Source organism: Opisthocomus hoazin, chromosome 22 (assembly GCF_030867145.1).
Source record: "Opisthocomus hoazin isolate bOpiHoa1 chromosome 22, bOpiHoa1.hap1, whole genome shotgun sequence".
Lineage (NCBI taxonomy): Eukaryota > Metazoa > Chordata > Aves > Opisthocomiformes > Opisthocomidae > Opisthocomus > Opisthocomus hoazin.
In genome coordinates, this window is record NC_134435.1 from 961,021 (window position 1) to 1,103,622 (window position 142,602).

Consider the following 142,602-nt stretch of genomic DNA (forward strand, 5'->3'; position numbering starts at 1 on the left):
GTACGCCCGCCGCGTCGCTCCAAAAAGCCCCTCTGCCAGCCCCGCCGGCCGAGCCGCCTGCCCGCGGGCTGGGCTCCCCAGCCCAGCTCTGGTTCCAGCACCGTCAGTGACACCACGAGGGTCAGCCACGGTGCGACCAGCAGCCGAGGACGGGGTCTCTGCGGTCCCCTCCCCCACCCAAAGCCCTCCGTGCGAGGCTGGGGGAGCGGCAGGGGGCTGTGCAGCTCCCGGGCGACCGCCAGCGTCCCCGCGCCCGAGGCCAGCGCGCGCCGGCGGCTTGGTCCCCGTCACACGCTCCACACCAAACGCCTTTTTTGTCTTTGGTCAATTTTTATTTATCAATAAAACAATACTACAAAACATGGGAAACTTCTGCATTAAATACAGATCTGCTGTTACTTTGCCAGTTTTTAACCTGCTGTATTTACAGAGTTCACCCCCACGGAATTTTCGACAGCAGGACCCCAAGGGGGGGGGTGGGGGTGTCGCTGCCACCTCCTCGGCACCTACCAGCAGCGACGGGAGTGAGAAGTCGAGCAAGAAGTGAGTATCCTCTGCTGCCTTCTGCTCTCGCGTGAGACACTCTCGTGTCTCGGGTCCCTGCAGTGGGTTTCATCTCGGCCCTGCCCTCGGCCCGGCGGGGAGCGGCTGCTGCTGCGGGCTGGAGGGCGCGGGGGGTCTGCGTCCCCGCCACGCTCCCACCCCAGTCCTGCCCGACAGCGGAAGGGATTTTCCTCCTCCGCTGGATAGCAGCGAGGAAGCTGCTGAGCTCCTCCTTTGCTCTGGTTTTGGGGCACAGGAGTAACGCGTTCCCCTTTCTGCCCAGCCCATGGCTGTGCACGGTCACGCCTGGCCCTGCCCGAGCATCGCGTCTGGACGGAGCTGCCGAGAGCAGGAGGGTGACACGGGCCCTGCCCGGCCGCCTCGCCGCCCCATACCTCCTCCTCCTCTGTACACCAAGTGCGTGGACAGCTTGGCACTCGGGGGGCTGGGAGAGGCGTCCTCTCCTCCGACACGGGGTCGGCCACGCGATGAGCTCGCGCCGTCCCCCGCAGCACACCTTCCAGGCACGGGCAGCTCGGCTGGCCTGGTGCTGCTCACCCCGAGCTCAGGCTAGAGAGACTGCAGCTCCACCAGCGAGAAAAAGAAATACACGTAGGGAGAGATATATATATTTTTCTATATGTAAGCTCCTTTATATAGTTGTAAGGCAGATTAAAATTACTTCCTGGTATCACCTGGTAGCAAAGGGAAACGCTCCTACTTTGCATGCACATCATACTGTGCTGCATAGGGGAGGTAATTAAAGCCTCACTAATTATCATGCAGGTATTCTAACCTGAACATGCACTGCCCTTTCACACCTGCCCTGACACGAGAAGAAGACAAGGCAGTACTCAGCAGTGCTAGGAACAGCGAACGTCACCGTGCTGCCCTAGCGATCCTGCGGGAGCTGCAGAGCTGAGCCCCTGCTGAGGACAGAGGTGTGACCGCCGGGAGAAGACCTTGCCACCGCACCAGTGGGTCCCGACGTGTCCTCCTCGCTTGCAAGCTGGAAGGACTGAGATGGGGAGTGAGATGAAACCCCAAAGAGGGGGGAAGCGGAGGGACCCAGAGCCAGAGCCTGGGCTGAGCTGTGGACCAACACCTCTGAACACTTCTTTTTCCTCCCGGCTGCTGGAATTTGTCTTCACCTCAGCAGACAGTGAAGAAGAACAAGCTGGGTTATTTGACTCCACATGAAAGCAAATGGGGACAGCCATGGATTCCATAACAGGTCAGCATTTCTGAAGCTTTATGACCAGGGAGCTGGCCAGAGCCTTGCTAATGGGCCCTGGGCTGAGCAGCACGGTGCGAGACCACGCTGGAGAGGACAGCCCGCTCACACCTCGTCCCCGAGACCCTGCAGTCACGAAACCTCTGTAACCAGGCATGTTCACGGAGCTCAGCTTCCCAAGAACTACCACAGCATTGCCTACGACATAATCAAGTATTGTTGTAATTAAATAAAGTTGGAAGAAGCGCAAGAACAGGTACAGCGCTGCTGCTCTGCTCGTGGTCTCTCGAGGCACCAAAGGAAAGCAAATCACTTTTACAAAGCAAACTTCGATCTTAAATTGATTTCTTCCATTTTGGCTCTCTTCCCAGGCGATGGAAACAGTGTAGGACAACTAGCTACACCTCCCAAAAGCTCAAGAAGACTTCAGGGACGTTTTTTCTGGGACAAATGAGCGTGCTCGTCCTGCGGGATCTCAGACGAGATGCGCTGCTGCCTGCGAGCCACCTCTGTGCACCCCAAACCCTACGGACACCTCAGCGCACGGCTTCAGTTGACAGACGGCCCAAGAAAGGCTGCTTAGAACACTTGCAGCAAAAGGTGCTGTTTTGAAAAAGCCACAGTGCATTATGGAGGCGCACGGGTGCTGGAAGGAGTGGGGCTGTGCTTAATGATGGATGCTCAGGTTTGTGGGCAGCGGCTGTGCTTGCTGGGGCTCACTGCCATGGGGTGAAAGCGGGGGGGCCAGGATGGGGGGAAGGGGTTGTCCACAGGTCCGTGGAAAAGAGATTATTCAGGAATGCGCATGGGAAACAGGCCGGGATGGAAAGAAAAATGTGTGGAAGGGGGACATGCTGGAATGTGCAATAATGGATACAGTGCCGCTCTAAACGTGAAGGGTTTCAACTTCTGTTGTCAGTTCAAAACTGACCTAATTTTTCAGTTCAAAACTGACCTAATTCATACAAAAAAAAAGCAAAAATGGGTGTAATAAATCGTTATTAATTTCTCCTTTTTCTGAAGTGAAACATTTCTTTCATTTCAGGTCAGACGAAATGATATCTGTAGTTTCACATTAAAAAAAAAAGAAAATAGAAACTTCAATTTTTTGTTTATTCCAAACTGTCATTTAAAAAAAATAAATTGGTCAGCAAAGTCAGAATCCATTAGTCCGAAAGACCTCGTCCACACACAATGCAACAGCTCCCCAGACACCTGGAGCCCAGCTGTCTGCAGTCGCTGCTCACGCTGCGGGTGCCACACGCCCAGAGCAATCCAGGTCTACACCAGTGGGCTGAGAGCAGCCACCCGCGCTGCCTCACGTGCGACAAAAACTGGCGGCAGCAGCGTCACCGCTTGGTTTACGTGCATGGAGGCAGCTTTGCACGAGCGCACTACTGTGTGAGCTGGGTGTCACCTTCACCCCCCGTGAGGACGCCAAGCCAGCCCCAGCAGAGGACGATGCTGCCAAGCACCAGGCAGCGAAGAGCCCCGGTGCCAAAGGGCAGCCGGGAGGAAGGCGGCAGGTGAGCGGGGTTACTGCCCCCCACCCCCTCGGCTCCAGAGAAGGGGTCGCTGCGTTGGGAGAGCCGTGATGGCAGCTCAGGGAGCCCAGGGCCCTGCCGCCGGCTCCGCAGGCGCTGGCGTGCTCTCACCGATGCAGGAGGCGGGCATCTTCTGCGGAGGCATCTGCTGGGGTGGCCGTGGCGTTGTCATCTGGCTCGCGGTGCCCCCAGCGCCGGCCGCTCGCGGGCTGCCAGCGGAGCGGGTGCAGCCGGCTGTGACTGCCGCACGGCGAGCATCACGCCTCGCCATCTGAGGAGACGCAGCTTCCAGCACTGCTTCGCTTTCCATATGCTTGTGCAGATACTGTAACATCCAAATCCCTGCTCTGGTGAAGCACCATATGGGGGGAGCTTTGCAAAGATGGCATCTTTCACCTTCTCCCAGGAAGCGGCCATCGGAAAGGGCTTCCTCTGAGGAACAGCCAAGTACCACAGATTAAAAAATAATAATTAAAAAAAAAAATCATCCCAGGATCCTCAGCCCCACAAGTGAGCAATTGCCTGGTTTTCTGGCTGCCTCAGGCCCAGCTTGCCTACAGCGATGCTTCCCAGGCCGGGCCACGCCAGTGCGTGCACACGGCTGGAAGAGCGATGCGAGCCGGCCCCTCCGGAGCGGCCACCACAGCAGCACCGAGCCCCGACCACCCCCCGGGCAGCTGGGCAGAAGGGACGAAGACACCACAACAAACCCAGATTATGAGCCTGCCGTTCCCAGACCAGCACCGTGGGGGGAGAGGACCGCAAACGCCTTCCTCCCACCCCCGGCAGCCGCTCTCTCCTGGCCTCTCTGCAGCAGCTCCCGGCGGAACGTGAAGCCTCAAGGCCGGGCACCATGTGCGGGCCCGGGGACTGCCCGGGATGGACGGCGAGGGGACCTGCGCTGGGGAGGGCCACGGCTGGCTGTCCCTCCACGCCTGGAGGAGACATCCTGCCGTTCCCTCTGCATCCTCCTCCTCCTCCTCCTGCCATGCCCTGCGCTTTCTCCACTTGTGAGGCAGCCACCGGCTGTAATGCAGCCACCCCTCCCCAAGGCATCTTTAAAACGACAGCGGATGAAAGTATCTCAAAGTGTTCTCTGGCAGGTGGCCCCTGACGCAACGATGGCTTTTCCAGAAGTATTGCTGCTGGTGACAGCACTTCCAAACCACGGCATCCGAAAACCGCTGTTCAAGACAGGGAGGCAGAAGAATCTCACCCTGCAACCACTGAACTGTTATTTTCAGCCCAATCCAGAAATAACTGAGGGAAAAAAAAAAAGCAGCCAAACCACCTTCAATGGAGAAGAATCCCCAGCCTGCAGGGAACTGGTTAACACGAACCGATTCTAAATCACAAAGCATGTATCTATCTATACACTGGGGTGTATACATATATATATGATTTAAATATGACAGTTGAAGGATACCAACTTGTTTATTGTTGTCTGTGCTCTCACAGTGTGTATGCACTGATTTATCCGAACGGCAAGACACGAAGGAGCTGCAGGTTTCAGCCGCCCAACGCCACAACACTGATAGCTGTACTGTTCACCAGTGTACTGCGTAACACCCAGCCCACAGACGGAAACATTCAGCGTGGAGTGGCTCTCCTCACCTCTCGTCATCCTAAAGTAAAGGTCATCTCCTCCGCCAGCAGCGACGCTGGAGCAGAAGGCAACAGCAACACTCCCATTTGCCACCTGCGAGACTCCACAAACAGGCATCTCCGTGAGCAGTTGGACCACAGCTACCTGGCAGATGCCATCGCACGAATGACTCCACGCAGGTCACAGCTATGGCTTCGTTGTTTTTCCCAAGACTTCTCTTTTTCTGTCATGGTGTTCTTTGTACCAGGGAAATACAGCAGGCTAAAAGCTACATGAATTTTTTTTTTTTTTTTACATACCACAGTAGAAACAGTTACCAAGTTATATTTGTCAGAGTCACAGTAGTTTATGCATATTTGCTATTCACAGACTGCAGAATATTGCCAATAACCTCACTGGTGGGGACTGACAACACGGAGATACATGCATTCATGTGAGACCATAATCAAGGATGTCTATACTGTAATAAGCACATTCATTTTTTTAAACACCTTCCAGTAAAATTGTTTCCTTTAAATTTGTAGTTAAAACTTTTTTTTTTCCACAATTACGCACAAAATAACCTGTAAACAATTTGACATTACACTTATGTACAAGTGAACCACGTTGGAAAGTAGAGAGGTAATTCAGTGGGTGCCACTTAATAATCTACACCACTGTGCAACAGACTGACTCAGCCTCGGCAAAGTCATGAAGTGCTTGTATGAGGTCCGAAAACGTCACATGAGCAAGGCCCCGAAGAGATCGCAAAGCCGCCAAACCCCCCTCCAAGTCCTGGGTTGGCTGCGAAAATATTGCACTCGCCGCACTCGCTGCTCTAACGCGGCGCCCGCGGAGACCGACGCGCCCGGCCAGAGCCGTCCCGCGGGGCCGGGAAGGGGCCGGCACCCACCGCCCCGTGCGCCCGCTCCTCGGGGCCGGGTGCCACGGCCAGGGGAGCGGGCGAGGGGACGCCGGAGGATGCTCCCCGCCGAGGTCCCGCGATCCCCGCTCCGCCAGCTGGGCCCCGCCGTCCTTCTGCTTCGCGTTCGTGAGAGTTGTCTGTTTAATTCTGAATCCTGCTTTGTTGCCTTTGCTTTATCATTGCTACAGTTTAAAATCTGTCATATCATACTTATAAACTGATTCTTCAGCTAAGTGATATCGATGCCAAGAAAAATAAAGAATGTCTTTTTCTAATATAAATAATTTAAAAGTGCTTTTTTTGTTCTTTACTATTAATCTACAAAACCCCGCTGGGGCATAAGCTATCCATAAGACTGGACAATTAATTTGTACCATGATATACATGGGGCCTTATGCATAAAGTACTCTGAAAGTCAAGTCCACACGCATACTCGCAACGGTGGAAAGGGCTTCAGGGCAGGGTAAGGAGCTGGAAAGTCTTCCCCGGCCTTCCTAGGGCTGGGAGAGCAGCGTGAGATACGGCTGAAGGTCTCCATTACATTGTGGTCATGGCCAATAAAGATCAACCTTGTTTTCTCCTTCAGCCCACAGCTTTGCAAATCAAACTGACCAACAGACTCTCAAAACTAGAACTAAAAACCCAAAACGTGTCCCCCAGAGTGCTGTGAAGCATCCATATGGTGCGTGCAGAGGATTCAGGGGAAAAAAAAAAATAAATACCGTGATCCCCATAAGTCTACGTAAAGCCAGGCATCCTCCCTTCGCCTCCCCGGGCGCGTGAAGTCCCGCTCCCAGCCGTACGGATGCCACCCACACTGCTCCAGGCCAGCACCCTAAGCAGAGCTTCAGCAGGACGACGGAACAGCCACAGGAACCAAAGACGGGCTCTGCCAGGCCATCACCAAACGACCAGACCCGTTTGCCACACACAGAAGTGATGAACGTTGCGGGCAGCGTAAGTGGATGTGAATTTTATGGCAGCTTAACAGCTTTCTCTCCTCCTCACCAACGCCAAGGGCCCCTTTTTCTCCAGACCAGGTGTTTTAGCAGAGCCTCAGTCCCACCGAAGTCAGTGTAAGCTTTCAAATTAGTTTCAACAGAACTTACATTTGGTCTTTGCTACGTGTGGAAAGCAGCTCAAAGCCCAGTTTGCTCCCAGATGCTTTAGAAAGAATAAAGTCCTCATTACATGAGTTTCATTTCAGCTTGCTGCCAATAAGCGGCCACAAATGTCCCAGGGAGAGACAGGGTTCTCTCACCGCGACAAAGCAGAGCTGAGCTGAATGCTTGTAGAGCTCAAACCCAGCTATGTTTCAGACAACTTCTTTCTCCCAGTTTCACCCCCCACTGCGCTGCACCCATGTCCCTTTCCTTCGCTGCCTCCTCTCAGCAGGAGAGCAGAGGGGGGCTGCAGCCCCCCAGCCCTGCGCAGCCGCAGGGAAAGGCCAGGAGGGAGGCAGGGCCCTGACGTGCCGAGCACCCACCGCATCCCCCGACCTCTGCCGCGCTGCCCGTTGGGTTTGAGGCACCGTTTGGACACCCAGCTACTGCGGGAGTTTCTCCTGCTCCTTCTCCCAGCGAGTGGTGTCACGGCCCGCAGACGGGGGAGAACAACCTAGCCAAAAGGCATAAGGGCACGCCTTTCATCCCAGGGTGCACCTACATCTAGCTAGCTATGTATATGTATATGTACCTGTATATATGTATATCTACATGTGCATGACATTATTTTCGGGAAGAGGTCTTCCAAAGCTAATGCATCACCCTCCCGTGACAAGAAAAATGACTTCTCTCAGCGCCTTTATGGGGAGGACACCAGCAGCAGGAGAAGGTTCGGTCGCTCTTTCCCAGCCCGCTGCCACCACACGTGAACCACGGGGCCGTCGGGTAGCAGTGTTTTTAATTACACCAGCGGCAGGGCCGGCGGCAGAACAAGGTGCCCGACGCGTGGCTCGTTGGGGGGCTGCGGTTCTCGGCGCAGGGCACCAGTGGTCCGGAGAACAGCCAGGAGGCAAGGCGGGAGCGAAGGGGACCTTCGAGCAGCAGTGACGGACGCTGCGCAGCACCCCGCATCAGGCTAGCCCCCCTCAGGGGGGGGTGGACGGCTCCCCGCCATTGCCAAGGGCTCCTCCGCAGCAGAGGCCCTTCCACCTAGAGCCTGCCAGTCCGTCTGAACGGCAAAAGCCCCCGAAGCACAGCCCCCAGCTCCCTTTTATACCAAACCACCGTGTGAAACCACTGCAAGGTGAAGCCCGAGCGGAACCGGAGCCCCGCAGCAGTGCAGCAGGACACGCACAGGAGCACACGCACGCGCCCACACGCCCGGGCACCCGCTCTGCCCGCTCCATCCCAGCTCGCAGCAAGCAGTGTGTTTCCCAGCAGGGTCAGCCTGCCTGTGATTACTGAAGTTTAAGACCTTTATTTCTGTAGCGCTGGAGAGTAATAACCATTTCATCTAAAACTGAAGACATGAAGGCCACATAAATCAAGCCCATTCGGGCGCATTTCATTTGGTCTAATTTTTCTACAGTTATTAATCATCGTGCAATCCTGAACGTCAGTCTGCGCACACACACACACAAACACACACAGATACCCCTAGTGCCTGACTTCCACTCCGTCTCACGTATTTTATAGCCCAAGTATTTGTGATATTAAAAAGAGAGAGGGAATGATCTGGAGCGGTGGGAAGGACAAGGTTTCAGCTGCAGCCCGCTGCCGAGGAAGCGGGGTGATCCGCCCCGAACTGCGTACCCATCCGGAAATCCCGAGGGTCAGCCCTATCTGTTCCCCAGTTTTTTGCTTGGTGCCAGAGCTGGGGGACAAGATGCAGGAAATGTTGAGCAGGGAAAGAAAAATGTCCTGACCTAGCCAACAAATAACTAAGAGGAGCCACATGTGTGGATCCGGTGCAACACATTGGTTTCCGTGTGAAAATGTGCCTTCCGAGCAGGTGAGCGGAGGGCGGCACAACCACCACGCTGCAAGTGCCTGTCTTAAAACCTGAACTGGTTCTCCAGCCTGGCCCCAACCAATGCGGGGTCTTCTCCTTGAGCGCAGCATTTCCCAGGTCAGACCCTCTGTCCCACAATCCTCACTCTGCGTCACCAACACGGCGTGTTCGCTGTCACAAACAGCACCCTTCTCCTGGGTAAAACCTCGGCAGAGGTGATGCCAAGCTGCCACGCTCCAGCCCTGCTCTCCACAGACTGGGAGATGTATTGCTGGGAGGGTTCCTCTCCCTCCCTACAGCCAGCTCATGCTTCTGGATCACTCTGGACAAATATTGCTTCCTTTTTTGCTGGTAAAATTTGCATCCTCAGCAATAAACACCTGCACAACGCCTGCAGCTGAGCGATGGGCATGAACCGGCCTGGGTGTTCGTGCAGATCTTACGGTTCTTCTGGCAAACCAGAAATGTCCCAGCGGGGTGTGTGGGCGCCGTGGGGCCCTGTGAGCACACAGGTACCACCTTGCTGCAACGGCCGGAGGATCGACAGAAAGAATCTGTGCGTACCTGACATCATCTCCCGTGGCAGCCTCTGAAATTTAAGAGGGGGGCAGCCCTGGAACCTGCAGGATGATAAATAAGTCAGGATCAAAGTGCTTTGTGTTACCAGCACTATCACTTCCCATATTTTTATATATACATATAAAATCTTGTTGTTCCTGTGCTTTTAGAAAATGAAAGATTTATCTCCAAAACTCCAGCTGCTTTGTTCCCAGCTATGGCCACACCAGGTCAGCTGGAGCAATTAATTTCTCCATCACTCTCCGTGGCTTGCCCGCCCTGGCAGCCCGAGCTCACCCCGGAGCCGACCCCCCTGACCCTTACCTGCTCCAGGTTTTGCTGGCCCTACGCCTCTGAGCACTTGCTAACAGCCGGTTCCTGGGCGCTCGCCAGTCCTGCCACTGTGCTCACGCACTACCCGGCAACGACAGCCCGCTGCCCCCCACAGACCCACTCCCCTTCCCCGAGCTCCGCGCCCAGGCGGCCGTGGGACCCCCACTCCGGTCAGTGCCCACGGCTCCCCGGCCAGGAGGACAGCACAGGACACGCGCCGCGGTTTGCTGGCTCACTTCCCACCACCGGCTGTGGATGGGACCGACACCGAGACAGCATCTGCGGGAGGGATACGGTACCATCTCCTAGGGTTTGTGTTTTCCCTCGAAACCCACGCGACAGAAACACGCCGCGCCCGTCCAACGGCAGCCGCCCGCCCGCCCGCCGGCCCAAGCACTGAGCGTGCCTTGTTGGGCGGAGAATTCCTCGCGTTTGCTCCTGTGCCGGACAGGACCCAGCGCCCGCCGGCCCCGCCAGCCCACACGCTCCTGGCACACACGCCGGGCCAGCCTGCAGAAATCGGCCATCCTCACCAGCACGGCCACTCCGGAAGAGTTCCTACAGCTTTCCAACCGGGATCACCACACTTTCATCCCAAGGCACAGGAGAGCCTTGAAAAACACGACAAGAGGCGTGGGGAGGAGACGGAGGGAACAAGGTCATCAGAACCAGGCGGAGTATTTTGCTGACAGCAACAAAGAGCCACGCACGGTTCCCTGTTCTCCGCTGAAATGCGTTTACGGTGGCTCGGAGAAGGGGGAAAAAGAGAGAGCGGGAGCCGGGGAGAGAGACAGTCAGACGGGTTTTCTGCTGTTCCCACCTCAAAGACCTGAAGAAATGCAACAACCACAGACTGCTAAAAAATGCTCTTTTCTGAGAAAGTGCAGTTATAAGGAGAGAGCCAGAAAATCTGTAAGCAATATATATTGATATATATATACATATATATATACACAGAGAGATATATACACACATATATATATATGCACATATATATATACACATGCTTAAGGTAAACTGTCCTGGCATAGCTCGTTTCTCCGAGCTGTGTCCACCCCTCCCAACAGACACACGACACGGAGAACGCAGAAGGCATGCAGTCCCCAGGCACCCCCGGCCACCGCCCGCTCGCGGGCCGCGTTCCCGCCGGCAGCACCAGCACCCGCGCACCAGCGTCTCTTCTCGTCGGTACGGTTGTGCCCTTAAGGTAATCAGCTTGTGTAAGACAGAGGTTACAAATAAAAGCGTTTGTCATTGTGCTTCCACGACTGGAAAAATACCGTTACCCTACGACTATAAATGTTAAGGTGAAATAGGCAAATTAGGCAGCACTATAGAGATGGATTTTTTGTGTGTGTGTGTGACCTAACAAATAATTATTATCGGGAATTATTTTCGTATCCCTTAGGACCTTGCCCTAACGGTAATCAGGTCGTGTGCTTTCCCCACCCTGAGCCTATAGGTGGTACTTCCGCAGCAGTTCGGATTGCCAGGGATGTTTCCTTTCCGGAAACCTGTCTGGGATTTTGATTTTTAGGAAATCCTGGATACATTTTTCTAGCTCCTCCTCAATGGAGAGCTTCTCCTTCACCGCTTTTTTCTTGCTGGAGTTGGACTCCCGGGAGCCGGAGGTGAGAGTCCGGAGCAGGTCGCTCTTCCTCCGGATCTCGGACTGCTGCAGGAGCTGCACCGGCCCCTTCTTGGCCGGCCGGTCCAGAGTCTGTATGTTGGGCTGCCGGGTGACGGGGCCGCAGATGACGGTCTCCTGCGGGGAGCTGGCCTCCGACTGGCTGTCGCAGCTCGACGTCGACAGCTCGTTGCACGACGTCCCGCTCTCTCCCTCCTTGTCGCCTTTGCCGTTCTTGCAGCAGCAGTCGCAGTGGGACGAGGACCAGCGGGAGGGCTCACCTGCAAGAGGAACAGAGAGGGCCCCGGGGTTACCGACAGCTCCGAACCCCCCGCCCGCACCCACAAACCGGCCGCTCACCCACCGACGAGCTGCTCATCCCCCGCGGGGAGGGACGCAGCCACCCAGAGCAGCAGGGGACATCTCGGGGAGCTTTCCTGAACATCACCACACACTGCCAGAAAAACCTCCACCCACTCTCAAGTGGGAGCTGGTGTCCATTAACACTGGAGCGCCTTCACCCGCTCCGCTCGCACGTGTTGCTCAGGGCCCCCGAGACATCCAAACCAAAAGTTTTCCGAGAGCCTCAGTGAGCAACAGCCACGCAAAGATCCAGCCAGTTGTTGACCAGAGCGACCAACCCTTGTCGCTTCAGGAGCCCTCATTGCTTTTCAGGCCTGTAATGATTTGATGCTATGTGCACCCACCAACCCAAGGCCAAACCCTGAGCAGATCACACGGGGCTCTTTCTCCCTTAAGAGAAAATCCTGATGAAGTCCACAGAAATTTTGCCTGAGTAAAGACAGAGGAGAAAACAGAACGAGGGCTTCAGATTTTGTCATTCCTGATCCGCTCCTCCAGGCTTTAACTGTATGTGGGTTCCTTTGAATTCAACAAGCTCCTAGGAGCGAGCAGAGGTTACAGAGCCACGGCCAGGCTTACTTGCTCAAAACAGACCACAAAATGAGGAATTTTTGGCTGCCAGAGGAAGGCAGCGCCCAGGAGTCAGGATGCTGGCAAGGCCTGCTGCTCCTTCGCATCCCAGCTACCACCCCCCCATAACACAACGGGTCCAACAACTCGTTCCCTGGGTGTGTGTTTAATAAAGGCAAGTCTGGACAGGAGGGAATAAAACTTGTTTGCATCTGTCTTCCCTGGTGCGCAAAGCAGCCCAGGCTGTACCGAGGTGGCTGCAGGGACCGACGGGTCTCACCTGGGAACGCCCGGCTGCTCAACACCACGGAGCCCTGCGAGCCCCATCGCCCCTCTGCCTTTGACAGGGCAGCATCAAACACGCTGTTAAATCCAACCTACCTCTCTTTTTTTCCCTCATTTGCCTTGCTCAGGTTAAACCCAAAGAGCCAGGGGTCTGCACTGATCATCTTTGCACAATTACGCACAGCGGCAGAGTCCCACCCCTCGTTCGCAACTGTGCACCACGGCTCAGCGCAGGCAGACGCCCCATCACGGGCTCTGCCCCAGAACAGAGCCCCGTGAGCAACACGGCCCGGGCCAGCGGCTCTCCGTACAGCGGAGACGAAATCCCAGCCACTGTCACCGCTCCACGGAGGGGTCATGGCTGCCAGCACGACCGGCGTGTGGCCCACCCAAGGGAGCAGGCGGCGGGAGGATGGCTGGCACCGCAGCGCGAGGTGCTACGGCCAAGCGAACGCGAGGAGGGAACGGCAGAGGAGGGAGTGCAGAAAGCACAATACACAGATCCTGAGTACAGGCAGCGCACGCTGATCTTTTTCTGGATCTTGCAGATAAAATCCTGGCAGCCACAGAGGAAGGCAGTGCTGGGGGCTGCAGTCTCGCCCCCAGCACGCGGCGAGGAGCGGGGCTGCGGGAGGCATGCCAGCACGGGGAGACGGGGGGCTGGCAGCGCTGCGTGGCTCACTGCCCTAGTGAGGCCCCATCTGGAGTACTGTGTCCAGTTCTGGGCTCCCCACTTCAAGAAAGATGAGGAGCTACTGGAGAGAGTCCAGCGGAGGGCTACGAGGATGGTGAGGGGCCTGGAACATCTCCCCTACGAGGAGAGGCAGAGGGAGCTGGGCTTGTTCAGCCTGGAGAAGCGAAGGCTGCGAGGGGACCTTATAAATGCTTACAAATATCTGAAGGGTGGGGGTCAGGAGGATGGGGCCAAGCTCTTTTCAGTGGTGCCCAGCGACAGGACAAGGGGCAATGGGCACAAACTGAAGCAGAGGAAGTTCCGTCTGAAGATGAGGAAGAACTTCTTCCCTCTGAGGGTGACAGAGCACTGGCCCAGGCTGCCCAGGGAGGCTGTGGAGTCTCCTTCTCTGGAGATATTCAAGACCCGCCTGGACAAGGTCCTGTGCAGCCTGCTCTGGGTGACTCTGCTTCGGCAGGGGGGTTGGACTAGATGACCCACAGAGGTCCCTGCCAACCCCTACTACTATTCTGTGATTCCCCACGGGACACACAGGCATCCAGCCCTGGAGATGACACGCTTCCCAACGGCACGAAGAGAAACTAAACAGAACAAGTAGCTCCTCATGACTAAACAAAGCGTTCAAACAACACTGCTCCCACTGCTCCGAAGAGCGTTCGTTGTTCTAAGTCTGTAATCATCCCGGGGTTTACATTTTCATTGGATTACACATAACTCTTTGTCCTTTTTTAAAGCAACAAATCAAAACAGTAACGCCGATTCAGGTGACCATTGGCCACTTCTGCCAATAAACATCTCTCCCACACGAAAAAGAATGCACACAGCCCGCTATCAAGTTCAGAGCTGGGTAGCAGCAGGTGCCTGGCTTCCCCAGCCTCCGGGGAGTTGCATTTGGGAAATTGTCTTCTCCGTCACTGACAGCCAGCACACCCCGAATTTCTCCAGACATCTGTTCCGCTCTGTGGCTCAGCAGCGCAGCAGCTTTGGCCATCACCGGAGCAGGCAGGGCCGGCAGCCTTGGTCCCGGCGGGCATCCCCCTGCCCAGCCAGACCGGGACCCACCGACAGCTCACGGTGCCCTCCCCGCGACTCGGCCACACACACAGCAGAGGCTTTCGGGAAACAGAGTCCTTCATCACCTCACCCGCTGGTGACGGGAACCCCGGAATAGCGCTTCACTTATTTCCCGATTCCTGCAGCGCGCGGCTTGACTTTTTCTTTCACAGCTGGAGGCCTGCCCAGCCGCAGTAATCCGTGACAAAGGGGAAGAGCTGGCACCGACAGCGACTGTTCCCTGACCAAACCACTGCAATCATCACGGATTTAAATGTCATTTGGAAGCATCCATCTTCCCACTAAAATGTAATTATCATTTCCAGCTCATGCAGATTGGTAACATCACCCAGATCAAGACAAGCGTAGTTTCGCTTTGCGACTTCAGCCCAGCCACGCAGCCCCTGGCCTCCCCCCGGAAAGGAGCGGGGCCCCGGGGCCGGTATCGCTCCCGGGGGCTCCCGGCCCTTCTTCCAGCGCTGCGAGGGGCAGGGGCTGGGAGAGGGGCAACGGCCGGGTCAGAGCTGCAGTGCTGGCCCTGTGCTGCTCGCAGCAGCGACAGGCAAAGCGTGGTGCTGGGATCACGGTGGCAGGGGGGGGGGGGGTGAGGCCGATGGGCACCCTCTTCCTCACCCCAAAGTGACCATTTGCTGCCACCGCTCCAGAGACAGGTCCCCATTGAAAAAATGGGTCAGAAAAAGAAAAAAAAATGATGCTGCCAATTTCAATGCCCCAAGCCTTGGGAGCAGACCCTGGAGAAGGGGCGTTTGCAAGCTCATGGCAGCAAAACGTTCAGAAGCTGCACTGCTGATAGTCGCTGCCCTGCTCTCTCATTTCTCCATCTTTTTCACAACCACGAACACAATGCATATAATTTACAGAAAGAGGTGGAAAAACAAAAGTGAGGAAGCCCCTCCTCATCTCTTCCTTCCTCTTCCTTGTCAATGATGAAGGAGTCTTTCAGTCTGTGAGCTGTGTGGCTAAATTTAATTTATAGACTGGCTCGAAGACCTGTTTGTGTATCTTGTCTGAAAAAAGTCAATAATGTCTAAACTGAAATTTTTTATCATTTGCTCGGCTTTGACAGAGGCATTATGTATTGTGCCTGTGTAAAACCCCGGTCACACGTGCTTCTGACAAACAGACCACGAGCTGTATTGATCCGCAGCTCCTTACGGCCGCTGGCACTGCAGCTCGGCCAGGGGCTCCCTGCGTTGCAGCCACCGGCTGCCCCTGCCAGGGACGGCTCCCCAGCCTCTGCCCTTCCTCACGGCAGGACCAGCTCTTCCCGCCAGCAACACGGCACAAACGGACCAGGTGGAAGGACGGGAGCTGGCGAGGGTGTTTCTGGCCGGGCCCTCTGACACAGAGCTGCGGGGAGGAGAGGGTCTCCCTCCCGGCTCTCCCGGCCGGCGCGAGGCAGCTCCAGCTCCCCTCCTCGCCGTTTGCTCCGCACTCGCCTGCAATGACGTTTTCTCTTCTCACCTGTAAAGTCAGTAATTTTCCCCGTGCTGCCTGTGTGCATTTAAGGAGGACAGCGAATCCTAACGGAGGGATTTGACGAGCACCACTGCTGCCGCCAGCTCCTTCTGGCCGTGTTTCCCCTCCTCTGGTTGCCAGGCTCCCTCCCCGCCGTGGTCCGAGGGCATCGGGGCCGAGCACCCGGCAGGCAGCACCGGGGATGCTCGCCCGCTCCCACTGCCCTTGCTGCTTCCCCACCCCACGCTGAACCGAATGAAGCCTGAAAAATGGTAAAAAAGGACTCAAGAGGGAAAAGGTCCCTGCCTGGGCCAGCTCCCATCAGCACGCTGTGCAGCCGCCTCCTCCATCCCACCTGTGGCTCCGAGCACGGCAGTTTGTGGTGCCTCCCTAAGAGTTTCTAGACAAATTCACAGGGGCACGCAGCTAAAGCCCGGCCACATCCCTCAGCAGCAGGACAGCCCATGAAACCCAAACCAAAGGGCTGCGCTCGCCCAGCCAAGGACAAAACTCCAACATGTGCCTCAAGTGCCCAAACAGCCCGGGCACCAACCGCCGGGCACCGACCGCCGGACACCGACCGCCGGACACCGACCGCCGGACACCGGAGCACTGCAGCGGCACAGGACATTGCCACGATCACCTAACGGAACTTTGCAAACCGGAGCTAAGGTCTGGCCCACACCTAGGTCACAGACTCCTCACAGCTGAGCCTCTAACCTCACAGCTACGGGGAAGAAGCAGGGGGTCCAGCCGCTCGTGCCCCGCCAGAGGGGCCGGACCCCGCTCGGGGATGGCCGCAGGGGCAGGGGGACCCACCAGCTGCCATCAGGCACATCTAGAGCATATACTTCATTGCCACAAACCAAGCCTTTTATAAGTTAATTAAGACCTAATAGATGCGAATTTCACTTAATGAATATTCAGCAACGCTGGGCATGCCGCGAGTGAGCCGTGAGGCAGAAATCCAGCTATTCATGAGGCAGAATAGCACAAACCAGGCGAGATCCGGGTGCTGGAAACAGCCGTGGGGTTTGGCGAGGTTCCCCAGGCACAGTCCCCCTGCCCGCACCGGCTCGCTGGGAGCCGAGCTGGTGGCTGCCGTGGGGACGCAGAGCATCATCTTGGTGGCGATGCCAGCGCCCGGCTCGGCGGCTGCCGCAGCAGAGCCCGGAGAGCGCAACCCAGCGAGCTCCTCTCCGCAGAGAAAGAAGGGGCAAAGGTGAACAGATTTCCTTCTGACAAACACATTTTTGACGCCTTCAGACGGCGGGGAAGTCTGTGTGCACAGCTAAGGGCGCTCTCAGCAGCCCCCGGCCGGGCTGGCGTCCCGCCTGCCCAGCACCCTGCCCTCGCTGCCCTGCGCCCAGCAGCACGCAGCCAGAGCCCAGCAGCGCCAGCCGTGTACTTCGAAGTTAGCTACAAAACGGCCTGAAGTTTTATGCTGAAAAGCCCTTGATATAATCATTACAAGCACAACGTATCAGGCCAGCCCGAGCAGTACATTAAGAAAATCTAAAGAGGGAAGGAAAGCTACGGAGAAAATTGAATTGCCCTTTAGCATTTAATGAAGTAGCGGAAAAAAATCATTTTCATTAGGCTATCTTCAGATATCCTCAGGAAGAAAAAATAGAAAGGTTCTAGTATCGAGCAATAATACATGAAAAATACATCTGTGCCAACCAGGATCAAAGTAATTACCATGCTAGGAAGTTGGCTCCGTTAGTTAAAACAGTGCTGTAAAATTATCTGATCTCCAGGCAAGCAAGCTGAGCTCCGCTTTGCTGCAGGTGCGCAACAGCAGCGCGGGCACGGCGCTCTCGTTTACCGCTCTGAGAACGCCCGTTGCCTAGTCCTGACTCCGTCAGGCACGGGCTGTGGAAACCTCTCGACCAAACAGCTGGAGACAGCGGCGTGGTGACACGGCTCCTGCCACCTCCTCGGGAGGCAGGGGATGCCAGGGTGTGCCAGCAGCAGGCCTGCCAAACCCCCTCTCAGAGCCTGCGTCGAAGCCAGCCATCAGCCATCAGCCGCACGAACGCGCCGGCGAAGGGAGCCCACCGAAGGACACACTCATGCTGCCCATGGAGTTTCAGAGACCATGGCGTAGGGAAATGCAACCGCCAAATTCACAGAATCACAGAATAGCAGGGGTTGGCAGGGCCCTCTGTGGGTCACCCAGCCCAACCCCCTGCCCAAGCAGGGTCACCCAGAGCAGGCTGCACAGGACCTTGTCCAGGCGGGGCTGGAATATCTCCAGAGAAGGAGACTCCACAGCCTCCCTGGGCAGCCTGGGCCAGGGCTCCGTCACCCTCAGAGGGAAGAAGTTCTTCCTCATGTTCAGACGGAACTTCCTGTGCCTCAGTTTGTGCCCATTGCCCCTTGTCCTGTCGCTGGGCACCACTGAAAAGAGCTTGGCCCTATCCTCCTGGCACCCACCCTGCAGATATTTGTAAGCATTTTCTAAGGTCCCCTCGCAGCCTTCTCTTCTCCAGGCTGAACAAGCCCAGCTCCCTCAGCCTCTCCTCGTAGGAGAGATGCTCCAGTCCCCTCCTCATCCTTGTAGCCCTCCGCTGGACTCTCCAGTAGCTCCTCATCTTTCTTGATCTGGGGAGCCCAGCACTGGACACAGCACTGCAGATGGGGCCTCCCCAGGGCAGTGTAGAGGGGAAGGAGAACCTCCCTCGACCTGCTGGCCACACTCTTCTTGATGCACCCCAGGATCCCATTGGCTTTCTTGGCAGCCAGGGCACACTGCTGGCTCATGGTTAACCTGTCGTCCACCAGGACACCCAGGTCCCTCTCCACAGAGCTGCTAACCAGGGAAGGAGGCTGGAGATTCTCGACACATCAGACAAGATCTAATTTTATCATTTTAAGTAACCAAATTGCTCTCTGCATTACATCAATTAGTTGACATCAAAGCGAGGGAATACACCCGGTCAGTCTGACCGCGAGCCACGGCCCAGGCTCGGGAATCACAGATGACTGCACGCCCGCTTGCACCGCAGCCGGTTGGCAATACCATCCCCAGCACGGTCGTCGGCCGGGAAACCGCCCTGGGGGACCGGGGAGCTGGGGAGCAGGCTTCCGAGCCGCGCGACCACCGGCACGGCATGCTGCGTCCCGAGCTGCTCCAGGGGAGGACGGAGCTGCTGTGCCCAAGCAGATGAGCCAGGGCCTCGCTGCACGGCCAGGTCACCTGGCAGAGGGACGCGACAGAGCTCAGGATTTAGAGAAAAAAATCCACTGCTGTTTGCCTCAGCCTGATCTTTTTTTCCTTAGAAATGGTAAATCAAAACACTCCAGCCACTCCCTACCAAAGCAAAATGGAGCGGGGAAGGGGGAATGGGAGGCCAAGGGCTCCTGCTCCCAGGCTGTGCCACGCGTCACCTCCACGTAAACCCCTCCGTACCTGGGCGTAATTAGCAGCTGCTGACAAATCTCAGGTCGCCTCAGAAAATTCTTCTGTGTTACACTGAAATGGAATGAGCAGAGCAGTGCGCTCCACACCTTCCATGCACACACGTTACACATGATTTTGCAGGATACGATGGGTTTTCAGCAGCAAGAACAGTGCAGGGTCAAGGCAACCGCCGGCAAAAGCAGTGTTCAGGCTGCAAACCCTCGTGGCGAGCTCGCCCTGCGCCGGAGCGGGATCGGCCACGAGTTTTGGCGCCGGGCTACATCAGCTTCTCAAGACGGGGAGCAGAGTCTTCGACAGCCTTACGGTGTTGTGGAGCGACCACACGTAAAAGGAAATCAATAAAGCACTACTGAAAAAAAGCAGATTGCTGCTAACTAAAAGCAATGGCTGCAAACTGAACCGGAATCAATTGAACAACAAGAACTGTCACAGCCGTTAAAAAGCAGAGCTAAGGCAAGGCACTCATCCCTGAGCCAGAACACCCCTGGTGCTCTTCAGGTGGTTTTCCCAGCATTTCTCAGATCACTCCTAAAGGACATTTCACCCAGCTATTCACTTTTTGGATGTGATTTTGGGGGAGAAGTTAGTGGCTTTCAGCCCAGCACCCCCATGCCAACACCCTTGCAAGGCTGCTGCCAGCTACGCTGGGGCTCGCAGCGCCTGCTCGGGCCGCGCCAGCTCCGCAGGACATCGCTCCAGCACGGATGGAAAGCGCGCTCACAGCTACAGGAGAGGGTGCACAGCCCCCAGGGACGAACCCGCGCGCCCTCCCGCTCTGTACCGGGACCGCCCCGACCTGCCAAACGGCACCGCTGCCTCTGCTGCCACCGGCCACGGAACGCGCAGAGGGGCACGCCGGCTGACGCGGGGGCATCCCCGAACTAGAGAACCACTCAGACTCTCACTAAATCCCAAATCAAAAGCAAAACCACACATACCCAGAACGCCAGGAGAGATGTAAACCTTACAAGCTGGGCCACTGCCTTGCACTGCATATCAGAGGCCTTTTTATTAGAGGAAAACTACTGCCAGGGTTAATTTATTCTTTTGGTCACCATCTTGTCACGCAATAAACACTTTTTCTGGAGTCCCAAGGATAATCTAAGCGCTGCAGGTGGGAGATTTCATTGAGTCTGGGTCCAGGCCAGCAGCGAGCCTTTAGTCACCGTGGGAAGCCATCAGGTTTCAGCTCGCAGGGGACGTGCATCTCGCGGGCTCGTGGGGACGTGCCCAGGTCCCAGCAGTGGAAACCTGCCTGGCTGCATGGCTGTGTCCCCTCACCCCGCTTTGGCGTGTTGTCAGGATGACAGACAGAGCAAACAGGAAGAAAAGAAATCTTTCTCTGCCTTTTGCAGAGAGAGGAAGGCACCTGCAGCAGCATCAACCCACGGAGCGCCCACGGCCGAGCGAGGACGGGTGCTGAGCCCCGAGACCAGCCACCATCCCAGCGGCAAACCGAACATTGTGCTGATTTAACCACGGAATTCATTAATTAATGCCTAAATGCTTTGAGAGTCTTGGATAAAAGGGGCTAATTAATTCTGTCCTGGCTTTCCTGCTTTTCTCCCTGATCTCAGCACATTTCTTTCCCAGTGCCCTAATTATAATTATTATTATTATTAGAAGCTTCTGAAGAAGCAGCAAAGCCTGTGATGTATAATTGACACACAAACCATCCGCCATCCCATTTTTCTCTTCTCCTCTCCCTTTTTCACAACACATACGCTGCAAGCAGGGAACGGGAAATCCCCACGAAGGGGGACGGCTGGTGTGCAGAAATCCAGGGAGGAGAGAGGAGGTATGGTATAAAATGAAACTAGCAGAGGCCCTTCAAACCAAAACCAACGCAGTGTTTTTATCGTGAGAAACAGCACACAGACCCTAACCCTGCCCATCACCAAATCCACCTCAGACCACGGTGTCTGAATTCTGCAGTGCCAAGCCTGGGATAAGAAGCCCAACGGAGACGGACCTGGGGTTCGCAGGGCAGCGCTCCCCCCTCCTCCTTTCCCCTCTGCAAAGCCCCAGAGCCGGCGGCGATGATCTGGTTGTGGGGGGTTGCAGAAGCACTTTGAGGCATCTAAAACAACCCCAAACCCCACTGCTGCAGCAGGCTGGGACACCTCCCCCTCCTCGACCTCTAGGAACTTGGAGACGTAGGTTTTTGCATTAGCTCACCCAGAAGGCGGCTTACAGAACATTTAATACTATTAAAATTTCAGTGCTACCCATAAGTAACTTCCAGCCAAGTGCTACATCCACATCTGGGACTGGCACCAGTTTCAGCCTCTACCTGTCCCCAGTGGTCACCCCCAGATTTAATCCCTCTAACAAATTACCCAGCCGCTGCACTGGAAAGAAATCGCCCCGCCTTGCTCCCCGAGCCCACCCAGCAGCGCAGAGGGAGCAGAATCCAACGCGCGAGGCCTCTGACAGCTCCCAGGAGAGAGGGATGAACGCTTCTCAGGCAATTTTTCACTGATAAATGCTGTTGTCTCAAAATAGAAATATTCCAAAAGAGCACAGTGATTTTGATGACATTTGCACTGGAAAGCGCTCAGGTAGTTCACTTCAACACCTCCTTTCATTTTGACATACATATTATACTATTAATTTTAACAGCAAACTACATACAGATAATTTTCTGCTAAAATGTTTCAGACTTATAAAAAACAGTGTTGTGATATTTCAGAATGAATGTTACAAATTACTGCTCTACACAAAAGTTCAAAAATTTGACATTTTTTTCCTGCTGAATTTGGAATCAAAGTTGGTGTGTGAGAGCACGCGAGGGGATGGAGACTGCTTTCTCACGTAGCTCTGACCTCACAGGCAGCAGAGCTCGTTGTTCTCTGAATTCTATTCCTTCTATTCAGCCTCTACCCTTTCCACAGCCCTTCTTCCTGAGGTTTGGGGCAGGGTTTGGCGGGGTTTTTTTGGGAGGGTAGTGGGGCTTTCGGTGTTTGTTTATGATGAAGAGGGATGGTTGGGCCCGTCTTACAAAACAACGAACAGCAGGTTTGCTGCTACAGACAGGGAGACAGCGATGACCTGGTCCTCCACAGGCACAAGCGAGGGTTCTCGCTCGGACCCCCGGCAGCAGGGAGGCCACTGCTGGGCAAGCTGCCCGCGCAGAGCTGCTCTGGGGACGGGCATCGAGGCTGCGTCCCTCGGGAGACACGGCTGGGACCGGACAACGCCTCCGGGCAGGGCACAGAGGTCAGGCACCATCCGCGCTCTGAGGCAGAGATATTTTCAGTCCCCAGACATCCATCACCTTTCCACGCGGGGGCTGTACCAGCCTTTCAGCCTGGGATCATCCTCATTCGAGCCCTTTTCCTGTCTCACTGTTCTCAATCCAGCCTTGCCCATTTACATTGTTCTTTTACCTTTCAGTCTTCTTACTGCTGCTTCTGCTCCAGGGCTTTGTTGATGGATTTTTATTCCTATTTCACATTGCTTTTCCTCTTCCTTGTCCCCATAACCTTGACCTCTCAGCTGCTCTTGAGTTCTGCTCTTTTTTCAACACTTATATCTCTTCTGCCGGGGCTAATTGCAGCAGGCTAATTGCAGCAGGTGATCCCCATTTGAGCCCTAATGAACAACACCGCCCAGCAGCCAGGACCGTGGGCAGGTGGGAACAGGGTAGCCCTGACCCCGAGCCTGGCAGCCTCTGGGGCCACCCCCTGCCCAGCTCCCCACTGCCCTGTCCCACGGGGGTCCCAGCACCCAACTGCCCTCACCCCTACGCTCACCTTTGTTTCCAACCTTGTGAAGCAAGTATTCTCCTGTCAACACCAAAAAAATGAAGTGTTCAAGCTTTTAAAAATATCACACATTATTCCTATGGTAAATAAAAAATGGATTGCCTCTAGGTCTGAAGATAAGGTAATGTCGGTAAAGCGACAATTTGATTTAGATTACTCATTCATACACGCACAACGCCTCAAACAGTTTTGGCATCCATGCATGAATTAAAGGTGTGGTGATTGATGAGAGACCAAGGCCTAATTGGTGTTTTAATAAATACTTTCTGACTTGGTAATCGAGTCAGATTTATCAGCAGAAAATGCCCCTGTCTAAATAAAATTACCAAGGTAAAGCTTAGGAACAATGACAAATGCCACGCAAGTAATTGGCTCTGGGATCAGCGCTGGCAGCAGGACGGACACGCGGTAGATTTATTTGCATTTAGGATCAAGTATCTTCACTAAAATTTCAGCAAGCAAACAAAACCAGGGAAGGACTTGACAGTAATGTTCTTGGTTTGAACTCTCCCATATGTTCCAAGACAGCAGCGAAGGGCGAGGAAGGGACCCAGAGGTGGCTGCCAGGCGCAGTTGGTGAGCTAATGCAGCTCCTCACCCTCGCGGAGCAGCTGCCGACCCCTGGCTGCTGCCGTGGCCGGGACGTGAGCTGCTCTCCCCAGGTACCCGGTTCCTTCCTAGCCCATTCTACTAATTCAAATATTCTATTTTAAAGTTTTTTGCATTTAGATTTTCTGAACTGGCCAACCCAGTGTGAAAACCAGAATTGTTCACCCCTTGTCTCTCTGTCTGGGGAGGTCTACGATTCGCGCACGAGAATTTCAGCCAGTCCCTAGCCAGCACACACACTTTTACCAGAAGCCCCCCAGCACTTTGTCATTTTATCAGCACTCCTGTGATCTTCCCTAAAACACTCCATTCTGGAAATGAACTTCTGTAAGAGTATCAAATTTTTTTGAAAATAAAAATAAGTTCCCCAAATGGTGGAGAAAATATGAGACCTGGTGTTAAAATACCAGAAGGCATATTGAATGAGGCAAATTCTCAAAGTAACATGTCATGAAGCTAAAATTCTGAGTGGAAAGAGAAGCACAAAGTGTGAGCAGCAGCGTGGTAGGAAATAGAAAGTATTTTGAGGAATTAGTCAACCGTGGTCACAGACGTTGTCAGGCTGTTTCTGAAAGTTGTGATGTACCCCAGATTGCACAGCCTTTTCATCCGAGGATAACTGCTTCCATGGCCAGTTTATTCTTTTGGGCATCACCCTGCGGTGCAATAGGCACTTTGGACTCTCCCTGGAGGCCCCCACGCTGGCCTGCCTGGAGACACAACCTGCGCCTGGACTGCTCCCAGTCTCCCAGTTCAGCTCACCAGCAGCTGTGCTGGTGCCAGGAGGACGCACAGCTGGAGAGAGCCCAAGATGGCCAACAGGAATGTCCCATGGCATGGACGTCGTGCTCAGCAGATAAATGAGGGTTGGCTGAGGGGCAGGAATCTTTTCTCTTTTTCCGTGAGCTTGAACCCTCTCTTCTCCAGGAGTTCAAACTTCTTTGGGATTTCAGTCTGCTCTGCAAAATTCTTGAAGCCCGTGAGTTCTGGGTTCTGTGATCGCTGCTTGGGGACTGGCTGCGAATTGGTCGTTGGGCAGTGAGAAAACTGTACTGTAGATAGTTTGTTTTGTGCATTCATTATTAGCATTATTAGTAGTAGCATTAGTATTTCCTTCGTTGCCTTATTAAACTGTCTTTATCTCAGCCCACGACTTTCCCCTTCTGTCCCTTTCTTCTCTCTGTCCCACTGGGGGATGGGGTTGGGGGTGAGCGAGCGGCTGTCTGGTGCTGAGTTGCCGGCTGCCAGGTTAAACCACGACAGTCTCTTACTATGAAGTTGTGTGGTGATACCTCAGCGTATGTCTCCATCATTAATTCAGCTCATCTGTCAACTTATAATTGTTTCTGATTATGGTCTCTTCAAATCAATCCTTTTTTTAAACCTCTTTATCAGCCTAACCATAGCTGTCTGCTTAACCAAATCCTCCTCTGGCAGCACTCTAGAAACCACTCAGGTTTGCACAACCCAGATTTATCTGCCTTTCTACCTTTTAGTTCTCATCCACTAAGTAAAATCTTTGGCCAGACCGAAGCAAGAGCACAGCTGAGCAATACTCTCTCGATTCTACCTGTATTTTCATTGACAGTTTCGCAAGCATTTAGCCTGAAGAGGGAAAGTGAAATGAGTAGCCTGGTTTGTAGGCAGAGCTGAAGAGCTCTGACTGTTCAGCATCGTCAGTATAAGCAGAAATGATTCAAGGAGTCGTTCAGTGCTGCTGGCTTCCTTCCTTTGCGCTCCCCTTACCAAATGTTGTGATCAGAAACAATATTTGGCCATCAGGACTGTGGCATTTAAGTATCTCTTCCTCTGGGAAAATGACATTGATATGAAAAACTGACTCAGAAGTTCTCTTCTGCCAATAGTGTTTGCTCCTTCTGTCCTTCTGTCAAACATCTCTCACTCTTGTAAGGTCGGTGCACAGAGAATCCACAGCCGCCGCTACCAGCATCTTCCTTCTTCAAGTCCAGCCTTGCCCTCCCAAACATAAGACTCTTCTGTATCTTTTTTGTCATTGCTGTATTAATACCTTATCATCATATGATCTTTCCTTTTACCTTCCCTTACTTTAAATTTACACTCAAGCACTGGAAAGTGAAGTTTGACTGAATTAAGCCAGCCTGGGTTAAAGAGCGAGGGCTTTCCTTGCCCCCTCTGAACGCTCCGCTGGAGTTCACCACGGCGCGAGCCGAGACCTGAGCCGCCTCTCTGCCAGCAAACGGCGTGAAACCCTCTGGCAGGACGCTGAACCGGCCGGCCAGAAAGCAGGGAAGCGAAGCAGGCAGACCGTGGATTGAACCCCCCAGTTGCTCTGCACTGATGTATTCCTGATGCTTATTAGGAAAGAAATTCCAATCATCCATTAATTAAAACACAGGTAAAACCAAATTAGTCTGAAAAATCAGAAAACACGTTCCCTCCCAGTGCCCTAATTTTCGAATTGCCCACACGAGCACTGCTGCAGCCTCCTCAGCAGGTGAAGCCCAGAAACGCCGAGCTGGCTGAGCACCAGCAAAGCACCAGCGCCCAACGGCGAAGCCGGGGCAGCGTCGCCAGCACGGCCGCAGCGGGCGGGCGCCCAGCCCCGCGCACAGAGCGCTGATGCAGTAGGAAAAGCCTTGAGATGCATACACATACAGATATATATTTGCATACATATTTGTATAAAATACAGTTTACATTCAAACTTGAGCCCTGTTTTGGACACCTGTTTTAATTAGCAAAGCCAAAGTGTGTATTGCTCCCGCTTCTTGATGATATAGATTATAAATTGCCAACAGATGGTAATATGGGAGCCACAATTTTTGAATTTTTGAAAACTAGAACTCATGAATTCAAAAATGCTCTGGAGATATGAAGCGATCATGTCAGCCTATGTTGTTCCAATTAATTGCAATCAATTTCTAATTGAGAGCTATTTTAAGACTTGTCATTACTCTGAACATAATGTAGAATAATTTGTGTGTTCCCCTTTACCCCCACCACAAACGACATCGGCGCAAAGAAATCTCAGGAAACGAGAGTGAAAAAGAGTAACAGGAGCCGACTCCTGATTTCCTTCTGCCTCTTAGCCAGGTGCAATCAAATCAGGAGCTGTAGACTTTAAAAATGTAAGAGACAAGGACTGCGACAAAGAATCTCAGCCACTCGCTGGGGCTGCACCTCCAAAACTTTCCAAAATGGCAGCTCTGATACTACTGAGTAAACACGTTTGCTTACTCCCTGGATTTCTGGACAGGACAAATGTCTTGTCTGTTGAAATTGAGGTCTTCAAAGAACATTGCACCTCAAATCCGAGCCAGAATGGTGAAAGAGTGTCAAAGGCAGCAGGCGAAGTGGAGCCTGGTTTGTATATTATAGTGTGGGAATGGGTCGTCCAAAGATGCATTGCAGACTGGAGAGAACTGGAAAATCTGTTTTTACAGCAGAAAAAAGGCAAGCTTAAACCACACCTCAACTCAGAGCTTTGCACTGGCATCACTTGCCCGCCGCCTCCGGAGCAGCCGAGACGGGCAGCGCCCGGCAGCAGGGACGCAGGCGGAGGGGGGACGCGCGCCCCTCGCCCCGGAGCTGCACAGCCGGCCCCCCCTCGTCTGCGCCCCGCACCCCAAAGGCCCGTTTCTGGGCACCTGCCTTAGGCAGCAAACGTGTTATCAACCAATTCGTGATTTCCAGATGTGCAGGTGAAGCAAAGCGTGGGCGCGGAGTCGCTCTGGTGTAGTGATGGCAGCGGGAGAGATGCACCGACGCGTAAGGGCACGATGCTCCAGAGCTGAAACCGAGAGGCACGAAGCAGCGTGCTCCCAGCGGCCCTGGCCAAAGCCACCGCCCTGACACCCACACTCACGCTTCCCACGTTAACACCTTCGGGTTTTAAAGAGAAGTGCGTGTGCTCCTGGGGGAAGGACGCACGGTTTGGAGCTGGTTTACCGGGCAACACAGCGGCTCGGTTTGCGTCGTCAGCCTGATGGGCTTTACAACAAAGGCCCCCAAATCCTGATGGAGTTATTTTGACATAAAAACCAAATGACCTAAATAACTGTACGGTGTTCAGCAACAGGCCGGATGCTCACTGCAAAAGCTGGTGGAGCAGGCAAATCCAGCGGGGATATAACTCTCGGAGGCAAGAGGCATTTACGAGTAAGCCCGGCGCGCTCAGAGACGGCAGGTCTGTCACTCAGCATCTGCGTTCAGACACGCACCAGCTTGACAAGCTATTTCATGATGTCAAGTAGAAAAATCCCCAGGCAAAGTGATAACTAATTCTTAAATGAAAAGCTTCTGCTAACAGTGCTGGTTCCAACCAACCAGCAAGATGATTTTTTCAATCAATCTACAGTTCGGCTGTCTTTTCACCGCTTTTTATTTTGCTTATAGTTGGAGCAAACCCAGCTCTTCATTTAAAATACCCAAGTTAAACATTTTTCACCTGATTCTTTAATCACATACTCTCTTCCCTTTTATTTGCCACCTGGTCCGCATACATAAATATATACTGTATATAAATATGTATCTCCTTGGACCCTGCCAGTGGCTTCTGTGGACAATTCTGCTTGCCATCATCACGTGGATAAATTCACCCCCTTTCACCTCTCATTAGTTCTGCTCTTGCAGTCTCTCTGTTGCTCCAGTTTCTTCTCTCTCATCTTTTACTCTTAGCATCAAGTGATTTGCTGTTCTCGGAGCATCCTCCCATTGCCTCTCTGTCTCTACTCCAGTGCTGTTCCCAGAAGTCATCCTTTCCATGAACTGCTCACAGGGGCTCCTCGGTCAGGTCTCCCCCTGGACACTGCAGGCCAGTTTTCCTTTTCCTTGGGTTACCAGCTCCTTGTCTCTTCCCTTTACTAGTCCTTTTCCTTCACTTTACACATACACAGCACGGGGGTTTACGATGCTATAAATTAATAATTAAGCTGTAATAATAGGCAGTGAGCTCTTGTAACTCACAACTGAAATGACTCAGTTGAAAAAGGGCAGGGGGGAGATTCTTTGAATTTAAAACTAAAGGTTAGCTGACACAGCCATGCTGCTCCTCCTTGCAGAGCCAGGCTGGCTGCCCAGCTCGCAGGCAGAGCCGCAGCCGGCTGCGCTGAGCCCGTCTCCCGTCCCGAGGGCCAGCGAAACTCCGCGCCCGTGCTGGCCGCCGGGCAAAGGGCAGGAGATGGGGGAAAGCAGCTCTTCAGTGCTCGCTCCTGCAGGTCTGCCAGCCGTGCCCGCACGCCGGGAGCGGGCCACTGCCGCCTGCTCAGCACCGGCACGGGCGATGGGGACGGCTGCAGGAGCGGCACAGAGTTATCGACCTACGACGAGTTCATGGGCAGAGTTTCTTTTTTGCTAGTTCAGCCCATTTGCCGGCGTTACCGTGAGCCTGGACGGCACCGGCAGAGCCGAGCGGAACAGCCGCTTTCTGGGCGGTGGGCAGTGGCGTGGTCTATGTCGTTTCTATGGAGTGGGACGAACCACGGCTGCTGCACCCGGACCAGGCAGCAGGGAGAGGGTACAGGACCAGCTAAGATGGCTCTCCTACTCAGAGATATAACTGGAAAAGTTTCTTATTGAAAAGAACTACTTTGAAAATCACTTTCTTCCCTGCTTAAAGCCATTACTAATCTCCTAATTGCCATGATTTGGTTTTCTTCTTATCCTGGACTTCATCAATCGTCCTCCACTTACTGGTGAAGGCTGCACAGAACGGCCACGCTGCCCACACGGGGACAGCAGCCATGCAGCCAGCAGCTGCCCCGTGGCTGCGGCACCTCCCCACCAAACCGCCGGCGTGCCGGGTGCCGGTCACCCGCTGCCACAAGGCACCCTTCCTCCGTCGTGAGGATGCACCCCCGAGTTACTTCTCTAGTTAGGAGGAGCTCCTGTTGCAGCAGAAGCGCAGCGGACTGCAGTACCTGCCCGGCGGTGTTCGCAGCACAGCCCCTGCTCATTTATTGCTCGGGATCACAGAAGACTCGGCGGCGTTCCACTCCGGCAAGGGGCACGAATAAACAACACGTGCTCTTTGCTGTAGCAGCGCATTTTCAATAGCATTGAACCAAGCCTCATTTTTCATAACTGGCTTCTTACGATGACACAGCCCGGTGCCGGCGGCCCAGGTGATGGGTGGCAGCGGGTCCCAGCCCTGGAGCCGTGCCGCAGGGACCGCCGTGCTGGTGGTGGTGGCCCCTCGCCCACCCCGCCACCGGAGCCCGCTCCCCACCAGCGCCCGCCCGCTGAACGCTGCGGCTGCCGAGAAAATCCGAAAGCGAGGGGCTGCCAGAGAGGGGAGCAGCCCTGCAGGGCTCCTCTCGCCAATACTGCGGAGCGTGGCAGGGGCAGCTGCTGCCCGAAGCAGGCAGGGCAGGGCCGAACGCCCAGCCCGGGGCACGGACGGCACCGGAGCTCTGCACCAGGGCTGCGCATTGCTGGGAGCATCAGACAGCCCTGTCCATAGGGGCAGATGCCTGTTTTTTATGAGCTATTTAAGATGCTCTCTTTGGGAGTTTTCATTTTTTTTCCTGTCTGAACCTCATAAAATAGCCTTCTGCTCTACAGAGATAAATTCGGTTTATGTGAGAGAAACATTCCCAGCCACAGTGGGCTTTGCCTTAAATCCCGTATCTTGCTGTTGAATGTTGCTGTGGCTTAGCTTGGTTTATTTTCTGTCCTCTAAGTGGTGAACTGAACTTTAAGAAATGAATGGTTTGGTTAATCAGTTCTAGCATCTAGACCAAAGCATTTTTGCATCAAATAAAGGCATGCGGTGGGAGACCCTCCAGATACCGCTTTAAAGAAACCCAGCAGTTTATTCCAAACAATTTTAGCACCGTCTTCAAGACCAGATAAGTTCCCCATGCCTGGGCAATCCGAAATGCTCTGAGCTCCCCAGCTTTTCCCTTCCGTGAGGCGGAGGGCCCCGAGGGGCGCGAGGGCAGCGCTGAGCGGCGGCAGCAGCCTGGCCGGGACCGCGCGCACCGCAGCCGGGCTCGCCGTCCCGTCGCAAGGCAGCTCTCCAGGGAGGTCACTGCCGCTCTCCAGCACAGCGTTAGCACGAAGGAAGCACCCGGCTATTTCTACTCTTGCAAAGTATGAAAAATAAATGTAGAAACCAACCAAAGGCTAACCTGCCCCATCGCTTCTGACTTCAAGGAAGGCACCACGCAGAAGGGAACATGGCCCTCAGGGTAGTAATTCCAGAAAATGAATCAGTAACATTCGTGAACCTGCTCCGTGGGAGTAAATCCGAGCGAAATCTGGAGGGAGTGACATTTAGAGATGGAAAACAACACGCGGCACCCATGTCTAGGTGACAGAGGGGACGCGCTGGAACACACCGAACCAGTTAAACCTCTTACTGGAAAGGGAGGGGGAGCCAGGAATAAAGAGGGCGGAGGGGACGCGGCATCTTTCACTGTCCACAGCCACAGAGGCCACCTGACAAATCCCAAGGCAGGGACACCGCTCGGTGCCAAACACCTGCAGCCACCCACATATCCTGGGCAGAGGGTTTTCTGCCAGGTCCTGAGGGCTTTTCCCTAACGGGTCTAGAGGACAATTTGATTTTTTTCGAGGTGGGAACAACGGGTTGGATCAGTTTGGGGAAACTAAACTGGTTTTGGTTAACTAATATACAGCTTTGCCCTGCATTTATAGAAGAAAATACTTTTCTTTTTTTCTGCTGAATCTAACAGATTATTAGATATTCTCTCCCATATATTTCTACAGGAGGATGCAAAGTCTTTAGAGATGTTAGCGGTTCCTATTAAACTCTGCAGGGTTTTAGTGTCATTTACAGAGATTCTACTAGTATCAGCATTATTAAATTCCATATAACTGCTCCATTCGCATGCAGAAAACCTCAGCAATTATGAGTCCAGTACCTCTGTGAATGAAAAACATCTTCACAGGAAATCTCAGCGCATTACAGATGTATTCAAAGTAATAATAATAGAAGGATTTCTCTACACACTGTAATGTGGAAATGAGTCAAACACGGGAAAATGGGACTAACTGTCCTTTGACCTGGAAGAAATGTTGAAAATTTAAGTAAGCTTTCAGCTATGTAAAGACCTGATTCTAATCCCTCCGGAAACAATGTGCGCGTTTCTGCCAGCTGAGAACCCCTTCAGAGGAGCACACCAGCTGCTGCTGGAGCACCGCAGCGGGCTGCTGCACTCTTTGCCTTACAGACACTTTATTTCTTTGGCAATAACTCCATCTCGCAGCTATCCAAAAGCTAGCAAGGCAGATTGTGAAGGCAGGCTGAGTCTAAAGAAATCTTCAGAGGAAAAGATTTATATATATACACACAGAGTTCGTTTCAGGACTGGTATGCCAGGCGTCCCCGGCTGCTGTAGCAATTACTCCTCCCCACAGCAGCCAGCAGGCTGGTGGTGCAGCAGGAGCCGAACACGGGTAGCAGCCCGCTGGGGTGACGGCTCTGTCTGCACAACGTGACCTACAGACGTTGCAGGGGAAACCTGCAGGTGCAGGAAACGGGACACGGACAGGAACGCAGGACAGGCGGGCTCCCCACCGCCGTGTTGAAGTGACGGGAGGGAGGTTTCCGAGAAGCCCGGGAAGAGCAGCCGGTGTTGCCCCCTCTGCTTGAAGCGGTGGAGCCGAGGAGTAGCTGAACACGCAACCTGTGCTTTCCTGACTTCTGTTCTTCGCCTGAGCTTTGATCGGAAGTGCTCGTCGTGCATTCCTGGAGCGACGGAACGCAGTGCTTCCAGCAGGCATCGGAAATCAGCAATTACAGACGCCTCTTCCACACGGTCCATGAAACACAGCCCTCGATACAGTGGAAGCCAAGGCAGACCCAGTCCAGCCCAGTTGGTCTTGGATCCCAGCAGGAACCCAGACTGGTCCTGCCCACCCGCATGGCGACAGGACACGACTCGGGGGAGAAAGCGGATCTGCAGCAGAACTCGGGGAAACCCTCCCAGACAAGGAGCAGCAGCCACAGCTTCTGCAGGCCCTCAGACCCACTGAATGTTCTGCACCACAGGGCGTTGGGTTGGTGACAAACCAATGCCCCCAGCAGGACCCTCGTGCTGGTAGAGACAGGTCCTGGCTAAGGGACCACCGTGCCCACATATATATAGGGTTCCTGAAATATTAAAATGCATGTAACTGCTCAGCTGAAGTGATAACTGGGCAACACAATTTCCCACGCGCGCCTGAAAGAGTCAGAGCAGCGCTCTCCCGAGAAACCAGCGCGGTTCTAGTGAAGCAGAGTGTTCAGCGGCTCTAATCATACTAATTACTTGAGACGTTTCCTTTCTCCCTTCCCTCCTGCACCCTCGTGGGCCCTTTTGCCTTCAAACCAGCTACAGAAACAAAGTAATTTGGTCAAGTAAGAAGCTTATTAACACACGATGCAGCTTAGCGGCACAGCGAAACACGGAACAGCACGAAGGTCCATCTGCCCCGATGTCCTGACAGACAGACCGGCCCGAACACGGCAGAGGGGACTAGGTGCAGGGAGAGGAGGAGGAGGAGGAGGGCCTCATCCTCCACGCGAAGGGCTGCAGGACCCAGCTCAGCCGCAGACACCCTTGCCAGGGTGGCCAACCTCCTGCTCCACTTCCCTGGAGCCCGCTGTTGGGACGCCTGGCCGCACCCCAGCTGTGGTGGGGAGGCTCGGTGCTAGCACGGACCCTGGCACCAGCTCCCCTCTGCTTCCCCAAGGCCATGCTCTCCTTTTCCCTCCACAGCAGCCCACAGAACCACAGAATCACAGAATCATTACGGTTGGAAGAGACCTCTCAGAGCATCAAGTGCAACCGTCAACCCATCACCACCAGCCCTGCTAAAAAATGGTTTTAAAAATGGTTTAAAAAATCTCCCGCAGCTCTCTTCTTCTCAGCTTAATCCCCAGACATAAGGAAGTTGTCTAGAGCTGGTTTTTGGGAGTCATTTGTTTTGCACCAGTCACCGATGCTAACACAGGCACTGGCTGCTCCAGTGCTTCCTATTCAGCTTCATCCCCTTTGGCTTTTCCTGTTTCAGCTTTATCTGGTGAAAACGAAATGCTGCTTTCTAGTTATATTGTTCGAGAAAGATAAATTATATTCTAAAGGCACACATGACCTGCTGTTCAAGAGGCTTGTTCTAGTGCTTTACGGTCTTTATTTATTGATCAGCCCAGGGATCCGTATCTGCTACCCCGAGCTGCCCGAGCGGGGCCGGGCGTCAGAGGGAGCAGGGCTGGGCCGCAGGACGGGAGCTGGCTGGTGGGCTCCCTCCGCAGCGGGGATGTGCCGGGTCTGGCTCCCCCACGCCTCGCACCAGCCTCATGGCAGCATCGCTGCTCCCCAAAAAATGGGGTTAAGCAAGCAGTGAACCCAGTTTTTAAGTGGTGCAAACAAACAGAAATACGATCATTAAATTGAAGAAAAAGGCCCAAATTGTAATTCAAAGCATCTAAATATTTCAGCTTGCACTCAGTACAACACTGACAGCATTCCTGTCTTCCTTCTGAGCTGCCCAGGCCCGAGTCACCACTGTGCTCCATCCTGACCCGTCTCTGGTGGCTTCGCACCCCGATAAAGCTGCTGTCAGGCAGGTGCGAATCCGGCCAAAGGCACCTCCTGCTTCCGGGGGAGCTGATGCTCCTGACAGCTTTGCTCTGCAGCTGTTAGAAGAAACTGCAAAGCCAGTGAGCAATTTCTGAGGGGAGCTGTTAGACCTGAATTGCTGCGGACTGGTGCTCACGCAGACCCGGAGCGCTGCACGCAGAGCTCGCCCCAGCCGACAGCCTCGGCGGGAGGTGCAGGCTGGGTCCCCGGGCAGCCGGAGAGGCACGCGGGGGTCCCGGCGCTGGGGTGACGGGAGCTGCAGCAGATCTGTGTGGGGAACCAGGACTTGGACCCACCGAGGTGCGGGTGCCCAGGGCATGGCCAGCTCCCTTCTGCGCAGAAAGGCGCGAGGAGCTCAGCAGCGTTCGGCCAGCAGAACGCGCACCATTTGCACCCAGAAAGTCGCAGGCTGTGGGATGCTGGCGGCTGGGCACGCGGGTTAGTGGGATTTAAGCACTCTCTGGGGCTTAATATTGCATTTCACTCTCTTGAAGTTCAACCTATTGCCTTCAAAAAACAAAACAAACTCGTATTCAACATGGGAGATTAATCTCTAACACACAGTATTTAATTAATACAGTGAAATTTCATTTCATGGGTACTTGCATTCGTGCTATGCTAAGCATTAGTCAAAGATCAGTGTATCACCAAATACTGCCTAAGACAACGGAATCGTTCGTCTATATTGCAGTCAAGCACGACAAACAACTAAGTGGTATTTTGGCATAGCTCTGTCATGTTTGCTGTATTAGTCCTTTACATGAATAATTTACAGCTAGAGGTCTGTCTCGTTGCCATCACCAAATCAAAAGCCATTTGCACTAGTTATGATATCACAGTGACATCTTGGCTGGAACAGTGTTCCCTTTGCCAGCCTGTGTATTTCATTGAATTTAATGGATTTCTCTTACATATTCACTGAAAATAAAATTAAAACAAACATTAGCCGTATCCAGGAAAGACACAGAAATTTCATCATCGATACTCAGCCTTGGTAAGGAGGGGCTTTGGTGCCAGGGGGCCGAGGGGCCTCACCCCGCGTGGCTTCGCTGCAGTGTGGAGGGACAGAGGGAGCAGACCCGGTCGCGGCGGTCCCTGGGGCAGAGCCAAGCAGCAGAGATCTGCTTGACACACACGGCCAGGACGAGCTCCGCTCCTCCACCGGTACCCAGCCTCTTGGGCCAGCAGAGAGGGCAGACAGAGCATCGAGACCTCCTCCAGGTCCTGCCAAGCCCTGTCCCTCCACTGCTCCTCTCAGCGGGAACCCAGATAAGTGGGGTGAGCACAGATTTTTCTCGCAGTGCCATCCATAATAGCACGCACCCGTCGGGACGCCAGGGAGTGCGTTCCTAGCGAAGCACGGCACCTCCAGCGCTGCTGGAGTAAAGCCTCTTTGGTCTCTCGCCTCACAGTATCAACCAGGCCCTTCTGAGAAGACCCTGCCAAGCTGAGAGGCTCCAGACAGAGCTGCGCTCCCAGCCTCCAGGCACTGCTTTGAAAAGCTGTAAGCCAGAAGCAGGTACTCTGTAACAAAGCGCAGTTGTGGGGGTAATGCTCGACTTGTTTGAGAGGTTCTGCAAAATGGACGTTTGGTCCTTAACAAGGGGGTGGGAAGGGCTGTAAGGATCACAGGCTAATGACGTGCCAAGCTGAAAAAACATTCCAAATTTTCCTCATGTTTAAGACGTGGTTTGATGACCAGGGGATGAACTGACGTGAGACACCTTGCCACTGCAAGAGCAGCCCCGGGGCTACCCCGTCCTCCCAGCATGGCCGCTGGGACTGGGCTCACCCCGTGGTGGGCAGTCGGTGCCGGGGGGCTGGGGCAGCTGGTGGGGAGGACCCCGGGACCCTTCCTGCCCGCGGGACGGGGCAGGGAGCTGCTCCACCATGGCATGTGCTGCCCCTGGCCAAACTCCCACTTCTTGCAGGGAGTTTGCTGTTCGGAAAGCTTCACAAATCCCAAACCAGTGAAGTCAGATTCTCATTTATGCATTAAGCCTTTTTATACCTCTCTTACTGCATACGAGGGCCATAAAATAAGCAGCAATGTAATTTACGTATGCTTCAAGGCCCCTTTACAGAGCCGAGATGATTTATGGGGCCTCGGTGCACATGACCGACAGGCCCTTAATATTTAACAGTTGTAAAAATATTGCACAAGCGCTATGTATTGCCAAGTCAGTTTTGGCCTACAAACATATTAAGATAAGTCTGCATACACTGCAACTGGTCAAATATTAATCATTGAATAATTTATCCTGTGAATTTATTTCGTTTGTAAAAAAATCATTCAGCAGATATATTTGTCTACTCTAGTGCAAATACATATTTATGATATGGTTATTGGTCTAATATATGTTTCCTGGTATCCTTATTTCAGCATATACATAATAAGAGCCAAATCCATCCCTTGGAAAAGAAAGGGAGAGGGGCCCAGCCAAAGTTTTACGTTCAGGGCTACGCTTGGCGAAATGCTGCTGCCTGCATCCAGGGAGCTCTGCAAACGAGCAGCTGCAGTCTCTTTAAAAATTGATGGCTTTGCTGGAACTGTTATGAAAGCACCGGAGAGAGCAGTGGAGCTGATGCAGAAACCCCAACACGTGAAGCCGAGTCGGCAGGACCGCCGGCCAGGCTGCGTGCCACGTGCTGCCGCCAGCACCGGCTCCCGCACAGCCCGGACCCTCCGGCTCCGCACCCACAGAGCCAGCCCCCGCCTCCCTTCACCTCTGCACAGCACACACGCAAAAAGGTGAAGCGGGCATTAAAACAGGACCAGGCACACACAGAAGCAGCAAAAGGCATTTGTCTCCCAGCATCTTTCAGCCTCTGTGTGGGAAGGACGGGGATCTGGCGGCGTGAAGCACTCCGGGGCTGGGAAGCAGGTCCTTGGGGGCGGCTGCCCCCGCCTCGGCAGAGCCCACGGCCTTTCCACGGGCCAGCCACTCACGGTGACACGCTGCTCAGCGTTCGTCCTCGCACGCAGCGTGGGCTGACGGCTCCCTTCAGCCAGCACAGCCAGATCCGCAGCCTTGCCGTGGCTCGCGGCTTGACGCCGGGCGATGCCAGGTCCGGTCCGGAGACGTTCAGCCGACAGCACGCTCGCACCACGCAGCGGCCGACACCCGGGCTGTTAGGGGAGCCCTGCTCACAGGAGACGCACTGCTCGCCTCCTTGGACTGCCAGTCCTCGCTTGGAAGCCCCCTGTTTCCAGCGTTTTGATGGTGGATTGAAGGAAAAGCCGTGTGATTTAGGCAGTCGTTAACATCCTGGGAAGAGCAAAGTCAGCTCGGAGTCTGTGCTGGATAGCGAGTCTACAAGAGCCTGCAGCCTGTCTGAAATCTCACGCAGATGAGCCCAAAGGGACCAGTGTTCCATCTTTTGCTGGAAACAGCTTGTGCAGGCAGCTAAAAGCAGAGAACATCCTTCTGCCTACCGAGACAGCTGTATGCTGCCATGTGAGTCTGAAAGCACGTACCTCGGTACCTTTCAAGGAAAGAAAATTCATATGGAAAGCAAGTCCTCAGCTCAGGCTGGGCTTCCTCCACCTCAAACCCAGCACTGCCCCGCTGCCTTACAATTATTAACTGTGCAGCCATGCTTGATAATTGTACGATATGCACAAAAGAGGATTAGAAGGCGGCAACGCGACTGACACTGCCTGATTAACCTTAGCCAGGAGTTGAATTCAGATCATCAGAAGCACCGTGCTAATGAATGAGAGCCAGCTGAGTGCATTGCCCAGCCCTCAGCCAGCCCATCGCTAGCGAAGGGTTTAATTACAGAGCCCAGGGCGCACCCTGTGACCGTGCGCTGCGGAGCAGGTCAGCTCACCCAGCAGCAGGCACGGCCGGGGGGCTCGGCTGGGGGGCTCGGCCGCAGGACGGTTATTCCGCGTGTTCTCCGGCACTGGGAAGCACCGGCATGGGCAGCAATACAGGAACTCAGGCCCTGTGTGCCGGCTCCAGCACAGCCAGTTAGTGACACCGGACGGGTCCCTGGCCTGCCGCAGCATCCCCACGGACAAATCTGCACTGTGATGCTACCGCTTCGGGAGCCGGGACAGACCGGGAATTCCAGCGCCTGCCTCGTCAGCTCACTGCGTCACGGCTGCAGCTGCCTGTCCAGCTTCAGGTTATGCAGGAGGCAAAAACTCTGCCAGATACATCAAACGGGAAAAGCGAGACCCGGGACTGCCGCAGCAACGCCTGCCTCCCCTCAGCCTGTGCTTCCAGACCAAGGCAAGGGCCAAGGCAGCAGCCATCCAAACGCATACGCGTATCTGAGCCGCGCGCCTGCTCCAAGCCAGGCAGCACTGCCACTCCGGATCGGTCTCCTGAAAACCCCTCTCTGCATCCCGACATCTCCTCTGTGCACAATCACGTTTCGAGGCACTCGTAGCCAACGGGCAACTGTTAAACAAATCAGAGCGACGTGATTATCGAGTTAAACGCCAGCAGGCGCGGCTGTTTTCGCTGACCTGCTCCCTGCAGCCCCCACGGCAGCCTGCGCTGCGATGTACCAGCTTCCTTGGTGCCCGACATCTCGCCCCGCTCCCGTCCGCGCTGCCCATGGCCGCGGGTGAGGAGGGAACCCGCGGGTCGCAGCGGGTGCCCGAGGGCTGAGGGCCCAGCACAGCCCCCGTTCGCGGCCGCCGACAGCGCTGCCCGGCACGAGCAGCTGTCTGCTGCGCACTCGATCTGCGTTCAGAATAAACGAAAACCAGCACGAACTGCTCCCCGTGCTCCCAGGGCACCGAAAAGCTCGCAGTAGTATTTATTTCACTGATTTTCATTTCTTCATTACAAGTTGGTTGGCAACATGGAGATTTTCACTTGGAGCAAGATTTTTCTCTCTCAGGTTCACGCTATAATGATCAAACGTGTTTCTAAAATCACCCCAATGACTCTTCAGAGGACAACTGCATTGTCTAGGCAATGATGCCGTTCTGCAGGAACAGGCAATTTCAGCCACGTTCACACCAGAAGGTCAAAGAAGAGGTCCCTCACCAGAGCACAAACATACCCTGGAAGTGGGTCCCAACTCCCCACTAGCAGTCTGCGCCGCTTTGAAATTCAAATCAGTTGCGCTTCGAGCCACGACCAGCCTGTCTCCAGGAGCAGCGACCGAGCACAGCTTCGTGCCTCTGCAGGCGCTGCGCACAGCTCGGGCGAGACCCTGCTCAGCCCCTCCCCAAATGCCCAGAAAGCAGGAGCTGGACTTGAAGCCATCGAGAAAGAAGTTTAAATTCCTAGCAAACTGCGAGAGACCCGTCAGCTTCTATCACAGCAACGAGCCTGACGTTCTTTTAGGAAAATATAAACTGAATTTCAGAACATCTGGGAAATTCCATTAAGTGATTTATCATGCAACTGATGAAACTGCAGTTTAACTTCAAAGCCCTAAACAGCATTAAAGCAAGCCTCGTGCTCAAATTAACAGTAAAATATTTGACACCGAAAATTACCGTAGCAGCAGATAGCGTTGTTCTCCAATTAGCCTAACGCGATAGATCACTGCATGGGCAGGCATCCCAGCGGGCGCTGGCGGGGATGCACGCTCAGCTTGGCGCACACGGCCTGGGCGCAGGCAGGCGGGGAGGTCCTGCCCCGTCCCAGCCAGCTCCCACCTCCGCCCAGGGTTATCCTCGGAGCACAGAGCTGAGCAGCACCAAACACGGCTGGGCGACCCCAGCCTCGCTGCCCTCCGCACCTCACCGCGCGCAGCCAGAGCGTTCTGCAGGGACCGAGGCTGCCAGAAGAACCCCCTGCTCCCACAGGAGCCGTTCGGGGCTGCTGCTGCCCCAGCCTGCGGCCGCCCGGGGCGATGCCGCCCGCTCGCAGCAAACCGCGGGGCTGGATGGGGAGCGTTGCTGCTCTGCCAGTGCATGCCTAATTAGTTTACAACTGTCTCCTTTAATAACTGGTGAATAAGATCCCTATTGATCTAATTAGCAGTAAGAGAAGAAAAATCTGGCTTTTTTCTTTTTTTTTAAGGGCTGTTGGCAGCTTCCAGGTTACGGTTAGAGCGCTGCGTTAGCTCCGTGCCGGCGTGTGTGGGCAGCAGGGAGAGCTGGCCCCCGAGACCGAGCCCCCGCAGCCTTCATGGCCTGGTGCTCCGGAGAGAGCTCAGTGTCGCCCAGAGCCGAAGGCTTGGAGAGAGCCCACCATGGTGTGCCCAAAAGGGACAACTCTGAGCCAGGTCCACAGGAGCCTGCAAGCCGACGACTCCTGTGGAAAGTGCCTTATTTGACAACCTTGGCCCTGACTTCAGGCTGTGAGACGGAGCCGAATGCAGCCAGCAGAGAAGGCATGAGTGTTTCTGCCCACTCTCGTTTTTCTGCACCATCCTCAGACAGCGCCTAGGGCTGCTCGAATTGAGGCCATCGGGAGCAACCCCCAGGGGAGCTGAGCAGCGGCCCCGAGGGACGGGAGCAGTGACGGGAGCGTCTGGACCCATCCCAGTGCACCCCCCCTGTGCCGGAGACAAACCAGCTCTGCCGCAGGGACTCACGCCCAGTGCCACCCCGCACGCGTCCCAGAAGGAACGCAGAATGGCCAAAGAGTCCCCCTGCCTGGAACTGCTTAGTTGAAAGAGCGATGAATGGAGGGGGGAAGGAAGAAGAAATACGTTGGTAGATGGCATTTATCTTCTGAAAGACTTCCCAGTATTGAATAGCTCAATTAGGGGCTTGCTGGAATGACAGATTTACTGCTTGCTCAACACATAAATTTCAAACCATAAGTAAAACGAGGAGAGAATTAACCGAGAGATAAGGAGAGCCTCAGATAACCCGGCAGAGGATCTACCACCCTGCACAGAAACTAGCAGCTGCTACAGAGCCAGGTCAGCCGATTTGTTTTATGGTTCTTTGCCCCTTGGAATGAAGAATCACCCCGAGGGGCTGACGCTGCTCCCCAGCCTCGGCTCAGCTGGGCAGCCCCAAAGGCCCCAACAACCCACCCCAAGCCCAAGCTGGCTGGCGGATCCACCACAAAGGGGTCTCCGCCGAGCTCTATCAGGCTACAGATTCATCTCCAGCAGCTCTTGTGAAGACAGTTTTCCCTAAAAACAATTACAAAGCAATTACTTGTTGGTTTTCTTTTTATTGGTTGCTGCTTCCACTCCGAGCCTGTGAATGGGGCTGTAATTGAGCGCACGGTGCTGCGGGACACCAAGCCGCCGTGACAAACGATGCGCTGGAGTCCTCACTCCTCCAGTCACGCAAGGGGCAGAGCAAAGCCCTGTAAAGGCTCCACAGCTGCATCTTAATAAATACTCCAGTAGTTATTTAAACCTCAAAAATGAGGTGCGAGTCCTTCCATTTAATCCCCTGCCTTGGGGGGTCACAGGAAGTGCTGGATTACGTGCCGCCGCGGGAGCTGTAAGAAGCGTACTTTTTATTACAGGTACCCTGCTGAACAACCACCTCCAGCTCCATTGAGGAGATTTTTGCTTAAACCAGGCAGAGGATCGCCTACATTAGTTAAGGTAAAACTGTTTCCAGCCAAGCCGCCTGGCAAGCGCTTTTCACTTCAGCAAACCAGTAGCGCTGGCAGGAACTCAAGATTTGCAGGTGCCCAGACAGCAGCTCAAACCCTCCTATTACTAAACCTCCATGCAATTATGGCAGACAAATTGCTGTCCCTTCCTCATTGCCCAGACTTAGAAAGGGTTCCTGGTTTTTCCACTTCAGGCAGATTTTGAAAGGCACAAAAGACCGTTGTGTGCAAAACTCCCAGTGACAATCAATGACAGTTGGGTCCTTATCAATCATTATGTCCGCAAAAATCTTCACCTTTCTGATTAACATATTGTTTCTTTGGCTCTCTTCTTGATTAACAAGAATCACAGAGAAACAATGATGCATCCTATCACTCCTTTCTCAGGAAGCTCCACAATTACATATTGTAATTAATAGCCTTGTTCATTTCAGAGAAACTTTGGGTTTAAACGTACTTCTTTGGCAACCAGATTGCACCCACAGCACGGTTGGAGAGCTCTCCTCCCGCAGCCTGGGAACAAGTGCAAATGATAGACAAGATCATTCATGAAAATGTTTTTTCTTTTTCAAATGAAAATTTTTACTTTAACCCGAGACAAACAGCAGTCTATTTCTCACACCCTTGCTTGTCCAGCACTCCTCTTTCGCAGTGTAACAAATGCACATTTGCAGCTTTTGGCGAGGTCGCCATGACAACTCCCAGCAGTCATTCTTCAAAAGACATCTTGAGTAAAGCCGCTGACATACCACCACCACCACCACCACCACCACCGCCACCACACCACGGAGCACGCTTTCAGCTGGGTTTCCATTACGTGGTGCACGGGTCACAGTGGGTGCCTGAGGGTGCCCTAGCAGAAGGGTCGGGGACCCGCTCTGGGTCTCGGCCAGATGCCGTGTCGCACTAACCCAGCCACCGGCGGGTTTCTCAGAACCCAGGTTTTAAAGCCGAGCGTGGCCAGGACCTGTGTGATGCCACAGCTCCTGTGGCTGCCAGGGCCACCCTCTTTTTCCCCCCCTTTGGACCATTCCCTCTACTTCTCATCCTTTCTCTTCATCTCTCCTTTCCACAGTGGGCTTTTCTCTTCAGCCTCTTCCTTTTGCCTTCCGATGGGAAAACAGCGGAGACGCGGCCGGGAGCTCTGCCCGCAGCCGGCCGCGCGCTCTGGGGTGCTGACCCGGGGCTGGCAGCCAGGTACCCGCAGCCAGAGCGCAGCATCCTCCTCCGCACCACGTTATACAGCTCATCTGTATCGCCATTTCCTGCCACCAATCCCCTGCTCGCTCAATACGCTGATTGTACCGGGAGCGCCACGAACGGAACAACGGCACAAAGCCAGCGAGCGCCAGAGTCTGAATCAGACATCGGAATTTTCCCTGCAATTAGAAACAAAACGGCGCATTCAGAAGCAAGGCAAGAAGGGAACCATTTTATACTTAAACTAGGGGAACATTTCTGTGGGGAAATATAAAATACTTCCAATTCTGACATAGCACTTTTTTGTCAAGTCTTCCCATGTGAAAAATTATGGTTAGTCTTATCTCTGCTCAATCTCCTTGCTGTACTAGTGAAAACAACCCAGCGCCCACTGCCAAATTCCAAGGGGAGGGTTGTCAGCGCTGGGCTTTCGGATCTAGTTTGTCCTGCTGGAAAGTATGAGTCACAGAACTTGCATTTTAGGCATCCTCGAGATTCAGAGAGAGGTTTTTATCCTAAATGAGAAATAAGCCAAGCAACCACTGCAGCTACAAGCAGCTTCCGAGCTAAGCATCATTTTACCATCAGCCTGCAGGCGTTTTCCCCCAGCTATGTCCCTTTGCCTTGGAAAACTCCGTCAGCAGCTGAGGGCAGGAGCACCCCACCTCTCCGGGGCCCGCTGCTGCTCCTCGCCCTCTCGGTGCTCCAGCGTGGCTGGGGCAGAGGTGCCCACACACCCACCAGCCCTCCCTGGGTGCCGGGGCTGCTCCCCGCGGGGACAGCCACGTCCCGTGGCACCCGTACAACCACCGCACGCCACCACTCCACACCACAGTCAAAATGCCACAAGCAATTACTTAATTGCTTTGATCTGTGCTCTGGTAAGATACACAGAACATAATTATATTCTTGGTTTAAAAAGAGTGAAGGAAAAAAGGCTTTATTTTGATGTTTTAGTGTTTGCTCCTCAGCAATATGTGCTTAAAGGGAACTACGGTAATTTATCTTTCCAATGCCTGCTTTCTACATCTGAAAAAAACAGGAATAGCTTCTGTACATTTGCATCTCAATTTTAGCTCCAGCAACTTGACAACGATTCAGCTAAACGAATCGGCACAGTTTGCAAAGAAGGCAGCTGAAGTAAATAAAACCTCTGGGGATGCTGACAAAGAACGCATTAAAATCAGGATCTGTGCTTTCACAATGAAAGCAACCCAGCACTCAGAGTACGAGTTCACTGCAGTCCTTCCATCAGCCCCAGCAGGCGGTGGAGGGCTCCCAAAAGGTCTAGCCAGCGATTGCAGCCCCCCGGCTGAAGCCTGCTGGGGCCAAATTCCTCCCAAGACCCGAGACCTGCCCCGGAGAGGGTGAAGAGGAGAGCGCAGGCGCCTGCCCGAAGTCTGGGGTGAACGGCTGGAAGAGCAGGAGAGCCGAGGTGCGTCCGGCTGCCAGCGCCCGGAGGGCCCCGCAGCATCCCCAGCTCCCACCGCCGCGCGGCACAGCGGAGGGGAGGCATGCGGCTGCGGGTACCACGGATGGGCGTCGAGGGACCAGGCAAGATCCCACCCAGCCCCAAGGTTCTGTTTGGAGCAGCTCTTTTTCCAAGCTTCACCTGAGAGCATGAAAAATGCCTTCATTTTCAATTCACCCAGGAAAATGTGAAAAATATTGGCCAGCTGCACTTTTTTATTGGGAATTTATGAGCACTGATCTTTGAGAGCTGAAAAATACGCACCACTTTTGCATAACAATTAACTTTTATGTTTTTCAAGAGGGCTGTTCTCTTTACTGCCTCGTCACTCCAGGCCAGATTCTCTCCTGGTTTCCACCGCTGAAGCTCCGCTGCCTCCAGCCACGCTGCAGCCATTTCCCCAGCTGAGGCTTTTACCCTTTGTTTTAACCCTGCCTTCGTCTGAAGGTCACGCAGGCTCAGAGGGAGACGTTTCAAAAGCATCAAGGGCTTGGCTGAATCTAATCCCTGGCTTCAAGGGAAGCCGAGGAAGTTAATGCAGCATGCTTTCAAAAACCCTTCCCGGAGTCCATATTATCTTAAAATGCAGCATGTTGGAGAAGCTAAAAGCAGAGGTGGGGCTGATCCAGTTGCCGCTGCGGGAGCTGAACAGACCAGTTTAATTAGTAAGACCGAGCCAAGATAGAAAGCTTTCATCTTCTGATACAGCAAAGAGGACACAGCAGAGGCAAATGATATAAAAGGTGCCCGTTGCCCTGGGCTGGCTTTCACTGGGTACCCTTCCCTTTTGTCACTCAGTTCCTTTTGGTCCAGTGAATCTGGTCGCTCACAATGGTTTGCTTATTTTATCTGAAAGAGTGGGAGGAAAAACTACTCCTGTGTACAAGTCCGTGGTCGGGTTAGGTCAGGCGGAGTGGCAGCTCCCGGACTCTCTGCTGCTTTTCTCATCAAGGCTGCCCAAATTGCCATCTCAGGGAGAGCGCGGCCAGCAAGGCAGGGACAGCCACGGCCAGCTGAAGGCTCAGTGGGAAGAGTCGTCACCACGGGTTTTATTCCAGGACAGAACAGCAACAGGCATCATTTTTAAAGTCTCCATTTCCCACCCGTAGATGTAGGTCACATGCAGTATTACTCCAGCACGGAGTATCTGCATACCGCACTGAAGCAGCGCGCGCTCTCCCAGATGGTATTTACGGGTTTAGACACGTCTTTTCACTTTATGAAGTATATCTGCTCACACAGAAACTCAGCAGCTTTTCAGCTCTTGGCAGCGAAGCCTGAGCACTCTTTGCAGGGCTGTCATCATCACGGCATTTCGAAGTACCCACAAGGAAAGGCGAGCGTGCTGCCGGCGTACGGCGCAGTGCCGGCGCGGCTCACCGCACCACCGGCCCGCGTCACCAGGGCAGGCAGATGTCACAGCAGGATTTCCCCTGCAGATGTACATCAAGCTTTCACTGCAAACCCCCGATGCTCCGAACAACTCCATCAATTTCAGACCGTCGCACAGCATCGAGTCTGGAGCACGTTTCAGGCAGGCGATTCGCGAGGCTCGTGGTGTTTACAGTCAGCCCGGGCCCCGCCGGAGCTGTGGATCCCCCAAAATCCACCTTCCTGCAGGGGCAAGGCGACACCCAGTTGGGCAGAAGGCTGGTAATTCTGTTCATTCCTAACGAACTTCAGACTTTGACGGCGTCCACCCAGCAGACCAAAACACCCAGCCAAGAGACTGCTGTCAGACCAAGCCACCCAGCGTCATCACCCTCTCAGCTGCAACATAAACCTCCACATCTGCTGCAAATAGCACAAGCCGGCTCTTCCTGCATCACTTGGCCAACTACACACCAAGAAAAAGTTTTGCCCTTTTTTGAACAGAAAGATAAAACAATCCAAGCATTTAGTTTTACTAAGAGAAGCTTCACAGAGCAGAAAAAGAAATAAATCTGTTCTTCCTTGGAACCATCTTAGGACAGTCATTTCTCCAGAGCAAGATGACACAAGAAGCTATAAATTACTCTTTTCAGAGAGCACCTGTATGGCCCTTTTTATCTGAGACATGAGTAAGGCAAGGCCTTGGACACACAGTATTTTTAGTGAAATATCTCAAGAGTACTTTGAGCCAGAAATTAATACACAAGCTCCCCTCTAGCAACAGATTGCTTTCTAATTCACAGAATGCAAATGCAGATGCTGTTCTTGGCACTTCACCAAACTATTGCACAACACATTTGCTTCTAGAGTAGCAGCATTTAATACCGTAGCAATAAGTGGGAAAATGATACCCGGAATCCACCTGTATTTGCCTGGTTTTGTTGTTTCTGCATATGATTCTAAGAGAATCCTAAACTGAGGACAAAACCCAACCCTGTGGAGATCTCAGGCTGCCTATCTTGGCAAGGAATGAATAAGGAGGAAATTTAACAGATCTTCCCATGACCTCCAAGCCTTCCAGCACGATGGTCACCTTAGGGGTCATTTTGTAGAGCGAGGTTACCCGCTACAAGCATCGCCTGGCTCCCGCGACTCTGCTAGGTGACAGAAAGGTTAAAGTAAAAAAAAAAGCCATCAAAGCCAGTGACTCGAAGTCTCTTTCACGTCAAAACATTTTGGCTGAGGCTCAATAGAAAGGCGATCACACTGCATTAGCAGCACGCAGACCCTGTTCTCCGCGATTCAGCCCCAACCAGTATCAGAGGTGGGCGGCTGGGTCGGGGGGGTTCACTGCCACAGCCCCCCGCCCAGGGACGCCCGGGGAGGAGCCCTCCCACCTCTGCTTTCTGCAAATCAGGAATGTCTCTTGCTGCCAAATAAAGAAATGTAGAAGAAAAAAAATACTAGAAAATCCACAACTTTCCTTTTCTAGAATGACCCCAACAAAAAACCAGAACATGCTTGAAAACAAGAAATGGTAAGTGAGGGTCAGTAGCTTGCCTCTCGGCAACAAGTGAGGGGAGACGCTGGCATTTTTCCCAACGCTTTCTGCTCGGTTCCCACCCGCTTGTCCCGACATGGCTCGCCGTGCCCAAACAAAGGCTGGGAGCACTGGGAAACCAGCCCAGGGCAGCCCAGACCCTCCTGCGCGGATCCAGTAGGCACAGGGGAAAAAGCATCTCCTTCCCAAGGCAGAAACCCCTACCTCTGGGCAGCCGGCACCTTCACCCCCTCTTTCTAAAGGGCACCCCCTCCTACATTTCAAACCAGTAAAGCATATCAGGTTTTAAACACAAGGATCACCTCAGTGAAGCTGCAGGTAACACTGCTCCCCCTTGAAACGAGCCCATTTCTCCCCCACAGGTTTCAGCCAACGGTCGCCATCAGGCGAAACTTTCCCTGCACAAGGATTTTGAAACACTAGGGATTACTGACTTGCTCTCACCTCACACAAATTACAGCTTATCAAAGAAGCACTGAAGTACATAATGCAATTACTCAGAGAGCAATTTGCTGGTGCCACAGACAGTATTTCACATTCCCCACAACTTACGGTTTTAGACTACACACCGTCAGCGGGCACTGACCTGATACACTTCCCTCCGCTGGGTTTTTCCTTCCTCCCCCTTCCTTCTCTCGGCCCCCGCGCCAGACGCTAAGGTGTAAGGTATATATATAGGGTACAGCTGGGATTAGCGAGAGGCTCAGCAGCTCCTGGAGAGGCGAACGTCCCACCAGGAGCCCTGGCAGCAGCCACCCTGCCAAAACCAGCCGCTGCTTCCCAGCACGCGCCGGACCGCGCCGTCGCTCCCACCTTAAAGCAACCCACCGCAGTAACGCATAATCACATTTAACACAGCAATATAACTGTCATATTATATGGAACACACCTATTATAATATATACAGTAATATTATGTGTGTTCATATACACATATGCAAAACCACTTTTTCAGAGAGGCATTCAGAGGGTTTTGCTTCGAGGACAACTTTCGGGCAAGGTCCGGACCCTGATTTACCCATTTGATGTCAAGCGAGTTGGGGGCTGCTGAGCAGCAGGCACCGTCCTTGCATTGATGCCGAAAGCCTGCAGCCCCCTGGGCTGTTACGCAGTGAAATAAAGAAATGCACTTCATTTTCAGCTGCTGGAAACCTTGGTAGAGTCATGATCTCAGCACAGCTCCTCCTCCACAGAACAAGAGGGGATGGTGACCAGGCTCACAGGAGGGAGAATGTCTGAGCTCCCTGATACCGAAGGGGAAAACGTCACAGTTTTTGCAAGAATTAAGCCCAGAATAGACCCAGAGCCCGTATCGCGCACAGTCCCATCAGCACCAAGGAGGCAGCCCATGGGGCTCAGAATCAATTTAACAAGGACCTTGCTCCTGACCTCGCCTTCGAGGAGGCAGGGCAGGCACGAGCCCGGCAGGCACAGGGGTACGGGCGCGCCACGGGTGGGTTTGGGTCAGGGAGGCTGCAGACGCAGGCACAGGTCCGCAGCTCCCCAGAGGACAGCGGGGCCTTACCTTCCCTGTACCTCAAAGGCAAATACAGCGGGGTGAGACAGAACAGCGCAGCGCACAGCGGACGTCCTCCCAGCGGCACCAGCACGAGGTTCCTCCAAACCATCCACACGACGTAACCTGTATTGTAGGCGTATTACACACACGTACACCCGCAGAACACACGTACGTTCCGCATTGCTTAAAAATGAAGACCTTTAGGTGCTTGTGCTCACCAAGTCAACCTGACCTTTTGAATCTCCGAGGTCCGTTTCACGAGCAGGACCCTGGGAAGGGAACCCACCCCATTTCAGGTGACAACACGACACCGGTTCCCTGTCCCAAAGACGTGCTGGCCACCATACGCTGCTCAGTGTAACCGCAGCTCTCGCTGTACAGTTCAGGACAGGCAACCTCGCCTTTTACATTTTAACTGTTGGTTAATTACAAACATAATTTCTAGATTTTTATCTATCTATTTATCCAGATTTATATACATAGAGTAACCTTATTTACCTAGAAAAGATGTTGTGTAGACTAGTAAGCAAATATTTGATGTGTATTATCTGAACCTTAAACGTTATTACTAATAAAAATGTCAGCTTGAAAAATCAATTAAGTCCCATGGAACCAGATTCTCAGCAGAGATGAATCGGTTCATTTCTGTGGAAGTCAATGAAGTTAAACTAATTTACACAGCTGCTAATGCCATCCCGATTTCTGAACAGTAATAAATAGTCTGTTCTTCCCTTTATTTAAACAAAAACGCATTACTTGTTTAAAAAGAAAAAAGCCTTGCTGTAATAGCTACTGAGCTTTCTGGCTAAATGAGATGCTGCCTTTTCTTTTTCAAGCCAACAAGCCACAAGTGTTTTCTGAATTCTTTGCCTTATAGAATATCAACTACGCTTGACACAACTGTAATGAAATCGATGACAAAAAGGCAAAAATGCATCCTATTTCGGTCTCTGATCGATATTCCTTTGTTCTCCGAAATTCCTACTTACCTCTTTGAATTAATAAAATACTGTAACTTTTTCATAATGGTTTATTTCCGCTGCAGGGGGAGAGGATTCTGCCCGAGGCCGTGCAGCGGCAGGAGGAAGGGGACGCTGTGCTACAAGTAAAACGTGGTGGGGGGCCAGGTTGCCGCAGGGGGCTAGGGGCTCGATTTTCGTCCTGGGAAGCCATTCACAGTAAAAAAACGAAGATTCACTTTTTGTCAAGCAGTCCCTATTCTAATGAATTTGCAGACTCGGAAATGCTCAGCTAGGAGGGTCCCTTCTGCAAGGACCACGTCGGGTTAGCCAGCACAGCCAAGGAAGACAGCCGGCGTTCTGCAAGGAAGGAGTCTGACAGAGAATATTTGATGTCACTAATTAAATCTAACTAAACCTCCCAAATTTTATGGCCCCATGAGGTCTACCACACAAGTATTTCATGCCTGTTTTACTAGGCCTGAATTACAAACACTGACAACGTGATTTAAGAGGACAAATGCTAGATGCTGCACCGCCCATGATGAACTAGCACACATCCCGACAGAAGACATTAATTAAAGAGGAACAGCAGAGCCCAGGCAGGCAGGTTTGCTGCTGTGAAAGATCGCTGTTGTTCGCCCTTCGTGGTGGCTGTGTTTTATTCCTGAACGCCCACGACCGAGTTGTTCCCAGGTCCACGGCTGGTCAGAGGCCCCAGGCTGATGACGAGCCTTGGGTGGAGCAGCACCTAACGCTGCCGACCATCGAGCCCGCTCATCCTCGTGGGGCTTCAACCCAGCCCCACCCAGCTTTACGCTGAACTCTACACCTCTGTTAGCTCGATTCACCCTTTCCTGAAAACATTTCCTTTCCGTTTTCACTATTTTATAGAAATGTCAGTGTCCTGTACCATAAATATTTAATTACAAGTAGCTAATGAAAACACCGAAATTAATAAAAATCCTGAGGTAGTGTGCACAAATATAGCAAGGAATATTTTCACACAGACGTGACAAAAATAAGGCAGCGTATACTCTGGGTAAAACATTTAATGCCTGTTTAACTAAATTCATTCAGGTGAATTAAATCCTCGAGCAATTATTTGTTTCCTGTTTGTTATAGAACACATTGCAAAGCATCTGCCCCCACTGCTATGCATTCAGCAATTATACATACATTTTGATAATTGTTTTGTGATTTATTTAATCTTTCTAAACTCTTGCAAAATACAGGAGAGAGAATTTAAGTGTTTCCAGATATATCTTTCAGAAGCTGGGATACTGGTGTTGGTTTAAAAGAGCTTAAGTACAAACTTTTCGGTTCAGCGAGAGACTGCAGCATTTTTCCAAGGAAACCCTGCCCTTCGCCGTGGGGCCGGCAGCTGCCGGGCATCGCTGCGGCCAGGAGCGGCTGCCAGCTGTAAAGGCCACATTTAGGATTCATGCATTTGTGAAACTTGCTAGACAAGGGATTTAGACGTAGAAACTGAGAAAATAAAATGCCGCGTTTCAGCACATGGAAGAGCCTCTAACAGGAACGACGCGCTGTGCCACGGTGAGCCGCAGGGAAGGCGACGACCGCGTCTGCCCGCACAGCGCCCGCTGCGCCGGGTGAGTCGTGCCAGAAGCCCCTGCGTTTCTCCCCTCGTGAGCAGAACTACTTCTCCTCCTCTGAAACGCTTTAGTCACAACGGCATTTGCTTTAAAATTCAAATTCAGAAATCCAGTCACAGTATTTGCTAACTAGAAGATCCAAGGAGAAACTAGATATAAACAACCGTGACACTGACTTCTCTAGGTTTTTTTGATCTGAACTTAGTGAAATTCAGAAATTTTGTTACGAGCATAAAGTGTGGGAAATAAATTAGGTTGTGCAACTTTTCTTTGCTTGATTTGACAGTCAAAGAAGCCATTAGAAAATCTGTGACAAGATATTATCATGAGAGCAATCTCCTGATGCTTATCAGGACAAACCTCATTCTCTCACCCTCATCAGGCACTTGCTTCTGAAGCTCACCCAGCCGGTACAGGAATGGAGTACAAATCGCCAAGGACCTGGCCCCGCGGGTGGGATTTGCCCCTCGGCAGCCCCGCTCACCACGAAGGATTGCTTCCTACGCGCACACAGCCCAACGCAACGGTCTTCAAGGCCCATCGACCTCCGTGCTCCTCAGATCCAGCCCAGGCTGAAGAAAGAATGAAGGCAACCCTCACTGCTGTACAGCATAGCACAAAGTTCTAGCGACATGCGGTGCTTTGGGGAAGCTCGGTGTCGGGCTCAGGAGGGAGCAGCAGGTATCCCCTGCCACGCTCATCCTGCACCTGGCTCCAGCGTCTGTGAAAGGCTCATAACCCTGTTTTTAAGACAGACATACGAAACTGGATTTTTTTATTTCACAGTTAGGATGTTCAGAAAGAGTCTAATCGTGGGAAAGAGTGATCAGGCATTTGCAGTGAAGTCTGGAGGGGGGTGGAATCAGGATTTTATCCCATTCGTCACACGTATGCTTTACCTCCACTCGGGCAATGGGAACTTTAAACCGAGTTTAAACCCCTCAGTGGGCTACAGTACAACTTCAGAACAGCTCATAAGAGGAGGTGCTACATATTGTTCCTGATCTTTAAACTACTACCATAATACGAAACACTTATCAACACACACAGAACCAGAATAATTAGCACATCATTACCAATAAAGCAGGGTCATCAAATAAAAGATACAAGATAATTATATTACATAACCATACAGGCACAGAAAGCATATGGAAAATTAGTTAAGACCAAGAAATGATACGCCGACTGGAACTACGATGATGTAATTGCAGTGAAACAAAGCAAATGTCACCATCCTTCCTCGGAGGCCGCAGGAACGTCGCTACCTGTCACTGGAGCCTGCGCTGGGGAAGAAGTGGCCTGTGAGCTCCATCACCCGCTCGCCGGCACGGCCGGCTCCTCTCAGAGCCCAGCGTGCAGCAAATGCACGGGGAAAATGAATCGATGAGGAAATTAATAATTAGCAGCTTCTAAGCAAATTCCCTGAACATGCAATTATTTCACCCTGAAACGCTCAAAGACAAGATGCAGAACAAAGCAGTTAGGGAAAACTGTGTAATCAAATAATTATTTATATTGTAATTGGCACTCAGGAAAAACCACATATGCAGGACTGGATAGGCAGGGTGATAACTCCCGTGTCACGGGGCCCAGCAGACATGAGCCTGGCTCCAGCAACACCCCCCAGGGTCACTTCTTCCCGCTCACACATTTGCTCCTCCACACCGGCTCGTACCCACATCCCATTTGTTTTGCTCATTAGGGAGCAGCGAAGCAGAGCCAGCGGGAGCCGGGCTGATATCTGCTGTTGTCACCGCAACACCGGGCAGAAAGGATTGCTGCTATCTTCGGATAAGCTTCACTGAAGCTTCTTCAGGAAGGAAACTCCACAAAACAAGAAGATAAATCACTCCTGAGGGCGGGCAGCAGGAGCGACGGGCGGATGGGCTTTCCCCACACCGCTCATGGGGCTGTACCCACCCGAAACCAGCTCCTGGGGAGCGGGCGGACGCTGCCGGGCGCAGCCCAACGAGCTCGCCATGGGCTCTGGGCATGGTCCTCAGCTCCTCACCACCTGCACTCCTTGCGTTAGCAAACCCCAGCTCAGAGCCGGTTCTCCGCATCCAGGGCTGCTCCCCTTGATAAAGCAAGTCAAGGGTCTGCACCCAAAGGTGTCCAGTATCCGCTGAAAGCTGAACTCGGGCCTCACGCTCCACTGCCTGCTGTGATGGGCAAACACCGCAGGGTGAGCTAAGAAACCTCCACGCCGCCTGCAGACAGCCATGCAGCTCTCGGGGTGACCCCGAGCACAGCAGGCACGGAGAGCCTGACGCACGGTGCCCCGTCCTGGGAGCTGCCTCCCAGCCCAGCCGGACACCCAGCCCTCCAGCACCCAGTCCAAACTCCTCTCAAACCAGTGTTTCCCCACTGACTGGAGCAAATGGCAAATTCAGACCCTGAAACTGCACCCCAGACAACGTGCAGCATTCAAAAGGATGAATATTTACTGATGTGCATTCAAACACACACAGAAACCAAACCTAAAACCCCGCTGTTCCAGCTCTCTGGGGAGAGTGGGAGTGCAGCCCAACCGTGCTGGCTCTCCTTGAAACGGGAAGAGAGAGAAGAATTCTCCTTTAGCATACAGGTTTGCATCTGCAGAGTGCCTGCATCTCCCCCACCTTACACCAGTTATTGAGCTGTCACCTCCTGCCACCTTACCTAGCAAGGGCTTGCAGAGAACGTACAGTTCTGAAGCCGCTCACAGGCTCATCGCCACGTCGCCAGTCAGCACGCAGAGTGGATGCTCGGCACAACCTCCCGTTTCCAGTTCCTTAGCTACTGGTTCTCGGTGCTCAAGTATTTGTAAATTGACCATCTTGGTTTTGCTCCAGAAAGAACTTGGAGCAAAAGCAAACTGGGATTCTGGCAGCCCTGGGCAATGCTGATGGGAAGTCTCTAAAATCCCTGGCAGCAGCGAGCACACTGCTGGCGGCGGTGTCTGATCACCCAGATATAACTTAAATGCAGCTTTTAAAGCACTTCTGATTTTATCTGTGCAAGTATAACTGGTGGATAGAAGCAAGCATCTCTCTGGAATAAAACAGGTGGGTGGATGAAAGCAATAAATGAATGCAGACCACAAATACCACATCCAGCTCTTCCTAAAAGGCTGCTTTTATCTGATTTTGTTGGCTTGTAGAGCCACTTGTGCATCACCTCCTTCCCCCCGGCTTCCTGATGCAACATCCACACGAGAGCGTTCCCCGTGCTCTCAGCAGCACACGCCAGCCCCGGGCGCTGCTCGTCTCCCCCCAGTGACTCCGGCCCCTCTCGTGTTTTCTTGCAGGGAAAAGGAAGATAAAGCAGAGCCAGCAGATGTGGACCGGGCACGGGGTGGTGCTGACAGCTGCCATAGCACAAAACACATGGGGAGAATTACAAAGCAGCCGCTGTATTTTACTCAGCCAAAGCACTCAGAAATCTGGCGAGGAACTGAAGATGTGTTCTTGGGAAGATCACCAGCTCACAGGGGATCTGCTGCCTCCAAGTAACAGGGCTGTAAAAGAAGGAGCAATTGCATTCAGCCCTTGGAAATCCCTGCTGCCCCCTGGTCCTCCATCATTTCTTCTTTCCTTAAAACCAGCTTTTTTTCCCCCCTCTGTGAGCAGGAAGGTATCAGCACCCATAAAAACAGAAACACTAAAAAGCTGGTGGAAATTGGAGATATACAACTGCTGGAAATGCCTTCATGTGAAGGACTGCAGCGTTCAAAGCACCTCGTTCCAGAATCAGATAAATCACGGGCTGAAAGATGATCTCAGGGAAATGACTTTCCTCCATAAAGGCAGCCAGAAAAGATGGCACCATCAGGCTTCTGGCATAGGGGACATAATGAGTGCGGGAACAGCAGCGTAATCACACAGCCCTTGTCCCATAACAAGGGACGCCAAGCAGAGGAGCCGAGGAGCCCATTACGTGTATACACCTATATTATCCTGGGATGAATTACACTTGGCAAAGCGCATTTCTACATCTCTTCAGCTTCTTTCAGCCCTCACACATACATCCCAGCATGACCATAACCTACAATGCTTCCCACAGGTAATATATTACACGTATCATTCATGCTTGCCATGTATATCGCCTCGATCTCCACAAGCAGGGAGGCAGAATGAGATCACCCCATTTAAACAGAAAATAAGTTTAAGAAAATCTATTCTCATTTTAGGGCTAGATTATCACTGCTATGAGAACAGAGACTTTCTGCGTATAATTATGGCAGCCATAACCACAAGTGCAATAACTGCAGGCTGTGAGGAGCTCATCTGCCCAGTGAGATGTCTCCAGGCACTTCAGCGGTGGTCGGGCCATGGAGGACCGTCAGCCCCGCGAGCACGCCAGGCACTCGTGTGAGCACTGCACGTACTGCACCGCGCACAATGTCCCCACTGGGGTCAGATCCAGCTTCCAGTTGCACAGGTCCAAATATGAAGTCATTCCCCTTGAAGGCATCAGTGTGATTTGTCCAGAATCTGCTTCCAGATCTTGAAATGCAATTACTGCTGACTGCCAGCTCAGCCCCCCCGAAAGCCGAGGGCTCTCCCCAGGGTCCAGCACGACATCCTACCACCAGAATTACTGTCTGCGTGGCTGCAGACTCAGGGCTGAGAAACTCTTCGCCCTCTTGTTCCAGAGACACCTGTTACACTCTTTCCTCCCTCCTGTGTTCATCTGCATTTGCACGGGTCTCTCCCCCTGTGACACCAGTTATCCTGGATCATTTGTTCTGAACTGTATGAAGAAGTGCTAAAATAATGTATTTCACACTATCACTACTGTGCTGTTTCAGAGCAATTTATTCATCTAGATATGAACTATACAGTTATTAAAATTATGTAATTATTCAATTTTAAATCTTATGAATAATCCAGGTCTAGGAAATGATCAGTACTGGGGGCAGGCGGGTGGAGGGCAGCACACACCCCCCATCTGCTTGCCCCAGAGCAAGACGCTCCATTTGAAACTCCTGAAGCCACAGACTCGTAGGACCAAGGGAAAAGCCAGCACCCACGTGGTGAAACCGGAGTTGGCTGCAGATACGAAACTGGTATTTCTGGGCGTGAATCTGCAGCAGTGCCATGGCACCAGCCTGTGATTTATGAAAGCCAATTGTCGGTGCCTGCCTGGCACCGCATTTCCAGGGCGGACGGCGCATTGGGGTACGGGGTGCCAGGACACACAGCACCCCCAGCCCCTGCCCAAGGCCAGGACTCCAGGTACTGGAAAACATGAGCAAGGGAGGGAACCAACGAGCCAGATGACAGGCAGGCAGAAAGCGAGCCTAAAATTTAAGGGGCATTATCACAAGACTGTTGATGTCCTCAAAGTCTTTTTAAGCACAAGGTCTACTTCGCTGCTTGTGGCCTTTCCAGAATAACAGCTAACAGGCATTGATTTTTTTTTTTTCAGATCCATTTGTCCTGAACACTTGCTTGGGTTATAAATGCAAATAAAAAACAGAAATGAAAGGAAAGAGATTACCCCAGCTGTCAAATGGAGGACATGTTCACCCTGATTGCATTGACCTGGACTTGTCTGAGATGCCATTCCTGAGCTGAGGCATAACATAACGCCTGCAGTCTCTCCTCGGGGACACCAGGCCAGGGACCGAGTCGCAGCCCATGCAAGACAAGGTGCAGGCACTCCTGTCCCTGCCACAGAGTCTGAGCCCTGGGGAACGAAGGGGCCCCAAGTCCCCAAAACGCACATTAGCCCACCACAGGCAGCACGTTCCAAGTGCATCTGGCAAAGGTACTTCCACAAGCACCACACGTGCACTCCCTCAGCGTGACAGAAGGAACAACGGACACCGCCGAGGCAGCTCACGCCATCGAGCGTTAAACCCAGACTGGAAACAAAGCCAGCTGAGTGCCGCAGGTATTTAGGGGAGCACAACCCCTACGACAGCCCGGGGAAGGTCTGATCGCAGAAAGTATGAGGCACTATTACAACTTTTCTAGAGCTACAAATTTTCTGCAGTCAAGAACGGATTATCACAACACATTTCATGGACATACACTGCACGTTTCCCACCAGCCTTTACTGCCTGGAAAGCCCTTCACGCAGAGGGAGACAGTAACAGGCCGGGACTTCCAGAGCTGCATGTTAAGTGCAGAAATGTCCACCATGGCGGCTGTGCCCAGCCTCCCCACACAGAGAGGTCCCCACCAGAGCCTGCACCAGCCAGGCCTTGCTGGGGACCTGCCATCCCTTCCTGCACTCCACAGCGGACACTGTTTGGGGAAGCGACTGAAAAATAAGTCCACAAAGCCCAGGAGCAGCCGAGCGCGTGTGCCTCAGCTCTCAGCAACGGCCCTGAACGTGCGCAGCTGTTCGCAGCAGTCGGCAGCGGCGTTGTTTCCCCTGTCTGCAAACAGGAGATTTCCCCACGCAAGACAACCCCCCCCTCACACTCACTCTCCCACCAGGCACGGGGGAACGGTGGCAAATTAAAAGCTGGTGACGGACGCTGCAGCTCTCGCTGCAGGCATGCAGCCGCAGGAACCGAGGAACGGGGAGACACAAACACCGTAACTGGAAGGTGCGAGGGAGTCGTCAGCGCTATCAACGGCGGGGCAATTGCTGTTTAAAAATTAACCTTTTATTGTGTCCCCATTGTTATTCCCTTTTTAATGTCAGAATGGGCAAAACAGGAGATAACTTAGCAATGCTCACCCACACGGGGAAATGCAGTCCAAAGGCAGCCGTGGGCACGGCTCACAGCACCGGCTCTTGCCCGCTCCGCTCCTCCCAGCAGGCCAGGCATCCCGTAGCAACTCAGCAGCCAGACCGAGTTCCTCCACCTGAAGTCCTGTGCTGCCTCTTTCGGTTTTACCGTTTTCCAACACCACTCCACGTCTCCATTGCCACCAGACTGGCCACCCGCAGGCCCACTGTGGAGTGAACCACATCCCTGTCACCCCACACACCTTCCCACTGCTGCTCCATCATCCTTGTTTTCTCCAAGGTCACTAAAAGCACTGCTCACAGATGCTGCGAGGTGCCCTCTCTTTCACTTCCACCCCAGACTATCAGTCTTGGTCCTGGCCATCACTCTGCTGGAGTCTCTCCTGACCCCCCCGGTGCCCGCAGGAGAGGACGCATGGCTGCCACCCCTCCCGACCCAGGGGTTCAGACAGCTCCTCTTCACTCCCCAGACATTTACAGGAAATCCTCCTGCAGCCTGCCATTGGAAGAATCCTCTCCACCACCTTCGGTACCTGTGCAGTTCTCAGCCAACTGCCTCATTTGTCTTTGCCTCTCACTTGTTTCTGTATAATTTCATCCACCAACACATCTTTAATTAAGAGTTCTGTGTTTACAATTCACAGATGCACCTTCTGGCTCCAGACACTTCTCCTGCAGTCCAAACCCCAGTTTCAGCCCTCCCTGCCAGCCCTGGCAAGGTCTAGCCCTGGAGAGGTCACTCTCTTGCCACATTCACCACGCACTTTTCCGCATCACTGCGCTCAACACCTCGATCATCTGAGTAGCTCAGCCTCTTAGTCAGGGGTCATCCTCAGCTCGGGTCTCCCCGTGTCCTGGCTACATCCACACCTTCCCAGTTCTTTACCTCAACAATTAAAGATGCAGTGTCTCTCCTATTTCCATGTAAACAAAATCCTCATCTCCATAATTACAAAACTCTTCTCCCTGGCTGTTTGACCTTCCTGCTGCTCACGCAACACCAGAAGATGCTGGGAAAGGTCACACACCAAGGTGTTCCTTCAGCCGCATCGCTCTGCAAACCCTGTCTCTGCCTCCTCTTCCCCACAACTGCAAGCTGCTGCTTTATCTCCCTCCTCTCACCTGAGACGAGCTTCATGGTCATCCTCCTGGAGACACTTGTGGGAAGGGTGAGCTCTCCAAGGCTATCAGGAACAGCCTCTCATACTGACAACTAAAAGCGGTGATTGATCTTGGAAAGGAGTTCTACAGCCCACAGCTATCCCTGGGAGCACCCAGTGTTCAGCAGCTTTGCTCTGGGGACCATCAGCCAAGTTATCTGATAATTCTGGTTGTCACTACTCACAGGAAGCAACAGAGAGAATCATATGCTCCAAAACAACTCACTTCAGACTCATAAAAAACTGTTTGTGTGTGTGTGCGCGTGCATCGAGGGGGGGTGTCTTCACATTCATCCCATGCAAGTAAAGGGAAAACTAAGCTTTGGCATCTTCAGCTAACCATACATTCAGAGACCAGCATCCAAAAAGAAAAAAACAAAATAATTTGTGTTCTTCATGCAGGAGAGCAGGCTGACAGAGAATGAAGAGATGTCAGAAAACACAGAAGGAGTTCGTAACCTGAACTAGATGGCTAAAGAGATGGGGAAGGAGAAAGAAGGAAAACTGAGAATGGCAAAAGGGAGTCTTGACTGATGTCTGTTTCTTGTAAAAATTAAAAAAAAAAAAAAATAAAAAAAATCACTTCCACCACTGACTGGTTTTGGACGCTGTGCTGTAAACAGGCTCATAAACACGCCAGATGCCTCTTCCTCTGCTGTCCCCGCTCATTAGGAAGCTGCAGCCCCCTGGGAACAGCCCTGCCAGAAGTAAATGATGAGAGAACATATTGCCTGGTGCCAGTGTTCACCTTTTTCCAAGATGGAAACAATCACGGACATTTTGATTGCCAGGGTGAGAAAACCGTTAATGATGCGTTGATGAACATGAAGTTAATTTTCCAATACACTTCCTGCAAACTGTTTCTTTAGGAATTCTCCTCGGAGCCCAGCGAGCAGCTTTAAAGCGCTGCTGTTCAACACCGACTGCTGCTCTGGGACGCCTGCAGAAGATGGCTTGGGCGGTATTTCCCAGGGCAGGTCGAGGGGCTGGGCGATTTCCGCTAGGAGCAATGCCTTTCCGACCCCAGTGAGGAGGAAGGGGAAGCAGGGCAGACTGTACTGGTCACAGCTTTTTCCCTCCCCCAGAGATCTCAAAGCCTGAGGACAGAAGTTCTCTAAGCTGCATCAAGCAGCCAGTGCAAATTCAGTAGCAAAATGGAAATATCCTCCACTGCACCACAGGGAAAAGCAAGAGCAAGTCAACTGGGAGAGGGGAACAGACGTGTGCAGAAGCGACTGTGGGGCCAAAAAGCTCACACGGAAAAGAAAATGGAAAAAAAATCCAGGGTATACAACCTGCAGTGTCCCAGCAGAGCAGCCCCTGCTTGGCTTTCAGGGGCCTTTCCCAGCAGCAGAGCTCACCATCTTGAACTGCAGTTTTCCTTTATATGTTTAAAAAAGTTTAAAACAATAAAAGCAAAGGCCTTACAGAGATTTAGAAAACGAAACGCTGCACGAAGCAGCTGGAGGTCTGTGCTGGGGTGCCTGGAGCAGAGCGAAGGGGCGGACGACCTGGCTCCCTCCCACGAAGGAGTGGGCTCCGAACGGCCCCGGCATCGCCGCGGCCCTGATCGATGCCCGCTCCATTTGCCTCCACAGCGAGCAAGCACGGCTGGAGCAAATGCAATGACAAGTGCTTAAGCAGCACTTAAACTGGAACATAAGAAACGCGGTCTGAGAGGATGAGAAATTGAATTTTAAGCCCATAAAGCAGCGCACGACCGTCTCCGTGACAGAGCCCTCCCCAGGCTGCTGCTGCTGTGCCAGCACCCCAGAAGGTGACTGCTTCCCGGAATGTCCACGAATTCCCAATACCCTCAAAAGACATTTCCAGTATGGAGACAGAACACAGGGGCTGAGCAGGGAGAAGAACAAAGTTAACCAGTGCAGTCCCAGTGCAAAGCAGCTGTTTTCCACACCGGTCCAAGCACCCGCAGGAGACGGGTACTTTGCATTTCCGTCTCTTTTCTGAATGAGAAAGCACCAGCTTAGCAACAAAACCCATGGACAAATAGCTCAAGAATAATGCAGTTTTCCAATATGATTTGTACTATACGCTGCAGCTAACATGTATTATGTTGAGGGATTGCCGATTCCCTGATTTTCCAGGCTTCTTAAGCCAATAATAAAGAACACACGTCAGGGATTTCATTGCCTGCAGTCAGCAGCAGAAGCTATTCTTCCTCGCTGGCTAAGAAGGCAAAAGACACAGTTATGCTCTTTGCTACATATGTCACTGGAAAATACAGATCTTCCCTGTAAACGCAGGCCCGCAGAGCAGTACATCAGCAGCCCCAGTTCAAAACCCAGCAGCAGGCAGCAAACGGCTCGATCCCTCAGATGGTAAGAGGAGGTCAGCGGTGTCGGTCTCCTCAGCCCGGCGGTGCAGGAAGGAGGGACCCGTCCCCATCATCCCCGGACCTCCCACTGGAGGAGATGCACTGTCGTCCCTCAGGGGTGAGAGGAGCAGAAATTGGTACCTGGCTCCTTCACATCAGAGTCAGAACAGCAGGAGTGGGGATGGACCCGGCTTGTGCTTGCCTTGCCAGTGGCACCGACGCCAAACGAATGCAAACCAGGCATCAAAGCTCCGCACTGCAGACCGCTGCTTCCCTGCGCGTCCCAGGGAGGCCTGGGCAGACCTGCTGCCCCTCCTCTTCCAGCTCTGCTGGGGTCCATCCGCACCCAAACGGATGCGGGTCCTTCGGTTTCACACGTGAGAAACCCTGGATTCCTCTTTATACACTGTAACTTCTCCCGTTTTCCTGAGACTCCCACCCACTTACAGTTAAAATTACGTTGCTGTCATTTACAGTTTACGATGTGATTTTCAATTTTCCCCAACACAGAAATATTTGCAATAATTGGCGAGGCAGAGACAAGAAACCCATGAATATCATGAGCTGAAATGCTTCCCTTTCTTTCTTTTTCAGATACTGACAGATACCAGCAACGGCCAATTTTGTCCTTGTGCATCACTCAAAATTACTTGGGCATGACATTTATTTTCATGTAATACAAACAGTATATGGAGGAGGGTGGAACAATCTGATTCATTTTGTACTTTGGGTTTGATTTTGTTTAGATGATTCTCTGTCCAAAACCACTATGCTGGTTTTTTAAATAATCATACTTAAGACATGAAAAAACACCACTTTTTCCTTTAAAATTAAAATTCCCTGATGATACACAGTCAGCAGTAAAATAGCTTAGTTTCGCTCATCAAGAAGCATTTGAGTGACAGAGTCAAGTTAACAAGCCCTGATTAGCACATGAAATAACATAAAAGATCCAAACAAAAGCAGAGTTTCAGATCCCTCAAATACAAATACCCCGAATAATGAAACCCTTGGTGCTGGCAAAGCTTGTTTATGGGATATCCAACTCATGAGAGAGAAGAATCCCTGTTTTCTTTTGGGGAAACTTCTGATATTAGCTGTGCATCAGCTATTAATAAAAACTGACATGACCACTTCAGACAGGAGCAATTCTGCACTGTCCCCTCTCCCTTCATCCTGTCTAAAGCTGAATAACACAAACAATTCCAACTATTTTTGAATAAATGGCTCAAGCGTCAACACAATTCTGTCCCTTTTGAGGGCCCACGAGACCCTTCATTTGCCATGCCTGGTGTTGATGAAAACGTCTGTGAAGCTCCCACGTTTCACAAACCCATGCTAAAGGCTGGCTAACCTTTAAGCTCCCTTGACACCCGTGTTTTGTACGCCTGCTGTGGGAGCACGCTGCCTCCAGCCAGGGAGCTGCACGGGCACCTCGGGGGAAGTCACAGCACCCAGCTTACGCACTGCTCCCGCTGCAGGACTGCACGCGGCTAAGCCAGGCACGGTGACTGCTCAGCGGCCATTAATAATGTAGAGTTTTGAGCAAACCAAGAGCAATGAGCTTGTAGCCACAGGTTGCATCTGTCACAGAACCTCAGCATGGCAGGGGTTGGCAGGGACCTCTGCGGGTCACCCAGCCCAACCCCCTGCCGAAGCAGGGTCACAGAATCACAGAATGGTAGCGGTTGGGCAGGGCCCTCTGTGGGTCATACAGTCCAACCCCCTGCCCAAGCAGGGTCACCTACAGCAGGCTGTAGAGGACCTTGTCCAGGCGGGTCTTGAATATCTCCAGAGAAGGAGACTCCACAACCTCCCTGGGCAGCCTGGGCCAGGGCTCCGTCACCCTCAGAGGGAAGAAGTTCTTCCTCGGGTTCAGCTGGAGCTTCCTCTGCTTCAGTTTGTGCCCGTTGCCCCTTGTCCTGTCGCTGGGCACCACTGGAAAGAGTCTGGCCCTGTCCTCCTGACCCCCACCCTGCAGATATTTAGAGGCATTTCTAAGGTCCCCTCTCAGCCTTCTCTTCTCCAGGCTGAACAAGCCCAGCTCCCTCAGCCTTTCCCCGTAAAAGAGATGCTCCAGTCCCCTCCTCATCCTCATAGCCCTCTGCTGGACTCTCTCCAGTAGCTCCTCATCTTTCTGGAACTGGGTAGCATGTCTATCTACACCTTCAGTCCGACTCCTCACTTTGGGCAACTCTTATGCTCCTCCTTCCATCGTATCACTCATTTTCACCGAGGTCTGAGAATTCCTTGCATACCTCCGTATTATTAGTGCCCTCCAAACGATATTGTCAACTTGGAATCTAACAGTTTTGTTTGAAAATGTTGCATCTTATTTTTAAAACAGCCTAAGGACTGAAACATTTTTCTTAGTGCAGTGGACAGCATTTTGCAATCAGGACACCAACTCCACCTGATGTCTCTCACTGTTTGGGAAGGCACTCGCACATGGTCCCCCACTCCCTGTTCCTTAATAGCAAATGGTAAGCAGCTAAATAAATTCAGAGGGGGATAAAAAAGGAAAGAAAAAAAAGCATGGTGGAAAAGCACCTTATGCTCCTCTCCAGTCTTTCTGAAGGAACTTCATAAGCATAGCAAAAGAAGAAAAAAAAAAAAAAAGACCTCATCCAGTTTTAAAGGTGTTTAAAGTCTGTTGTTCCTAATGGATTATCATACTTTAAAATAAACCACATCAGACGCGTTCAGCTGAGCTGCATCCTGTAACACCAAGAGCTTTTAGAGCTGGCCTCAGAGCATGCCCATTAAAATGCCATCAAACAATTACCATCAATTTGGTTGGGGGTACAGCTTTAACCTCAGACTCCATAATTGGGGGGAAAACTCAGAAGTCTAGCTGTAGCTTCTTACTTATTAAGGGTTTTCTAACAGTCTGTTCTGCTGCCTCACATGCTGCCACTTGTATTTCCTGGACATTGATGAGCCCAGATCTGGATGGGCAGAGCTCAAGCGCACTGCCTTTCGCTCCTCCGGTACATATTTTTATGTTGATGACATCAGAACTGGACAAAAAGAGGACTTGATGCCATCAGGGATACTTCATTATAAATTGCAGCTGGGCTTCCTCATTCCCCTAGTCCAGATCCATATCAGAAGCTTTTCTCTCACTGAAGACGAGTCCAACCCCATGACGTCCCCAGGGTGGGACACGAGAGCTCCATGACCCTGGGACACAGCTTCTGGCACAGCACCACAGGAGCACGTGCCCCATCCTGCCCCTCTTGCTCCCCAAAAGGCCAGACCAGCCCCATGCAGATCTGCCTCCCGTACGCTCCTCAAATGGAGGCACACAATGTGGCTGCATTTTCATTTCAGCATGTGGATCAAATAATTGTTTGGATTTTAATATTGAGTCTATGTTTCACTGATTTGCATTTAAATGTGTTGTCAGAGAACTTCCAGAAATCTTTAATAAGAAGACCGATTTGCATTTTAATGTGCACTTAAAGAATTTTAAGAAATCTTTTCATGTGAACAGTGTTATCTGAGTGATGTTCACATTTGAGGGGGAACGAGAGCTGCCAAACTGCTAAGTACAATTCTACCAAAACTACTTTGAGACAGCCCAGACTTGTTGGACTTTGCTGGATTTGGGGGGTGTCTTAGGAAAGATGCAGTTTACACGGAAAGCTGGGAGAGCCGGAAAGGTGGTGGCAAGACCTGGGCTGGTGCAGAGAAGGCTGAAGAGCAAATCACCAGGGGCTCAGCCCTTATCATGAGCAAAAGCACTTGGTGAACCCTTAGCCTGGTGGGCAAAGGCCTGCAGAGGGATTGTGAGCTCCAAAGCGCCGTTTGCTGAAGCTCACAGCTTGCTATAGCTTTATAAATAATTCAGCTGGGTAACATCTCACTTGAGTCATCCTGCAAGTTAAGGAACCAGCAGCTTGTATTCCATGTCAAAAGCGAAGACAGGCAAAAGCATGATTTCTTTCCTGTTCTTCTCAGTAAAATGAGTATTTTAACCTTCTTGTGATTCTTCCCTATCTCTTTAGGGCATGTTGTAGTATCTAAGCCATACCACTACACTTCTGCCTTCAGGTTACAGGGAAATCCTCCTCAAATCAATCCAGTGCCACTTATAGCCATCAGATTATTGGGAAAAGCAAGCAGCGAGGCTGGAGAGAGTTTCTGAGAACAAGAAATAGAATAAGTCTTCACAAAACCTAAAGACAAGCTAAGACAAAAAAAGGAAAACCCTCACAAACCCCAACCCTCCCCAGTCAAACAGAAACATCCCCAGAAGCAGCCCCCTCCCCACCACCGCAGCCCTCCTGCTTCCCATAGAGGGACAGACTGACCCACGGACCGCGTCCTGCGGCCCTCTAAAGCAAACTGCAGCTGCCCAAGAGGGCTGGGGCACCAGCTGGTGGCTGTGACATCCCTAGCTGACATCTCTCCATAAATTAGTAGAATACTAGTACATGTCTTTGTTACGTTCATCATTACTAGCAGCATGGTTTTAAGTGCCAGGGAAAGCTTCTGTGTTGCTGGTTACCAGCTTCAGCCCATACTCTTTCCTGAGCAGAGCAAAACTCTTAACTGACAGGAAAACAAGTTCTTTCTTCCATGTGTAATAGCAGCAAAGAAACAGCTCCTTTAGCTTGGGCTTTCTTATGAAAGGTTTGTTCATACCTGCAGGTTATCCTAACAGAAAATTTGGTTTCTGCACTGCCAAGGTTTTTTATGTTCTTACTTAAGCACCAAATATATTCAATACACAGAATAACTCAGCTGATCATATAGTTAAATCAAGCATTAAAATTTAAGTTTTCTTAAGTTAGCTTAGGTGTTCCTAGGTTATAAGGACAGACACATGATCTAGTCTCTACAAAAAAAATCTCAACTTCAGTTCATCTCCAAAACAAACCAGTCCAAAAGTTCATGCACAAATACCCAAAGCAACAGAGAAGCCCATACTGCAACTCGAGTTCCAGTCTTACCTCCAGCCCTTGCACCTTCCAGCACACCCCTCTCCAGCAGGGCACCCTGCCCCTCCCCAGAGCTCACCCCTGCAGCCCAGGGTGCCTGGCTTTAAACCACAGCTGGGCCAAGCAGGAAAACCTGGGCTACGAGTGGTAGCAGGGGCTGTTTCCAGTTAAGAGATTGCAGACAGGCTCATCACTAGCAACAAGTGGAGGAGCTTAGAGAGTATCATAAGATTCAGATCAACACTTTTAGGCCCCAGAAGTTACTTGCAGCTAAGACAATGCCAGTGGACTACAGGAATGCTGTCCTGCTGCTAAACAAATGCAAGGCTGAGGCATTTATAAAAAATAAATGACTTTAGGAAACAAAGACACTTATTTTTAGAAGAGAATCGTCCCCTGACAAGGCTTCGCTCAGTTCACATAACGTCACCGTACCCAGTGGCTCGGGTTGTTCCATCGTCTCCTCGGCGGCGGCTCGCACGCCCCAGGGACCGCGGCGAGGGCGAGCTCGTTCTGAGCTGGAAGCGGAACTCCAGGGCTCGGAGCCAGCCTCCCCTGCCCTCCCCTCCCAGCCTGAGCTTTGCTAAAACATAGACCCCCATCCTGTGCACAACAGAGGTAGCTATAATTTAAATATATACACTTGTATATGCTGCTCTCAGACACGTGTGCTTTCCTTGTAGAGCCTGCAGCTCACAGCTTTGCAAACCTGCTGATATTTTACAGCACAATCAAAAGTTTAAAAACTGCAATTAGCCAAGTGGAGACATATGCAAGGAGACAGCACAATAATTAGTGAAAAGCAAACTGGATACTTTGGAGTTTAAATTATCTAACACATAATTGGTACATAAGTAAGAATATTTGTTTGTTTACTCTTTATGGGGTCACCTACTGCTTCCACTGAACAAAGCTGTCATTGATTTTAAACGGAATAGGCTTCTGCTGCTTAAGCCAATTATTTTCTCACCAGAGATCAGAGCATCAATAAAAATTAACAAATAAGCCAGTTTTTGATCAGCTGAAATACTGGTTATGTGGGATTTTTATCATATTCTTTATTGCAATAAACATAAACATAATATCACATACCCACCAACCCTGCCAACTCTTGAGATTTTCTGGAGCATTCCGTGACAGCTGATGCTCATCCCCATCCCCTGCCCAGGGACCGGAGCTTCCCGGCTTGGGGGAACTTGCCTGAGGCTCTAACTTGGATGCAGGTGTTGACCCGGGGGTTGCAGGAGCCACCCCTGAGCTTACATCTGGGGGCTGGTTACTAGCGAGGGCTTTTAATCACGGCAGAGCCAACTCAGCTGCTTCACAAGCCACCGGCTCCACAAGCCCAGGCTCCTGCCCTTCCCCTGGCTGCCCAGGTCAATCAGCCAGCAGGAAGAGGCTGTTAGCCCAGTACGGGGGCATGTTGCTCACCATCGCCAGTAAATCCAGCAGGGCTATCTGGTGAGAGTTCTCCTTCTGGGTTGGTTTAAAGATCTGCTAATCCATATCACATTTCTGGGTTTCCTGTTTTAGTAGCCAGTGATGCATTCTTACGGAAAGCACATGGGATGGTCTTTAATGCCCAGCAGCGAGATGCTGAGGAGAAAACACAGTGACAATACAGGTTTTGTATCATCCCGTGTTTAAACAACTGTTCCAAGCACAGGCAAACCTCTCCTTGTTGTAGAAGCTAGCTCTGTATTTCTGGTGAATTTGGGAGGGTCAAATAAATACACACATTATTTGGCACAGGGCTATCAGGGTGTGCAATACACACCAAATAAAACTTCAGCTCAAAGGCTGAAAATAAGTTAAAGATCTCACTGAAATAATTTTAATAACGCTCGTGAATGGGCACAGCAATCCCAGTCCCACCACCATGAAGAGGTTTACGCATTTTTCTCAGGACTGTGTGATTAGTCCACGTCAGCAATAAGGGCTGATGAGCAAGGGCTCGTCAGACAGATGCCGTCTCCTCTGGGGACATGTGGGACACGTCTCTGTCCTGCAGCAGGGAACTGCATTCTGTGAGGTTATATCCAGGTGGACGTGTTCAGAACAGCTCAGTAAAAACGTGACTCCTGCACATCCAAACAGCTTTTGGCAAACTGCGTCTTTACGAATTTATCCAACCTGACCCGTCCTTCCGAAGTGGCCGTGTCACTGCGTGCCAAGTTAGCGCAGAAGATGATGGAGCGTATTATGACAGGCAAAAACACGGACACGCACTTCAACATACACAGGAGCGTCTCCTGGTTTGTGTTTCCGACAGGAGTAAAAGAAAACGCTTTCGACTGAGAACGCAGTGTCTGCTAAGGCCTGCGGGCTCCAGCCTGGCTCCCCTCGGCCCTGGAAGCCCCACGCAGTGGCTCCTGCCCAACCCTGCAGGGGAAGGGGGGAGACGGGAGCAGAAGTGCACAGTGGCGGCAGGGTCCCCCCGTCAGCACAGACCTCCCACCCCGCTCCGCTCGGGAGCGCGCGGTGGGAACAGCCCGTCCCGAGAGGCTCTGGGCAGATCCCGGACTCCGGGCACGCCGGTTTCTGCGTTGGACTGACCTCGCTGCGGTCAGGCAACGGATAACCATGCTCTAGCCACAAACACTGTTTACATAAGTAGCAAGACATACAAACAATCTAATACCTAATAACCTTACACAAAGCCATTTTAAAGGAAATATGATTTTCCCTAACAAACCATTCTTTAAGGTTTAACTTAATCTGTTCTCTTCAGTTACTCCATCCCTTGGGAACAAGCACATTAAAACACTGACGATCTGTACAAGCAAGAAAAGGCATTACCATGCCATTATCAATACAAAACAATTTAAAATGCTTGCAATATTTAGAGAAGAGCTACAGCGTGACTGCAAACAAAATCTCTGATCACTTTTTCAAACAATGTTTAATCTCTCCTACAGCCATGGCTCTGTAAAAGCTGCATCTGCAAACAAAAAATACAGTGTGTAACTAAAGTTGTCGCTACAGCTGAGCAAACACATTCCAGCTAATATTGCACTTATTAAATTTCACTTTTTTCCTCTTTGGAGTATGTTCAAAACCAGGTCACAGAACTCGCAAACGTCTTCATCACTGATTTTTTTTTCTGGGATTCTCTGTGCAGTGGAGAAACCTGGCAGGGTCAGGTACAAGAAATTCATGTACAGGAAGCCTTCTCTCTCCCCAGGGTGATGGCTGATGTCACAAAAGAGCGCAGTGGACACCTGGAATATGGCAACGGAATTCAGGTTTGGTTTCATGCCTACACAGCCTAAGCAGATGTACTGACCCTGGCTTCAAGCCCTGCTGTGGTTGCAGGCCGTCAAGATGGAGGTGGAGCGAAGCGTGGGGAGATCTGCATGGGGGGACAACCCACGGACACAGCTGGCAGGGAGTGGGCAGGAGGGTGCTGCACGCCTGCCGAGGGGACGTGGGGCATCGCCAGCGAGGAGGAAGCAGCGTGGTGCCAGGCTGTGCCAGCAGACAGCTCAGGAACAGCTTCGCCTGCGCGGGGAAGAGCGGGTGGCAGCAAACCCCCACGGCAGAGCGGCCACCAACGCTCAGTCCCACGGGGACACACCGCAGTGACGGTCCCCAGGGCTCCCTCAGGGGAAGAGGGACAGGGTAAAGCTGTAAGCGGCTCCCCAAAGCCAGGACCCAGCCACCAGCGGGCAGACCAAGGCCCCACCAGCTCGGAGATCTCCTCCGGGGACAGTGAGATGGGGTCATCGCTGCTGTGAACTCCGGGGGCAGAGGGAGCCCCCTTTCCCATTCCCCAGAGCAGAAGGGCTGTGGGTTTGAAGGCAACGCTTCACACACAGCATAAAGGGCAAGAAGTCAATATTTCAGAGCCCTGTAATCCCCTCGTTCCGAAGCAGCAACACAAACTTTCAAATATTTATGCTTGCGAGGGAGAAGGAGGCAGCCTGGATGAGTGCACTGCGCCGCTGCACTGTCCCCGCCTCGCTCCCCGCCAGGTACCCGGGGAGAAGGAACACGTTGGCTAAAGCAAGGAGGCAGCTGCGAGGACACGATGGAGTCAGTTGCTCTCCTGTACAGTGCTGTAATGTTTTCCCATGAAATATTCATTACCCATCCCCACCTACCCTGTCCCCATTAGTACTTGAGCATCTGTCGAAGCCGCAGAGCAGAGGAGAGGCCGACGCGTGCCCGGTGCCGGGCAGCCCTGGCGCTGCACACAGCCTACGCTTCCCAGGCACTCCAAGGAAAACCAAATTAGCTAAAACACCTCTGGCTATGGCACGGGGTTCTCGGTCAATGTCATCTGATCCAGGATAATTATGGAAAATGCTAATTATCAGAAATAGGTGGGAGGGTAATTTTTTGCGCTCCAGGGGATCCCAAAAGCCCTTTCTATGTCAGCTCGGCCAGCCCAGCAGGAGAGCAGATGCCAGCCCCGCAGGGACAAGGCATCTCGGCGCCTTGGAGAGGTGCTCCAGCAGCACTCCAGTCTGCAGGCTGCCCAAGTGCCCCTGCAGCCCCCACCCAGCCCATGCTGCACACTCCAGCCCCGCCGCCACCAAAAGCCTTCCCATTCTCCACCAGTTTCCCAGGAAACAGAAGAAAAAGCGACTGAGGGCCCGGAGCTGGGCCTTGGGGAGATGGGGTCCCTGGGTGCCGGGTCCCTGGCGCGGGAAAGTGCCTCCACCCCATTAGCACTGTGCTCCCAGGCCCGCTGGGCTTTAGGGACGGGAGCTCTGTCTGCTAAATCACCGTGGGCTCTAACGAGCCGCAGGGAGATCTGCACATTTGCATGCGAAAGGAAGGAGTAATGGTAGCAGGCCCGAGGGAGGAATAACTGAACCTGATCATACCTACCCCTGCAGCTGGCACCTTTGCCCTCCTGCCGTATGTTCGCACTGTCTTTCGTGGAAGCCTTCCCTGCAGCCGCTCTTCCCGGTATGTACACGGGAAATGCACCAAGGACAGGTAACAGACTAAGATTTATTTTTGCTAGTCCAGTCACTTGATCACAGTCAGACCTCAGGAATACGCTCCCTTGTTAGGAGTAAGCTGGGTAGACACTTACTCAATGATTTAACCCTTGGGAAATGTTGTTTTCCCCAATCTAAAGATCTCCAACACCTCCACTTTGTTTCAAACAAGCCACGAGGCACCGGGACTCTCCTGTTTTCTGGACTGGGCTCTAAATCAAACACCAACCCAGAGCAAACACCCCTGCCGAGACGGAAGCTCAACGAGCCACGGCAAACCTCACCCCTCCGAGAAGATGCTACCAACCACAGCCCCCAGCAGACAAGAAGCCAAAGCAGAGCCAAGGTTGGCACGGAGGAGACTCGCCTGAAACACACGCTCCGACGTCCTTCCCCCGAGTATGTGACACAGGGCAGGAGAAACAGTACAGAAAATGCACAACGATATCTTTGCATGAAAATTAGTACTGTGTAGTAGGTGTCAAATATTCAGGTGGACATTAATAATTTGTAGCAGTAGATTGTATTCGTTTCTATAAAAGATTAAACACGCTTATAAATTATGATGAAAATATAACCCTGTGTTTCAAGACAGGATTAAATAAGTATCAGACCCTTACTGGTGTAAAAGTGGGGTCCGTCTGGATTTATTCAAGTGCAACCAAGACCAGAACCCTGCCCCAGCACCCTCGGTCGCACAGGGCGTGCGGGCCCGCTCCGCGCTGCCCCTGCACGCGCCCTGCCACGGCACGCTGGGCCGCGGGAGGTCTCGGAGCGGCTGAGCCCCCTGCCCCGGGGCTGGGGGAGGCTGGGCTGAGCACACAGCACCAGCACCTCCGCGGAGCTCCGGTCTGCAGCCCTGTGCCTCTCCAGGACAGCGGCAACAGCTCTAATGGGAAAGCAAAGGGCCGCTGGGAAGGAAAGGGTAAATGTAGAGGAGAGGGCTTCTAGGCAGAAATAGACTGTTACAAGGAAAAAAAGATTATGAGAAGACTTGCACATGTGCATAGACACACATCTACGTGCAGGCAGGCATGCACAGGGAAAGAAAACATGACAAGTACAGCAATAATAACAATAGTCAAAAAGTAATTTGTTCTTAACCTGTTCAAAATAAAAATAACTAGTGTACAAGCTCACTCCTTGGACCATCTGCATCTTATAAGCATAAGTTAAAATCCTGACACCATCTGTTCAATTGGAATTTTAATACTGTACCAATATGCCAAATCACAATTATGCTAGCAAGGACAGGAGCCTCCTCATTTGCCAAACAACTCGCTGCCGTACGTCAATGAGACGGGGAACGAAAAGCAGCCAACCTGGAGCAAAACGACCGCGGGTGCTCGCTGCTGACCCTGGGGTGGGGGGGACAGGCCCAGGCCGTCAGCGGCACGCCGGGAGCCGCCCTCACAGCCCGAACCCAAGAAGGCAATTTGGGTAGGGTATCTGAAGACTTCAAAAGAAACACAAGAATTTCTCAGGGTTCTCGCGGAACTTGTTTTGTTCTTAACAACAGCAGCATGTTTGCCATCCTGCAGAGTTGGTAGCCCCAACAAAGCCCTTCCAGAAGAGAGAGATCCACCACCACCGTGCTGAGGTTCAAGTCCCCGGGCACTACCCTGACACCCTTTGCCGGGCATGGTGGTGGCTGCGACTGCCTGGTCCTTGCACACCTTTGCCAGCCACCAGCTGCGGCCACCTCTGTGACTTCTGTTTGTCCCTGTGATGGACCAAAGAGGAGGCGCGGAGACACCAGCAAGACCCAGAGTGGTTGGTAATGTGAATCCAGGGATGAGTTTGGATTCAAAGGCAAAAAAATGTCTGTGAAGTGTCTAAAAAAACCTACCTTGCTGAATTAGCCTAGCAAGATATACACCATCTTTTAACTAATTATTACTAGAGAGGCTGTTGAAAGCCTTTGCATATTTTTATTGGTCCTGGTGGGAGAAAAATCCATTTTAAGATGGAAATTAATATAATAGCTGCCAAGCCTTCTTCAGTGATTTTTTTTTTTCGTGCTAGGCAATATTAGAGAGTTACAACCCATACATCATGTCCTGTGCTTCTTAGGATCAATGTCTTCAAGCAAGAAAAACAGAAATGTGTTCCCTTACCACTGCAGGATACAAAGCGAATGAAATTGAGGGAGGGGCGAAAGGCAAAACACTGTCGAGTGAGTAAATCTTAAAGAAGTAGCACATTTCCATTCTTTCCTGATCAATGAAACTACGTAGGCATGTTCACAAAATTTAATTAAGTTCTGTTCCCCAAGAAATCTATGTGCAATGTTTCCCTGCAATTATTTATTTACTATCTGCCATGTAGCTTTTAGCTTTCATCCAGAAAATGATTGGTTTCCGCTGCATTTTCATTAGCTGGCACGCAGTAGAGAAGCTGCTTCCCAAATGGTTTGTGGGAAGGTTTGCTCTCCTCTCCCTGTCCGTACGTGACTGCCTTCTTGCAAAGCCGCACTTCAAGCACGGTGCCTTTTGTACCAAAGCCACCAGCAAAGGCTGGGAAAGAAACGTACAAACAGGCAGAATTCGGGTCCGCTGCCAGCAGCTATGAACGCGGTGGGAGCCGCGGCGTTTGCCTGTTGGCATCCAGGCTTGGTCTGATCCCGAGTCTCTTGTTGCTGGATTGCGAACGCACAAACCCAAACCTCTGTGCTACTGCAGGGAACTTCTTTGGCCATGGCAGCAACGCAGCGGCGTGCAACACCCAGCCAAAGGGGGATGGAAACGACTCCTGGCCAGGGAACAGCGCAGCCTCAGACAGGAGGGCTGAATCCCTTGGCTTTTCTGCTGAAATCAAAGAGCCTGCAGAGCTGCCCAGGGGGAGGCAGACGAATGGGTCACTGTGCCCACGTCAACAGGACTTGGCTGCTCACGTGCCGCCTGCTCTGTATCAGCCTGACTGGAGACGTGTGGGCTGCTGCTGGAGAAGAAAGGATGCAATCATCAAGAGTTTCAAATGGATCACCTTCTCCAGTCTTTTGAGTTTTGGCACAGGAAAGGTTGCTCTGACTTCTTAAACCCGGAAAATCTTTATAAAGTAAATACTGATGCTTCCTAGGTACAAGTCAAGTATTTTGAAGATTTAAAAGTAGAAGTAAGATAGAGCAGGGTTTGATTCTCCCCATCAGTGACCTCCAATAGATCTGCCAGTCTCCACGGGATGCAGACTACCACGGGCTGCCTAATCCCGTACCTGGGAAATTTTATCTTTAGAATAGAAGGTAGACTCATGTGTATTCATTGCCCATCCTGCAAGTAAAAAAAAATACATATCCAAACCAACTAACAGATAGGAAAAAACCTAGTTGTGACATCCATTTCTATTTTAAGTCCAAATAATGTGACAATACTGTCCTTCTGGGAGGAGGTGATTTTATTTATTTATTTACATCATGAAGGATATCAAGACCAGTGCACAGAAAAAATACTATTGCTACTAAATTTTCATCTTTATGATAGCATGTGAAAGCGCTCATTGGACTTCCTAAAGTGACCTGGTCACTCCCCAGCAGTGCGGATGCCACCAAGCTGTGGAAATTCTTCTCACTGACCAAATTTAAACCAACTTCTCAATCTCTCTGCAAGAAATGGTATCTTTCGACTTCTGCCTTCACCTACAGGACTCTTTAACCAAATCTTTACTGGTGAAAGCATTTTTATCAGCATCCTTATTTAAATATTCTTTGCCTTCTTAAAGTAAAGCAGAGCAGCTTTCTATCTGCAGACTCTGAATTGAAGGAAGGGAATGATGTATTTCTTACCTAATATAAATGCATTGACTTGAGAGAATAGAGGATTTGTTCTCTTGAATGCTCACAAATGAATGAAATCAAGAACACCTAAAAACTACTCTCCCCCCAGCTAGGAAACACATGCTTTTGCATCTTGATAATTGTGGCTTCACCAGGGAAAATAAAGGCACCCTTGGGCTGCACGTGGTTTAGGTTAAACTACATCCAAGTGACTGAAGAATTGATTCGAGCCATGGGTACAAAACCTCTCTAATCTATGAGTCTTGTGGTTTGAGAGGTGACGGCAGGATTGACGGAAAGTCATTCTGTTCAAAACTGGCAGGAATGAGAGAGAGGTAAATCAGGCACTGATTTCAGGTTACAGCATCTCACGATCAGCTAATGAGACAAAAGGAACCCAGCTTCCAGGAAACTGTCAGCAGCGTGTTTCTGATAGTGACCTCTCAAGAAAGCACACCTGTACTTAAATAAAGTACATTAAATACATGTGCTATGGTATACACTGAGATATCTTCCATCACACACCTACTGAATCAGCCAAACCGCTCAGGAGCGTACATTTTTCTCAGGGTAAGAAGCAATGCAGGCATAATGCGCTGCAGAAGTGCTTGGCCAGATCTTCAGCTCTGGTACCTGGTGCAGCTCTGCTGGGCTCGACAGAGCTTTTGTCATTAACCTGAGCTCTTCATATTTACTCTTCTGCCTATAAATATAACACTATCAATATTAAAAATAAAGGTAATAAATAACATGATAAATAGTATTCTTCATGTATTAAAACTATATTACCACTGACCACTACTGGGCCATTAACTCAGAAACAGAATTCCCCGTTTAATTCTGCAAGAAGACAGTGGTACTTTTTTTCCCCCACAATTGTGCTGCAACATCGAACCAAACCAAACGAAGCAGGCACCCTCTTGAGGACCAGCTCCCTGCACCGACTGTGATGATCATCTGAAAACTAAGTGGGTAAACAAAGCCAACACATTTCTAAAATAATCAACAACTCATCCAATTCCTCCTTATTGATTTTTGTATGTTATAAGCAAGGAGGTTTTCAGATCTTCAGGGAAGCATCTCAGTCCTCTCAGAAGCCCCAGTCTTCTGCTCTGATGCCCAACCTACATTCCTTTGCCGTATGACACCACACTAAGGCAACGACACTGCAAGAGATAATTCTGCTCAGAATTTATAAGAAAGCATCCATTATCAATACAGATTTTATATTCAGTGTAACCAATGATCAGTAATCACATTTTCATATGAGTATGCAAATAGTAAATTTGCAATAAGCTTCCCAGTCTCAAGATCAGCCTCTGCAATCCTTCTGGTCCTTTGTGGAACAGAATGCTGGACTTCCCACACTGCCAGTCAAAACTGAGCTGAGAAAAATTCAGTAAAATTCCCTCTGTAAGAGCCCAAATAAACATTTTTTCAAGCTCTCTGATGGCATGCTTTCTGCTCACTCAAGCTTTGCTCTGAGTTTTTGGCTTTGAGAATATTTAAGGTGCAAAATTCAGTCAAAATCAGCATGTTCCACTGGGTTCTATTTCAGCCTGACTTAATTCTGGTGTAAAAATATACTCTGATTCAGTTTGATGGAAATTCAAACTGAAGTCTTGAAATAAGCCTCCTCCAAAATATGCAGAGAGAGAGTTTTTTCTTTAAATTTGGCTTTCAGGCCCTGGCCAAAGACTACCACCCAAACAGCAGCGCAGGGTCTCCATTCCCACCCGCAGCGCAAAGATGCGAGCGTCCCTCGGGCTGCTGCTCCCTCGAACACAACTCTGTTCTTCCAGAAGCGCACACCAAAACTCGGGTTTGCATTTTCCTGTTTGAAATTAAAGGTTTGGGGGTGTTGTAGCCTTTTTCCAACGAACTCCGGAGGCTGTGTCTGGAGCACAGCTATAGAGATTTTCACGTGTGGACTTCACTATATTTTCAGTAGAGGAATTTTTTAGCTGCCTTAGCAATTAATCAATGAGCTCCTATCAATTGCTAATCACTTTGTTAGCAGATTCAGAAGCAGCACTGGGAAATTTTTAACACTAGTGATTTATGAACCAGCTTCCTAAGCCCACCCGGTTATCCCAGCTGCAGAGCGCTCACACCGACGCGGGGCGTACGGACAGAAGGCATTGTGCATGACTGATAGCCAACAGAAAGTGGGCAGCAGGGTCATACTCTAATTCAACAGTTTATATTTACGGGTGTTTCGACAATGCTTATACCCAGCTGTTGAAATGTGGAAAGTATTCTCACAAATCTAGACTTCTCGCTTTCTTTAAAATGTTATTAGAAAACTAATATAACAAGCTAATTTGGGAAAACTAAGCAAAACATCCTACACAGCAGTGCGACGCCCAGTGTACTGCTGTTCACTCTGCATTTATTCACCCAGACCCTACCGGCAGAGACACAGCCGAGGGACACTGCTGCCGAAAGAAGAGTCCGACGTTCCCAGGCAGGCCTTCGGGAGGGCCACCAGCACGGAAAGCAGCACCAGCCTCCTACGCTGGACCAGCGACGGGAGGCGTCGCCTTGTGCACTAAGCTTTGATGTTACATACCAGTCATCAGCCCTGAATCATTATGGACTGCAGAGGCATTGCAGGTGTCCAGCACCTCCCACAGCACCAAAACAACACGCTCCCTTACATCATCAGATCTCAAGCTTGAGTTCCACTGTTCCTTCAGCCCTTGGATTAATATTAGGAGGCATAATAATGGCAGCAATGTTTTATTGCATCCCAGTATGAACCTGAGCATGTCTTCTGAAAGTAGGAGGGTGAAATCACTCGAGCAGGATTCTCTGGACTGGCCAACCCATTCGCCATTACACTTGAGTGACAACTTAAGCAATTCCACCTAGTCTAACTCACTTCTGTCTATTTTCTTCCTTTACAAAAAATACAGTTTTGAGCAAGTTTTACAAAAGGTTACTCTTGCCCTATGGAAATATGTAATTTAGATTTTGCTTCTTCTCTCCATATTTACTGCCTGTTACCCTTGAACTTGAAAAGCCGAAAAAAAGGCGAAGAAACTGAGAAAATGTTGCGGTTACAAATTTAAACAAATCCAGGATGGCTGGGAGAAAAAAAAAACCCAACCTGCTGCAAGGAAGTGTTTGTCTGTGTATACAATATGTTGCTGATATTCATTGAATGGCAAATAGCTGTGTTATGTTTTCTTATTTACACTCCTTTGCTCTTTCGATTTTGTTTTCATAAGAACCATAACTGCATTTCAGCAAATTTTAAAAACGTCCAGACATCATCAGACTGAGTAAAGCTGCACCAACCCAGTCGGTGGGAGCCATTCCACGCCACTTGCAGAGAGCAGCCCCAGGACGCTGGGCCACTTCCACCCGCGATTCTGCTGTCCCCGGGCAGCAGACCAGGCATTCCCTGTTTCCACACCTCCCCAGGACACCAGCAGGGCAATATCTCACCAGCACACATCTACTTTTATTACAGCAAAAGCCTCCTCTGATCAGTCAGTCTTCCAAAACAGTGCTGTGGGACCTCAGGTGTTCCTGCTTGAGCCTGCAGTTTAAAATACATTGGGGTGTTTTTTTCCCCAAATGCCAGCCCTCGTTGGTTAATCCTTGAGTTGTGACAGTCTTTCTGGATCACAGAGCGACAGCAGCAGCAATGCGAGCTTCGCAGGAGGCTCTGCCCCAGCCCGTACCTGCTGACCCTACACAACCACAGCCTGTGCCCACGGCCAGGCCCTCGCTTCACTGAACCCCGCACGAGTATTTCCATGGCCTCGACGATAGCTGCCTTGCACGAAGCTCACGCAGCCCTCCTGACAGCTTGGCAAGAGCAGGCAGATGCAAACACCAGGTCAAAACCCACTCAACAACCTCTTCGGGCAGTGCTGATTTTATCTCCTGTACTCCCAACCCCCTTCCATCGCAGAGACCTCCACGGACACGGGACTGAGGGGCAAGGATTTTCCTTGGCAGGAAATCTGTCTGGCTGCCGCGCAGGTGTTGTGACAGAGGGAGGACTTGCACTGCCAAGCGGTATTTGGAGCAGCAAGGTAAGAGGTCTGTACAATCATGCTAAACATCTATCTCCAACATTCATGCTGATGAAGATCATATCCAAAGGGCTATGAAATAACCAGCCATACCATGAGTACTCGGTAGAGACAAAGGCCAGTACCTAAACGCCACCCTTGCCAGCTCCTGAACATCACTATCCTTCCATTGTTATAATAAACTCAGAGTCCTACATCCAACCAACCCTTTTACCAAGTTTTGCTTTGGTTATCCATTGAGCTGGAGATTCTTAGAGTAATCTAACAACCAGATTTGACAGTATTGGTTTCCAATAAATAGCATTTTTCTTCTATGGAATAACTCTAACCAAAAACTCTGCAGGCTTTTAAGTCTGCCATGGCAAACTGGGAAAAATCAACCATCACTCAAGTCTGACCCAAAAAGGTAGGAGCAAGGCCCTTCTGACAGGAACCTGCTAGCAGACTTGGCTGATCGCAGCCCCACCACCTGCAAGCAAGCATCCTTGTGAGAGAGAATTTTGTTTGGCAAGATGGACCAGATGCACTGATGATGACAATAATTACCTGGAAACAGAAACATCTCCTGTCAACAGGAAAAGAAGCTTGCATTATTCATTGGATTAGACTTTATTTTGTTATCTTTTGGGTCATTCTGATCTTCACTGATTTAAAAGCAGACAGAACCAACTACTAGAACATATGACAGTATCAGTGTAAAGAGAGGGGAAAATAAGTGATTTTCCTCTTCCACATCTAACTCCTTCGGCAGCACAGCTGTAGGTGTCACTGCGAAAGAGCATTCAGTTTTGTTAGTCAAATTTCTACCACACAGTTCGTTTGTGAGTCGGTGGTATGGTATATACGGATACAGTATGGGATCTCTGGGCTCTGTTCCCACATACAAAGTGACGGGCCGCAGCTAGTTGCATTAATCCCAAGTGGATCGTCTCGTATGAAGGACACCAGGATTACCTCAGAGATACATGTCCAATGAACGGCCATCAGAGTGCATGCACAGAGGGTACCGCTTGGCATTTCTCTCCGCTCCCACACAGCCCCACCCCAGAGGAATCATCTGTTTATGCCAGGATAATCTGAACCCTACTTCACAAACACCTCTGCACATCAGCCTCCTACCAGCAAGTGAAAAGCACACCCAGCCAGCATCCTCTTGAAAGGGTAAGGTCAGGCGGCCAAAATTTACAGCTGTCCCCAGAGCGAGCGGAAGCAGCACGTGCCCTTCGGGAGCAAGAGCCTTGTTAATTAATTTTTGGCTTTCAGAACTACAGTGCCAGGAATGTCTCACAGTTTCCTTTGAACATCTGGAGGTGCTTGAGCTGCTCCACATGCGCAGATGTGAAGTGGCTGGCACAAGGCAAGGCTAAAGCAAATCAGACCGCTGTCCTGATTTTCTCACTCTTGCTCAGACTTTGACACATGGCCCTAGGAAGGGCAGGGACAGTTGTCTGTCTAAATCCCCATATTCTTTTCTGCTAGTGAACTTGAAGGAGCATTTGTCAACCCCTCTCCACCTGGCTGTTGCAGGAAAACATTTGGGTTAAACTGAAGGCTTGATGTATCTAACAAATTCTCCCTCATCGTGTCTTGGTGTAGTTGTTAGTACCCCCATCTTTTGCCGAGTTCTTTCTCTCCAGATTGCGTGTGAATTCTCTCTCCTTTTCCTCCATCTGTACTTCTTCTATATTTGATCCTTTTTACCTAGTAGCTCTCCTCTCCCCTTGCTTTACTGCTCCAGCTGAGCAGAGGGCAACCTGCTTGTCGTGGTGCCAACATGCTCCTTACCAGTGCTACCCACAGCTGTGCAGGAAGCCACAAGAGTAAAAGCAAGGAGTTTGGTGTGATATATGAGGGTCAAGATCTCCCTCTGTACTGCGAACTGTTGGGAGAGCCTACTGCAGCCTCAGCCACTGAGAAGCAGAGAGAGAAGGGACGTGACATCAGGGGCTTTGGGGGCAATAGCAATATATAGAGAGGGGCTGTCGTGCAGTTTCTCCCCATCCCATCCCATCCCATCCCATCCCATCCCATCCCATCCCATCCCATCCCATCCCATCCCATCCCATCCCATCCCATCCCACCCCACCCCACCCCATCGCCATGTCACTCGGTTCCTAGCTGCTCTGCAGACACGGGCACACAGCCTGCCATCTTCCTGACCTGCTGTCTGAAGCTCAAGCCTTCTCCGCTCCCAACCTGTGATTTTGCTCTTCCAGCAATCACAACATCCACGTGCAGGACTGTCATCCAGAGTCTTGGCAACGCTGCAAGATGGGAACCAGGCAGAAAGGGCTGGTTTGTAGGTTATGGGAGGTGGTGAAAAAGAGCGTGCTGCTGCCGCTGTGAAGGCAGGAATGGGGCCAGGCTACAGAAGACTGAGCCAGCCCATATGCTGTAACACCTCCCACCCCTGCCACAACGTTCACCAGATGTTCAAGTGCACATTTTTGATTCATCCCACTGTGAAGGCTGAAAATATTTAAAAATTAAGATCCAAGCATAGACTATCACCCTCTTCAAAAATGAGAGCTTTGGGAGATGAGGTTTTACTTCAAGATCATCAAAACAACAGGAGGAGAGAAAAAAAAAACCCACAAAATTGTTCAAGTCAGAAATCCAACCTTAGCCAGTATAAAATTTAAGAAAACTTCTTTGACATACGAGAAACTGAGAAGAAAGAAAACGCATGAGCAGAACCTCACACCCCCAACTTGTACTCCACCTGCGAGCAGGAGCCAGGCTGTGACTCCTGCCTACCCACCACGCAGGAACTGCGTTTCAAAGAACTGCTGAATTACGGCTCGAATGTATCAACACAGCCTGTCTCCAAACGCTCCCTTGCATCGGCCTGTTTGAAGCTGGAGTGGAGCCCAGCTGCACCCTGAGGATTGCACTGTCATCCTGAGTGCTGGCGTTGCAGCCCATCTTGCCACCCACTCAGCAAAACAGCTGCAGCTTTGCTGTACTGGATGCTTTCCGTGTGCCCTGCATTTCGGGAAAACTTCCTCCACAGAGAACATCAGTCTCCCATTACCCTTAATAGCACCTAAATTTGAACAGGGGAGAAAACGTCATGCAATACTGACCGTGCAATTTTGCTAACAGCACATGCTGTCCCCATGTGAGTAGCTGCAGAGTTTACACACACACACACACACCCTCGTACATCTGATCTACTTTCAAAAGGGTTTGCACATGAAGAATGTTCTTTTATCTTCATGCCAACCACCGGCATTTACCTTCTGAGTAGTATTACGAGTATACAATGTATTTGGAGTATCCTCTATCCTTCCTCCTTTGGAAACAACCATCCTTCCCCCACTCTGAAGAGTCCCTCAACCATTCAGTAGCAGGAGCTACTGAACAGCTCTGCAAAGACCACCTCTGCCTCTGCCTAACCGGTTGTATTAGACACCTCCCATGTTTAGGCCCATTAACCTGATCACAACAGCTTGAGGAGTTAATGCTTATATAGACACAGTTGGCAGCTTCTAATTAAATAATTATGGTGAAGCAGCTGCAGAGAAGTTGTAATGTTCCACTAGAAAACCAGATGTCTATTTTATTGGTCCTCAAAGTATCACACAAAATGACTTTGGGAGATTTGGACAGGGGTTTCTATGGCTCCAGATGAAGTCCGTCGGTATCGTGCCCGCTCTCGGGTCGGCCGGCTGCAGCCGGAGCCCAGGCACGCGGCCGGAGAGCCTCTGCAGCCCCCCAGCAAGCAGCAAACGGCGCAGAGCATAACACACCGATCTGGATCAAGATAAAAGAGAGTGATTTGGCATCACGGTCGTTGCTTTAGCTTTTACCCAGGGAAGGGCCCTTTGAAAAATCCATCTCTGAACTGTATCAGTGTCAAAAATCCACAAAACTGATATAAGCCAAATGCAAAGCCTGTTGAATTGGATAAGAGGCTTTCCAGGAACTTTAGTTGGATTGGGCTTTCCCTGCATTGGTGAGAGAAGATTTTGTGACACCTACTACAGACTTTCACTCTCCAAAATCTGTACGGTACCTCTCGCCTCAGTACCTAACCCTAGCTGTAGTGATGTGGAAGCAACTAGCAATCCTTGAACGTAAAAATTGGAGCAATGCGAAAATCAGCAGTCTGTTTGTTAATTCGTGCAAAACCTATCTTCATCCTCTCTTCAATTCGCAAACCATTGTGCCTGTGAAGAACTGATATTTTCTTCCTGATTTTAACTATAAATGCAAACACAATTTACTCTAATCCACTCCTTTAATGACATTAATTCTCCTCCTATAGCTTGTACAAGACACTATGATTTCAAAAACGAGAAGCCTAGTAATAGAAATCATCCATCCTCACTGGAATATAAGCGGATCCATGACCTTAGAACCATTTTGCTAAGAAATCCAGCTAGAAAACTAATTTTAAGTAAACCTATGCACGTCAAAAACACAGATGGCTTTTCAGGATGCTAACTTAAGCGTCATTACATAAGCAGATTAGGGCTGCCTGTTGAGCCGAGACACAAGAGTAGATGGCGCTGAATCCAGTGTTACACACAAACTGTTCACTTCCTGATACATCTTTCATCTAAAACTTTTGTCAGCTCTCCACGTCACCGAGCCCACTAACTGTAAGCACCGCACACAGCGCAGCAGGTCCGCCGGCAAAGCATCGCCCTCCTCCAAACCCCGCTGTCCAAAGCAGCAGCTGGCTAAAGCCCATTTCTGCAAATGGACCAGGGACGTATTCCATTCTTCATGCTCTTGAAATGAAAACGGAGCAAAACAGCCTCATGAACCTCTCCAATATTTAAGCACAGCAGTTGTGGAATGATTTTCTGATACAGAATTGTAGGATCAAAATTACCCTCGTGTTACCATTGGTAACGGTGCCTCTACCTGAATATCAACTTAGAAAGTTAATGAGCCTGCTAGAGCCATCAGCTAAAATTACCACAACAGTGCGTGATCTGATGTGATTGCGGTGAGCAGGGCAGATACTCCTCATTGCGAGGGTAGTTTGTTTTTCATAGGCATGTTGCATAACAAGGCGCAGCAACTTGCCTCTCTGCTCTGAGCCCTCATTTCAGAGCACATCAGCTGGCTCCGAGAAGGCCTCCTGTTGAAAAGCAGCCAGGGGGATGGGATTTTGTTTTCCCTTCCCTGTGTGTGTCAGGTTTGTTGACAGATGGCTTGGCTGACTGTGCTTGACTATTATCAAGCAGCTATTACCTTTGTAAATTGAATCCCATTTCAAGATTTTCTGTAATTAAATCTGCAGTGTGTTTGCAAGGCTTATATCACATCCCGCACGTACTCGGGAAGCGTGCAAGGCAGTCGGATGGCTGCTTGACACCGCGGAGAGAGCAGCGTCCTTCAGCCACAGCGCCGGGGTGCTTCTGGCAGTCTGTGCTGCCACCTAGCCAAGACCGAGCCATGGAGTTCAGCCTTGCTTTACATTTCGAGAGCTTAAATTGAAGCCTATACCCCCAGGTCGAAACAAAGCCTCAGTCCGTGGCAGTCACAAGGAAATTTGCAGTCCTTGTGCTTTGAGAATTGTACAGTCAACGAAAGAGAGTAGCTTAAAACAGGTAGTTACATTTCCCTCAGAAATGTCTTGTACTTACGGTAGAAGACATATTCAGTGTAGCTGGACCAGACCTTGTCATCTGTGTACTGGTTGACAAAGGAAGCCGTCACCGAGGAGTTACAGGCCACCATGTGGAATCCACACTCGGACAACATGTCGAAAGCCCTCTCCAGGTGCTTGAACTTGAGATAAAACCTGGAGGTGTACCTTTCTGGAGCCCTGTCAGGGTCTCTGCTTTCATTCAAACTTTCTCCAAAGACCTCTTTGACGAGAGCAATCCTTCCACAAACCAAAATCCTTGGGACCCTCCTGAATTTGGCATCTGCTTGGCTCTCCCTGCCAACAGTGCAGGAGCCCCGGTACCCGATAGTAATGAATCCCCACTTCCGATCAGGTGGTAAGAGCGATGAGGGTGGGCATATTCTCGTGTCACTGCCTTGGGAGACCTCTTCATAGTCACTGTGGCAATAATCATCGGGGCTTTGCTTGCTGTCATCAGGAGTCAGGAGTTTGACCAAGTCTGGGAGCTGGAAGTACTCAGCCTCCCTCTTGAGCCTTCCCTTCTCTGGGAAGTGGTCAGGCAGAACAACTTGCTTGTCCCTGAGATAGTCCAGAATATAGCGGAAAAGGAAACCGTCTCTGTCGATAAAGAATCTTCCCTTGGAGTCCTTGGCCAGATCATTGGCTGTGTCTCTCTTTGGGGTGAACATTTTCCACAGCAGGGAGTGAGGGGTGCCAACCAAGGTGGAGTGGCGAGTGAAGTAAACCTGGCCACCCACGTTTAGCTCCACTACCTCCGGGAAGGCGTGCAGCCCCGTCCCCTGCTCTCGAGGGGGAAGGTAAGTCCTGCAGTTGCCACTTAGAGCCATTGTACTTTAAAGCAGAAATCAGCAGCACAAAGCAGCAGGACTATCAATCACATCAAAGTGTAGAATAAGGCTCCCAACGTGAAGGAGAAAGAGGGGGAGAAAGGGGAAGTGAAAAAGAAAAATAGCCAAAAGGTTTGTTTAGAAAAAATCTGAATTGTCCATGAGTGACAGTGTAGCAGAAGTGGCTTGTACCCTAAGCCATCGAGGCCGGAGAGCAATCTCTTCATGAAATGCAATCACATCATTAGATCTTCCAACAAAGCCATCAAAGTCAAGGTCAAGCCAAACCTACGGTCATTCACAGGTCTGTCAAAAAGGAAAACAAAATAAGACACCAATTATTCTTTTGAGCATCACCGAAGCTGCAACAGAGAAAAGCAGATCAGTTTAGACAGCCAAGCTAGACCTCTTACTAAATAGGTCTGGTTTTTTGCAAGTTCTCTGCTTCTTTTTCACAAGTACTAAGCAATGGAAGGACTACGTATGACCACCATTTAAAAGAAAATACATACTTCATCTTTAAAGAAATATCTAATTGAGACATGCATATGAGGGAACAAGAACAGGGAGTCTTACCTTGGTTACAAGTAATGCATAGCTCTTGTAAAGGAAAGCAAAATTTCACGACACTCAGAACACACATACAGGCACACAGAGTCCAGTTAAGATGAAATCCGATCCCAGCAAGGGACAGCAGAGGCAAGAAAAGTGCTCTTAGCAACATCCATGTAGGTCTCGAGAGTTAAACCGAGTCACAGGAAAGTTAACCGTGGCAGGCGAGGAGAGAAACCAACACGTACAGCGCGGTGGGGGAGAAGGGAAGAAAAACCCCCAACCCCCCCCCCCCCGCACCCCCGACCAGAGGCGGCCGGGCTCCGCGGCTCGGCTGCCTCAGATGACTTGCAGAAAGCCCGCAGCCTGCGCTAGCGGCTGCCGGGCTCCGGCGGCTCCCGCGGCGGCAGCCCCCCGGGCAGCGCGCCCGGCGCCGCGCCCATGTCCCCGCCGGGGCCGCCGCGGGGCCGGGGCCGCCCCGTTCGCTCCGCTCCGCCCCGCCCCGCCGGGCCGCTCCCGCTCCCGCTGCGCGGCTCGGCTCTGCTCAGCGGCGGGGGGACGGGAGCGCGGAGGGCGATGCCGATTGCATCATCTTAAAGGAGTCGGGCCGGGGCCGGGGCCGGGGCCGGGACCGGGACCGGAACCGCGCCGGCACCGGGACCGCGACCGCGCCAGCACCGCGGACAGCGCCAGCACCGCGGACAGCGCCAGCACCGCGGACAGCGCCGGGCCGGGGCCGCTGCCGGGGGCGCGGGGGGGGCCGCAGCCCGCTCCGCCCGAGTTCGGGTAAAGTTCCTCCCCGCTCCGCTCCGTCCCCGGCCCGCCCGCCGCCGCAACGTGCCTTTCCCGGCTCCGCGGAGACGCGGCGGTGCTCTCAGCCGGCGACGCGGGCGGGCAGGAGGGGAGCGCCCGGCGGGTGGGGGCTGCGGGCACGCCCGCCCGCGGCTTTCGGGCAGGACCGTGATTTTATCACGGAGCCGGCGCCGCTCATCTCCCCAGCAGCCACCCGGGAAGGGCAGGAGCCAGCGGCGAGGTGACCCGCCGGCGGCACGGGAGGGAGGGAGGGAGGCGGCGGGACCCTGGGGGAGGCTTGGCCTGGCGGGAGCGGTCCCGCACCTACTCCATTCGCCGGGGCTTTAACGCGGGGGGGGCGGGGGGGGGCGCGGCTGGGGCCCGCCCCGCGCGGCTCTGGGCGCGCCGGCAGCGCCACCTCGCGGCCACGGCGGACACCGCGCAGGACCGCCCCGGGGGTTCACCCCGCACCGCCCCGGGGGGAGCCGAGCGGCACCGCACCGGGGGCTCGCCCCGCACCGCCCCGGGGGGAGCCGAGCTGCGACCGCCCCGGGGGCTCGCCCCGCACCGCCCCGGGGGGAGCCGAGCGGCACCGCACCAGGGGCTCGCCCCGCACCGCACCGGGGGGAGCCGAGCGGCACCGCACCGCCCCGGGGGGAGCCGAGCTGCGACCGTCCCGGGGGCTCGCCCCGCACCGCCCCGGGGGCAGCCGAGCGGCACCGCCCCGCCCCGGGGGGAGCCAAGCTGCGACCGCCCTGGGGGCTCGCCCCGCACCGCCCCGGGGGGAGCCGAGCCGCGCCGTCCCGCTGCGGGGACAGGGGCTCGGCGGGGCCGGCTGCTGGGGTGGGCTCCGGGGGGCTCGGCCGGGCAGCCCCGGCGGCACGGCCAGGGTTCAGCAGGCACGGCGCAAGTCCGCCGCTGAAACCCAGCCGTGAAGCTGCTTAAATCGCCGGCCGAGTCGCGACCACGATATGCGCCCACCGGCGGTGCGACAGCTGGGCGTGCAACGGTAACGGGGAATCCAGCTGTGTGCCCAGCACACATCAGTTCTCGGCAAAAATCGGTTACCCGGAACGAAAGCCACAGGGTAAAATAACGCCTTTTACTCCAACGGGAACCAAACCCTGGGGGGAGAAGCTTCGGAGTGAAATCTGCGTGAGGAAGTTACCGTGTGCAGAGTCTTTTTGCTGACTGCACTTAAGCTGCAGACACTTCAGCCAGATTCTTCTGAAAACATGGCCATAATTAAAAAAAAAAAATAGTTAACATGCTAATGTAAAAAGTATAATTTCCAAGGCTAAGAGAGAAAATCACTAATTTGTATATTTCCAGACTGTTCAAATTCCAACCTGAGAGTTGAACAGTTAATCAATCCCTCGATTTTTACCTTAATTCATTAATTCTGAAGCAACTGCTGGGCTCCTGAGCCAAGGTTCTGTGTCTTACTTCTGGATCTGATTTCTAATTTTCAAACCAGCAGCCTCTGGTACTACTCCAGTGGCTGCTGGTTGTGCCCCAGAAAGAGCAGAGCCAAAGCACTGCGCACCTGCACTCCCAGTACCCCTCAGTGCTCCGTAACCCCACGCGAGGAGGGCTTCAAGGAGCGATGTGAGAACACGTTAGGTTAGAAGTCTTCATCACTTTTTCCAGAGTCCGGTACAGTCAATGCGCACGGGCTTTGACATCTCCGTGACCAGGCAGATGAAACGATAGCTTCCTTTGGGATTTAAACTCATTAGTGCTGCCCCTGTTCAAAGCAAGGAGTAGTGCATCAGCTTTTTCAAATACTTCAGTTATTAATGTTCGTTAGCATGCTGTAATAATTTTTAAATCAATTTTCATAAAGCCAGCGATGTCATATCGGCAGGGCTTGAAGAATCAATTCACTCTGCCCAGTAAAAATTGATCTTGTTCAAACAAGCGCCGCAGCCATCTGTGACCACGCAGCACGATTCAGATCCAAATCGCCGAGGCAGGGGGATAAAGCTCACCTGGGCGGAAGTTTTGGGGGCCAACACAGCAAGTCTGATGTGCAGGCACCTAGGGACTGGCGTGGTGACAAGGGAGTCTTACAAAAACACTGTGATTCCTGACTAGCTTCTGCGAAGCATTCTGACATGGAGACCATGTGATTAGCAAATAGAGAGATATTTAAGCTCTAAGTCTTTTTGAAAAATTGTAATCAGAGCTGCCCTTTGAAAAGAACAAAAACCTTAGAATTTTAATCACAACAGCTTTAGAAATGCATCTGCACTTTTCACATAATAAATGAAAGAAATTCAACTCTTGCTTTCGCTTCTTTACACAGGACGTTCCAATCATTTTACTGTAACATAATTCCTTTGATGAAACGACTTCAGTAGTAAAAGCATCGCATAATGCTTCCCTGCTAAATACAAGCCACTGGCCAAATCCATCAAAATGCAGCCTGAGAAGAGTGCAGCTTGAAAATCTGGGCCAAATACACTGCTGACCTAAATGTAAAATATGTGTCAGGACCACATCAAGGTTCTTACCTATTCAGCTGCAAAGCCAACGCCGCTCAGTTGAAGAGCAGTTACAGTTCTCTGACGGAAAAGAAAAGCGGCATCTATCAAACGGCGGAGGATGAAGCATGTCCCACTTGTAGCAGATGCCTGCATCACCTTCAACACAGCTAGGGGAAAATTTAGCCTGAGCTTTAAGTGTACGTTCCAAAAGTCACAGCAGAGCTATGCTTCAACCCGATACACTAATGGTGTGACATCACTCACAGGTCTGAGGTCACTGCTTATGACAAACTGCTAAATTAGCACTCATGCTTTCAGGAAATCATGGGACAACTGACTTCATCAAATTCTGTGGGTGCTAAAAAAGGTGTCTTAAAAGAAGCACCAGTGAACGTTAGCAAGAAAGGGCAGTATTCAGCTAGGTCTGTAGTAGCAGTGGGACGTATACGCATCGCCTTACATCTCGCAGCGTGAATACACAAGCTAGAAATATGAATCAAATCGCCCACGCATAACAAGAAACATCGAAGCTTTTTATCAGTATTTAGCAACACTGTGCAGAACTTCAAGGCACTCAGAGAAGCAGCAATAATTTCCAGCAAAAACTGAAGGAGTAATTCTGGGGAGAAAAAAAAATATCTAGGTTGGATTTGGGACAGAAGATTTCAGCTGAAAAGCCACATGGGAACTTTCATCACTCTGGGTGCTTTTTACACACAATAGTTAAAAAAAGGAAGAAAGAAAAACTGTACTTCCAGTTCTAGGGTTATGCTTTGATTCAGAAACGACTTCAAGATGCCACCTAAGGATCCCGCAGCCACACACCCTGTACCATTTGGCGCTCCTCAGCAGTCTCAGACCTAAATACCGAGCAGGGCAACATTTTGCCAGGGCGAAACTCCACCAAGCCAGGGAGCAGAGTGCAGTTTCTGAGAAGGGTGGCATAGCAAAGAGAAAAAGAAATGTCTGGCCCCAGCAGATGCGTTGGGCCCGATTCCGGCTTGCTGTCGGAGCACTGCAGCAGGGCCCCTGGTTTCACTGCGAGCCAGACACCGTGTCCTGTAGGCAGATGCTAGCGCTTCCCGACAAGACCTCCAATCCAGTCCCAATCCATAGCACAGAACAGCAACAGAGCCCCGGCTGGAATAAATGCCAGGGTCTTGCAGAGTTACAGATCTCTAACCTGGACACTTCTCTAAAAGGTGTATATCACTCTTAGAGTGGAATGGTCTTCACATCACTCAGGTACCTCTAGAAACTGAGTTCCCAAGAAGCAAGCCAGGCAAGAAAAAGTATGATACTGAGCTAAAATAACACATTATCCACCGATCCAGCAGTGTGAATTACATACAGCAAAAATCTCATCTGCTGAAATCCAGCAGTACGTGTGAATAAGAAGCTCTAACAAATCTTTCACTTTGAAGAAAATGCGGAAAGAAACACTAAATGGCAGAATCTCCCTAAGAAAAGGTTCTGCTAGCAAAAGAGCATCAGTGCCACAAAGTAGGGTTTATTAACAAGTACATGGTAAAGCATTATACAGATTTGCCCTTGATCTTTTATTCACAACTCAATGCACAAACTATTTTCATCAAAAAAAGGCAAAGGGGAAGAATATCTTTCACAGCTGCTCAGCATGCGAGCACAGGCATGGTGCAAGGCAGACAATTCAAGCAGAAGACATGCGACTTTTTTTTTCCATCATGTAACATAGAGAGCGTGGGCCCAGCTTCTGCAAATCAAACTGTATGCTCCTTCTGTCAAACACCAAACCCAAAGCAAACTCACTGCACGAGGTTCTAGGTTTTCAAAAACTGACAGTGAGGGGGAATCATGTCCAGTGATGTAGATAACAATCATACATCAGAGAACATTTTGACCAAGAACTGCTATATCCAACACTGACAAATCCTTTAGAATTTCATGGACACTGTTCAACAAAGCAATCCTTTATACAAACAATCCTGGGGTCTCTGACACTTCAATAGACCCAGCCTGTACAGGCGGACAGAGACCTCGTGCACTCACGTCAGCACCCGAGGATTAAACTCCAACAAAAATCACTGTTTTCAGTCACCCTTCTGTAAGGGACTTCCTTCCTCTCTCACAAGTCTGCCATAGCAAAGCCTCCTTCAGCAGACTCCTTCCTCCCCTCCTCTTTCCCTTCCTCCAACATTTCCAAAGTTGTTTGAATAATACTTTTATTCTTAGTCTGGCTCAAATTATCCCATTATTAACACTGGTGTATGCATAGTGTGCTTTCTAATGTGACAGCTAAACCGAAGTTCGGTCCTCACTGGGTAGCATTATTCGACATCAGCACAATGTAACCCATGTCCTAATTTCACGAGTGTCGTTACTCTCCCCACCCTGGAGCCATTCCCAAGCCTCTTGCAAAGCCAGGTCCCCTGTCCAGATAACCACTGGTGCAGCCGGAGCTGGTCCCTGCGGGCAGGGACGGTGCTTGCCAGGGAGTGCTCGGTGCCTGACCCGGCTGCACCTCTCGGCACGGCGAGACAGGCTGCTCACGCTACGCCCTCGCCAAGTCATGCAGGAAGGAAGCAGCCCCGTAGCCGCAATGTCTCGCCTTCCCTTGAACCCACATGCCTGGATCAGGCTAGACCCTGCTACAGCATTTGTCCTGCAAAGCTGAAGCAGATGATACCCTAAAGCAATGCTCAGATGCCTAGTGCAGAGAGAACTAATTAACAAAAGCTCAACCTAAGCTGTGAGTAAATTCTAATAATCTAAGCAAATCCAAATAGATTTCCAGCCCAAGAGCATTTCACCAGCAGATCACAATTACACAGCCCACTGCCTGGGATTTGGGTCTCATTTTACTGTCTAGTGAGCTGCAACACAGTCACACAGTTCAGCAAAGTGTCACTAATCCATCAACATCCGATGTAGCCTGCACGCTCTACGGGTCTTCCATGAAAGCTGGGACCTCTCAGCCTCCAAACACTAATTTACCTACAGTATGAATTTGCAAGAAGCAGCTTATACCACTGTTACTGATCTCGGTATTATCTGTGGCTGCAATTCCTCAACCGTCATTTCACTCAGTTCTACAAACACGCGTATTTTCTGGGAGGCTCTTCTCAGGAGATACCGTGTACACTGCACCGCAAGATATGTTTTGCAGGAGAGGCTTGAAACAGGACTATGATTTAAGTACAGTAGTCTCACTAGAAGAAGATTACATAGATTACATACATGAGAGTTTGTAACAAAATAACTGTAATCATTCCCTGAGCCAAAATGAATTAAAAAGAGACAAATGTACACGTACTTCAAAACTGGGACTCCCACTTGCAGAAGCACGTGTGCCCAAGCGGCAAGCGTTCGGTTCCAGCACGCATATAAGCAGTTAGGCTACATCAAGCATGCGATTGCAACTGTTGACGTGTGCGCAGCTAACACATTTCTAACCCTCACTACCACGTACCTATTCAGCGACAATGATACAGTGGCAATTACCATCCGTTTCACTCTGAAGTTTCAGCCAAACCACCTCAGCTGGGGTTTTCCCTGACTCTGTCCAGGCAAAGCCCACCTGAGTCAGCACGCACACTCGCTTCCCCCTGCGCTCAGCACCAGGACCTTAGGTAGTTAATAAAAACAAATCCTAACTAACAGCCCGAGCACAGCCTTTTCCCCTGGCCCTGCATGTAAAAAAGAGAGCAAAATGATGAAACTGGAGGGATAAACAGAGTGAGTGACAAAGGACTGTGAAGGAAAGGAGCTTCTTATGCCTACAAATATCTGCAGGGTGGGTGTCAGGAGGATGGGGCCAAGCTCTTTTCAGTGGTGCCCAGTGACAGGACAAGGGGCAATGGGCACAAACTGAGGCACAGGAAGTTCTGTCTGAACATGAGGAGGAACTTCTTCCCTCTGAGGGTGACGGAGCACTGGAACAGGCTGCCCAGGGAGGCTGTGGAGTCTCCTTCTCTGGAGATATTCAAGACCCGCCTGGACGGGGTCCTGTGCGGCCTGCTGTAGGTGACCCTGCTTGGGCAGGGGGGTTGGACTAGATGACCCACAGAGGTCCCTTCCAACCCCTACTATTCTGTGATTCTGTGATTCTGTGATTCTTCACGTGAGACCGTCTTCACAGCCCCAGTCACGTTTTTCCCAGTTCCACAGTATTCCCAGCTCCTGCGGCTTGTTCGTGAGCGACAGGCTAATAGCTGCTCTTTAACCAAGACAAGACATGGCTCTAGTAAATTTCTTGTCTGGCCTCAGGAAAATATTGATTTTATTTAACATGGACATGTGAAAGGGTATGAAGGTCTAATATAAAACGACAGCAATTATTTACTTTTCCCTCAGCAGCACCATCACCTGCCCCATTTCCTTCAGTCCCTGCAGTTCCACGCGAACTCTCCCATCCACGCAGCGAACACAGCACACCCCGCTCCTTTCAGGCGACCAAGACAGGCCACGGGGTAAGGTGCTAAACTTGCAGGCAAAGCCACTTCATGTAACTACGCTGTGGCCTTGAGGGAAAAAAAAACACCCCACCTTAAAGGAACAGTATGCAAAATAGTACCTCTAGGGCCAAAGGCCACCCTCTCACTGGTGTCAACAACAACTCTGCATCAGGCAAACAGCATTTTATCCCTACTCTGCTCCACATTTATACAAGGATTCCCAATATCTTTTTTCCCATGAATAACAGCGAAAAAAATGGAAATGCACAAATAACTCAAACGCATTAATATTAAACTTACTGAAAAACTTCTGACATTACCTGTGTGTGTAAACTGTAGTGAAACCAGAATTTTGCCATCACCAGAGCCCTGTCTTTGTCTATTTCTGTGCCTCCTGAAGGAAAGGTCGGCTTTTCCGTGACATTTTTTACACCATCGCGTCTGTTCTGCATCACTGCAGCAAGATTTGCCGACTGGGTTTCAGCGGACTTTTCGGACAGGGCAATATTGATGGAAGGATTCACAACCGTGGTTTGTTGGGATTTTTTTACACGCCATTGGTGGCTGCACCAGGAGAGAGCAGGAGGAGTCGGTGAGGCTTCGTGGTGACCGGCGCGTTGCTGCTTCCCCTCAGGACAGATCCGCAGGCCTCGCCCCCCCTCACCGCTCCGGTCCCGGCCTCCTGGCACCCCGGCTCAGGCACAGCAGTGAGGAGCTACAGGCTACCGGCCTTACCACCGGGCGAAGTGCGAATTTTACTCTTCGCATGTATTTAAAAGGCAATGTTTTGCTTTCCTTCACATTTCGGGCAAAGCAGTGGGAGGCAGCCAGAAGCCACGAAGCTTCCAAGGCCTCAGTTCTAAGAGCGAGGCAGAACAATGCAGGGAGAGACACCAGCTCCCCCCGACGGGCCAAGCGGCCCGCGGCCCTGAGGGGGGTGACCGAGCCCGAAGCCACCGAGCCCGGCCGTCGGCAGCGGCTCGGAGCAGGCAGCGGCCCCTCAACCGCCGCCGCCATCCCGCGCTGCGCCGCCATCTTGCCTCCGCGCCCCGTCCCCTTGGCAACGCGGCGGCGCCACGCGGCAGGGGGCGGTGCCACGCGGCAGGGGGCGGTGCCACGGGGCAGGGGGCGGTGCCACGCAGGCGGCGCAGGCCCGGTTGGAGGCGCCGCGCCGCGCCCCGGAAGTGCTCGGCCGCGGGGTGACACGTCGCAGGGGCCTCGGCGGCGGGAGCGGGGCCGGGCCCGGGGCGCGGCAGGTCGGTTCCCGCCGCCGGGCCGGGCCCCCGCGGGGAGGAGAGGGCGCGGGGCGGCGGGGAGGGGAGCTCCCGGGGCGGCCGCGGTGCTCTGGGAGCTGGCGCGGCCCTGGCGGAGCGCTCCCCGGCCGGGGCCTGCGCGGGCCTCCGCGGAGCGGTCCCTTCCCGGCGGGTCCGGAGACCCGAGCGAGCCCTGCTGTTGTCTTGCAGATCGTTTGCGATGTCCGGGTTTGACGGCTTCAACACCGACTTCTTCCAGACGAGCTACAGCATCGACGACCAGGCGCAGCCCTACGGGTACAGCGGGAGGCCGTACAGCAAGTAACGGTTGCATGCCCGCTGCGCGCCGCTTTGGCGACCGAGCCCAGTCCGGGGGGCCCGGGGGTAGTCTGTTTGGTTGGGAAAGGACTGGCCTTTCAGCCAGCTGCTGTTGCCTGTAATGAGTTCCTCTTGCTCGGGTTTGTGAGGGGCATAACTTATATAAGTTAAATGGGTGTATGTAACTTATGCTATATAACCGTAGTATAGCATAGTACAGTACTTACACTCTGTAGGTGGAGCCATAAAGCAGCTGGATGTTGAATACTCTGCCTTCTGCATTCTAAAGCCAAGATTAGAAAAATGAAAGGAAGTTTATATGAGCCATCTTAATTATATGAATAATCTTCACATCTTTGGGAAAAGAAATACTGTTGTTCTGTAAGTCCATCCCCAGTCACTCACTCAGGGAGTAAAAATTAGTTGCAGTGTCACATAAACGAGCCCACAACTTCAGTGGTGATTTCTAGGCATTAGCAGGAAAGCGTGGTGGGTGTTCCCAGGTGAGGGGGGCTTGCCGGAGTCCCGTGGGAGCATCGTGCTGAGGGCATTGGTCCGTTGGGTGACCTGGGCGATCCCTGCCACGGACGGAGCGGGTCCGTGCCCCTGGGTGCTCAGGGAAGGGTCGCAGTGCCGTGACGAGGCTGAGCTCTGTTAGCACAGGGAAAGAAGGGAGAATGAGTTCTGGGTTTTACAGCTTTATGTTCGTATTTCCGTAGTTAAATGTTCTGGACATGTTTACTGAAATCTCTGTGATTGGACTTGGAAATGGTTAGTGCAAGAATTACTAACGATGCTGGCATCAAGTGAGATGTCAGTAGCAATTAATGGACAATATTTTAAAAAGTTTGAGATGTAAATTTTTCCTACTCTTTCACGGGTCTGCTGCCTGCTGTAGTAGTTCAGTCAATGGATAAGGCTCATTTCTGTAGGTCTCTGACTTAAAACCAAAAAGCAACACTAGCATATATAGTGAGAATTATTGTGTTTAGCTGAACAGTATTGTGTATAAGGGTTTGAATTGATGAACGTGGCTATATGCCTAAAAGGCCTGGATCCGAGTAGGGCATCATCTAATGTGACTTTGTAAAAAAGAAGAAAGGAGGATTGTGCTCTGTGACTTAACTACTGACAGTAGGCTTTGCTTTTGCGGGGAGGTGTTCAAAATAAAACTGTATCCATCCATAACGCGATGTCATTCTTTGTAGGCAGTATGGAGGCTATGAATACTCTCAACAAAGTGGATTTGTCCCTCCAGACATGATGCAGCAGCAGCAGCCTTACACAGGGCAGATTTACCAACCAACACAGACTTACACTCCAGCTTCAGCACAGTCCTTTTATGGAAGTAATTTTGAGGATGAGCCTCCTCTATTAGAAGGTATACCTTATGCTTGATGACCAAAATCCAAAACTCTTCCTGATTTGGGGATACGTGGAGTAGCAGGGTGTGTATTCCCTGCTTCTGAAGGTGCACAGTTGACTTGAAATTCTCATTCATTTTTTTATTTAACTGTGTTTTGGTATATGAAATACATGTTGTTGTGTGAACTTCTGCAGTTTCAAATTTGCGCTTTATTGCTTCATGCCAGCTGTGCTGTGGAAGACATAATCAATTAAATGGATAACCTGACTTCAGGCAGCACCTATGACAAAACACTTAGTATTTCTGTTGTTGCAGATACTGCTTCGAATTGCCCACTTCTTGTAAAACAAGGCAGTGCGGTTAGTTTCAGTTGGTTCTGTTATTAGAACTGAAATCGTGTGTTGCCAAAGAGGAATGCTAAACATCACAGAAATGCCTACATAGAATACAGCCTGCACAGTATGCCAGCAGGGGTTTGTGGTTAGTGTCAGGATTGAGGGTTTCAGTCTCCAGTTTGTATCCAGCATTGTTCGGTACTGAACGACTGAAGAAACCCTTACTGTTACTGGTTAGAGAGACGTATTTGTGATACCTATCACCTGTACCTACTCGTGATACCTTCCACCCTGCTGGGTGGTTTTGTACTCTTCAAAAAGTTATTTTGTTTACATAGAAGCTTCCCAGAGCCTGAGGTGGGCAAATCATAACTGCACTTGTGACTAGGCTTTGTAGCTCAGCTGTGGTGGGAGCTGTTGGAGGGAGCTGTGAAACTCTCGTCGTCAGGAGACACTGAGTGTTAAAAGGGGTGGGTGGTCTTTTTAGTGGGCTCAGTGGCTGGTTTATGAAAGAGAAGTCTGCTGAGGGTAGTTACATCCAGAGAAAGGACTTTGAGTTACAAATCCTCGAGCCACCAGTCATTGGAGACTCGGGGAATCTGCACGTTCTGCACTTACACTCTTCTGCACATAGCTGGGACAGGGTACTGGGGCTGGCCCAGAGCACTCTGCTTCCGCTCTTACCTGGTCCTTTAGAAAGCACCCTGTCGCTTCCCTGCGTTTGGGACCTGGAATCTGTGGAGGCAGCACGCTCAGCATCTTGAGGAAAGATGGAATGACTCAGTTCCCTGGTCCCTGTAGGATGGTATCTGGCGGAGATCTAAAAGTGGAGAGGCAGGGAAAACTAAGAGTGAAGCATATGGGGGCAACAGGAAGGGAAAACGTGAAATAAATATACGTATTTCTTTTCATGTAATTGTAGAATTGGGGATCAATTTCGACCACATCTGGCAGAAGACGCTAACAGTGCTACACCCGTTAAAAGTGGCAGATGGCAGCATCATGAATGAGACTGATTTGGCTGGACCAATGGTCTTCTGCCTAGCTTTTGGGGCCACGTTGTTACTGGTAAGGTACTGACGGCAACATATTACTGTTTGTGCATTAATGTTCTTGGAAACACTGGGGCAAAAAGCCAAGTTACCTGTGGCTTTATTGTAAGTGACTTCTTGGCACGGAGGCCGAAACAGCACATCCTGACCAAGAATTTATAGCTGTGTTGGAGAGGAGCTGGGGCTTCACACACCGCTGATGGGAGTTAGTGAGTCCACTCGCACTTTACTTCGGGGGAGTCTGAATTCAAGTCTTTGTGCTTGGTTTTCGCATGACAGTTATTTCCATGTAATTCATATTTCTTTTCATGCTTTTGAGGAATATGGCTCACAGAAATGGGTGTGACCCATGCTCTCAGATTTTTTTACCTGTTTCATTTTTTTATAGATGTTTTACTTTCAGAGCCATACCTTGTCTTTTTGCGGTATCTCTGTTATCTTCTGTCTTATCAGGAATCAGAACAATGGACACATTAAGTATTCAAATGCTTATCTCATCATTTAGGAGTTGCTTTTATTTTTTAACTCTTAGTGTGTTTTATATTTGAGTCTACTTCTCTGTTTTGTTTTGTTGTATTTCTTTGCTCCATACTCTTTAGTCATTGTTCTTTAGTGATTCTCAAGAGGCAAGAAAACGCAAATGCATATGTAAAAAGTGATTTCATAAGTACTGATATATCAGGCATGACTTTCAGTATCAAGAGTCAGTTTGGTAAAAGACTTTGAAAGTAAACCTGCTTTGAGGTTGTTTATACTTCTTAGCAGGTCATCAGCTGTTGAACCCTGATGGTTTTCTTTAGTTGAGTTTAATTGAAATAAGATTGTACATTAATGACTCAAAAGTGTCAGTTATGAAATGACAGAGTAGCAGCAAACAGTCTTCCTTGTCGTTGAAGGCCTCAATATTTTTAATCAGTCTTTTTCTCTAGATGTCTTCAGGCACTGCATTTAATTTTTGCCTAAAATTTCATGTTGCTAGGACATTTAGAACATGGTGTTTTGGTACCAAGGGGACTTTAAGCCTGTGTTATAAGTAACTTTTATTTATGGAAACTAGGCCAGTAGAATTAATGAACGTGTTTATAATGGATACATTTGAATTGTCTTTTCCTAAGAAATTACCACTCTCTCCTGTGTGGTTTTTTTTTTTTAAATAAATTGAGCATAGTGAAATAAACCAAGCTTAGCCTAGGAAAAAGATTAAAGCAGATATGATTGTTTTCTGTAGCACTTGAGGAAGAAGAGAGCTGGGTTATAAGTAAACTTGGTTTGGAAGTTAGCAGTGGGAGACAGACCTTGGTGCTGCGCACCATCGTAGCTTCGGTCACTGCGCGGTTCTGCGTCCCCGCAGGGGTGGACGCCGTGCGCTGTGTGTGTTCTGGTGGATGTTAGAAGGGAAGCAGCGACCTCATCGCTGGAAAAACATGATGCCTTAGGATACGTGCATTTTGAAATAATGCATGTATGCTTTCTGCATACTTGTTAGTAAGCAAAATGCTGATTTTAACTTTTTAAAACCTGCGTGAGTTAATTGTGCCATTCATATACAGTCCTTAATAGCTCAACTTCAGCTGTTTCTGGCAATTTTTATAAAATTTACATTGTGCTGTAACTTCGTGGAGTCTATCACAAATTAAAGGACTTTAGCTCTGGTTTTGTGAACAAGTTCCTGAATTACAAGTTTATGGTATTCATACACTAGTTCTGTAAAGATTGGTATTGCAAGTAATGTTCAGAGAAAATCAGAATGGGAAGATATTTCATTAAACCCTAAAGAATACATAGGCTTTCGCAGCCCAGATCACAGAGTAACAATTGGATAAAAATCTGTTCATTGAGAAACATAAAGTTAGGATGAATGTGCCTCTTGGGTGCCTCGAATATCCAGGTGTCCTGGAATTCGGGTCGTGGGAAAATACTGGCTGTTGAATTTGAACGTTGGTGTTGGGGGTGGGAGGCAATGGGGAAAACGAAGACACTGTGAACTTCCTTGCCTTACCCCCCTGTTTGCGGGAGGCGTTACTTGTTCTGGTAACTCACAGGTGTTACTCTGCTTGGCTTTCAGGCTGGTAAAATTCAGTTTGGTTACGTGTATGGAATCAGTGCAATCGGATGTTTAGGGATGTTTTGTCTCCTGAACTTAATGAGCATGACGGGTGTCTCGTTTGGCTGCGTTGCCAGCGTCCTTGGATACTGCCTGCTTCCTATGATACTACTTTCCACTTTCGCAGTTGTATTTTCGTTGCAGTAAGTACATAAACTTTATAATTTGGTCGTAAATGCCTCTCCTATGAGATGGTGAAGGAAGGAAGTTGTTAAAAAAAAATTTTCATATTCAGTGATGAAACTGCGTATAATTGGAATATGACAGGAATTTGTAGTAAGTGTAAAAGCATAAATATCAACAGTCTTCCAGGTATTTACTGGATGAAAGATAGGTGAATACTGGTTTTGTCTATAAGTCAATTAGCAGCTTTTAAATGCATAGACTCAAATAACAATATTAAGTTTGTTTTCAGTCAGCTATGAATCTGACAAATCTCGTCAGTACGTGTAAAGTCTAAAAGTAATTATAATTTTAGATGCAAATTTGAATTTGGCGAACAGAAGAAAATCAGCGTCATTCCTCCCAGCTGTGTGAAGTTAGGAACTGAAAAGAAAGAGCTTTCTACAGTTGCTTTACCACTGTTATGTTTCATGTACACAAAGTTAATTTGGGGTTTATTTTTATGCAGTCATAATTGAATAATATGGTTCTGAAGTCTTTACTGGAACTATTTTATTTAAAAAGTCAAAGATAAAAGATAAAATCTAAAATTCATCTTAGAATTTGTAAAGGTGTTAGGGTCCAGTTACGACTCCTCTAAGCACGTACACACAAGTCTTATCTGAATTCTTGTTTTTGTTTCTGTCTTTCCAGGGGAATGATGGGGATTATTCTCACGGCTGGAATCATTGGCTGGTGCAGTTTTTCTGCTTCCAAAATCTTCATTTCTGCGTTAGCAATGGAAGGACAGCAACTTCTAGTAGCATACCCCTGTGCTTTATTGTATGGAGTCTTTGCTCTCATTTCTGTGTTTTGAATAGACTGTCCAAACTGTTGGACTCCAGTGGGCCAAAATGAAAACATCGACTTGGAACATTGAGTTGGACCAGAAGCAGCTGTGAACAACTGTATAGTGTTGCTCTCACAAAACGTAGACCTGTTTTGAATCATCTGGAACAAGGAAAACAAATGTCTCGTGTTCACTTTTTTAGGACTTTGAATACTGTTTTCAATTGACCTGAGGTGTCGATAGCTTTAATGAGTGTTCATGCTTAGCAAGTTCAAGTAATTTCTTTCCCATTCCTGTATCTTTGGAAAAGTAACTTTTGTTTATTTGAGATTGGGGTTTTTGTTTGGTTTTGGTTTGGTTTTTTTTTTAGGGGAGGGAGGGAGAAGGGTTGCAGTTATAAATGGATGGATTTTTATCACCAGAAGTTAACAGAACTGCAGACGACGTAATCTGGGGAGCTCTCTGAGTAAATCTGCAGTGATGGAGAACCTGTTTCCTGTCCCCTCTTCCCGAAAACAAAATGCACAAAGGAACGCAAGCAATGAGAGTATTTTCTGTATTTTAACAAATATACTCTTAAGCTCTTTGGTTGCATTTATTTGTTCATTTGATGTAATAGCATTTCAGGATTTAAGATATTTAAATTATGAATTAGAAAACAGATGCTTAGAAGTTAAAGGGATCTGTAATTCTGTCACACTTGAAATATGAATACATTTAGATGTCTAAGTGGCTATATGTTAACTTGGATTTCTGAAGACAACTAGATTTTTTTCTCCTAATGGTGCGCCTATGAGTAGATGAAGAGTAATCTCTTTTGCAGTACTTCCAAGAAAAACACCATTTTGAAAATGTTATGCTTGTCAGTATTGTAGTTACTGTAAAATAATTTAAGGCATATTGATTAAATTTTCCTTAAATTTTGAAAAATGTTTGATTTTTCTAATAATTCTTTTTTAATGGAATTCAGTTACTAAAATAGAACCTTCAGTAGTGAAGCAAAATCATATTTAAAACTGTGTTCAGTCAGTGGATTTGATACTTGGCTTTGGTCACAAATACTTAATCTTACACGAGAAGCGTAGTCTGGTTTGTGATGATGGTCACTTACAAGAAGCCTTACAAGTGTAAGAAGGGGGAAAGCAAAAATGATTGTTCTTCACATAAGCGCTTGCTAATTCTTAGAATCAGCAAGAAAAGGGTAGAGACTTACTTGAACTCATACTGGGGAGGAGAGCTTACGTACGTAGATAGTCATTCCCTGCCCCTGCCTTGGAGATGAAAAAGCTCTAACAAAGAGCTAGATTGTAAGTACCATTTCTTCAGCAATTCAGTCTAAGGGATTTCATTTCCTCGAGTTTACCACAGGTGTTCGTCCGACGTGCATCTCTCGTAGCCGTGGAGCGATCTGTTCATCGCTTCGGGAGCTGAACCACTGCTCAGGAGCCTTACATTGACACCTTCTGGTGAGACTCGGCGTGTGAGTGCATCTCCAAAGGAAGGCTTTCATCCGAGTGATGAATGAATGAATAATTTCAAAGGCTCAACATGCATTTTTGTTCACTCTTCCCTTAGTTCCACATGTTCTCCTAAAAGCATCTTCCTAGTGCCACGAGAAGTTACTGGCAAGGTCCTGCTTTGTTGGCCAGCGTCGACTTTTGCTTGTGTCCCTGGGAGTTGTGGGAGGTGTCGTAGGAGTGTAACGCCTTTGAGAACCCAACGCTGATGCACAGAACCGCTCTGACTTGCGTTGTGTACTGTAACTGGCCATGACAGTGAGCTTTAAAACTCACACGCATTAAAAAACTTCAATTTCCTACAGCAGCGAATTCAAGAGCCCAGATAATTTTCTGCTTCGATACGTTATTACAAATTATCATCCTAAATAAAAGCGGTGAGTTGATTTTATTTAGCAAAATGTTTTACTCTGTACTTAGTAGTTCTGATTTCTTTGGATTCCTAGACGACATGTGCCCTGGTGCACAAAGTTCTTACTCCTTTTAATGAAGAACATTACCTGCTGATGGAGCATGATGTCCTGTATTTGTGCAAATAAATTACAGTGATTACCTTTACTAATGAACCCTAATTAAATACAGAATTGTTCTGGTAAGTATGAAAGCTCACATACTTTCTTGAGCACATCAGGTTCTAATACTCAAATATTGTGTTTTTTGTGAAGTGGGCTAATTAAGCTTACCTCCCATATACGAATGTGTTTCACTTCTTAAGGCTTGCACCGATTCTGCAGGTAGCTTGCAGGGGGATACTCACCTGTTAAACTGTTGTCAATAACCTTTTCTCTCAGCACAGCGCGAGCAAACTGAGCGCACAGGAAAAACACTACAATTCGCTTGTCTCGGTATAGCGCTGGCAGTACAGCTGTGGAGTTTGGCAAGGCCCTGTGAGGGATTTTTATTTCAATATACATGTTCACAAAGTCCTTGCTCTGGTGGTAGAGGATACGACACGTTCTACTCGGCAGCGAGGTTTGACCGGTGAGTTTTCAGGAGCGTTTTGGGTTCTGCAGCTCGCGTTGTGGACAATTCAGCCGTGAATTTCTAACGGCTCTCTTGGGGGCAGGAGAGAATTGGATGGGAGTAGAAGGTCAAACACTTTAATTCATAGAGAACTTCATAAAAACGCAATGCTATGTCTAGACTGGTAGTCTTAAATATCCCAAATTTCTGGTATGTTAATTAATATGATTCCATTGACTGTGTTTATTGCTTTTCCAAAATCAGTTCCATTGATTTTCTGTAATAATGTTTTGTCCTAGACCCTGCTTCAATTTTAGTTACACTTCAGACCATTTAATCTTGCCATCACATAGAATTACAAGATTGTATACTGTAATTCTTTACTCCCCCATTTTCATATTTGTAGGACTTTTTTACCTTTCTAAACCTGAACTCTCCCCCACAGTCTGCAGCATTCTCATCCAGTTTGCAGATGAAATGCTAATGTTACTTGCTTCCATCCTCCTTTGTCTTTTGACATTTTCACATTGCTCAGCTTAAAGTATTCAAATATGAATGCTGGTGTTGCTTTTTTAAAACCACTTTTGTTATCCCACCTGGTCTTGAAATCACTTCCTATTCTACAGAAGTTAAAAGCTACCTTTCCCAGTCAGTCCGTTTTTTGTCCCAGTTTCTCCATGTTTTGACAGTGACTTTGTTTTTCAGGTCGCTCGTTTTGCTGTGAGGCAGCTGCTGACTGCAGTTCAGGTTTTTTTCTATAAGCAACGTTTCTGTAAGTATCTCCAGATTACACGGCACGCCCGTTAACCAGAAGCGTGTTTTTTCTGTGCTCTTACGCCTTTCGTCTGTGCACTGGTGTTGGCGTCTTCTCGAGGGGCCGTTACTTGTCAGTGATGGATGAATACCTGCAGAAGCCACAGAGAGCAGGGGCTGATGTGTGTTTTGTGTGAAGCCAGATGTTCCCCCAGCCTTGCTTGCCGTGTTTGTGTGGGGAGCAGCAGCTTGGCACTGCTGTCTCTCCAGAACGATGACCTTATTTCCATGGAGTTGAGGGGTCCGGGCTGGGTTTCCGTAGATCCCGTTCATCTGGGTCTGCAGCAGAAGCTGGAACAGCCTGGGGTTGTCTCTAGGTGTCAGCAGCAGGACGGTTTCACCGGACAGTCCATGCACGGAGGAGCGGGCGTCTCGCCCCTCCAGGGACCGACGGTTGCAGCTGGGCACACGCTTCGTGGTGTGTGGGCTTGGTCGCAGCCCGAGAGTGGTCAGGGGGAGGGAGCCGCTCCCCAGCGCGCTCACGCTGCGTTGGCTCATGGATACCATTGTTTAAGAGTTTGTTAATGTTTTTTATCAACCACGTGAGCTGAAGGAACAGCCAGCACTTTGGGGGATCGTGTCACGTGCGTTACACCACAGAAGCAGGGTTTGCGAAAGAGAGCGCATCTTTTCGATCTGCCTGGACGAGCTTTCCGTCTGTCCTCACAGAGATGCTGTGGGTGTCTGCTGTTCACGCTGCCCGCTGCGTCTTCCACGGAAGACGAAGGAATGGAGTCACTGGGCCTTGCTGTCTGCCGCGTCTCCGCTGGGCGGGCCGGCAGCGTGCCTGGTGGGCTGCGATCGGTCTGCGCTGCGATGCTGCTGAGCCGCAAGGCCGGCCGCGGGGCTGGAGCAGCTCGGCGTCGGGGGGCCTTTCCCCCCCTGCTCCCCTCCTCGCTGCTCTCCCACGGCAGCTGCGATCCCAGGCGGCCAGACCGGCAGTGCTGTCGAGCTGGGTTTCTGGTCCCGGCGGTGGGGAGGGTGCTGGGGTCAGTGGTGGCCTGTAAACCCCCGGAGATGCGCGCTGCGCTGGGTAGCCCTCCTGGCAACCAGAAACCTCTGCTGCCTCTCATTCTTTGTACAAAGCTGTAATATTTCTGATCGGGGGGGGTTTCACATTACCAGGAAGTCTCTTTGTTTTCTGTACGCAGTCCAAAAGCGCATAAAACTGTTTTTTCTGTGGGTAATTCACTGCTCTTCCAACTGTTGGGTGGCACAGGCAGGGAAGCTCTTCCCTCGTGTGGATCACGCTGTGTGGTAGCACAGTCTCGGTACCTTTTGTCTGTGTAATTGAGACATCCTTCCTTTGCTGTACTTTTCAAATTTAGTTAAACAGCATCCCTCTGAGCTAGAACAATTTATTTATGTAATCTACGGGACTAGAAGAGATTTTAAAGTATTTCTTGTTGTTTAGGTGTTGCAAGCCCTAATACTTCAAGATGTGAGGACCTCAGGTGATTTATTGTGATTATCCTTGAGCTTCCTGTGAGATGGGGAAGGTCCCTTGTCCTGTTCTGTAGACGAGCAGTGGAGGGAGGAGATGTGTGCGGTTTGTGTACGTCCTGTGGCGTTTGACCGTCTGTATCCCAGCAGAACATAGCGGGGTATTTCTCCAGGGGGGAATTCTCGGTCCAACTCTCTGGGACACAGTTTGAAAATGGGAGGAGGTTTTGTAAATGGAAAGTCTGTCGATTGTGTTTGCCAGCTTTGTGCTTTCCTCATCAAAGCTCGCCGGCCGTTAGCCAGGCAGCAGCCCGTGCTTTGGGAAGGACTGCGAGCATTGTGCGCTTCAGGGCATTTTTTTTTTTCTCCTATCACTACTTTGCTTCATTACAGGGAGCACTGACATGAGTACTGGTCCTCATCAGGAGGGGTGAAGTGGAAGATTGTCTAAAATTAGACACTAGTCCTGGAATAGGCCTCTCAGAAATTGTCCTGTAATTACATGTCTTTAGGAAGAAAGGCATTGCTCTGTTTCTTTACACACTGAACTCTACCACATCATTCTTGGAATTACAGTGCTCTTGCCATATACATTTCTATTAATTTTTTCCCAATATTCGTGCTTTTCTGCTGTTAGCATAGGAAAATCTAGTCGTCTTAGATACCTGCCTTACCTACTGATCTACCAGACCTTTCCAGTCACAGAATTTGCATCTGCTTTCGTGCAAGAGCTCAGTCACACCTGGGGTGTGATTTATACCACGCCACCGGGTGCCAGCTGCTCCGTTCTTTCTCAGGCAGAATTCCCATTTAGCTCAACAGGAGGCTTAGCTGAGTCAACAAGATGAATATTTGGCCAATAATTATGCCGGGCAAATTTGGACAAATATCCTCGTTTACAAATAAACCCCACAGGCCAGGACACTTGGCTAGTACCTCGACTCCAGCCAGCGCCAGACCCGAGCGATGCCCAGCTCCCGAGACTGCGCTTGGGCTGGTTGCATCCACAGGGAGAATTTCAGTGTTGATAGATCGATGCCAGATCCTTGCCTCAGAAACGTACAGAGTCTGAAAAGTATCTTCATAGAAGATTTTTGGTTTAGTAAAGGATACAATCCACAGAAATGAAAATCCGTCTTAGAAACTTGCTGCATTAACCGCTTCATGTTCAGTTGCCCAAGAAAGCTGAAGCTGATATTGTCCTCGTACGATCAAGACAAACACTAAAGACTCATGACAGGTTATAGAGGGTTTTAATGTGTTCAGTGCCTTTTTGTTTCTTTCTTTAATCTTCACTGTATTAATATGAGTCAATCTTGTGGTTGTTTTAGTGGTTAGTTCAAATGTTGATTGTTAATGGCGAAAGATAATCTAGCACCTTGGCAAGGCTCTGCAGGCTGCTTGATCGAATCACAGATGGAAACGTTTAAATTCAGGGTGACTTTCTCATTCCAGTGTTTTGTCACAATTAAAAATTACTGGTTCAGACAAGGCTGGGAGATCTAAAGGTGGCAGTGTCAGCACTTAACTAACACCAACAGCAGATGTCACATTAGTTGCCACTCTGCTTGCTTACAGATTCATTTAGCCAAATTCTGCCAAATACCCATTTGGTTTGTTTTAAAAGCCCCGAGCCTGCAAGGTACAGAATCACCTTTAGTCATTTCGTATGGGATTTGAGAAATTTTAACATTCCCCTTGAGAGTGTTTTTTGTCTTCTGGAATAGGCTTTCCCGGAAGGTCGGAAGGGGTTCTCTGCGCAGCAGAAAGACGGGGAGACCACAGACTGCTGGCTAGCTCGTCACCTCCTCAGCGCCCTCGGCGCAAGGTCAGTCTGGTGGCCAAGCTCCGGGGATTGGATCCAGGGTTTCTGAAGCGAGGCCTCAAAACTGATCTCTGAAAATGATATGGGTGCCGGGTTTATCACCCTCCCGTGAGCCCTGGGTTTGGTTCCCCAGGGGAAGCCCCTTCCTCCGGGTCCCCGTTGCAGGGCTGGGCTGTACATGTGCAGTCGGCGGGGAAGCCCCATTTCTCCACCATGGGAGAGCAGGCGGGACCCAGCACGCGGGGCTGAACGCAGAACCCTCCTGTGTTACACTACTTTTGCTAATGTTCATGTTGGATGAACACCCACGCTTTGTTCCCTTGGCCACCTCCGTGGGTGCCTCTCCGGTGCCCCCGTCCCACCTCCTCCTCTGCCCTCGGCTGTAGGTCGGTCTGGATGGCACCCGGAGAAGCCCAGCACCGGATGTAAAGGCAAGATTAACTCATTTCTGACAGACAGGTCTGACCTGTCCTTTAAAACTCCAGCTGGAGGGAAATGACACAATGTCCCTTGAACACCTTTGCTAACTTTATGATTAGAAAATGGTCCACGATGTCAGGCTTATTTCTTCCTCCCTTTAATGCACTTTATGATTACTATTCTATCCACAATAGACATGAAAGACAGCTTATTCTCTTCCCTTTGGCAGCAGCCTCTTACATAATGGTGAACTCATTCTGATTTCCCCTGTCATTCTTCTCTCTTCTTGAAAAGACCTGTTTGGCTCCGCTGCAATCCCCAAATTCTTTTCTGCAGAGATGCTGCTGAGCCCACGGTTACCCATCTTGTTTATGGGCATTGACATTTCTTCTTTAAAATAGCGTTCTGAATTCCATCTGAACAATGCAGATAATTTCTCCAGTTTATGTAGATCAGTTTGAAGTCTGATTCCACCTCCAAAGTGATTGCAATGCCTTCCACTTTGTTATCACTTATAAATTTCATCCCCCGAGTTGATTAAAATAGTGAATAGTGCAGACTGAGGGTGGGGTGTGTTGCCTGCTTTGAACAGTGATGCAGTCACAATTTTGCATTCACCTTTCAACCTTTACAGTAATTTTTTCTGAATGGTATTTCTTCAAGATATCACATCTGCTGCTTCCCTGTCTTTAACAGGAACAGTTATCTGTGGAAGAAGGTAACTAGGTTAGCCTAACCCGCTTGCTCCCTTACAATCCCATATTGGCTGTTTCTTATCACCTCATTTTCTTCTATGTATTTACAGACTGATTCTTTAATTATTTTCCAGCCTCCTTATAGGCATTAACATATGTTCCTCAGGTTCTCCTTTTAAAAAGAGCTTTATTTGTCCCTCTGTAGCTGCAGTGTTGGTGGCCCCGTCCCTGCACTTGCTGCCTGCGTTCTCCAGATGATTGCAGGGGGCTGGGAAATTGCTCCATCCGGTTCCTTGGGAATCCTCTGGGATCATTTAATGAGCCTCCACGGACACACAATGTACAGAAGTCGTCTGAACCTTTTCAGGGTGAGTGTTTGGTCACAAATGATGTTTTGGTGAGGGCATTGTAGCCTCCTTAGCACCAGGCAACACTTGCTTCCCTTCTCTGTGAAGTGACAGGCAGATACTTCGCTTTTACTTTTTCTAATATGTTCATAAAAACTTTTTTAGTATTGTTTGCAGCTTTGTTTATTGTTCACTTACTGCTCTTCCTTTTGCCTCAGCATAGTCTGCTTATTTTTTCATCATCGTTACTAGAAGAGTGTGCATCAATTTTTCTCTGATGGCCTCCTTTACTGTCTCCAGCCATTGAAACGTTCTTTACAGAAGAAGCTGAAATAATCAGAGTAGTGTAAAAGTAGTGCTCTGTATTTTAACCATCTCAGTGCCTTTCAGACGTACAATTTCACCACTGAATATTTTGGGTCTACTTCAGTCTTTAAACACATGCAAAATGGTGGCTGTGAGTGCTTTGGGCTTACACGACGCGCGTGATGGGTCCTGGTTTTGCTTGAATTGTTGTTTGTCTGGGGGAAGATTTGCCCAGTCCTCTGCAAATCAGGCTGCCAGCAGCCAGCCCGGAGTTAAACAAATCTGGGAATGAACAGACCTGAGTGAAGTCAATCGATTGTAAAATGGGTTTGCTAATTCTGGAGCTACAGCAGTCTGCAGAGGAGTGTGGGGGTCTGTCAGAAGCCAGATGGAACGAGCAGGAGCAAGGCAGAGCAAAGTCACTTTTAACAGCACAAAGCCAATGGCAAGCTCTGTGCTACGCGCAGAATCCGCTGCTGCCAGTTATCCGTCCAGTGCTTTTCCCATAAAAAATGTGCATTTCGGTAACACAATTAAATCCTTTAGTTACATTTGCTTTGAAGAAAAGTCACAGCAGTCGTATTGCTCTTAAAAACTGAAGACTGACACGGGATCTGTGAGCACAACCTTAGGTGGAAAGAGAGCGTCCTGGGCAGGGGTTTCGGCAGCGAGGAGGCAGCGACACGGACCCTGCGCCAGCAGCTGCAGTCGGCGTCCCCGCTCTGGCTGCTGGTCCCCACTCTGGCTGCTGGTCCCCGCTCTCTCGGCTGCTTCATGCTCTCCTGGAGTCCTTACACTCTAAGCCCTGCTGTCTAAACGAGCTGTACTGCACGATCATGTAACAGTGGGTTTGATCTGGAGGCTGAGAATTCACAGTTTTTCTGTGTCAGTAACAGCTTTGGGAGACGCAGATGTTTCATGTTGACTTAATTTCAGTATCTTTTAGCCTGAATGCATTTATTTATTCACATGTTTAGACAATAAGGATAATGATTCCCATGCCAGGGGGTAGTTTATTTCTGTTTGTTTACTTAATGTTTAAATAACATTATCTGCTTTAAATATCAAGGTTTGCATGGGGGGGGGTTTGTTGGTTTATTTTTCAATTGGACAGGCCTCTCATGTCACTCGTTAATCTCTGGTGATTTCACTGTCATATCTGAATAAAGCACCAGAATTAAATTTTAAATATACATATTGACAAAAGACAAGAAGATCATAATTATAAATGATTGATTGGTCCAAGCCCACATTAGTGGATTAATTCTTCACTCCTTCATGCCACAGTTAATTTGGAATCAAGCTACCTTAACTCACGTGGTAAGTACGAAGACTTAATGTTCTGCCTGAGCTTTAATTGAGCTGAAAAGGCCTAATTCTGCCTCAGTCTTGCTTCGGACTTGGGATGCATGTAGAGCTTACATCTGAAAATGTGGTTTTCCCACCCGGCCGTTGCTTCCGTTAGCAGGCTGCGACTTCCACGCGGGGTTACACGGTCCACATGTTCCTCCTATCGCTTCTCAGAAGGTTTGTTGCAAACACACAGTGGTTTATTTAGAGAATGCCAGGAAGGAATAAAGCCAGAAAAAGGTCTCAGAGCTTCAGAGTGAGGTAAAGAGTGGGTTGGAATAGATTTAACAAATGATCACCGAAAACACAGGAAGAGAGAGAGGAAAAACACATTCCCTGGCTATGAAGTTGTTTAAATGTAAGAGTCAGGAGCGCTGTTCGGTTGGGAGTGTTTTCTTGGCTTTTCCCTGCATAAATAAATCATCACAGCGTACACAGCGGGCGTGGTGATACGCAGTGAATTCTACCCTGAAAGCCCCACGCTCCCCTCCCCGCTGTGGTGCCAAACCCTGCACGATGCCGGGCTGCAGCGTGATCCCCGGCGTGGTGCGTGCGAGCAGCGCTGGGATGCAGCCCTGGGAGGCTCCCATGGGACGTGCCAGGGGGATGCTCCAGTGGGATGCAGCCCTGGGAGGCTCCCATGGGACGTGCCAGGGGGATGCTCCAGTGGGATGCAGCCCTGGGAGGCTCCCATGGGATGTGCCAGGGGGATGCTCCAGTGGGATGCAGCCCTGGGAGGCTCCCATGGGACGTGCCAGGGGGATGCTCCAGTGGGATGCAGCCCTGGGAGGCTCCCATGGGATGTGCCAGTGGGATGCTCCAGTGGGATGCAGCCCTGGGAGGCTCCCATGGGACGTGCCAGTGGGATGCTCCAGTGGGATGCAGCCCTGGGAGGCTCTGGTGGGATGCTCCGTTGGGATGCAGCCTGGGGAGCTGGCACAAAGCTGGGCGCAAGCCTCCTGCTCAGCCACAGCAAGCGTTTCCCTTTCCACAGAGCATGATGGGGTCCGAGGCTGAGTTCTGCCTCCTGCCTGCGGCTGTAAGTGGGATGCAGATCAGTGGCCAAAAAAAAAAAACCAGCACAACCAAACCCAACAAAAAAACCCCCTCGGAGGTTCTTTGTACTTTTTGCATTCAGTGTCTTTCAGGTCGTTTTACAAGACATCCAGAATTTTACCTTGTACTGCAATAGATTGGTGCAATTAGAAATACAGGACGAAAAAGAATGGCAATGTCTTTTCTGTCTAAATGCACACAAATAGCGAAACAACTAATCGATTTTTTTCTCTTTTTTTTAGGTTCCTTTTATTTGAACTTGAGAAATGGATGGCAGAAAATGAGCTCGGTTGTCTCCTGGCTTCGCAGCTGAATTGGAACAGTTTTCCCATAAATTACAAGGAGATTTTCCTACAGGCAGAGCCAAAACAGTGCCGCGTTTTAGATTCAGATCTAGATGTGGCATGTTGAGCCAGCTGTCCTTGCTTTGTGGGGCAGCCCAGGCGTTTTATCGCGAGAGACTCGGCCTGGAGCAGAGAGGTGAATCCGCGGAGCAGTCACTGCTCTGGGAGCGAATCCGGGTGAAGCAGAGCCCACTCTGCAGCTCGTCCCCGAGCCCCAGCATGGCCCCTCCTGCGTGCTCCCCCAAAGCCTCGCTAGCTGGGGGAAATCCAAAAGAAACCCAAGCTAAGCAGGGGAACAGAATGTTGATTTGCCATCAGATCAAACTGGGATTGAGAGCAGATTATCTACTGCAGATTACAGATAAGAAGCAGGAGGACAAAATTGAAGCAAGCTGAACAGGCAAAGTTAAAAGCTTTTAAACTGTCAGTGATCCATGAAATCTGACTTGGCGTGACTCGTGCTGAAATACCACCCTTCATTGTGCGCTTTGGCTGCTCATCGCCCCACCTTTCCAGTCCGAACTGGGAGCGCAGTGGTGGGCCTTCCCAGCCCGGCTGGCTGCCGGACAGACCAGCCTGGAGCACCGGTGGGGACGCGAGGGGCAAAAACCCTCCCCACCCCCTCTCCCGTCTGCTCCCCAGGCCACGACTGCAAGCGAACCGGAGGTTTGCACCCCAGCCGCCCGCAGCCCGGCGCTGCGGCCGCGCAGCTGCAGCCACATCTGCCAGCGCAGCGCGGCCGTGCCCTGGACGCAGCGCGGCCGTGCCCGGGGCAGGCAGCACGCTCGCCCTCTGACCTCCCAGCCAAGCCCGTCTCGGGTCGGGCTGAGCCGTCCTGCCCGGCACGGAGCAGCAGCGGCTGTCGGCAGGAGCGCGGAGCTCTCGCTGGGGCGATGCGCTGCTGGGCGGCGAGGGGAGAGGAGGGAGGGCTGGCAGGGAGCTGCGGATATTATTATTTCTAATTGAGTCACAGAAGCAGGAAAACCCACTATCAGCCTAACTTTTGGAACCATTAAGTAATCATACCAAATATCCCTTCTTTCATATTCTCAAATAATGAATGCTATTAAAATAATTTCTCCCCATCAAGAATTGTATATGAATGTAGTAAGTATTCATAATCTCTTCAAAGCATGAAAATATTCAAACTGGATTATTTCAGATCATGTTTTTAAAAGCGATTAAACTTCCTTATTTTGTCATTAAAACACGTCCCAGCAATACTGTACAGTACTTCCCACTCACAGCCAGAAATACGTGTCAAGTTGATATGAAAAATGTTGTTTTTCAATAGCACGGTGATTCTGCTGCGCAACACCCGATCCCTAGCCAGGAGTCCACCTCTGGGTGAGAAAACTCGTTTTACTGACCTGGAGCATGCCACCAGTTAAAACTTAGCAGAGTTTGATATACTGGGGATCCCAATGGACTTCAAATACTGGAGGTAAGGGAAAAAAAGAAGTCTTTAAAATCATGTGGCTGCTTTCCTTGCAGATGCAGAGCTCTTCCTTTCCGTGCACAACCCAGGCCGCTTCTGAACTTGCCGATGGCCTTCCCCGCACCGCTGCAAGCAGGCAGCGCACCCCTGACCAGCGACGGTCTCTGCCCTCCCTTGTGATGAATCCCCCTTGAACCACGGCACTGAAAAGCATCTTAAACACACACTGGAGAAATACAACAACAGTTCTTGCCTCTCTGCTGCCGTCCGTAGGTAACTGGTTTCACTGGTTTGTAGGGTTTTTGCTCCTGTTTCCTGCTGGTTATTTTGTCTCTGTCAGTGAGTCTGCAGGCTCTTTGTGTCTGCAGCATTTTTGAGGTGGTGTGAACGTTTTCGTGCTGTAAGTAGCTCTGAAGCGCTCACATTCAGGTCCCTCCCTGCTTCTGCCTCCACCACGTTTGTTTGCTTGTTTTCACTCTGGATTGCCAAGCAGATGACTGAACAACCGCAGAGGCTGTTTCTTGTTCCTTCATTATTTTCAAAGCAAATGCAGGCAGAATTCTAGACCCCGGAGAAAATACAGCTAAGCTAAATTTTGAAATTGTAGAGTGCTGGCAGCAGCTAGATAACACTCATTAAAAACATCAAGCTGGAGCTCTGAAACCTCTCTTCAGTTTACACAGTAATTCGGCAGCAAGTACGTTCTATGGGAGCTTTTTCCATGGAAACCTGAAGTGTAATCCCCCAAACAACTCGCTTCACTCTAATGTATATGGGCTTGATGTTTAGATACCACCCGGCTGTGTTAGTCTGGTTGCTAGGGTCCTGTTTTCTTTTTCGTATAACCTTCGATTAATACACTAACCATGGCAAGAAGCTGGAGGACTGGTATACGAGCACGCCATATGGACCGCGCTGGGTAGAGATGGGCTTGCTAGGTGCAGAAACGCCACCAGTTTCTTCCAAGAAACTCTGGCAGTGTAAACAGCCTTGGCCTGTGCTTATACAGCATCTCAGTCTGCTCCGCTCCACTGCCAAGAGTCCTCACTGCAGGTTTTCTCTCAGCCGTCACCCCCACCCTGTCGCTGGGTGCCGGAGCCGCTCGCAGCCCGGCCGGGCTGCCCATGGCTCACAGCACGTCCAGCTCCCCCGCCCCAGCCCCTCGTGAACCAGGACCAACGCAACTCGTGGCTCGGAGCGGGCGGCTCGCGCAACGCTGGTGTCTTCACCCAGCTTTGTTCTGTTACCATCAAGCTGCTTTCACTTACAGCCTGCGGCTCGGCAAGGTGGCAAACCCTCAGACGAGACGTCTGGGTGAGAGCGCTGGCTTTCCAGCACCGGGGTAACCCACGAATGCAACCCCCGATGGAGCTTAGCAAGCCAACAGCGCTTCATGGGTTATAATGCTGCTCCAGTTTTCTTCTACTAAAAAATGCCTTTTCCCAGTTTACCAGACTCAGCCAATCCAGTTTACAAAGATGTTGGTGAATTATGATCATTTCTATATCACAGAGGGAGAAACTGAGACGTGGAGAAGGGGAACGATTTGTCTGGAGGTCCCTGAGCAGGCAAGGCAGAACCACAGTCTGGGTTCCCCGTTCTGCTGGGAAAACAAACCCAGAACAAAAGTGTAGCTTTACCTTTTGTTCATTAATTTATACCATTATCAGTGACTTCTCTGCACCGTTCTCTGAACCGATAGACTATTTTTAACTGCTGTATTTATACTGCTGTGGTTCTCAATACTGTTTTCAGCCTTTATTTCAACTCATCTGCTCTGGGATTCATCTGATGAGACAGATGTCTGTGATGCAGGTACACGAGTAAATCATCCGAGGTTTTACAGGCAATGGAAATGAGTAGGCCCTATAAGGCACTTCTCTTATCTGAAAGTCACGGTCAGCCAGACGAGTCACACGCTTTGACCGTGAAGGCAAGCCAGGGTGACTCGGACACCCACGCGAGACCCTGCAGGGTGAATCCTCATCCTTCTCGAGGCGGGAGGAGGCGTGCAGGTGGCTGGCTCGCGTAGGGCACGCGTCCGGCTTTCCTCGCATCTTCCGCCATACCCGGCAGTCGAGGGGGAGCGGGATCCTCTCGCGCCGTAGCAAACTGAAAATTGGGCAGCAAAGCCTTGACCCGGTGCTGCTGCTGCCTGCAAGCTGGCTGCTTGAAGCGGCAGCGTCCTGCGCGTTCCTGCTCGCTGGCCACGAGTGTCAGGGTTTGGCGAGGCCGCTGGGCTTTCCCCAAAGCTCCTGCTGCAAAGCGTGAGCGCGGTCAGAGCATCCCTGACCTCCGACCTGTATTTCGCGCAGGAGAAGCAGCAGCAATAATGAACCTTCTTCCTAAAGTCACTCTTTGGCCTTACTTTTTAGCCAAAATATCCTGAAAATTTAAAAAAACAGGATTAATAAAGGAAGAAAGCAGAGCAAGCGTACTTGGACCTGCAAAGCTGTTGGTGGCAGGGGCACGGTCACGGGCAGCGGCAGGAGCGGTGAGGCAATTTCAGAGCCGCCTTCCAGCAATGTTTAGACTCAGTCAGCATCCGCTGTCAACAAAACCGGAGTGAGAGGAGGCACGAGCGCCCATGGCCGCCTGCCGCTAGATGGCGAGCTCTGCACAGCGGCTCTGCTGTCTGCTGGGTGGGGGACGCCTTCTCCTGGGCAGTGCCGGCGCTGGGTGGGTGCGCGGGGCTGGGGCTGAGGGAGCTGCACCAAGCGACTGCTCCAGCGAAGGACTGGCTCTCTTTTAACTTGAAGAGGTTAATTTTCAGCTTAATCCGTTCCCTGATCTTAGACTTGTGGCAGGGTCACGAACACTGCCGGAGGGGACAAGAAGTGGGGGGGCAACAAGCCAGAGCGTTCTCTGCAGCAGTGTTGGACGACGTTGTGGCCCAGCAAATAGGTGTCCGGAGTGGTGATGCTGTTTGAAGAACACTTTCTAGTATGTCGGAGCATGAGGAAAGAAGTGCTCACTTTGATCTGTGAATTGCCAAAAGTTTCCTTTTGCTGCATGGCTTGCGCTTGTGAAGAAAACTCCGTCCTGCGTGGTGGGCATTGGCTGCTGCTGTGCTCCTTTCCTGTCGAATAAAGCTCAGCAGCTTCTCCGGGCAGCACCAGGTCCTACAAGAACTCGATGGATCGCTTGGGTCTGATTTGAGATCTCACAATAAATTTAGTCTCGTGCTGGGAGCGCAGTCCTGCAGCACGTGCGGGTGTTTCGGCTGTTACGTGCACGCAGCTTCTCCTCGTCCTTTCCAACAGAAGCTAAAAATTTGGTGTAACAATACTGAAAAAAAAAAGGGGGGAGGTGGAGGAAGATAGCGATTTTTTGGCCAACTGCCACTTCACTTAGCAGGGAAAAGTTACTGGCTGTTCTGGTGACCTCCACAGTCACTGCGCTCATTCAACCAGTTACGCTTAATTGTGCTGAGTAATAGAAAAAGTCCACATGTTCTGTGAGCAAATTCCTCCTCGGTCTATGGAAAACAGAAATCCAGCAGAGGCAGGAAAATGCCTGTGCCTGACAACACAGTCTTATAATCTATTTTTAACTGAATTTCTCCATCTTCTTTGTAAAGGAATAACACTTCTTCATTGCCTCTGGCCATAAATAATGTGCCGTAGTTCAAGTCCAAGAGACATATAAAAACAGACCTAAAGCGGAACATTAGCTTTCAAGCAGAGCAAATAATTTTGGAGAAGATCAGTGTTTGCTATACTTTACACTTTTTGGACTGCTTTTAATTAAAGTCCCTCAGCTGCTTGCCCGTGGAATGCGCTCTCTCCAGCCACGCTGTCTCGGAGCGCATCCGTCTCCCCGGACCGGGTCAGGGAGCCCGGCTTGCTGCCAGAGCTTTTCTGCACTGACGTGAAACGGCCGGAGCATCCAGGAGCATTAACCTCCTGCCACGGCCTCGGGTTTGTGTCATTTGAAAAGATTACTGTGGGTTTTGTTGCAGAAAGGCATACAGAAGAGAGTAAATGTTTGAAAACATTTAAAAACTGTATTTAGCAATCATTCAGCTGTCTGAAATGGGTTCAGCATCCACCGCTCCCTGCTCTCCGTTACCTGGTGAACCAGGCAGCTCTGGGGAAGAGAAGTACCATTTAAGCTGAAGAAACGCGTTTCAGATAAAACATGTTTTGAAACAGCAAACAGTTTATGTACACAATTGATCTGAGGAGGTTCTGGCTGCTGCAGAGGGCCGTGGGACGGCCGGAGTCTGGCAGCAGCAGACCCCTTTGAAGCCCTCCTGCCTTCACTGGAGCAGGAGTAAAGCAGGCAGCGAGGGGGTTCCAGCTCTGCTCCCCCCCCTCCTGCGTGTTCCCCATCCCCTGCACCTCCCGAGCCCTCTGGCTGGGGGGCCAAGCCCAACGAGCCCCTCGGTCCCCAGCGCTGCACAGTCGGCACCAGCACAAGAGGCACCCTTGCTCCTCCTCCTCCTCCCTTGCTTACAGTCCCAGGTCACTGTGGCTACAGCAACACTATTTACTAGCAAAAATACATATATTCAAAAGGTTAGGTGCAATCAGAGCAGGCACATGGGGAGGATGAGGCCCTGAGAGTCGAGGCAGGACAGCAGCATGAAGACCCATTGCTGCCTGCTCCAGGGCCGCCCGGCTGCAGCTCAGCCCATTAACCACGGCCAGAGACCCCCGGCAGATGCAGCAGCACCCTGCCCTGGGGCAGCCCAGAGCACCCTGCTCACTGCCAGTCTGGGGGGTCTGCAGCCTGGGCAGGGTGGTGGTTTAAATGGGGCAGGAGGACTGCAGGCATGCCCCATCCATGCAGCTGAGCGGAATAGACCGGGCTATATCAGAGGGAAGGGACCTGCCAGGATCACCGGTCCAGCTGCCCACTCAGCTCAGGTGTGACCCATCCACACAGCTGAACACCATAGACCAGACTACTTCATAGACCAGACTATATCAGAGGGAAGGGACCCACCAGGATCACCGGTCCTGCTGCCTGCCCAGCTCAGGTGTGATCCATCCATGCAGCTGAACACCATAGACCAGACTACTTAACAGACCGGACTATTTAGGGGGAGGGGACCTGCCAGGATCACTGGTCCAGCTGCCTGCCCAGCTCAGGTGTGACCCATCCACGCAGCACTGGGTATTTGAGCAGCCAGCCCGGGGTTTGCCCCTCTTCTGGGAGTCGCTTTGCTTGTGGAGTGGGTGCAGGTAAGGGCTCCTCTGGGGCTGCCTGGGGTCGGGGGTGTAAGGGTGGGAGAGAGGGGCTCCTTGGGGGCTGTGCAGTAGTTGCTGAGAGTCGGTACTGTGGAAGCAGTATCTGCTTCTCTGGCCACTTTTTACCCCTGTGTGTGCCTAAAGCTGTGTGTGCCCAGGTTACTGCTGCTGTGGTCCCAGCTCGGGGGTCTGGTCTCGCTGGCCGTGTGCGGCACACGCAGGCTCTGTGCTGGTGCTGTGGGCTCCTGGCAGCGCCCTGGAGCAGGGCAAGCGTTCCTCCCCTTGGGGCACGGGTGGGGGCCAGGGCTCTGCTGTGCACTGGAAAGAGGAACAAGCTCATTTCAGTATGTACAATACAGTAAAATACTGTGTGTTGTTATGGCAACTAAATTCTAAAAGGAAACCAAGGAAAAAGGGATGATGTACATCAAAATGACCACCTTTTATGTCAGTTCTGAGGGGTTTTTAAACACTTTCTATGCAAAGAACCCTGAAGTTTATCTTGCAGTTTTCCTGCTGTGTAGCTCACAGCCTAGAACAAGTCTGGTGATGCAGAACTGCTTGCAGGGGCTGCCAAGTGACAGCCCAAGGCGCCGGTGTCTGCAGCAGCTCGGCCGTGGTGGCAGCTGCCATGCTGGAGTGTGAAGGAGAGAAACCAACTCTGTTGGGAGTTCCTGCTCAGCTTTTGAATGTGTAGTCCTAAAAACCCCTTTGAGGGAAAAGAAATTGGAGCTTCATCTTTGAGGTAACTTAAAAATCTTTGTGAGCAAAACCCGACCAGTTGTACTTCGTGGTAGCCACCAGGGCAGCGGCAGTAGCTGGTTTGTGGTTTTATCCGCAGATACCGGGGTGGATACAGCTTCTGGGCTGGCTGTTGTATGAGCGAATAGTAACAATTATTCCTCTAATCCTGATAATCATATATTGGCATTACGAGCAAGTGACTCTACAGCTGATCTTCATCCCGTTGCACTGTTCTGCAAGTGCTGGGTTTGTCCGGGGCTGCCTGCCTTCTCCGGCCCTCGTAACCCAGCTTGGGTGCTCTTACTTTGCTGGTTTTTCCACTAGTTCTGTGTAGGGAATGACAATTCTTGAAACTGAGGGGCTCGTTTTCTCGTAATGATAAACACATTCTTGCTGTAATGGACTCACTAAACAGAGCTGGTTTACATTGCAAAATCTTAAGGCTCTGCTTTATCAGAAAGAGCCCGCTGGTCCTGCCGCTGGGTGCTGCTTGGGATCCAACGTCTGAATCGCGGAGAACGGTGAAGTCATTCTTGGAACGATTGGAAAATGAGTTTTATTATGTCAAAATCCAAGCTGCAGCTGCAATCCTTTGATTAATCATAATTAACCTTCCGTGGCGTTGCTCGAGATGGTGCTAGCTAGGCCAGGCAGGTCGGCTCCCTTCTGCTGCGCCGGCCAGACCGAGCGGCCAGGCCCTTGCTAGGAAGAGGGGCTGCAGGGAGGGCGTTTGCTTACAGCATGTGCCAAACCAGCAAATTCACGCTGAAGAGTGGGGTTTCCATCCTTATCCCAGCCGACTGCAGTGATCCAGGTGGAAATCCCAGGGTTGGTGCTGGTCCCCATGGCTGAGAGTGGCAGCTCCCCGCTGCAGGACACAGCTCAGCCCCTTCCCGTGCTCGGGTGTGTGCTGGGGTTGGGCCCCCGATGGTTTGCCGTGCTTGGAGAGGGCTGTTTGATCTGCTTTGCCTCTCGTACCTGTAGGAGCTGGCTTGGCAGTGACCTTACAGCTGGGGGTAGCCCCCTCCCATGGATGGCAGCAAATCCTCTGGGCTCCTGGGAGGGGTGTCCCTGGGTTTCACATCTGCCCATTCTTGGGGATTCCATGTTCCCTGGAGCCAGTGGGGAGCTGCTGGTGTATGTGAGAGGCAGGAGAACCAGAGCCCTTCCTGCTGACAGCAAAGTGTGTGGAGTAACGGGGGATCGGGCTTCCCTGCTGGGAGCAGAGCTCTGGAGGGAGGTTCTGGGGGGTGCGGGGAGCTGCCTGCACCCCTCCGCAGTGGGACCCAGCCTTGGGGTCCATAGCACAGCCCCGCTGCTGCCCGTGTCCCCCTGAGCTTGGGGACAGCAAGGTGCCCCTCCTTGGCACCCTGGGGCCGAGGCAGGGAGGGCTTTGGGCACTTGGCTTGCTGCTCCCACAGCTGGGTGAATCCCGCGTCACTGCCGAAAGGCGGGCGTCTGGGGAAGGGGCCGCAGGAAGGAAATTTTCCTCGATTCAGAGGGAGAGCTGTGAGTGTCAGCTAAATAGTACATGTGTATGAAAAGCGGCGTTTCATTAAATAAGGACAATGTAAACAGAAATATGTGATAGCCCTAGGATGAAGGAGCAGGGAGGGGTGAGGCCGTGCACACCAGCTCACCTCCTGCATCCTGCCTCCCAGCAGCAACACGTTAACTGCCAGAGCTGTGCTATTCCTCTTTACATGTATAGACGTATAAACGGGGTGCATGTGTGTTTACTATGTCCTGTAATTTCTTAGGTGCTATAAATTTCATGCCTCTTCCAAATATTTGAGCACTACTCTGACCTTTTAACCAAAACACGAAAAGTAAACTGTATGAAATCTATATGTACAGTGGTTGTCATTGAAAGCTAACATTTACCCACAGTCGTTACTGTTTATATTGCAACAGCATGAAAAACTGCAAATCTGGAGAAGAGAGGCTGCTCCTGATGGGAAGTGCTTTGCATCCTGAGAGTGGTGCTGTGCCTGCAGAAGTCGGGCTGTTTCCACCCTCCATGAGCATTCTCCTCCTGTGTCTTGTCCCACCAAGGAGCCCCTCCTGGGTTTGGGCTTTGAGTTGTGCTCTGCTAACGAGCGCTTGAGCCATTGCTGATGCTGTGGCTGTCGGATCGTTCTTCCGAGACTGCAGCAATGGCTGCTGGTGGTTGTTGTCATTTCCCTTGTGACAGCGGGACGCGGCGTTCTGGGGCAATAGACAGCAAAACTTGTGATTTCTCTGCCAGGCTGTAAAATCTCCTGTCGATGATGCCTCTGCCGTTGTACCATTCCTCTGTCTGCATCCCTCATCTCTTCCTCTGTCGCTGTTTGGGGATGAAAGGGCCTCAGAGCTGATGCGGGGGGCTCGCTCCCGGCTCTGCTCCGGGCAGCCTGTGGTGGGTGCCGGGGCGAGGGGCCCGGGAGCGGGCACGGGGAGATGGGCTCAGCCCTGCTGTCAAGGGCCGGGTGACGCAGCAGCCATCATGTCCGGGGTGTTTGCTTTCCCGGTGACCTGCAGGTCCTGTCCTTTACCCCTTGCAAAGAGCAGCAGCGTTTGCAGGGCCCCGGCAGGCTGCTGCGTGGGAGTGGGTACAGGCACCCCAACCCTGGTCGCTGGAGCCCCAGTGAAGGACTCAGGGAGGGGGGGAGAGCTGCCCCTGGCCTGTCTGGGCTGCTGTTAAATGGGAAACCCAAACCCTCCGGGGACTCTGAGGGTCCTGAGAGAATCCAGTCTGATGCTACCAAACTCCGCTGTGCTCCCAGCACTGGTTACTGGGGGCAGCCCAGGGAATGACCAGCCTGATTCCCCGGTGTGAAATCCCAGGGGATTACCCTCAGTCTCATGTAAATGCTGAGAGTTTGGGTTATCCTAAAGTAACCCTTCAACATTTCCCACTTGATATGTCACAGCTCTTACAACTGTCTGCAGCAATACAGTCATTTGCAGCTTCATTTTCACATGAGGGCTCTGCATCCAGGAGGATCTTGCCATCTTCACTGGATGATGGGGGAGATGTATGGTGTGGTTTGTAAAGCAACCTGCTTTTCAGGGTCATCAACTGTAAGATTAATTTTATCTAATAGCTTTAGTCTGTTAAAAAAAGTCTGATAATAAATGATAGCCTTTGGGTCATAGAATTGTCTAGAGATAATTAGAAGAGGAAGCAACATAAGGTATAGGCACTTGGTGCACCTAATAGAGGTCAGTGATGTGGTGGCCTCTACTTTGCAGTGCTGTTTAGCTACATAAACATCCAAAGAAATGGCAGCGAGCCACAGATCTAAGCTAGTGTGACACTTGATGCTGTATTGCAATATTTGCATTTTATGCTGAACCAAGAGGCTGCTTGAACTGTTGCCCTATTTACTGCATCAGTCTCTTCCATTGAGAGTGTTTGCTCTCTGGAGCAAGGCTGGTGTCTCCACATGGTGACTCCTCTGTCCTCGTGCCCTTGCTGGACAGTAATACACCTATAGTTGGATTTAAACAGAACATTTACTAAAACTGTGATGTTACCTTTAGGACTCTCTTGAAAGCCAGCAGCCTGATAGATGAGGTGTCATCATCTAGCAAACAACTGTGCCGTTGGGACTGCCAGGGAAGACTCTCTGCTTGGTCCTGAAGAGCCAGCATACGTGAAAGCAAAGCTAGAACAGTTGCAGCATGGGGTGGAGTAGGCACAGAGCTGCGTATCCAGCTGTTTCAACAGGTTGCTGTTCCAATGTCATGTTACTGTCATTGATACCAATAACGCAGATACGGCTGGAAAAGGAGAGCAGCAGCATTTGTTTTCAGTCGTGTTTTATGTAGGGCTATGCTAACATCCTGGAGCATGAGGTGTGTTTCTATAAAGTTCTGTGCATTCCTCTAAATATATTCAAATCTCTTCCGTAAGTTTTGCTTCCTTTAACTTGCGTGGTGTCCTTAAATTTGAGCCTCTTGCTAGATGCTTTTGCTGAGAATGTTGTGTAAATAACATTATTAAAGGTACCTGAAACAGAAGGAATCCCCATTGCCTGGGCAGGGAGAGGTGCCCTTGATCTGCTCCAACCTCGTTAGAGAACAAGCAGCACAATCTTGCTGTTTTTATATTCATTTCAAAGTAATAGTGGCCTATTTATACCTGGTCTGGATAGGTTCAGCAAGGCTTTGCTTCTGCATGAGGGGTTTCCACCTCCCGCAGGCTGGGAAGGAAGTTTGGGTATTTGAGATGCGCTCAGCTGCTTGGGACGGGCAGGGAAGAAAGATGCTGTCAGGTCTTGGTGCTGTCGGGAGAGCACAGAGCGCAGCATGCAGTTACCAGTGTTTGGACATGTGATAGGAGTCATTATAGTTCTAATTACTGAAGTAATTAAGATATGTTGTGTATGGCAGTGTCTGGGAAGTTTTGAAGACCTCTTTCTATTGGAAAGTATTCATTTATAAAACTACTCATAAAAAGAGTGTTTCTTTCAAGTCTTCCAATTTATGCGCTTAGGAGAAGGCCTTTTTTACAACGACCTGTTAAGCTGGGAGTAACTTTTTGTTTGAAACTCTCATTAACTTAGACTGGAAAAAAGTTAAAAGGAAAAGGTCAAAACTGAAGAGAAATATTCAAAGTGTTTGTACTGAGATATTTTGGCGAGTCACCCTCCTAGCCTATGCAGCAGAAAAAAGCAGACCATCTTTTCTTCAGTGATGCCATACAACCAATCTCTTGTCCTTTACAAAATCACTTCCCATATTTGCTTATTACAACGTTTTGTAGGTGCTATCACATTTCTGGAGCTGGAGAATGCCCACTGAGTGCTCCAGGACCTACAGCACCCCAGTGCCCACGGCCGGTACGGGGTTCCCTCCCTAAGCTTTACCTCCAGCTTCGGCAGCGTTCCGCTGGCTGGCGTAGAGGTGGCCTTGTGGGAGACCTCACTGGGAGGGAACTGGTTTTCTATTTGTATCTTCTCATGAAGATCTCTGTGCTCTTTGTGGTGTGAGCAAACCATGTTTGATATGTCTTGTCTTGTCTCCACCACCCCACCCCCCCAATGAAGGAAATGATATCTAATTACGAACACTTAGTAGGCACTAAGTTAGATGTCAGACATGTTTAAAAAAAGAAGACAGGACATCTGTATAGACAGATGTGGGACGAAAAAAGCTTAGCTTTCCTGCCAAGTGGATCCAAGCAAGTCCAGTCTTACCCATAAGCTATGCTTAAACCAGCGCTGGGAAGACTATGGACATTCCTAACCATAGCTTGTTTTCCTTGGCCATTTTATTGGCTAAATATCTGCTAAGTTTTGGGCAAAATGCTGATTTTTCTTGCTTGGTTACTGGGTTTGCCATTATTTCCTGTTGCAAGCTTGCTTTTTAATCACTTAATTGTTACACTTTTGCAGGCTGATAAGCATGTTTTCTGTACCCTGCAGACCTGAAATTGCTAGAAATCTGTAAATAAATATAAGATTTTGGAAATTTGTTACTTTATAGTTTTCCTAACTTCCTTCTGACCACTTTTTATTCCATCTTCTCCTTTACTTCCCATAGCACTCAGCCTCCTTAGATAAGATGCATGTATTAAGTGAGAAGAGTTTGTGGACTGTAAAGAAAATGGTCATTGAGTGCTACAACACAGCTTGCTCAAAGTTTAGAGATAATACAGCTGTTTCTCTGTAGTCAATAATGCAGATATTCTGCACTCCCCAGTTTGCACATAATGAGAAAAAGCTGGATTATTTTTAAGGAAGTTACAGAACTGTTTTCTCTCTCCCTTTCCCAATATCATGGATGAAACATCCATATGTCAGGGTGAACGTAGTTCATCTGTAAGGAGTTGCCAGTGTGCAACTGAGGTTGTTCTTTACCAATAATTGAAACCGTTGTCCAGATGTTTAACTTTGACTGACAGCTGGCCCAGAAGGTCTGGCGGTGTTGAGGCTGCTGAGCAGAGCATCACAGGTCTGGGACACTTTGGCCAGGAAGGAGGCAACTCTCACGTAAAGAGACTTTGGTTTTCAAGGTCCTGAGCAGCTTGTTCCAGCTTAACAACAAAAAAAAACACATGATCTTGCTGTGAAACAAGCTTTTCTGTGTTGCTGCAAACATCTGCCAGTTCTATAGGCCCTGAGGGATGCTCTCTGAGGGCTTAAGCTTTTCTGGACAGGCTGAAGTCAGAGCTTTGAGGTAGACGAGCATCAGAGTTACCCTTGTGAGCAGGGCATTATACCTTGGGGTTGCTGAGGTGAATGGCATAATAATGTCTAATGATCCCAAAGCAGTTGTTTGCACATACATAACTTGTCCCCCAAGGTGTGGTCTGACTTCACAACTAAGCAGGATCGCCGTCAGAAGAAGCCCTTCCAGCTCCAGCCTCCCCCTCCGGGCAGCGTTGCCTTGCCTGTCTTCTCCTGCCAGCCCTGGCACGAGCCTGCCCTCGCGCCGAGCCGCAGCGAGCCGGGCAGGGCTGGCTCTGAGCCCTGTGCCGGAGCTTGGCACGGGGCCGGCACAGGGACAGCCACCGCGGCATCAGTGAGAGGAGGAGGAGGAAGGTGCTGCTGTGTGCTTCACCTGGCTCGCCAGCGCTTGTCCTTGTTCAGCTCTGTTCACTGTGACCATTGCAAGAAATGCAGGCGGTCATGGGCCTTGGAGGGATGAGAAACTTTACCAAAGCTGGCAATCTTTACGGTCGTGTCTGGGTACCAGACTCGGTCTGGAGATGGCTTGCAGCGTTTCCCAGCTCTCGCCGACGAGCGGCACGGCCGCCAGCTCCACTGCAGCCCGCGCAGGTCGCTGCTGGAAGGGAAGAGCGGGGAAGTGCTCGGGAATGGCAGGAGAATACAAATTACCAGGGCAAGTCAAACAAAGCAATAGCAACAGAAGCCAGAGCTGTTATTAGCAGAGATTGTTTTAAAGCTGATAACAAACAAATCTTCAGTTCTGCTGAATACAATTATGATGAAGTGCCAGAGGTTAATTATCAATACTCTCTGATCCTTAACAAGATATTTTTTCACTTCTATTCAGCAAAACAGCGTTGTATATCTAGGGATTCTCTGTTTCATCAAGCACTTCTTTTCCAAACCAGCTGTGCAGTGCTCAGAGTGCTGGACTGTCGTCAACCTCACCACCCTGCCCTTCTCTTGGCTCGTTAGCTAACCTCAGTGATAGGTACCTTTCACTTTTAAACCAGTCTTCTAGGGCTGTTAACCACCTGCTAACCAATTCCCCAAAGGCATACTCTATGCATGCTAAATCTTCATTTAAGGGTGGTGTGGGGTTTTTCTGGTTTTTGTTTATTACCAGAACTTTGCCTCAAGCCATAGTGGTAGCTTCCTCCCTAAACCGTTGGGCTGTCAGGCTCTCTGAAACTGTGGTGGCTGTGGGGCCAAGCCCTGAGGACTTCTGCGGGGATGCCCTCTTGGGGAGCATGGTGTGGGATTGCTGTACTAGCGTGGCAAGTTCGCACGAGAAGCCGTGGAGGGGCTTAGTTGCTGTGAGTGAGGAGATGGTTGTCCTCTGTGTGCTGAGCTGGAGGAAGCGATGCCTGGGATATGGAGAGGACAGAGAAGTGTGCGAGTGTTGGAAAATTCTGAAGCCCTCCTTTACTGAAGCTTCCACTCTTAGTGAAAGATAACTAATGGGAAGGCATAGTGGCTTATTACTTCTTGAGGACTGTTAGTGCTCAGTAGTTTATCATCTCTCTTGCCCCACCACATTTGTGTTTTCCCCGGGGACTACAGGGCTGCTGCAGGCTGCAAGAGCAGAGTGTGTCCCCACGAGCTGTCCCGTGCGCTGGGCCCCTTTCCCTGCAGGTACTGGGGCAGGACTCTGCATCTTGCCCTCATTTTGTTATAACTTGCTGCCCACTCCCTGTTGTTGGATGCCTGCAACTCTGTTTTGAGCACCAGCCCTTAGGAGTCAGCATCTCCCAGACATCAGCTTTACAAAGTGCTTGAAGCACTGCGTAGTGCAGCTGGCTTGAACAAGAGGAGGAGACCCACTGCAGAAGCTGTCTCCTGCTGGGCTCTATGGCTTGTACGGATTTGTCTGGGGTGTCACTCTCATGGGTGAGTCCTGTTGCAGTGGTACTTGCCTAGCACATCTGCGTTCATTTTCTTCGTAGCTCTCTGAGACAGGAGGCAGACATCTGTGTGGTGGTTCCTCACTTCATCTAGCTCACACTCACAGGTCTGCGATGCCATCTACCCTGTGGTGGGGTGAGACCCTTTTGTGTCCATCTTCAGAAGGCTTCTTTAAATTGGGAAGGCGAAGCCAGTGTGTTCTTACGGGTATTCATGCTGCTTGTACTTCAAGTAAGAAAGATTGTGGAATAACTGTGTATTAGAAAACTTGATATGCACATATTGAATATTAAATCTGTACTACATAGGCACTGGCCTCTACCTGTAAAAATGAGGGGAGATGCAAAGGCATTGATTAATTGCAACAGTAAATTGGGCTTCTGTGTGATTTGTGTTTTGTTGATAAGATTAAGAAAATGGCTTGAGGATGAGAGGTCACATTTAAAGGTAATAATCTCTTAAGATGCCAGAGGAGGCTTTAAAGAAATCTTGTTGTGTACTTTCTAGTCCAGACCTGTTAGCAAAATGCATAGCCCTTTTTATTCCCTCCATCTCACTCCTTCCCCAAAAACGGGAGCACCTTGTGTTGCACATAAGACAGTAAGTTCTGGGTTAGAAGGTGATATCAGGTAAATGGGTCTGACTCTGATGGTGGTAACTTTCTGAGGAGCTGCTCTCTGAAAATGCAGAGCACGTGTTTTTAATGTGCCCTCGGAGCAGTGCAGCAGGCAGTCTGGGTTACGTCGCACTCGAGGTGTTCTCCCAGAACACTTTAGGCTTTAGATGGTAGATGAGGTTTTCTTACAAGGAACTGAGCACAGACCCACCAAAGGCTGTATGCAGCCTTGGAAAGAACTGGAGTTGCACAGCAACAGCTGAACAAAAGCATAAATTCCGTGCAGCAGAAGCAAGAGATTTGGGAGGAAGAGTTAATGTAGCCAAGCTATAGAAATAGATCACAGGCAGTCTGAAGTCTACACCAGCTAGTAAGGAAAGCTTTGGTCCTAGTCCATAAGCACATTAAAAATATGAGATGGCAGGGTTTACTGAAACAAACAGAAACCATTTGTTGACATTGGCAAACGCCGTGTTCTTCAGGAACAGGGATTTCTCCAGCTATGAATGCGTGGCTTCCAAATTGAACGCAGAGCAAGGAGAGATGTGGTAGCTGTAGACCCTTCTAGAAGAATAGACAGATTTTAAAAAGAAAAAATGAGAATGCCACTTCCCTCAGCCAGCCCTGGGTGAGTGGAGAGGAGAAGAGATGTGGATGCTTGACTGCCAGAGCCCCACCGAGCTTCACCCTCCAAGCTGCTGCCAGATTCAGAGGGGAGAATGTGACTTCGAAGTGCAATGGATTAAACCCTTTCCCTTTGAGATCTGAGTCACATCTTTACGTCCTGCTTTACTTGTCTGACTTCCTAGTGCTGTGACAGAGTTATGCTGGCCCCTGTTCAGAGCCGGCTGTAGAACTGCAGCTTGAGGATCTGCTCCAAACCAGCAAGGCAGGGACTGGTGGGGGGTCTGGAAGGCCAGATGCTGGAGCTACCAGGATGATGTTTTTCTCCCTGAGCCGCCGCCACTGTAAGCTGACATCCCGCTGTCTGGTGGGAGCGGTCAGCAGGGATGGCGTGTGGGACAGCGCATGTCCCTGCAGCAGCGTGATCTGTGCTGCTCTGCCTCCCACCCAGCAGCCATGGGTGTGGGACCATCGGCAGGGGCTGGTGCAGGAGCTGCTCTCCAATAAGGATTTACTTTAAAAAAAAAAACAAAACGAAAAAAAGATATCAGCGCACCACTCATCTCTCACCTGGTGCAGGCTGCTGGAGATCTTCATAGTTCAGTGGAGCACTGGCCATGGACCCTTAGTCCTGGTCTTCCCAGCCTACACGCTGGTCTGTGCTTTGCAGCCGCAGCGTAGAGGGCCAGATTGGTCAGGGGGATCAGACAATGTACGGCTCAAAACAACTTGTTAGGACAATTTTGTGGAGAAAAAAAAAAAATGCTGTCTTGGAAAGAGCATTAGCGCATTTCAAACAGTTTAGTGAAAAACATGAGACAGCTCTTCTTGCCAGCTCACGGAGCGTATCTCGGCTGGTCCTTGTGTCACTTGGCATGCTGAGCTGCCAGCTGGCCCTCAGCGGGCTGAGCAGCGGATTCGGCTTTCATCCCTTCCTCCTCTCTAGTTCCTTTCCATCTTGCTTATAACAGCTATGGACTTTTGTTTCAGACTTCTTCCTTGCTTAGCTCCTCCCCTAATTTTTCCTGGATTTCCCTGTTTCTGGCATCCCAGACATTCATTGTCTTTGTCCCATTGCTATTGTACAACTTCATCCAAGCCAATTCAACCCTCCACATTTGTCAGCAATTAATGAAAAGTTTTACCTTGAAAATGCTGTTCTGCCTCCCCCTGCAGTGGACATTCCTTTTCTGCATGGTTTTATCTCAATTTCCTAAGCCTCAAGCATTGCCCGATTCTGTTTACATCGTACTCTGCCCAGCACCCGCTGCCGCTCTGCCCGCACGAGGTGCGAGGCGATGCTCCTGCTGCATCCCGCTGCTGGCACGCACCACTCGTACCGGCTCGGGAAGGGTGGGTGCCTAGGGACAGGCTCCCATCCTCTCTGGCTGGAAAACCTTGAAGCTTGTCATTTGAAGAGCTGTATCTTATGGTAAATCAGTCTTTTCTCTGTAAAGAAAAAAAAATGTACTCTTTTTTTTTTTTCTCTCCTCCCCTGCTCCAACTGAAGCTTTTGAGTTTTATCTGTATAAGAGTCCGCTGCTGTATGCAAAGCTGTTCTTGTCTGTACGCTGTGACACCAGGAGAGAGCAAAGCTACCTGAAAGATAACACACCTGAGAAATGCTGCAGATGGGGGAGTATGGCAAGCTGTCAAGTGCTGGCCAGCACTGGGCTCTAAATTAATGAAAAATACAGGAGTACATTTTGTGCATGTAGTGTCTGCTGATGACTCAATATTTCAGCTAAACATATTTACCTGAATATTCATAGTCACTCCGGAGGGTGGCTGGATCTCCTGAGCTCAGCTAATCATTTAAATTGTTAACCACACCGCTTTTCTCCAGCCCACAATATTGCGACTTGCAAGCTATTTACTATGTGTCTGCTCACTTCCAAAAAAAGCAAAACAACAACAAAAGAACCATCAAAACCAAAAAAACCCCAGTGGCACCTCAGCTCACTGCTGTGGGAGAAGGGGACTGACTGCAGGAGCCCGCAGCTGAGCTGCCCCGTCCCGTCCCCCTCGGGGGACATGGTCCTGCGTGGGGCCCGTGGTCCTGGGTGCACAGAGACAGGGGTCTCGGGTGATGGGGGTTTGGTTTGTCTCCTTTTAAAGAGCTCGTGGTCACCCTCCATGTCAGCGTGAGGTGGGGGGTTGGAGGGAAGGGAGAGGTGCTGCACGGGAGTGGCTCTGCGGGGGCACAGCCATGGCTGGAGCGCTGGCTGCTGGACCAGAGCAAAACTAATCATGAGAGAATGGTTACCTGAGCAGTTTACCCAAGAGTAACAAAAAAATAGTTCTGGAGGGTGTCTTCAGGTACTGGTGGTGTTTGTCACAGCGCAGACCTGTAGAGCCCACGCTTGTGATACCGGTGGCTTCGCAGCCATTCCTGGGGGGTGATGTTTGCATGGGAAAAGCCCATTTGTTTGATTGAAACACTGCCTGGAAAAAAATAACAAAGCTGTTAGGTTCTTCAGAGGCTGCAGACGTGTCCGAACAAGCCCTGGCAGCCTGGGAGAGATGCCCCTTTCCCCATGGAGGCAGCAAATCCCATTTCACGCTCGCTGGTGCCGGCGCGAGGAGCGGGAGCGCGCCGACAGGCGTCGAGGCAAAGCCGGCCGGTGCGTTCTCCCCTCGGGGAGGTTTTGTCAGCGAACAGATGGTGCTGAGACGCTGCTGAATCTCAATGTCACCTTAGTTTAATCCTCTGTGAAGTTTTGAGGTTTCTCCGAGAGCTGTGGCTGCCAACTTCAGCTGTTGCACCAAGTAAGTCCTAGTTTGGCAAGAAGTCCCTGGAATAAGAAAGCCAGGAGTCATTACAGGGTTTTTACAATAACAAACATAACCCCTGAGGTCTGGTTGGAATGCATTTGTATTTTAAAGGGGATTGAAGTTCTTCAGAAACGGAGAAGAAAAGTGAAGTGTGGAAATTAAAACCAAACAAACAAAAATGACAAAAGAAAAAACCCCATGCTGAGCTTTTCCTGTTGCGGGATTAATTAGCTTTAAGATTATGAAAGCATTGAAGAGACCTCATTGGAGAGTGTGCTGGGGAAAAAAATCTGCGCTCCTCAAAGGTGAGGGGTGAGCTGAGCACCAGCCCGGCTGCCTCCTGCGAGGGTCTCGCGTGGAAACAGGCGGTCGTTCTGCCGAGCCCAGCGCTGTGAAGGGCTGACCTGGGGTTCAGTGTCACGCATGGACAGTGGAACTTCCTTCCATAAATTCCTGTTGATCTCTTATCTACCTGGAGTTAATCAATTTAATGAAAGCAGCTAATTAGGAAATACTGCTTTGCTTCTGCAGCCCTCGCACGAGGCCGGTGACAGCTCGCTGCCCGCACCGGCAGGCAGAGCGGTCGCTGTGAGCGTGGGCAGGTCTGCTGCTTGGCTGATGGCTTTAATTAAATACCGGGTGGGTTCTTGGGGGTTTTATAGTGATGGCTGGTGTTACTGCTTGGTGCTCAGCTCTTCTCATCGGCTGCGTAATGCTGATGCCCTGTGTAGCGAGCTGCTCCTGCCTGGCCCACAGCCTCTGCTGGAGAACCTGGCCACCAAGGACAGGCGAGCGGGCCGAGGGCTGAGGGTGGTGATGGCGGGTTGTGCTCCGGAGGCTGACGGTGTGCTGGATAAAGCTGTGTCCAGACACACACAGAATAGGATAAAAGCATACCCCTCGCTGCTGCTGGGCTGTCCTGCTCTTTTTGATGAAGTGCGTTTGCCCCAGAACACCTTCTGTGCCTGCACAGCCCTTGGTTTTCCTGTGGTCAGTGCCAGATGAGGCTCTGGGACGCATTAATGAGCACTGATGATTTAGTAATGGGCAAATGTGGTCAGTAAGCGAAGTCTTCAATCAGAAAATGAACAGCGCGTTCATAATGAATTGTGGGAACACTTCCTACATTCAGCAGTAGATGAGATGCTGTCTGGGAATGCTGCTGTAGAAACACCTCACTGTCCGGTGGTCAAACGCAGGAAGACTTCAAGGCGTTTGCTGGGGGGAAGGAGAAGGTTACGAAGTCCTGCCTCTGTTTGAGGATTTCCTGACGCAGCCCCATTGCAGCGAGCACCTTACAACCGTGTCTGAAGAGCATTTCAAAAACTGTTGATGTCCCTGCCGTCATGCAAAACTGAAGCTTGTCCTTCAAGATACCCTTTGTTCCACAGACACAGTTACTGTCATGAGATTCATCTAGGGATATGGGCTAAGATTTTTACTCTTTTCTGTGAAATCTTCATGGAAATGCTCAAACTTTACAAAGTGCAGACAGGGGGAAGAGTTATGCGTAGCCATGGGTTGTTGCTCAGGAGCTCTGAGTGTCCCCTTGAGTAGCAGGTACGCATGGCTGCGCAGCAAAGCCATCCTGAAGGTTAAGGCTTCAGTTGCAACTCTTGTTCACTACTACTTTATATTGTACAGCTAGAAATAATCCGTAACACAGGAAATCCATAGGTAAATGCGAGGTGGGCTTTCTCTTGCAATAGAATGGGTTTTAACGGGAGGTGCTGCACATGGGGAGGGAGAAGGGGAAAAAAGGAGGAATAATTTAATCTCCACGACATCCATTTGCATTATTTGTTTGTGTACCAGGTATCAGATTCTTCCTGTGTAGACCATCCTACAAAGACAGATTGCCTTAGCTCTTGGCTTAGGAACAGATGCTTCTAATTGTGTGCTGAGACTTTCCTAGAATTTTAAAAACAAAACTGAGAAGCAGTCGAAACAAACAATAATGCCAGCATTTTAAACCTGTGTGTTCAGTGCTTGAGTAGGAGCTGATTTCCACTGGTGCTGCTGGCTCCTGTCATCCCAGCTGGACTTCAGGCCCTCCCAGACCTTGATGTTAAAGGAGATAATCTTATGTTCCTTCTGGTACCTTCCTTCTGTAGTTAAAAGCTGTGAAACGCTGTGCAGTTTATATGACTAAACATTCTTTAACTCTTTAGTGGGTTTTTTTATGTTTTCTTTAAGTCTTTGCCTTTCCAATAGCTTCTTCCCAGTAACTGCTGAGGAAAATCATGTTGTAGTCGATATGAAAGTGCTTTACAGCAGTGCAGAATTGGAACAAAATGTCTGTGCCCTGCCTGCCTTAGCGGTTGTGCTGCTTCTGAGTCCCCGTGAACACCACGTGTAACTGAAACACTGCAAAGTTCCTCTGCTGTGTCTAAATGTGTGACAGCTCATGCAGATCTGGAAGGATTTTCTCTTTCACGTTAGTGAGTAATGCCAAATATTTATGTTCATTCTCCACGATTAAACTGGGGTAGATGCTGTAATGACGCGTGTGGTGTACAATGCATGTGACGTATGTGTGCTGCGGGGAAGATGGAGATGGCTACACGGCAGTGCTAATGGTCTGTAAAGCCTTAGGATGTAGGAAAACAACAAAAATAGAGACAAAACAGAGGGAGGATCTGATTTCAGTCGTATTGGCCCACCACCAAACAAGTGACAAGGAGCTGTGTGGGGCATTGCGGTCCAGCTTGTCAAACAAGAGAACATCTTGCGGAGAAGTTATTTTCCACTCCATCTTGGCAGCTGCCCCGTGACCCCAGGCAGTTCCCCGCAAATCTGCGCTTTGTCCCCTGCTTGGCTCATCCCTTGCAGATGCTTTGTTTCTTTCAGGATGTGCTTAGGCATGACTTGATGTGTGGCTTTGTCTCTATTGAGATGTACAAGTGTATCTAGAGTTTAAATACAACCTCTCCTCTCACCTCCTGTGTAATACCTACCCCGTGTAACATCAGCAGGGCAGGCTGTGTAACTGAGGAGGTGGCTGGACCAGCCAGGGTATGGCTACAGACTAGGTGGGACTGCTCCTCAATTTGGTGAACTGGATCAATCTTTGTGCTGGTAGAGATGATAATACAGTGGTACGAAGTTCACAGCAGGTTGCTTAACTGGTTGGGGAGCTTCTGGCAGGAGGAAGCCAAGTAGCTAAAGTACATGGATGTTTCAGGTCTGTGTCTTGGCTTATCGATGGGCACTGATGTCCTTGGCAGCCCCTTCTCTGCTGTCCTTTCCTAAGCTGGCCACACCGAGCTCAGTCTGAGCACAGACAGAGCACAACGCGCTCGGGCAGATTTCTGCGGTTGTGGAAGGCAAAATCTTCTTTGATCCTGACTCCAAGGCACGCTGGTGATGTGTGCTGGGGTCATCCAGTTCTGCCGCAAAACGAGGGACTGCGCTTGTCCCCTCCAGCTCCAGCCAGGTCTGTCTCCATCTGAGCTGCTCTTCCTGAGTCCCTTTAGGCACTGAGGATGCTTGAAGCATCCCGGCTCTGATACGATGATCTGTTGTTGAACATGAAAACATGCACCAAAGATCACGTCGCTGTGATGGTTGTTCTCTTCTGGGTGCAGGGCCATGTGTGTGCACCCCGGGGGCAGCGATGGCTGGAGGTGAGCTTGGCCTGGACTCGGCACTGGTACGAAATAATCGCCTTGAAGAAAAGCTAGGTGGACTTGCATGTATGAATTTATTGCCAGTAATTTGCATTTTTACTCATTAAGGACTGATTATTCTGATAATAAAGAATAAACTTTGCCAGTAAGCATCTGAAGTGGCTTAACAGTCCTTAATTAAACATTATAATTTTCTATGAAGCAGCTAAATGTTACTGCATATCACAGGTAGGCAAGTGGGGACTGAAGAGCAAACAAAGCTTGTCGTGTTGAAGAGCCAGGGTTTGCTGAAAGTGAACATTTTAGGATCTGTATGTTTTCAGCAGAGAATAGGCCTTAATCAAAGGGACTCTAATTTTCAACCTCCTTGTGCCATTTGCAATGTCTCCCTGCAAAAGGGGAATATCAGATGGTTTAATTATCTGCTTGGTCCCAGCATTTCTGATCCTTCAGCTTTCATGTGAAACTTGCACGAGAAAAAAACACCTTTATGGCAAAGTTAACGCATGAGTTCCTAAATGAGTAACTGAAAAACCAGCTGTGCAATGGTGGAAGGCAGAGTATGGAGGACCCCAGACAGTTCTGTCTCCTAGAAGAACACGGCTCTACTTGCACAGGCAGCTGTCAGTGCACAAGAAAGAGGATCGTGTAAGACTTTTTGAAACGAATGGCTCTTTCTAAGACGAGGGTTCCACCTGATTGTGGTAAAATTCTTGCCTCGAAAGAAGCAGCAAGCTGTTTGATTGCAAGCACATAACATTACTGCTGTCCACTCTTCCGAAAGGTAAGAAGAAAACTGTCAAAGGCCCGTCTGGCAATTGTGTTCAACATGCTTAGAGTCGTCACCCAGCCACGTGCTTTGCCCTTGGGCGTGAGCCGTGCCCTGGCAGCGCGCTGCTGCAGGACAGCCACCCGCGGGCAACGGGCTCCTGCCCTGCTCCGCCGCCAGCTCTGCCTCCGGGGTTCAGACCCACAGCAGCCGGCTGCTTTCTGCTCCTGGGCTGAAGTTGTTGGCTGAAACGGAGGAAGGATTCACGCTGCGTCACAGGCTATCACCACCTAAAGAGACGATAGCGAATCTTCCCAACTGCTACAGCCATTAAGTGTAATAAAATCTAATTTATAGTTAGTGATAGAATATAAAAGAATTACAAGGTCTTTGACCATTTAATAGTTACAGTAATACATGTTTGCACTTTTTGTCCCTAGAGAAGAGCTCAGCCTTTACCGTAGGCACAGTTTTGGCATCCTCTCTCTGTTACTCCCTTCCAGCAATAAGGGCAGGTTTAAAGGTTTGCTAGGTGTTATTCCAGCCAGTTAAAAGGAAAAGGTGACAACAGGCTAACAGCATGGGATTTTGTTCTGCTGTCATAAGTAAACCCATATTGTAAGACACCAGAGGAAAGAAAACAAAGAAAACGACTCTTTGGAGAAGGGCAGGACATTCCTGCCAGGATTGCCATGGACCGGGTCGTGCTCTAGGAAATACCCTTCAGGGAAAGAGTCACTGGCTCTTTGCGAGGTGCCAGGCACCAAACTCTTTTCTATGGAGAAAGCCCAGAAAATAAGATTACTGTGTTGGCCATACCACAGGAAATCCAGATTAACCCTCCTGGAATCTGGAGCTGACCCCGACTTACTCACCAGTGGCATTTTTCTGTTCTGTTCTACTCCCTGGAAAAAGCGGGTGCAAGCCGAGGAGAGGGTTTGCTCTAAGCCCGTGGCGACTCGCGTGTGCCTGCAGGCATGTTGCGATGGTACGGATGCACTACCAACTTTATTTGAGAAAGCTGTGAGGTGTTAATATACCTAAAAGTGATATTTTTAAATATTAAACTTGAGACAGGCTTCAAAAAGCTTCAGTCATAGGAGTCATTTCCTCCTTCCCATTTGAGAAAATCGATCTGCTCAGCCGCTGAGCGGCTGCACCCTGGTCTGAGCACTTCCCTCCCCGCTGGGGTCCCTGGGCTCCGAGCCCTCGGGTCCACCTCCCGAGCCCCCCCGGAGCTGTGGGCCATCCCCTTGCAGACGTGGGACCTGCTTCTCCTCTCCGTTCCGCGGCTTAGCCCTGGCGTACCCTCACCGGGGTCTGATTTATACCAGTTTTAGCAAGATGAGAATTGGCGCTTTCTACCCCTGTACATAAATTACCTTTCCAGGGTCACTGTGATAACGGATTCTGAATAATATACAGAGTTAATTAATTAGAGTGCTGGTACTCTACTGAGCTGCGGAAAGGTCACAGTCGCATTTGCTTTTTCTACTATTAAAGGGGGCAGTGAAAATCAGTTTTACGGTGCATCCATGAGTTTATTTATCAATGACTGCCAGGCCTGCGTGTGCTGCTCAGCCGTTGAACCGCAGCGATTGGTATCGGAGTGACTGTTGGTGCTGCAGTTATTTTGCAAACATGTCACTGCAGCAGCGCTGGCTCAGCCTGTAGGTTTCACACGTGTTTTCTGCTTCTTAAAAACAAGTCTTGAAAAGCAGTGACGCTGGCATGTCAAGGAACAAACATACCTTGGGTGCTGTTTGATTCGTCTTGGTTTTTCCATCCAGCTCTGCCACTTCCGAGGGTGCCGCCGACTCGCAAGCAGTTTCTCTTTGTGAGGGCTGGGGGCTGACAGCCACCAGGAACGCTGGGCTGTCATGCCAGCAGCTTGCCTGCTGCTGAGACAAAGCAAACTCCACTGGTGCAAAACGCGATGATTAAAAGGTTCAAACAGACAAATATTTTTTTCTTCCACACATATTGAGCATTTGTGATGAGCTCGTGTGTTAAGCTACGCTGGTCATCCTGAAGAGGCCCCTGGGTTTAGTCCCATACGACGGTGTATGGTCCATTCCCCAATTCTCTTCTGAATTAGCTTTAACGTTCGGTAAGGTCTTTAACTGCAAATACCTAATTTCTTATTCAATATTCAGATTTCCAAATGAAAGAAATGATCTATTTACATGCATCAGTAGACCATCTGGTTCCGTGTGAGATTTCAACAAAGAATCTATTAATTGTCACACATGTTTATTCATCATTCCCGATTCATAATTCTTATAAATAATTAAATCAGAGGCTCTTTTGCAAATAAACAAGGCAAATGATTATTTTGAAGCTCCAACTTCCATATCTAAAAGAAAATAAAATTAATAGCTCATGTAAATATCCAAGAAAAGCAAAACATTCAATTACATGGATGCATAAAGCCCTATAATTTTCTGCAACTAGCTAAGTCCCTTTCATCTCACTTTTAAAGCCATGATTACCATCACCAGCAGAACGTGCAGAAGACAACAGAAAGAAAACGATGTATAGACAGAAGTGTGACAGTAAACTGTGTGAAAGCAGCCAGACAAGCGGCTTTGTCTCTGTCACTCTCCGCTGCCCCTGCAGCGGTCTCCCCAGAGGGACCGCGGCGCTGGCGTTGTGTCCCGGTGCCTGGACGCCTGTGCTGGGCGTAGTCTTGGGCAGAATGTGGGGTTTTGGGGAGCAAAGGGCGACTGCTGCTGAGCCATGGTGCTGACCATGGGGAGGAAGGGGTGGGAGCTGGACCTGCTGCTGCGGCGGGACCCAAACTAGGACGCACGGCGAGGCTGTGGCAGGGGCTAAGGATGCTCTCGGTCATGGCTGTGTGGGTGGGAAGAACAAAGTAGATGGAGCTGGCAGGAGAGGACAGATGTGCGGTGTTACTTCTCAGATGATTTTGGATAGTTCATGGCTGGGACAAGTCTGTAATCATCTGTGGGGTGACATTTTAGATGAGAGAACAAATTCCCTTTGAAGTCTGTGGAAAATTAAAAATATAAGGATGATTGTAGTCCTTTAGGGAAGATTTTGAGGTACATCTAAACAGCATCCGTGCCTCCCTACAGCCACTGGAGCCTTCTATTTTAATCCCAACCACTCCAAGCATTATTTCTGGAAATGGAGAGTCCTTGGGCACACAGTGCTTTCACTGTGAGTGACTTCAAGCTGGAAAATGTGATTCATTGGAGCTAAAATGTAATTTCCAGAATAGTAATTTCTCACAGCTTATCTTCTGGAAAAAAAAGACATTTCAGCATGTCAGCAGGTGAAAAGGTTGGACACCTGCTGAGACTTATGGATAGTGTTTTATTACTTTCACATTTCTTATTTTAACTTCATTGCCTGACATAGTCATTACCTTTTCAAGGACATAGTTTTTAAAAGTACCGGGAGTCTTCTACCAGAGTATACTGAAACTCCTGTAATGCAAGACATAAATGTACCTAATGCATCTCTTTCACTTTGATGCAGAGCCTTGGAAATGGCACGGCTGTGTTCATTATGTACTGATGGTTTGTCTCAAGCTCTTCTTCTAGGTTGCTGTAATTTTAAAAATTGGTATCTTTACTCCTGCAGCAAGGAAGGGTACAAAATTGATCATCATTGATGGGTGTTCCCCTCTGATTTATTAATCCAAATCAGCATAGCTCCATAATGAGAGAGATTGTTCCAACCTGGTATTTTTTGAGGGTTCTGCATGAGCATACTGGGGTTCGAATTTTCAAAGTATCTAAATCCCATTAAACATTAGACTAGTCTAAGCCTCTAACGGGACTGACAGACGTCAACTTCAAATCAGAGGTGAAAGCCTGGGCCCTGGAAAATGAACTGCCTTTCCTGAAATCTCAGTTCAGACATCCATCTGCCCCGCTGGTATTTCATCTCTTCATTCCAAGAGTGAAAAATAAGCTTTTTTCATCCAAAGTTGTCTGTCTAACCACTTTCTGTTATGACACTTCACACCCGTGTGTGGTGTGCCTTAGAGTCGCAGGATTTTCCTTCCCTGGGGTTGTATCAAGCAGTGCCGGTGGGAAGGCCACCAGATTCCTGCACTGCCTTGCCCGAGAGCCACATTTGTATTTGATAACGACGTTCTCCGAGCCTCACGGCCTGCGAGAGCAGTTCACCACGCGCCCTGGCAGAGGCCGGCCGGGCCACCCATCTCTGTTACCAGGCTCCTTAACAGCAATCTTAATGTGCAAAGTCGCAAACCACTCGTGCAGCCCCCCTCGGATAAATACTAGGTGGCAATGGTATTGTGAATTTAGTCCCTCGCTGGTTGTTCGTCCCTGCTTCATGATTTCTCTGGCCATTGGTAATACTGCTGTGGACGGCCTTAAAATAGAAAAATGAATTCCAGGTTCCCAATCTCCAACCTTTCTGGGTCGGTTTCTGTTGTACAAGAAAAACATCTGTCGAGCAGGCAGAAGAGAAGGCCTGATGGGCTCAGCCGTGCTTTGTGCTTCCGTTGAAAAGATTCTTCCACCCTCTCCCTCTCTCTCTCTCGGAGCGTGGCAGGCAGTGCCGCGTCGCTGTGTTTGCGTCGAAGGCGGCTGGCCAGAGAGCGTCGGGAGAACTTGTGGAGCACTGCTAGGTGTGGTGGGGCTGGCGGGGCTGTCTCCTGTTTATCACTGCGGCCAAGAGAGGCTCTTCCAGTGTTCCAGGCACCAAGGTTAGAGAAAACCCAGACCAGGTTTTAGAGGAAGATTTCTGCAGCTCCCGAAGACAAGTGTGCACGTGCTCGTCGTTATTGTTCACCTGTAAGTTTGCCAAAACCTAGCTCGGTCTCCTGAGCGACAAGTATAAACTGCTGTGCCGTTGTTTTTCCCTTTTTTAATGAACTCATGGCCTCATTTGTATGTTGAATGAGGAATCAATGCAATCAGACCACAAAAAGTAGATATGCTGTATAGATCAGACCATAAGATATTAGCAGCTGAAACATTACTCTACATTCTGTCACCGTTTATAGAGGTAATGGAAAATATTGATTTCGAATGCCATTGCCAAAACATGAGAGCATATTTTAAAACTTGCTTGCTCTTGGAATTTCATCTCCCCTGTCAAAAACTTTTTGAGGATGCCTGAATAACTCCTGTGACACTAATGTTTTCTTTTCTAAGCCTGGTTTAATGAAGAAGTGTCCAAAAAACATACAAAGATTTTTCTGGCTGCTTGTGATAGAGAAATAGGCAGTGCCACTGGGGTGACAAGTACAGATGAAAAGAGAAGTAACTGAAGCTAAGAAATTGGTGTAAATCAGAAACTCTCATTGCTTGGTATACATTAATGAAATATTTGGTTTGCATCTATTCCTCAGCGTGTGCTTGCTTTAATGGTTTAATTTTTGAAGGTTCTCTAATGGAATATTCTCATGCATTGTATCCTAGCAAATAGAACTATACGTTAACATTTTCTTGATGTGGACGTGTTTCTGATGCTGCTTTTGTCATCGTGCACGCAGAAACATGTGCTCGCGGACTCCACAGAAGCTAGGAATCGAGGTGGTGATAGATTTAGGAGCATAGCACCAAACGCAGCATTTCTAATTTTTTGCTCTGTGTAGAGCTAGCTGGAAAAACGGATGAACAGCTCTGTCAAAAGGCAGATCAGCTGAAATTAAAATGCTTCGTGTAATTGTGCCGTCATTGCTGAAAACTTAATGTCTAAGGGGGTGAAGGCACTAAGAAGGTGATAAATTCAGGTAGTGTCAAACATCCCATTTTGACATTTTTTTGAATGAAATGTTTCAGTGCTTCCTTTCAAAGGGTCTTTCCATTTTTGAAAGACTTCTTAAACACTCAATTATCTTTTTATATTTTTTTTCATAAGCAAGTGTCAGATTGTATCAGAGTCCAGTACAGCAAACTTCAGGCCTGCACGTCTGTAAAATATGCCCCTCTTATATCTCGAAAAAAAAGTTTTGAGAAGTTCTGTGAAGCAAAATGGAAAAGGTATCCTGCCTGGTACTGCCAGTGAAACTGTTTTTCTTTGCTTTGTTGTTAACGGTACTAGTGAACAAACAGCTAATCTTAAGTAAAATAAGGAAATATCCCAAACTTCAGCTAAATCTTTTTTATGTATATATGTAAAACATACTATTGGGTTTGTTCTTTCTCCCCAAAAAGGCACAAGTATTTCTTTATTCCTTTGTCTTTCTGTTATAGCCCAGATTAAAGACCTGGTACTGGAGCAGGGCAGGAAGCAAATAATTCTGAACTCCTGTCTGCAGGGTGCGGGAGGCTTCCCATCCCCTCTGCTTTTACAGAATTTAAATGGGCATCATAGCAGAGATGCAAGTGTCCTTTCTGCAAGTGTTATCACTGCTA

At 50.4% G+C, this 142,602-nt stretch overlaps 2 protein-coding genes across 6 annotated transcripts; one reads left to right on the forward strand and one right to left on the reverse strand.

The window, feature by feature from the left end:
• Window positions 1-321: 321 nt before the first annotated feature.
• KCTD16 (potassium channel tetramerization domain containing 16) lies at window positions 322-87,285 on the reverse strand. 2 transcript variants are annotated; one of them, XM_075441437.1, is made up of 3 exons: window positions 87,056-87,285; window positions 84,831-85,968; window positions 322-11,585 (listed from the first exon to the last, which is right to left on the reverse strand). In XM_075441437.1, the coding sequence occupies exons 2-3, from the start codon at window positions 85,660-85,662 to the stop codon at window positions 11,134-11,136; spliced, it is 1,284 nt and encodes a 427-aa protein (XP_075297552.1). In that variant the 5' UTR covers window positions 85,663-85,968; window positions 87,056-87,285; the 3' UTR covers window positions 322-11,133. The 2 variants fall into 2 exon arrangements, with proteins under 2 accessions (XP_075297552.1, XP_075297551.1); XM_075441436.1 differs by lacking the exon at window positions 87,056-87,285 and adding an exon at window positions 86,239-86,563.
• A 7,809-nt stretch (window positions 87,286-95,094) lies between these two features.
• On the forward strand, window positions 95,095-102,238 carry YIPF5 (Yip1 domain family member 5). 4 transcript variants are annotated; one of them, XM_075441792.1, is made up of 6 exons: window positions 95,095-95,184; window positions 95,392-95,502; window positions 96,708-96,880; window positions 98,123-98,268; window positions 100,318-100,499; window positions 101,173-102,238. In XM_075441792.1, the coding sequence occupies exons 2-6, from the start codon at window positions 95,402-95,404 to the stop codon at window positions 101,333-101,335; spliced, it is 765 nt and encodes a 254-aa protein (XP_075297907.1). In that variant the 5' UTR covers window positions 95,095-95,184; window positions 95,392-95,401; the 3' UTR covers window positions 101,336-102,238. The 4 variants fall into 4 exon arrangements, with proteins under 4 accessions (XP_075297907.1, XP_075297908.1, XP_075297909.1 ...); XM_075441793.1 differs by having other exon boundaries at window positions 95,392-95,478; XM_075441794.1 differs by lacking the exon at window positions 95,095-95,184 and having other exon boundaries at window positions 95,395-95,478; window positions 96,712-96,880.
• The last annotated feature ends 40,364 nt before the right edge of the window (window positions 102,239-142,602 follow it).

Bases quoted from the DNA above. Each gene is read 5' to 3' on its own strand.
- YIPF5 (XM_075441792.1), top strand. From the start codon at position 95,402: ATGTCCGGGTTTGACGGCTTCAACACCGACTTCTTCCAGACGAGCTAC. The intron at 95,503-96,707 runs GTAACGGTTGCA...CATTCTTTGTAG, and splicing joins AGCGGGAGGCCGTACAGCAA to GCAGTATGGAGGCTATGAAT. The intron at 98,269-100,317 runs GTAAGGTACTGA...CTTGGCTTTCAG, and splicing joins TTGGGGCCACGTTGTTACTG to GCTGGTAAAATTCAGTTTGG.
- KCTD16 (XM_075441437.1), bottom strand. From the start codon at position 85,662: ATGGCTCTAAGTGGCAACTGCAGGACTTACCTTCCCCCTCGAGAGCAG. The intron at 11,586-84,830 runs GTAAGTACAAGA...TTCCTCTTGCAG, and splicing joins CACTGAATATGTCTTCTACC to GTGAGCCCTCCCGCTGGTCC.